General features: G+C 43.2%; 2 protein-coding genes across 2 annotated transcripts; one reads left to right on the top strand and one right to left on the bottom strand.

The window, feature by feature from the left end:
• The first annotated feature begins 23,863 nt into the window (after positions 1-23,863).
• Positions 23,864-34,747, top strand: LOC120926605 (neuferricin). The gene is made up of 4 exons (XM_040336713.1): positions 23,864-24,246; positions 31,569-31,709; positions 31,896-32,079; positions 34,281-34,747. The coding sequence occupies exons 1-4, from the start codon at positions 23,970-23,972 to the stop codon at positions 34,492-34,494; spliced, it is 816 nt and encodes a 271-aa protein (XP_040192647.1). The 5' UTR covers positions 23,864-23,969; the 3' UTR covers positions 34,495-34,747.
• Positions 34,748-43,941: 9,194 nt separating this feature from the next.
• Positions 43,942-132,007, bottom strand: ANKFY1 (ankyrin repeat and FYVE domain containing 1). The gene is made up of 25 exons (XM_040336712.1): positions 131,898-132,007; positions 116,938-117,130; positions 101,300-101,418; positions 98,432-98,567; positions 97,713-97,836; positions 95,313-95,462; positions 90,353-90,518; positions 89,906-90,110; positions 89,712-89,780; positions 84,764-84,963; positions 83,387-83,484; positions 81,204-81,429; positions 80,985-81,083; positions 80,589-80,742; positions 79,889-80,057; positions 77,965-78,083; positions 74,551-74,707; positions 73,661-73,861; positions 69,169-69,345; positions 59,987-60,134; positions 51,697-51,787; positions 50,514-50,638; positions 48,023-48,169; positions 45,386-45,476; positions 43,942-44,875 (listed from the first exon to the last, which is right to left on the bottom strand). Exons 1-25 carry the CDS (start codon positions 131,905-131,907, stop codon positions 44,743-44,745), a joined length of 3,507 nt encoding a protein of 1,168 aa, XP_040192646.1. The 5' UTR covers positions 131,908-132,007; the 3' UTR covers positions 43,942-44,742.
• Positions 132,008-144,179: the final 12,172 nt, after the last annotated feature.

Below are 144,179 nucleotides of genomic sequence, written 5' to 3'. Positions count from 1 at the left end.
GGACAACCCTTGGAAACTAACGTCAGGCGAATCAGAAACTATCCTGTTGCTGGCATCGCGGGATGTCGGGGCTGACGTCGACAATAGGAATTGATGCAGCCCCGGCATAGACACTGCAAAGTTTGAACAAACGGCGCATGCGCAGGCTATGTCATGAGCCACAATTATACCTATATCTCGCAAGGAAGGCAGGTAAGGAGACATTCTTCTAATACAAATGATTATAAAACCTGCAATTGTCCACATAAAGAGAAGTCATCAGAATGGGTATACAACCGCTTTAAATATCCTGGGTCAGCCCAGCTGGGGAGGAGTTGTCAGGTGGAAGAGCTGGAGTGAGAGAGTGTGGAGGCTGTCAGGGCCTTTGAGGGAGCTCCCCAGTCTGGGGGGGGGGTGATCTTGGACCTGGGCTCGAGTGCAGTCGTGATCACTTCCAAAAACACATGAAGAGGTCCTGGACTGGAGGCACAAGAGAGAGCAAGGAGAGGACAGTGGGAGAGGGCACTGCTAAAAGACTTTAGGGAGGACAACTGGTCATTGCCAGGAGGGCTGGTGAGTAAGGCCCAGTCAGGAGGACTGGGGAGGCACTCCTGAGAGGACTGGGAGCTTGCAGTCTGAGATGGGTGCAGAACCAGAAGTGTGGACTGTGGTGGAAGGGGCAGTGTAAAGAGCAGCTGCAGCCAGGAGGACTGGCAGGGCTTGAAGAGGGCTAACTGGGAACTGTAGCCATAGATACGGAAGCTAGCACAAGGACTTTTCCACTACACCTATGGGGCCAGCGGTCCCAGCCTGCAAAGGGCATTTGCTAAGGCCTGACTGAGTCAGTGTCAGGTCTAACCAACAAATAGTGCTAGCTGTCCATGGGGAACCAAGTGATGTGCTGAAGGTGATCAGAAGTAACAGTCTGCAGAAAGTGATATGCTGGTGGAGCGAGGAGTGGAAGCTTTAAAGGGGTTGTAAAAGTACATGTTTTTTCACCTTAATGCATTCTATGCATTAAGGTGAAAAAACATCCAAGGGTTAGCGGCCCCCCAGCCCCCCCCCTTTACTTAACCGACCCCTCGAAATTCCCGCGCCGTGAATGCGCTGGCTTCTCGGCTGGGCTTCTCGGCTCATTCGTTGGTTGATTGATAGCAGTGCAATCATTGGCTCCCGCTGCTGTCAATCAAATCAATGACATGGCGCATCGGGGGCAGGGCTAAGTGATACAGTCGGCTGCTATAGCCGCCGGCTGTATCACGGTAGTGCGCCCGCAAGCTAACCCCCTTGGGAGAGAGATTCCCATAAAGGGGGTTAGCTGATGCGGGGAAGAGCCGAGACAGCTGCCGAGGGACCCCAGATGACCAGGAAAACAAGCTGCACAGTGGAGGTAAGTATGACATGTTTGTTATTTTTTAAAAAAACGGGAACCTTTAGGCTGCTTTCACATTGCAGCGTGGAGCCGCGGTAACGGTATACCGTCGTGTTTACCGCGATATTCGGGCGCTAGCGGTGAGGTTTTAACCCCCGCTAGCGGGCGGTATTACCGCGGTATTACCGCGCTTTCCCATTGATTTCAATGGGAAGGCGCGGTATAGGAGCGGTGAACACACCGCTCCTATACCGCGGTAAAGATGCGGCTAGCAGGACTTTTGGAGCGCTCCTGCTAGCGCACCGCTTCAGTGTGAAAGCCTTCAGGCTTTCACATTGAACACTACAGGGCATGATTTTTCATGCAGTATAGCAGCGCTATTTTTAGCGCTGTACCGCATGAAAAACGCCCCAATGTGAAAGGGGCCTTAGTGTCCCTTTAAGTAAGTTCTGCAGGAGGAGGCTGAAGGAGTATGTACAAGGAGTGTACATAGTTGTCCCAAATAAACCGATTGCTGGGTATACCATATCTCCTATCCCCATCCAAGTAATACCCCTCAATAAAATAAAGTTCAATGACTGCTTTATGTCTCGGGTGCCTGAGGCCCCGTACACACGACCGGATCGATCCAGCAGATAGATCCGGTCGTGTGTACGTCCGAGCGGACATTTCCCAGTGGATAAAAATCCAGCCGACGGATTCCCAGCGGATAAAAATTTCTTAGCATGCTAAGAAATCTATCCACTGGAATCCAGTCCAGCGGACTGATCCGGTCGTCTGTACAGACTCACCGGATCAGTCCGTCCGCTCCCATCCCTCGCATGCGTCGTAATGATTCGACGCATGCGTGGAAGTATTTACCTTCCTGGGTCGCGCACGTCGCCGCATCATCGTCGCGGCGACGGTGCGGCCACGTCACCGCGGATGTATTCCGCAGGGATTTTGATCTGATGGTGTGTACAGCCATCAGATCAAAATCTGCCAGAGGATTTATCCGCTGGAAACGGTCCGGCGGACCGTTTCCAGCGGATATCCTCTCGTGTGTACAAGGCCTGAGAGTGAATGCAGGGCTGATCAGGGTGACAGACATACCACAGTTCTTAGCAGCCCCATACCTGGGAACCACTACCCCAAACATCACAAATAAGTGTCTATACTGTTTATAATCCAGTAATACACTGTCTTACCCTGCCCTGCACATGCTCAGTTGCTCTCCATATTTAGGCACTGTGCCAAGTTTGTAGAGGCCGATCTGCTGACAGCCTTAAAGCAGAGCCCCACCCAAAAGGGGTAGCTCCACTTAAATGCCTGCTCCCCTGCTCCGGAGGCACTTTTGTGGGGCAGCTGGACCTCCTCTTTAAACCCCCCTATCCTTTACAGCAGGGGTCTTCAAACTATGGCCCTCCAGTTGTTCAGGAACTACAATTCCCATCATGCCTGGTCATGACTGTGAATGTCAGAGTGTTACAATGCCTCATGGGATGTGTAGTTCTACAACAGCTGGAGGGCCGTAGTTTGAGGATCCCTGCTTTACAGCCAAGGAAGCTGCTTTTGTTTGATCTGCAACTGCCATGATGCTGCACATGTGATCAGTTATGACACCAGACATTTGATGGTTTGACAGTTTAGTTGAAAGCACAAGCAATGTGACAGTTTGCATTTCCAGCATTGCAGAAATGTAACTGTTTTTGAAACCTTTAAATCAATGGGTTTAGTTCCGCTTTATTATTTACTGCTGTTCAGGGGCTCTGGACTTCAGGCACATGGCAGTCTCCAGCATGAAGAAACAGGAGCAATGCTGGAAGCAATTTACAGCTCACACTAATTTTGGTAGCATATTTATTAACCTGGAACATATGTTCCTTGCTAAAGAACATTATTTTTTATCAAGTTGTTATGGGTAAAGTTCCATTTTAACACCTTGCTCTCTGGAAGATTTACCCCCCTTCATGACCAGAACATTTTTTGCTACTTGGCACTGTGCTAATTTAACTGGCGATTGCGTGGTCATGCAACACTGTACCCAAATTAAATTTATATAATTTTTTTTCACACAAATATAAATTTCTCTTGGTGCTATTTGATTACCACTGGGTTTTGTATTTTTTGCACTAACTAAAAAAGACAGAAAAGTTTGAATTTTTTTTTTTTACATTTTTTGCTATAAAACAGAGGTGCCAGTCCATGGCTTGTTGGGGGCCGGCCTGTGCGTCGGGGTGTGTACAGCAAGATAGGCTCAATCTGTATTGGCAACCACTCACCTTGCCATCTGGACTTGTCAGAGAGGGCACTGAGTCCTTGGGCCAGATTCAGATAGGTCAGCGGATCTTTAGATCCGCGTAACCTATCTGATTTACGTTACGCCGCCGCAAGTTTTTGAGGCAAGTGCTTTATTCAGAAAGCACTTACCTCTAAAGTTGCGGCGGCGTATCGTAAATCCCCCGGCGGAATTCAAATTCCGCGGCTAGGGGGCGTGTAACATTTAAATCAGGCGCGTCCCCACGCCGAACGAACTGCGCATGCGCCGTCTGTAAAATTTCCCAGCGTGCATTGCTCTAAATGACGTCGCTAGGACGTCATTGGTTTCGACGTGAACGTAAATTACGTCCATCCGTATTCGCGAACGACTTACGCAAATGACGTAAAAAATTCAAAACTCGGCGCGGGAACGACGGCCATACCTAACATAGGATACCCCTCACATAGCAGGGGTAACTATACGCTGGAAAAAGCCAAACGCAAACGACGTAAAAAAATGCGCCGGGCGGTCATTCGTTTCTGAATCGGCGGAAATCCTCATTTGCATATTTGTCGCGTAAAAAAACGAAACGCCACCTAGCCGCCGGCCTGGAATTGCAGCCTAAGATCCGACGGTGTAAGTCACTTACACCTGTCGGATCTTAGGGAGATCTATGCGGAACCTGATTCTATGAATCGGGCGCATAGATCCGACCGTTGGATTTCAGAGATACGACGGCGTATCAGAAGATACGCCGTCGTATCTCTATCTGAATCTGCCCCCTTGTGTGGGTTTAATGCACTGTCGCCCTTCCACCTCCCAGAGGATGCTTGTAACCCTTTTCCCAGAAATACCATTCAATTCCCTCTCTGTGGTCATGTCATTTAGTGTGTGTGTGTGTGTAAAATATATATATATATATATATATATATATATATATATATATATATATTATTATTTTTTTATTTTTTTTATATATATATATATATATATTTTTTTATATATATATATATATATATATATATATATATATATATATATTATTATTTTTTTTTTTTTTGTATCTGTTTGGCTGACCACATGAGTTTAATCTATTATAATTGTAGAAAAAAAAATGAATATGTTAAAATGTTATTATTATTGGGAAAAAATATGTTTTTCCTCTTTATTTGTATCTGTTTGGCTGATTACATGAGCTTAGTTCAATATTATTAATAATAATAAATAGGGCTCATGTGATCAGCCAAACAAATAGAAATAAAGATATTTATTGTTTCATTATTGTAATAATAATAATTGCTCATAATAGTAATTTTTCATAATCATAATAAATAAATACATATACAAATAAAGATGTGAGTGGCAGTTGAAGTGACAGGCTGCAAACCCCAGAAACACCAGTCGAATTCCCCCCACACCCCCAACGGTTTGCGAAGGGGTCCTCTTCCGTGAGTCCGGTCCTTGGTGCTAGGGAGGTTATGGACCACTGCTATAAAACATATCCCATTGAAAAAAGTAAAAAAAAAAATTCTTCATACATTTAGACCAAAATGTATTCTGCTACATGTCTTTGGTAAAAAAAATAAAAAATCCCAATAAGTGTATATTAATTGGTTTGCGTGAAAATTATAGCGTCTATAAATGACAGACTATACCATATACTGGACATTTTTTTAATACTAGTAATACTAGTAATGGCAAGGATCATCAATTTAAAGCGGGACTGTGATAGTGCAGCGGGAAATTAGACACTAAAGTACCATACACACGATCTGACTTTTTGACAACAACTGTCCGACGGACGTGTTTGATCGGACAATCTGACCGCGTGTATGCTCCATCGGACAATTGTTTTCAGTTTTCCATCGCTGTGAATGCTTTTAAACTTTCCGACAACAAAAGTCTGATGGAGGATAATCCGACCGTGCGTACATAAGTCCATCAGACTAAAGTCCAAAGAACAAACACGCATTCTCAGAACCAATGCTAAAGATCAGACAACAATAGCAGAAGTTGCCCAAAGGGTGGCAGTAAAGAGCTGAAAAACCTTGTGATTTGGTGAAAGTTGGCTGAAAATGTTCTGTCGTGTGTATGCAGAACATGTTCACGACCAACGCCCATTCGGACAAAAATTGTCAAAAATCCATGGAAAAGTCAGATGGAAGTCCGATCGTGTGTATGAGGCTTAACTGATACTGGGTGGGAACTGACTTAAAGGGGTGGTTCACCCTAAAAACTACTTTTTTTTATTACACTGGCCCCCCACATTACAATACGATTAAGGCTTTTATTATTTTTTTGATGCTGTACATACCTTTGTACAGCATATTCACCCGTGGCTTCCGGCTTGCGAGTCCCGCAGGAGTGGGCGTTCCTAACATGTCTGTGATTGACGTTTTGACCAAAAACGAGCTCCCCCCGTCGCATAAGCCGCGTCACGGTTCGCGAAAGGAGCCGAACGGCGAGTCGGCGCTATACTGCGCATGCGCATCCCCGTTCGGCTCCTTTCGCCAATCGTGACGCGGCTTACGCGACGGGGGGAGCTCGTTTTTGGTCAAAACGTCAATCACAGACATGTTAGGAACGCCCACTCCCGCGGGACTCGCAAGCCGGATGCCACGGGTGAATATGCTGTACAAAGGTATGTACAGCATGAAAAAAAAAATAATAGCCTTAATCGTATTGTAATGTGGGGGGCCAGTGTAATAAAAAAAAGTAGTTTTTAGGGTGAACCACCCCTTTAAAGTGGAGGTTCACCCTAAAAAACAACTTTGTACCATGCCATCCAGCATACTAGCGTGAGCTACAGTATGCCTTTTTTATATTTTTTTTGCGCCGTAATCTCAGTTTAATCCATTTGTTGCGTTTTAGACTCCCCGCGGGGAGTAGGTGTTCCTATGAAGAGGGGAACATGATTGACGGCCGGCTATGGCGCGTCACACTTCCCGAAAATAGCTGGAGTAGGACTCTGCTCCTTACGGCGCTATACGGCGCCTGCGCACAGACTAGGAGCTGACTGCGCAGGCGCCGTGAAGAGCCAAGTCCTATTTCGGCTATTTTCGGGAAGCGTGACGCGCCATAGCCGGCCGTCAATCATGTTCCCTTTATCCTAGGAACTATGAACAAGGGATTAAACTGTGAGTACGGCGCAAAAAAATAAAATACTGTAGCTCACGATAGTATGCTGGATGTCATGGTAGACAAAAAAAAATTTTTTTTTAGGGTGAACCCCCGCTTTAAGGCCCGTACACACGATCGTATATTCCGACAACAATTGTGTGATGGACATGTTTTTTCCGATAATCTGACCGTCTGTATGCTCCAACGGACAATTGTTATTGGAATTTTTGTTTTTGTAAATTTTGTTTTTTTTCTCTTCCAATACATTGTGCATTACTAACAATGCCTCTGAGCACAAGTTGCATGTCATAAGTCAGATGCTGACGACTTGGATGCAACTTCAATTTAATTCAATGAGCTGAAATCAGACCCAAGGCGGACCAAAGTAGTGCAGGAACCTATTCTAAAGTCGGACTGACAAGTCGGACCAGTTAAGACAGCTCTCATAGGCAAACATTGATTTTTACATGTCATGCGACTTGTGCTCTCAAAGTTTGGAGCGATTGTCGCACCAGTGTGAACCAGCCTCAATCCTGTGTCTAAATTTTACCAGGTGCCTGCAGCCTGTCTGGGCTCCTATTAGGTTGTCAGGAGAACTCCTATCCAGAGGCCAGGATTGGGCCATGCAACAGGGTGCTGCGACTAAAGGCTCAGAGAGCCAAGAGGACCAGTAGAGCCGAGAACACAGTCAGAGGGACTAGTAAGAAGAGCAGCGGTTCTGCAAAATGTCTACATGAACTTTCTGTTTTACTTAAAGCAGAACTCCAGGGGGAAAAAAATCCCATGCAGTGGGGCTGTGTAATTGGTCCTTGAAAAATGGCTCAGGGATTCATTTTGGGGCTTTACTCCTTCTCTGTTCTCAGAAGCCTCAGAGGCTTGAGGAAAGGGTAGAACCTCCAAATGAGTCACTTAGTAATGTTTCCAGAAGAAATTCCCTCCCAGAAGTCATCTAGCCAACACAGGATGCTGCACACTTACCATCTCTGTGCAGGTACCACTCTGAGTATGCATGGTCAGCTGACATTTCCATTTCCAAACCCCACACATAGCCAGGGTTTGTTGGGCTTAATGTGATATTAAAGCAGCCTGGATCCGCCTCTTCTCGGGTCTCTAGCTGGCGCTCTTGGCCCCTCCCTCCTGCCAAGGGGGCACCCAAGCAGGCTTGTTCCTTGTATAGAATGCATTAAGGAAAAAATAAAAAAAAACTGCCTTTAGAACCAATTACATTTTTTCTGATGCACTCCTTGGGCTAGATTCACGTAGAATGGCTTAACTTTGTGTGGGCGTAACGTATCCTATTTACGTTACGCCTCCGCAACTTTTACAGGCAAGTGCCGTATTCTCAAAAAAAAGTTGCAGCGGCGTAGAGTAAATAGGCCGGCGTAAGCCCGCCTAATTTAAATTTTGAAGAGGTGGGCGTGTGTTATGTTAATCAGGCTCGACCCAACGTGATTGACATTTTTCCCGAACGGCGCATGCGCCGTCTGTGGAATTTCCCAGTGTGCATTTCTCTAAAGTACGCCGCAAGGACGTCATTGGTTTCGACGTGAAACATAAATGACGTCCAGCCCCATTCACGGACGACTTACGCAAACAACGTAACTTTTTCAAATTTCGACGCGGGAACGACGGCCATACTTAACATTGGTACGCTGCACTTACGCCACCATATAGCAGGGGTAACTATACGCCGGAAAAAGCCTAACGTAAACGGCGTAACTGCGTCGGCCGGGCGTACGTTCGGGAATTCGCGTATCTAGCTGATTTACATATTTCAACGCGTAAATCAGCGTACACGCCCCTAGCGGCCAGCGTAAATATGCAGTTATGATCCGACGGCGTAAGAGACTTACGCCTGTCGGATCTAATAAATATCTATGCGTAACTGATTCTAAGAATCAGGCGCATAGATACAACCGGTCGGACGCAGAGATACGACGGCGTAGCTGGAGATACGCCGTCGTATCTCCTCTAAGAATCTGACCCCTTGACTTCGTTTAATTTGCTCTCGAATGATCACGTTACTGTGTTTTAATGCAATTTACTATTAATTACTATTTACTATTAATTATTTCCTTTTTTAATGCACAAGTTTTGTGCCTTTGCTCCCTTTCTGTGTCTAAAGCATTTATTTATTAAACACATGCTTGTCTGAGAAAGGACAGTTTGGTAGTTTTGCAGTTAAATGTCATGTTATGACAGTTGATGCAGGCTTGCTGACAGGTGTTTTCCTTGAATGAAGATTCCAAAGTTTAGTATCCTCTGTGGTTAGGCTACACAATTCTTTCTGCCTTTTGTTTAAACAATCTTGTCATATTTATTATTTTTTCTTTTTTTATTATATCACATTTGTGTTTGCCGTAGACAAAATGCGCCACCATATTTGGGAGGATGGTCATACTTTCTCACTGGCATTAGTTTGTCAGTCATTAAGTGTTTTCATACTGGCAGTATTTCAAGATGATTCAGTCTATGACTCAGCTATGTGACCCTGCCCAGGATATTTTATGCCCTGTTGCTCGCAGGACCTTGTCTACTGTCATCACTCTTGCACCAGTGCCACCCTCCAAAACTTTGGATTGCACTTTTACCTTTTATCTACATGCTGTGTCAGCTGACACCTGTACACTTGGCAGCCACTCCTTGTGGGTATCCTGTAAAGAAACGACAGAAAAATAATAATGCCTCCGTACCTACAAAGTTATGAAAAGTCCACTATTTGGCCAATCTAAGGCCCCTTGACACTTGATTTTTTTTTTTGGGGGGGGGGGGCAATTTACACATGTTTCCACGTGTCACGCACAGGGCAGCCCTTTCATTTGCCGTAAATGGTACATGTTCTTTTTCGGACATTCCACGTTACCATCTTGAGCTGCCACAGCAATCCCTTCTTTTTTTTTAAATAGGAGACGGGGCAATGTGTTTTAGGTGAATGTTGTTAATGTCCTATGGTACTCTATTATACGTATCTTTATTAAAAAAAATTATTCTATTGCTTTGACTTTACTTTTAAAGTGGTTGTAAACATCAGACATGAAACACGAACAAAGCATAGTGGGTACTTGTCTCAATCCAGAGCACTAACTATCATTTCTATCTGCTGCTTTGTTCCTCTGCTATCAGCAGGAGTCACTTCTGACAAGTTTTCCTGACACCAAGTGAAAAACAGTGACGGGGGTGGATCTCCAGCTGTTTGACAATCTATTACTACCAACTGTGTGAAGGAGGTGTGTGAACCCTTCCCTCCAATCAGCTCTCAGAGTTCTCCTCGCTGATGTACAGTAACTATCTGCCCCCTGCTTTTCAGAGCTGAGAGATCCTGTGTAAATTCTGCACTTTGAATGAATGTAGGGGAAAGATGGCTGCAGATAAACGGGTACAATTGATGTAGGAGGATTTGTTTCCTCTCTGTGTATCACCTGAGGCTAGTTACGTCCCTGGGTATATGGAGGGGTTTACAACCACTTTAGGCAAAGTGTCCTGTAAGTACAGTATATAGATGGTCTTATAATTTCCTGTGAATCGCAGATATATGATGCATCTGATGGCTTCCAGCTCTTTGTTTACTCTCAAGTTACTCTCAGAAGGTTCTGGTTTGTAACAAGTAAATCAGCTTTAAATCCAAGAAAAATTAAACTTTTTTTTTTTTTTAATTCATAATGTATGCATGCAGATTTTCCCATTTTGTAGACAAGCTAGATCTTGGGGAAAAATAGATGCACAGATCAGACAGATCTACACAAATATTTTAGATTGTAAGCTCTAATGAGCAGGGCCCTCTGATTCCTCTTGTACCAACTTGTAATGTAACTGTAATGTCTTCCTTTATTTTGTTAAGCGCTGCGCAAACTGTTGGCGCTATATAAAACCTGTATAATAATAATATTCATGTAGCAGATGGTTGCTACTAGTTACTAACATCCACATGTTCACCCTGCTGCCAGACTTCCATACATCACTCTTCAGTAGACAATGATTAGTCATTTGCTTTTGTTTTCTTTTCGTTTATTTGGGGATATAACTTGGTTGGGGAAGGGGTATGGGATGCCCAAAGAACAGATCAATTTTGCCATCATCATTAAAGAATTGTTGAATCAGTTGCACTTAGAACAAATGATGGACTCTAACATTTACAGTCTCCACTTCACTTCTTCTCTGCACCAACTCCTGGAGACTGTCACTCCCAGGACTTTTCTCCTCCTGCACAAACTTTACTGTACCATATTAGTCTTTCCGCCCCATCATCTTTACACTGCACCAGGGATCGCTCTGAACAGTCCCTGATGGTTGCTAAGCTTTGCTGAGTTTTGATAGGCCAGGGGCCTGCAGTACCTCTTCTTAATGGCCTAGATGTTTAGCAGCATTAGATAGTTGGTGTACTACTGATCCCAGCTAGCCTGACTTGCAAATCCTGCGCCCGCAGGCCGCATTGATTTGACACAAAACCCCACAGTCTCTCCTCTGGCCTTGCACCCAGCTCCCCTGGCATGCCTCCTCCAGATATCGACTGTACCTCACTCACCAAACTTCTCCTGCCCTGAGTCCTTGATGAAGAATATACCTGGACATGAGTACCGAGTGCTTCTCTAGCTCCTCTATTCCAGGACACCTCCTTCATGACCTTGTAAGGATGAGGCTCCCTCCCAGCTCCTTAGCTTCTTCTCGAGGCACGCACCCCCCCAGATGGGGATGGGCCTCCTGTTGCAGTCTAACACTCCATTCTTCAGTTCACCCAGCCGACAACTCTCCTCCAGTGGGCTGGACCTGAGCTTATGAAGGAGGCCTGCCCCCTGACAATTCCAATTGGGGATCAGTCAGGGCTCTTCCCATGAGCTCACTGTCACTCCAATTCCCGGCCCTACCCCTCTTCCAGAACATTCTCCCTGGAAGCAGGGGAGGCACTTAAGAACTGAAGGACAGATGGTCACACCCACTGCTACACTTACCACTCAATCCTCCCAGATCAAAACAAACAGGCCTAGCATGCAGCATAGGCCTGCCTAAATTTACCTGCCTGGCAGCTATCACAAAAAAAACTCAACTCTAACACCTATCTATGGTAGAGGGTGCTACATTCAGGGGAATGAAAGAGTAATTATTTTGTTTCCGTCATCCCAAGTCTCACTAACTATTGCATAGAAAAAAAATGTGTGACATTTTCAAGTTGAGAAGCGGGGGGGGGCGGGGGGGCTTACTGAATTTTATTAAGTTAAGGCCTGGGGGGGGGGATTGCTGCTGAAAACATTACTTCTTAATTTGTTAGGATTTCTTACAATCTCTAGCCTAGCCTGCATACACGTGTATGGGTAGCACTCCTCTCCCCACCATCCAGGATACCACTATACCCCTGCACAAGACACTCTACCTCTATCCTCCGCAGAGCCTCACAAGACTGAATTCCACACGCCGGCATATGTTGGCGTCCGCGCGGCAGGAGATTCAGTTTGCTGTTCCCGGGCCGGACTGAAATGAAGTGAACACTCAGTGTGTGCACTTTCTGTCAGTCCGGCCGGGAACAGGAAACTGAATCTCCTGTACCGCGCGGTTATGGTACCCGGCTGACCGGACTGCAGGAGAAAGCAGCGTTGCGGCAAGGGCCCGCCGTGCTGGCCAGCTCGGGGCCCCTGGCCAGCTTGGGGCCCCAAGCAGATGTTTGGTTTGCCTGTCGTGTTCCGATGGGCCTGCATAGATGCAATAAGTGACAACCTGGCAGGTCTGATGGGGGATTATCAGAAGCCTGTTCATGCAGCAGGCAGGGCCGGCCTTTGGGGTGTGCGAGCCGTGCGGCTGCACAGGGTGCCATGGGCAACAGGGGGCGCCGTGCGGCACACACAGCTCACAGAATGTGAGTCACATCAGGGCTGATCCCAGATGGGGTGCAGTTCACCCAGGCGCCACAGAGGTGGGGTGCCACAGAGTGCTCCCCTCCCTCCTCCTTCCCCTTGTTGGTGTCTCTCTCGCAGCTCACAGCCGCCGCACTGTTTCCCAGATCCGTCCTGGTCCCCCCGCAAGCCGTGCAGGGGGGCTGCCCTATGCCACCGCAACCTGCTCTATACCACCCCAACCTGCCCTATATCACCCCAACCTGCCCTATTCCACCGCAACCTGCCCTATACCAACCGAGCCTGCCCTATACCACCACAAACTGCCCTATACCACCTCACCCTGCCCTATGCCACATCAGTCTGCCCTATATCACCCCAACCTGCCCTATTCCACTGCAACCTGCCCTATACCAACCGAGCCTGCCCTATACCAACCGAGCCTGCCCTATACCACCCCAGCCTGCCCTATATCACCCCAACCTGCCCTATTCCACCGCAACCTGCCCTATACCAACCGAGCCTGCCCTATACCACCACAAACTGCCCTATACCACCTCACCCTGCCCTATGCCACATCAGTCTGCCCTATATCACCCCAACCTGCCCTATTCCACTGCAACCTGCCCTATACCAACCGAGCCTGCCCTATACCAACCGAGCCTGCCCTATACCACCCCAGCCTGCCCTATGCCACCACAACCTGCCCTATAACACCCCAGCCTGCCCTATGCCACCACAACCTGCCCTATAACACCCCAGCCCGCCCTATGCCACCGCAACCTGCCCTATACCACCCCAGCCTGTCCGATAGCACCACAAACTTCCCTCTAGCACATCAGCCTGCCCTCTACCACCTCAGCCTGCCCTCAACCACCCCAGCCTGCCCTATACCACCACAAACTGCCCTATACCACCCTAGCCTGCCCTATACCACCGCAACCTTCCCTATACCACCCCAACCTCCCCTATGCCACCGCAACTTGCCCTATGCCATCGCAAATTGGCCTATGCTACCTCAGCCTGCCCTATGCCACATCAGTCTGCCCTATATCACCCTAACCTGCCCTATGCCACCGCAACCTGCCCTATACCACCCCAGCCTGCCCTATACCACCACAACCTGCCCTATACCACCTCAGCCTGCCCTATACCACCCCAGCCTGCCCTATAACACCACAACCTGCCCTTTACCACCCCAGCCTGCCCTATACCACCGCAACCTTCCCTATACCACCCCAACCTCCCCTATGCCACCGCAACTTGCCCTATGCCATCGCAAATTGGCCTATGCTACCTCAGCCTGCCCTATGCCACATCAGTCTGCCCTATATCACCCTAACCTGCCCTATGCCACCGCAACCTGCCCTATACCACCCCAGCCTGCCCTATACCACCACAACCTGCCCTATACCACCTCAGCCTGCCCTATACCACCGCAACCTGCTCTATACCACCCCAGCCTGCCCTATGCCACCACAACCTGCCCTATGCCACCGCAACCTACTCTATACCACCGCAAACTACTCTATACCACCGCAACCTGCCCTATGCCACTGCAAGCTGCCCTATGCCACTGCAACCTGCCCTATGCCACCGCAAGCTGCCCTATGCCACCCCAGCCTGCCCTATTCCACCCCAACCTGCCCTCTGCTACCGCAACCTGCCCTATGCCACCACACCCTGCTCTATACCACCCCATCCTGCCCTATATCACCCCAACCCGCCGGGAATCCTGAGGGGAAAACCGAGAACCTGCTCCGTAACTTTTTCCCCCTACACACGAGAGGTTTTCCCGGCAGGAAAACTGCGGTGGAGCTTTGGTCAGCAATCCCGCCATGTGTATGCTCCATCGCAGTGTTTCACATAGGAAAACTGCCGGGAAAAAGACCGCTGGGGAACCCGTGGGAAAAAAAGAGAGCTGGTTCTCTTTTTTTTTCCAGCAGTTTTCCTGTCGTGAAAACTGCGATGGAGCATACACATGGCCGGGATTCCCGGCCAAAAGCTCTCATGGCAGTTTTCCAGACAGAATAAGAATTCAAACATGTCTCATACTATATTATCTATGCTGCTAATACATATAAAACATTGGACCTTGTGATTAGGTCGATATAAATTTGCAATAAACAAGCTTTGTAATTCACGAAATTTAGAAAAATTCTAAACCCACTATAGATACAGGGATTTTAGTTTTTGCATGGACTTCCACTTTAAAGGGGTTGCAAAGGTTTGTTTTTTATTTTCTAAATAGGTTCCTTTTAGCTAGTGCATTGTGGGTTCACTAACCTTTTCCTTCCATTTCCCTTCTAAATGTTTGTTTTCTTTGTCTGAATTTCTCACTTCCTGTTTCTCCTCAGTAAGCTTGCCGCCATCATCCGAGTGGTGGAAAGTCATTTAGAACAGATTACTGAGGAGGAACAGGAAGTGAGAAATTCAGACAAAGAAAACAAAGAAAAAAAACATTTAGAAGGGAAATCTAAGGAAAAGGTAAGTGAACCAACAATGCACTGGCTTAAAGGAACCTATTTAGAAAATAAAAGACAAACCTTTCCCTACAGAACTCCAACTACCACTTTGACTAATGACAGCATCATGCAAATATTTTATTTCTTGAGCTTCTGCCTTCTGGACCAGTGACTGGAAGTAGATATAGTATATAAACCCCGATGAAGGGTTTCAACCTCCAAAACATGTTTTTTTTTCTCAGTTATTTTTTATTAAAGCTACCATTAATATTTAAACCTGCTCTAAAAGGTCAAATCTGATTGGTACATGCAATGCGCCACAGTTACTGGCAAAACACTTTCTGTATTGGCAGGTTAAAGAGAGCTCCATTATTTTTTCACATGATGTAATATACTGTACTTTTCTTTGGTTTTTAACCACTTAAGGACCGCCTCCCCCACATATACGTTGGCAGAATGGCACGGCTGGGCACAAACACGTGAAAATATGATTTATTAAGGATAGTGAAATAATATATTAAAATAACAACCTCCAAAAACACTCCAACCAACACCAACAGAAACCACAAATAATAACAGTTAGGCTTCATTTCCACTGGCGTTTTTTACAGCCACTGTTGTTAGCCTTTTTTACAGCTTAAAAACGCCTGTCCATGTTTATTTTCTAAAAAAAAAAAAAAAAATTTTGTGAGCCGCAGCTTTAAAAATGCAGCGGTAGCTTTTTTGAGCGTTTTCGCGCGTTTTTTTAAGCGTTTGAGCGTTTTTTAATGTCTGGCGTTTTTACAGCTCTACTTTGGAGCTCCAGAACGCCCTGGTCCTGCGTTTTTTTTACAGCTCAAAAACGCCTATGCCATTTGCAGCTGTAAAAAACGCTCAGAAAAGTGGCTGTAAAAACATCAGTGGAAATGAAGCCTAATAGACTAATATGTACAAGTAATAGGGACAAACCGGAATCACAACAGGGCCAGGCCAGGATCGTCAACGGGAGGTCAGCAGCTGGGGAAAGGGAGCACAAACAGGACAAGGAGGGGATGGATGGATCACAGGGGGAACAGGTACAGAGCACAGAGCACAGGATCACAGGATTCCAGATTCAGGTACAGGTTTCAGGTTTAGGGCGCAAGAAAGATATCAAGGCAAGGTCTCATTGTCACTGCCAGGTATTTATACACATCTCCTGCAATCAGGCTCAGGTGACGCCTGATCGCAGGAGATGTCAGCCCCACACTGCCAAGAACCCCCCGCTTGTGGACGCCAGTACTGCAGCCCAAGGATCATGTAATACCACCAGGGGAGAGCTCCCCTGGCAGTTCCAGACTGCCAGGAGACACCTGGTGGTGGACCACAGTGCTGCACGCCAAATACCAGGCAGTATCACCAGAGGGAGGAACCTTTCCTGACAACGTCCCAGCCGTGGGTCGCGGGTGAGAGCCCGCGACCCGGTCCGAAGTTCCGTGACCGCAAAGTTCCGTGACCGCGGCCGCGGGACCCGTGGACCTGATCGCCGCTGGAGTCCCGCGATTGGTCCCCGGAGCTGAAGAACGAGTAGAGCTGTGTGTAAACACAGCTTCCCCGTTCTTCACTGTGGCGCTGTCATTGATCGTGTGTTCCCTGATATAGGGAACACGCCCTCTACAGTTAGAAACACATATGAAGTCACACTTAACCCCTTCAGCGCCCCCTAGTGGTTAACTCCCAAACTGCAATTGTCATTTTCACAGTAAACAATGCATTTTTATAGCATTTTTATAGCATTTTTGCTGTGAAAATGACAATTGTCCCAAAAATGTGTCAAAATTGTCCGATGTGTCCGCCATAATGTTGCGGTCATGAAAAAAAAGCTGATCACCGCCATTAGTAGTACAAATTAATTTTTTAATAAAAATGCAATAAAACTATACCCTATTTTGTAAAGACTATAAATTTTGCGCAAACCAATCGATAAACACTTATTGCGATTTTCTTTACCAAAAATAGGTAGAAGAATACGTATCGGCCTAAACTGAGGAAGAAAAACGTTTTTTTATATATTTTTGGGGGATATTTATTATAAAAAAAAATGGAAAAAACACTGCGCTAAACAAACAATTGAAAATGCTGCTAGTACCAAACATATAGATACAAATATTTAAACAAAATAAAGGAAGGAAGAGGTACAGCGCAAATTCTAGTGTATAGAAATTCTGATGTGATACCAGAAAATTCCTGACGTGACACAAATAAGTGAAGGTGACACAAAATCGTAAGGTCAATTGCTATGCATCACTGAAACTAAACAATTGACTATAAATAAAAATGCACGTGAAAATGACTATAAATAAAAATGCACGTGAAAAGCAAAAATAACTTGTAAATGAAAACAGTATATGAATGTGTATAAAATCTGTGAATAAATGAGATTGTGCAAGCAAAAAAGACTACAGGTGAGGTATTAGTCCAGGGCTGGACTGGGACACAAATTTGGCCCTGGACTTCATCCAGACTGGCCCACTTTGACAGGTCTCTCCCATGGCGGCCGGACAACTCCCACACCCCCTCTCCCCCTTCACTAGCCACTAGCCGTTCTACTTTATTAGAGCAGAACGGCTGGTACTGGTACTCTTATAGGCAGTACCAGTGGGGAAGCTAGACATTATTTCACCCGGGGCAAAGAATCAGTTTGGTACCCCCCCCCCCCCACCTTATGGGACAAGATTAGGCAGAAGTGAGAAACTCCCAGGCAATAGCTGTTGAGTCAGCTGTCTGTCCCCTCCCCCATGCTCCTCTGTCGTCATCCCTGCTCCTCCCCCTGTTTCTCTGTTCCCCCCAGGTGAGAGCTGCGGGAAAGGAAAGACAAAGGAGCGGAGAGGGGCGGCAGTCTGCTGTCACTGAAGCCGGCCCACTGAGCCATCGGCCCACCGGGAAACTCCCTGTAGTCCCAATGGCCAGTCCATCCCTGTATTAGTCCATATGCTCCCAGATATCTTAAAGAAAACTTCTTTAGAAGAGTGAACTTCACAGCGAATGTCTTCAGAGAAAAGGATAGTACAGGGCTGACACAACCTTCCACCAAGGCACACCTGAGTGACAAAACAATGCCCTTACCAGATGTGAAGACCACAACGGTGGTCAGACTGGACCCGGGTATATTTAGAGTCACCCAAATGACTGTATGTAGCACACTGGATCTGCTTCAAGCTATTTCCCATCAGTCAGAACGGATAAATGGCTCAGATGCAAAAAGAAAAGAAAAAGGGCCCATAGTGCAACTTTGCAAAACAATTTAATGATCAAAGTAAAATATTGCACTTACAGATAGGTGGAGAATCATAAGCCCAATAAGGTGCACAAAGTGCGGTTTCAAAAGCTGGATCTCGGCGTCCTCTATGGCTTCCCCTTCCTGGGTCAGTTCAGGTTAGCGTGAAAAACGTCAGAGTGCAGGCCACGCCTATGCATTTCGTCATACGTGACGTCGTCTGGGACTGGCTGAGACGACGTCACGTATGACGAAATGCATAGGCGTGGCCTGCACTCTGACGTTTTTCACGCTAACCTGAACTGACCCAGGAAGGGAAAGCCATAGAGGACGCCGAGATCCAGCTTTTGAAACCGCACTTTGTGCACCTTATTGGGCTTATGATTCTCCACCTATCTGTAAGTGCAATATTTTACTTTGATCATTAAATTGTTTTGCAAAGTTGCACTATGGGCCCTTTTTCTTTTCTTTTTGCATCTGAGCCATTTATCCGTTCTGACTGATGGGAAATAGCTTGAAGCAGATCCAGTGTGCTACATACAGTCATTTGGGTGACTCTAAATATACCCGGGTCCAGTCTGACCACCGTTGTGGTCTTCACATCTGGTAAGGGCATTGTTTTGTCACTCAGGTGTGCCTTGGTGGAAGGTTGTGTCAGCCCTGCACTATCCTTTTTTCTGAAGACATTCGCTGTGAAGTTCACTCTTCTAAAGAAGTTTTCTTTAAGATATCTGGGAGCATATGGACTAATACCTCACCTGTAGTCTTTTTTGCTTGCACAATCTCATTTATTCACAGATTTTATACACATTCATATACTGTTTTCATTTACAAGTTATTTTTGCTTTTCACGTGCATTTTTATTTATAGTCATTTTCACGTGCATTTTTATTTATAGTCAATTGTTTAGTTTCAGTGATGCATAGCAATTGACCTTACGATTTTGTGTCACCTTCACTTATTTGTGTCACGTCAGGAATTTTCTGGTATCACATCAGAATTTCTATACACTAGAATTTGCGCTGTACCTCTTCCTTCCTTTATTTTGTTTGGATATTTATTATAGCAAAAAGGAAAAAATATTGCATTTTTTTCAAAATTGTCGCTCTATTTTTGTTTATAGCGCAAAAAAATAAAAACCGCAGAGGTGATAAAATACCACCAAAAGAAATCTCTATTTGTGGGAAAAAAAGGACGCCAATTTTGTTTGGGAGCCACGTCGCACGACCGCGCAATTGTAAGTTAAAGCGACACAGTGCTGAATCGCAAAATCTGGCCGGGTCCTTTACCTGCATTTTGGTCCGGGTCTTAAGTGGTTAATGGGGACATTTTCTACACCAGGGTGTGTTTTTTTTTTTTTTTTCATATTTTTTTTTGTCATTTTTATATAAACTAGTTTAATCATGGAACAATACATATTCTTTTTTTCATGTTAGAAGTAATGTTTTGAATGTTATTATTAACAGAAACTAATGGAGATTACAGACAAGATGCCTAAAATATTTGGTACTTTTTGGCAGAAGTTTCTCAATGGAAACTAGAACTGTTGTGACACTTTTCCTAGTAACACAGCAGGTAAGATAATAGAATCTTACAGCTAAAGGCAAAAAGTTTGTTGATTTTGTAGGCGGCGACCTGAACTTTGCTACTGTGTAACTTGCATGGTCACGTAATATGAATGTTGTGGTGATCATATTTTACAAGCATCAAGGTAATTCCATGGATCAAAGTTTCATACTTGTACATAATAAGAAAACACAAACCTAACATTTTATCTTTTCAATTTATGAACTGCTCAGTATCTAGAACAGCAGTAAGGAAGTTGACCAGTTAATTTTTTAAGCAGTTAACGAAATAACAGGTGCATAAAGAAATGTCTCACACCCAACCAAAGAGAACAAAGGTTTCCCTAACATGTCGTCAGACCAGCAGTGCCTGTTTTGTGAACTTCTTTGTAAAAGCATGGGTTAATCTGGTTACTTTTGTAAACGAAAAGTGCTGCTGTATAATAGTAACTATAAGGTGCAATAATTGCTGCAGTGTTTCACTGGTCACCTACCCTTCCCCTTATGAGATCCTTAAAGCGGGAGTTCACCCGAAAAAAAAAAATGTAACCTTAGATTGATGCTAATTTTGTCTAGGGGAATCGTGTAGTTTTTTTAAAATCGAAGCCGTACTTCCCGTTTTAGAGAGCGATCTTCTCCGCCGCTTCTGGGTATGGTCTTCGGGACTGGGCGTTCCTATTTGATTGACAGGCTTCCGACGGTCGCATACATCGCGTCACGAGTAGCCGAAAGAAGCCGAACGTCGGTGCGGCTCTATACGGCGCCTGCGCACCGACGTTCGGCTACTTTCGGAAAATCGGGACGCGATGTATGCGACTGACGGAAGCCTGTCAATCAAATAGGAACGCCCAGTCCTGCAGCCCATACCCGGAAGCGGCGGAGAAGATCGCTCTCTAAAACGGTAAGTACAGCTTCAATTTTAAAAAAACTACCCGATTCCCCTTGACAAAATGAGCATCCATCTAAGGTTAAAAATTAACTTTTCGGGTGAACCTCCACTTTAAAGTGGTATTAAACTCAAAAGCAAATATTCATTATATTGCAGCTTACCAATTTTTAGATGGGGTGGTTTTATTTGGTTTTTTTAGGTGCACTTTTCTCTATTTTTACCTGGAGATCCAGCCAGTAAGTCTGTTGTTTTTCAAAGTAACAAGCTTTCTTGCTGATGTGGCATTTAGAGGGTTGAGACACACCATTTACCATTGACAGGGGTACTGACAATGGTCAGCATTTATTTATGTACGTAAAACCCTTACACAAAAAAACAACAACTGTTTATAAGGTGATGGCTGGAGTTTGCCATTCAGTTTGTTATATTTGTATATAAATCTGCTAGTGCATCTGCACTCCCTTTCCCCCAGACAGTGGCGAATCCAGAGTCTTGTCCCAGGAGGGGCACTACCAGAAAAGAAGGTGTTGCTTATAGCGCAAAAAAACTGCAGAGGTGATCAAATACCACCAAAAGAAAGCTCTATTTGTGGGGGGAAAAAAAAGACATACATTTTATTTGGGTACAGTGTCACAAAAAGTGGCCTGGTCGTTAAAGGGGCTAAATCTTCCAGGGTTGAAGTGGTTAAGATTGGACAAGACAAAAATGTCAATACTAAAAGGGCAGCATTTTTTTTATTTATAAATAATGCCATACAACCTGTATTCTGCGATTTTACATCATGATTAATTTTTTGTACTTACTTTTATTCATATACTTTGGTGCTCTTATGTGGGAAGGGGATCCCATGGAGAAGCAATACAGATGAGCGGGATCCAGATTCCGGGATTGCAGGCAGCATCACATAGTGACGCATCACACAGTGACACACAGCCAGTGCTTCATCTGGTCTTCAAGCCGTGCCAGAGCCTGGAGAAGATGGAGGTGGGTAGAGCCAACACTCACACTAGGCGCAGAGGAGGAAGAAGGCTCCACTCTGAATGTTGAGGCTCTCCTTCTCAGCAGCGGCTTGGACATGACTGATGTCACTGGTTGCTAGACGCCAAGCGGCACAGGCGCAAGCAACCAGTGCAGTGAACAGTAGAAGGTGGCTCTACTGACGTCACAGAGCCCTCCCACACACATATCGTCTCTAGGGCAAGACTTCTTCAGCGAATTTCAGGGGCCCATGTGTCAGTTCCTTTTTATATAATTTACAAACCATGGGGGGTTATATATAAAGGAACTGACACATGGGCCCCCAAAATTTGCTGAAGAAGTCCCGCCCTAGGGACGATACGCGTGCGGGAGGGCTCTGTGACATTAGTACAGCCACCTTCCTGGTTTTACGTATGCATGCTACACGTTTTGTATCCTAGCTCTGGGATCCAGTGCTACGCTTGTAAATAACATTTTTCATTCAATAAAAAAGTTGTGTTTTTCAAAACAAAGAGCACTATATATGTTTTATTGACTTTTACATGAATCATGACTGTTTAAACAAGTATCCTATGGTTGCTGAGTAAGTGAGGATATCGATCATTGGATCAATCAAGAAGTCAGCCCCTCATCTTATGATTACCCTGGGAAGGGATCATTTGAATGACCTTTCTGTTAGTTCAGAGGTCTATAAACTGAGGTGAGCGACTTGTGTCTACGGTGGTGGAAGCACAGGAAAGGATGCACAGCTAATATAATCATTTTTAAACACCCTGTTCACTACTGAGGAGATTTCTTTCTTTCTGTTGGTGTGTCTGCTGGTGACATTCCTGGCTTTTGAGTTTTACACCCTGGGACTTTTTATGCTTTATAGTCTTTTTATTGATTTAACTTTGTATGGAATTTTAACGCTTCACTTTTTTTTTATCTTTTTATATGGACTATAGAATGAGGACTTATGAATAAACGGTTGTGGAACAAATCATTTGAGTTTCCATTATTTCTTATGGGAAAATTTGCTTTAATATACAAGTGCTTTGGATTAGAAGCATGCTTCCAAAACGAATTATGCTCGCAATCCAAGGTTTTACTGTATTTGCTCATAATTTCGGGCATAGATCTATGCCACATCTGGCGCCTCCTCCGTCGTAGTACCCCTGCTGTCTTCTGAGAGACACACAGGTCCCAGAACACAACAGGGAGCAATCACATCACGCATCGCGATTCACGCATGCGCAGTAGGGAACCAGGAAGTGAAGCTGCAAGACTTCACTTCCCGATTCCCTTACCGAAGATGGCGGTGGCAGGAGCCGAGGGACAGATCGGCTTCAGGTGCTGACGGTCAGGCCCGCCGCTACAGGACAGGCAAAACAAACAATTGCTTGGGGCCCAGAGCTGGCCTGGGGCCCCCAACATCCCCTTCCCAGGCTGTAGCATGGCCAAGCTCCTCTTCCTGCCTCCTGGAGTCCTGTCAGTCCGACCAGGTACCGCGCACGGTACAGGAGATTGTTTCCTGTTCCCCGCCAGACTGACAGGAAGTGAACATTGAGTGCACACTTCCTTTCAGTCCGGCCGGGAATACATGAAACTGAATCTCCTGTATCGCACGGTATCCGGCCCGGGCACTATCTGATAGGGGACTGGGGACCCATAATGATAGAACACCGGACTGACAGGAGGAAGAGGAGCTCGGCCACACTACAGCGGCAGCCTACAGGGGGGCCCCCAAATTCCTTCAAACGGCCCTGCTGATGGTACTGGCTACTCTGAAAGAACTCTAGGAATCCACAGACCCTTGGTCCATAGCAGCATTTCACAACCTCTTCACCCCATAGAAATAACATTTCTTTTTCAGGGAACCTCTTCTAAAATGAATCCCTCAGAGGTCAGTGAGAACAAGGTCCCTTACATTGGTGGCTAGTGGAAAGAATCCCCTTCTTACAGTGCTGGTAGGAATACCACCCATACAAACATTTATTTGTAGCATGCTGCTGGCTCTGCAGAGTGGCGCTGGACCCAGAACTATGCAGGCACCAAGATCTCTGTCAAGCAACTTCTGAAGAATTCTGGGATTCCACAAAACCACTGAGAATGGCGGCTCCATAGTGATCGGTGTACAGCATGCAAAGCGTGCTTATGCAGAAGGCTGTAATGTCCGGCTTTTCCTCTAGGTGGCAGCACTCTCTAGCATGTAGCGTGTAGTGACTCTCGGCTTGCAGAACCCGGAAGGAGCCGCAGAATATGACAACACACCGGTGTTTTGTAGAGATCTTGCGGCGCCATTGATTTGGTGGTATAAGTTCCCATGCTCGGGTACCTGGCAGCCGCTGCGCTGTGTGTGGCAGCAGTGTTACTTGTACGGACAGACGTGAGGTTTCTGGCCGATGTCCCCGGTCTGAGCTCTCTATGGTGTGAGCAATGTATGGTGAGCGGGGGAAGGCTGATGAGTAAAGAGGAGCTGTCCAGCTATGATGGGAGAGCGGCCAGTCCTGGGCTATACCTGGCTGTGCTGGGACAAGTCTTCGATGTGTACAAGGGAAGCAAGCACTATGGGCCTGGGGGGTCCTACAGCTTCTTTGCAGGTACCAGGGGGCTCATTCACGTGTCATTCAATGCACCGTACCATCACTCACATGTCATTCAATGCACCGTACCATCACTCACATGTCATTCAATGCACCGTACTGCCACTCACGTGTCATTCAATGCACAGTACCACCACTCATGTGTCATTCAATGCACCGTACCACCACTCGCGTGTCATTCAATGCACCGTACCACCACTCGCGTGTCATTCAATGCACCGTACCACCACTCGCGTGTCATTCAATGCACCATACCATCACTCACATGTCATTCAATGCACCGTACCATCACTCACATGTCATTCAATGCACAGTACCATCACTCGCGTGTCATTCAATGCACCGTACCACCACTCGCGTGTCATTCAATGCACCGTACCACCACTCGCGTGTCATTCAATGCACCGTACCACCACTCGCGTGTCATTCAATGCACCGTACCACCACTCACATACATGGAGGTCATCACTTTCCTGTTAGATTTGTGCTCTCCAGATTGGATCAAGGGTAGATTTGTGGAAGGGTCTGACTCTGAATACCCCCAAACTAAGGTAGCTGTAGCCCTTATATGGGGAAATGTTCATATTCAGAACACACATCCTAGGGCTCATTCACATGGTGGGGGGTCCTAAAAATCATGCTCGTCTGCCATTGTTTTACCACCCACTGACCATCCACCTAGATGCAAAATTGCAACCACTTAGGGCTGTACCCATGCCACAGCCATGATGCTTTCTTTCACGGCTGCATTTAAAATAATTAAACAGCAGTACCGACACCACGCCACGCCAAAGCACATGCAGTTGTGGCATAGTGACTTGGCAGTTGGAGGGTCACTACAGTGCATTTCTTTGGACGCAGCATGTCCTAATATTACACTGCATTTGAGCACCACAAACCAAAAACACAATTCAATTCATTTTTAATATTCAAAGCAAACTCTCCCATCCATCCATCCATCCATCCTTTATTTTGTTAAGGAATCACTCTGAAAAACAAACTGCTTAGCAGTTCTGGCCATGGCCGTCTTGACTAAGGGCAAATGATTTATGTAGCATTTACTTCCTGGAATCCATCTGCTCTTAGCTCAAGCATGCATGTAGAAGAGTGTACTTAAAGTGGAGGTTCACCCGAAAAGTTAATTTTTAACATTAGATTGATGCTCATTTTGTGAAGCGGAATCGGCTAGTTTTTTTAAAATCGAAGCAGTACTTACCGTTTTAGAGAGCGATCTTCCCCGCCGCTTCCGGGTATGGGCTGTGAGACTGGGCGTTCCTATTTGATTGACAGGCTTCCGACGGTCGCATCTATCGCGTCACGATTTTCCGAAAGTAGCCGAACGCCGGTGCGCAGGCGCCATATAGAGCCGCACCGACGTTCGGCTACTCGTGACGCGATGTATGGCGACCGTTCGGAAGCCTGTCAATCAAATAGGAACGCCCAGTCCCGAAGACCATACCCGGAAGCGGCGGAGATCGCTCTCTAAAACGGTAAGTACTGCTTCGATTTAAAAAAAACTACCCGATTCCCCTAGACAAAATGAGCATCATTCTAAGGTTAAATTTTTTTTTCGGGTGAACTCCCGCTTTAAATGACACAACCCCTCCCCCTCCTAAAGACTCCTAGGATGTAATGTAGTCTTCAGGAGGGGGAGGGGTTGTCTCATCTAAATACACACTTCTACATGCATGCTTGAGCTAAGAGTAGATGGATTCCAGGAAGTAACTGAAGAAATTAAAAAACGGTTTAAAACAAGTAAATATTAGGGTTGTCCCGATACCGATACCAGTATCGGTATCGGGACCGATACTGAGCATTTGCGGGAGCAATTGCACTCCCGCAAATGCCCTTGATGCTAGATCCGATACTATACCCCCCGCCACGCCGCATACTATAACGCCCCCGCCGCCTATTTAATCAGCGTGCGGGGAACATTACAGCTTTCATTTGAATAGCTGTCTGTTCCCCGCCTTGCTCGGGATTGGACGGGTGATCTGTCTATCACAGTGCAGATCACCCGTCCAATCCCGAGCAAGGGGGAGTGTCTATACGCGGCATATGTGGGGAGACATGGCTGAATATGTGGGGGGACATGGCTGCATATGTGGGGGGACATGGCTGCATTTGGGGACACATTTAAAAAAAACTTTCGGTATCGGCGAGTACTTGAAAAAAGTATCAGTCCTAAAAAAGTGGTATCGAGACAACCCTAGTAAATATGATACACTTTCCTATCTGATAAAAAAAGCAGAGAGCTGTGCTAAACCATACACCTAAAAATACAATAACTTTAACTTAGTAGACATGATCACCACTATGTGATAAAAAGTGCATCACTTTTAAAGCGGTTGTAAACCCTCCTATCTTTTTCAGCCAAGGAAGCTGCCATCTTGGCCTTTGTTCAATCTTCAACTGCCATGAAGCTGCACATGTGATCAGTTATGACACCAGCCATTGGATGGTTTGACAGTTTGGTTGAGAGCACAACCAATGTGCAGTTAGCATTCCCGGCATGCCGGGAATGTTAACAGTTTTTTTAAGTGTTACATCGATGGGTTTACAACCGCTTTAAGTCCTCTCATGATACTATTAATTCACAACATAACGTGAAAAATCCCTCCACCACACAGAATGAATGATTACCAGATAGCAAGCGGTCTAGAGCTTGTGGTTTATTACCCACCCCAGGCTTTTATCTGCAGAGGGGAAGTCAAGTGACAGCTCATATCTAAAAAGCTTCCCCTGTAGTGGAGCAGGGCAGATGGTCTGAGTGCTTGTATGGATCCAATGGAACCAATCTCTTTTATAATAGGTAAGCTCAGAATAATAACTTAGAAAAAGAAAACTCACCATAATGTAAAAACCAACTACCACTAATTAGAAAAGGTAATGCACTTAAAAAAGGAGCACATAAAAGAGCATGTGTAAAAAGCCGACCAGCTAGTATAAATGCCTATCCTACTCCCAACATGTTTTGTCACAATATGACGTCGTCTTGGGGCACACTGTTACGATCTCGGTATGACTGGCATTTATACTAGCCAGATGGATTTTTACACATGCTCCCCCCCACCCCCTTATGTAAGCGCATTACTTTTTCTTATTAAATGGTAGTTGGTTTTTAATAGCATCACGAAAGGACTTAAAAGTGATGCACATTTTTTCACTTTTTTTCCATATAGTGGTGTTCATGGCTACTACAAACTTTAAAGTTATTGTATTTTTTACATTTAGGTGTATGGTTCAGCGCAGCTCTTTCTCCCTTTTTACTGTGTTTTGACTGTATGTATCTTGCAGCAGAGCTGCTGCTTTTTGTTGTTTGGGGACACTTAGCACAGTTTTTTTTACACTTTCCTATCTATTTACTAATACTAACAGCATAAGGATTATGCCGCGTACACACTATCGGTCAAACCGATGAGAACGGTCTGATGGACCGTTTTCATCGGACCAAACCGATCGTGTGTGGGCCCCATCAGTTATTTATCCATCGGTTAAAAAAAAGCAATCTTGTTTTAAATTCAACAGATGGATACCGAACAGATAGAAAAAAAAACACATGCTCAGAATCAAGTCGATGCATGCTTGGAAGCATTGAACTTCGTTTTTTTCAGCACGTCGTTGTGTTTTACGTCACCGCGTTCTCACACAATCGTTTTTTTAACCAATGGTGTGTAGGCACGACTGACCATCAGTCAGCTTCATCGGTTAACCTATGAAAACGGTCCATCAGACCGTTCTCATCGGATGGACCGATCGTGTGTACGAGGCTTTAACCACTTGAGATCCGCGCTATGGTCGAAAGACGTCCACAGCGCAGCTCTCAAGTGCCGGGTGGACGTCCATGGACGTCCTGCTGTTGTTGTTCCCTGTGCGCGCCGCTGGGGGCGCGCAGCGGGGAAACAACGTGCCCGGCGCATCGCTCGGGAGCCGATGCGAGTGCTTGGCGGCCGCGATGTCCGCCAGACACTTGCGATCGTCGGTAACACAGCAGGACGTGGAGCTCTGTGTGTAAACACAGATCTCCACGTGCTGTGAGGGAGAGAGGAAACCGATCTGTGTCCCTTTACATAGGGACACAGCATCGGTCACCTCCCCCAGTCAGTCCCCTCCCCCCACACAGTAAGAACACAATGAGGGAATACATTTAACCCCTTCCTCACCCCCTAGTGTTAACCCCTTCACTGCCAGTCACATTTATACAGTAATTAGTGCATTTTTATAGCACTGATCGCTGTATAAATGTGAATGGTCCCAAAATTGTGTCAAAGTGTCCAATACGTCTGTCGCAATATCGCAGCCCTGACAAAAAAAAAAAACGCAAATCACCGCCATTACAAGTAAAAAAAAAAAAAAAAAAAAAAAAAAAACAAATCTATCCCCTATTTTGTAGGCACTATAACTTTTGCGCAAACCAGTCGCTTATTGCGTTTTTGTTACGTATTTTTCGACATATTTTTGTAAAAAAAAAATATCGGCCTTAACTGAGAAAAAAAATCGTTTTTTTTAAAAAAATTGGGATATTTATTATAGCAACAAGTAAAAAAAATATATATATTTTTTTAAATTGTCGCTCTTTTTTTGTTTATAGCGCAAAAAATAAAAACCGCAGAGGTGATCAAATACCACCAAAATAAAGCTCTATTTGTGGGGAAAAAAGGACGCCAATTTTGTTTGGGAGCCACGTCGCACGACCGCGCAATTGTCAGTTAAAGCGACGCAGTGCCGGAAGCTGAAATTTCGCCTGGGCACGAAGGGGGTTTATGTGCCCAGTAAGCAAGTGGTTAAAAAATGTTAATTGGGAGAGTGAAGTTCCACTTTAAAGCGGTGTTAATCCCGAAGCCAAAAATGTAATATCCCTCTGTCTTCACTTAGTGATCTGGCCAGTAGCACTGCTGCATTAGAGTGCTTACACTTTGGATAAGAGGTCTCCAAACTTTCTAAACAAAGTGCCAGTTTACTGTCCCTCAGACTTTGGTAGTAGAAAATGTCCCAGCATCAGCTGGAGTAAACAATCCCCCATCTTTGGTGTCAAAGAGAGTAACTGTGCCCCAACTTTTGTGTCATCAACTGGAAATTGTGCCATCATTGGGTCCCATTGTTGGTACCATTGGGAGGAATTTCATCCCATTGTTGGTACCATTGGGAGCAATTGTTCCCCATTGTTGGTGCCATTGGGAGGAATTTCATCCCATTGTTGGTACCATTGGAAGCAATTATACCCTATTGTTGGTATCATTGGAAGGAACTGTGACCCATCACTGGTAGGAATTTTGCCCCTTCGTCGGTGTCAGTAAAGGAAATAGTGCCCCAAGGGTCGGATGAAAGCAAACAAAGGGGTGCATCTACAATATAATAAATGTTTGCTTCTGGGGTTAATATAATATTAAAGTGAAATGAAACATGGAGATTGGTTTTATGTACACCATGTACCCACATACAACCATTCATTGCTATGGGTGGCAGTACACTCCAGCTATACCTCCCAGACACAGTGAAAAAAAGAGGCCATTTATAGAGTGACTACAGATAACGTACCCCCCCCCCCCCCCCCCCCAACACAAGCCAAGAGTGACTTTTACAGGAAAATATTTGTATATGACTTTGGTTGCCCAGAACTCTAATCTATTGTGGTATACTATTTAGTGATATCGTGGTACATGCAGTTTTACTAATGATAACCTCTTTTAGATCACCGCGGGATTGTAACAGGTATATTTATAAAATGTGAGGAAAGAAACATGGGAGCTGCTAGTGTTGACTTGTTTTTGAAGTTGTATACTTTAAGGCTGTGATCCCAATCTTGGATGTTACTCAGAGGTCGACTTATAAAACATTTGTTACATAAATGTCAAAAGCATTTGTGCAAGCTGAATTAAACTTATAAACTATATTTTTTCAAATCAAATAATTCCTGTATCATCAGCGACCTCTAGTTGTCAAAATGCAGTATAGGACAAGTGCTTTGGATTACAAGTATATTTCTTGATGTAATTATGCTTGTAAACCAAGGTTTTACTGTACCTAAGAAAATATACCACATTTTGGTCACTAGATGGAGCCGATGAATCAATTTTAAAACATACTGTGAACTTTCTTTCAGCTTGCACAAATGTTTTGTATATTGACCCTTTAGTTCAGGGGTAGGCAACCTTAAAGAGGTGGAGATCTACCTGAACATCATGGGGCATGTCAAAGATCACCGGACACAGTGTCACCACACCCGATTGCCGTACTACCGTTACGCAATTGCTTGCATTGCACAGCAATCATGGGTTTAAATAAGATAGTGAGGAGGTAATTTATCACCTCCTTCCCCACCTGTTAAATGCACTAAAAAAAAACGCTTTTCAGGGGAGCAGCAGTGCCAGCTGCACTTGTGAATGAGCCCTTAGTTGCATTCAGCAATAGCCCCCTTAAAGAGGTTGTAAAAGTAAAATTCTATGCATTAAGGTGAAACAACTTCCAACTACACTGGCCCTCCGTTATACTTTCCTTACCCCTCGAAAGTCCCGCGCTCGGCCCAGACATCCTCTTCGCTGCTCAGCCTGGCTGTTGATTGGCTAGAGTGGATGGATTGAAAGCAGCGCAGCCATTGGCTGGCACTGCTGCCAATCACATCCAATGATGTGGCGCGCCAAGGGGTGGGGCTGAGTGATACAGTGAGCGGCTGTGGCCACTTGCTGTATCACAGGAGCCCACCCGCAAGGACTCCACACAATGCGAGGGAGCTTGCGTGAATGTGTGGAGTTCTTGCGGGGAGGACCAGAGACAGCCGCAGAGGGACCCCAGAAGACGTGGATCGGGACCACTATGTGCAAAACGAACTGCACAGTGGAGGTAAGTATAACATAAAACCCTGAGGTTAAGTTGGCTTATGCGGCTTTTGCTCCTACATTAGCTCCAACTTTACAAGTAGTCCCTCTGAATTGCACTTTGTTTGATGCTCTTGAATGGCGTGTCAGAAAGTTATTACTTGAAAGCCGACCGCCAGCTCTAAAAAACGGTACCGGGGTGATGCCTCTGGCTGCAGGCATCACCCCGGTATAACCACTTCAACAAAATGACATACGGGTACGTGATTTTGCGTGAAGTGGTTAAAACACGTTTTGAGGTATGCTTTGTGAATAGGAAGATGAATATAGTGGGATTTTCTCAAATATGACTGCAAATGTGGAAATACGCTTAAAGGTAGAAATAAGTCAGAAATTGGGAAAAGTACATTACAATAGATAAAAGTGGCACTTGTATGATCCATTTCCTTGCGTTTTAGTTCCTTTTACCTAACTATATGCCTTTTTTTATTTATTTTTTAACAGCAAGAGATGCATCGCGTGCTTATGTAACTGGGGACTTCGCAGAGCAAGGCCTTGTAGACAATGTGTCGGAACTGTCACCCACACAGATGCTGCACCTCCACAACTGGTATAACTTCTATCAGAAGAATTATACTCCAGTCGGTAGGTTTTCACCTGACCATAGGGCCCTCTAATGTAGAGCTATTCACTGTGTGGCTTTTCAGATGTTGCATGGCTAGAACTGGGAATCCTATTTCTACAATACCTGGAAAGCCACAAGTTTCCAATTCTGAGCTCTGCTATACATGTTCAACAAGAGATATCCTTATAGGAATATTTTTCTTTTAGGGAAACTCATAGGGAGGTTTTATGATGAGCAAGGAAATCCCACAAAGGCATTGGAGGATGCACTAGGAATCATTGATATTGGATTAAAGCTGAAAGAGCAGAGGCAAGAGGAGAATAAACAATTTCCACCCTGTAATTCCGAATTTAGTGCTGGTGTCACTAAAGTATGGTGTTCTAAGCACAGGTAAGAATAAGTACAAGTCTGTCTGATAATAAACCTTAAAGAATGTATGTGACCTGCATCCCATAGAACTGGTTTAGACATGACATGTCAGATAACTATAAGGACAGGATGAGAACAATTTATTTTCTCGCTTGTGTTTTCTGTGGTTTAATAGACGTCCTCTTTGCTTCAGTACTGGCCTAAAGCAAGCACTCTCTTGGTACAGGTTTACATGGAATGTTACCTGTACTTTCAGTTCAGATCACTTATTTGGCAAGTTTGCATGTACCTAATTTGTAGAGTAAATTGTGTTCACTTTACTTCAGTAAGTAGTCTCTGCACCCAGCAGAGGGGAGCCAAGGCAGTAGATGGGGCTTGTGTTGATGGGAAATTGTAGCTTGCCTTCAGGTACAATATACTTGTATTGCTCTTCTTTGCCATAACCTTCTTCCATACTTGTGTGGAGAGACGCTGTTTTGATGCAAAACAAAAGCCCATTGACTCTGGACCTTAGACAGTTCATGCAGTCTAATGCAGAGCCTGTAGTGCCGTGTTAAAAGAGTGGTCCTATAGGATTCTATAGACGCTACTCCACAGGTGCACTGAGGATTGGAGGCGGAATGTAAACAAAGAGGTTCAAGACATGATTGCAAGTGGTTGTAAACCTCTTGCGTGAAAAATGAACAAAGTATATCCCTCAATAGTGTGTACTTGTCTCAGTTCAAAGCAGCGTGTCATTTCTCTCTGACAAGCTTTCTGGACACCAAGAGGAAAAAAAATGACAGGGAAGAGAGTTCCAGCACATAGCATGTGATTGGCAGCCTTGTCTCTGTTCCTGTGTGCCTTGTGGAGGGAGAGGGATGTCCTTTGCCTCCAATCTAATATCAGAACTTTTCTCACTGAGCACTAAAAAGTGTAATTTCAGCATCCACCCCCTGCTTTCTGAAAGCTCAGACAATTCTGCACTTTGAATGGCTGTAGAAGGGGCTTAAAAAAAAAACAGGTACAACTTACATAGAAGGATTTGTTTCATCTCTATGCATTGCCTGAGGCCACTAATTTCACTGGATATATGTAAGGGTTTACAACCACTTTAAATATATATCTAAGAAGGGGGCTTGGTTAGCAGTGCACAATGGGGGGCATAGAGTAGAAGTGCACGTCATTTTAAAAATATATCACTGCCTTCACCCCTTTTTGCTTTTGACATTATGCAATATACATCAGTGATGCAGCTAAATCAAGGATTATTAAGACATTTATGGGGTAACTACACTTTTCCAAAAAAAAAAAAATATAACACATTTAAAAAACAAAAATATATATATAATTTTTTTTTTCTAATAGTGGTTTCAATTCAATTATATTTGATCACAGTGGCAAGAAAATTCCAAGGCGCAAAATTGAGTTATTTTTTTCTCTCAAACAAATGAAATTTTAAACTGTGAATGTGGGTTTTATTTGCAAAAATAAAATTATACATTGTTTATTATGCCTGGCATTCATTCAAATAGCAGTACTGGATAAAGGGTTTCAATTGAAATTAGTTGACTCACTAATGGCCAGAAAGAATGCAAACTTCTGAGAGGTGTAAGCCAATCGCACAAGCTGAAAATGACATTTTAGGGTCATTCTGTACACCAAGGGTATACAAAATGAATAGCTTTAGAAAATTACAGCAACTGCAGATTGAAATAAAAAGGTATTTTTCAAGAACATTACATTGCAAAATGACTTGTGTAGCAATTTCATATGTTATAATTTTTTAACAAAATGTGAGCAATTCCTTTAAGGGCTTTCACATGGACGGTCCGCCCAATCGACTCTGCTTTACTTAGCAGGGGGATCGATCCGCTGATGACAGGTCCATCTCTGCTCACTGTGCGGCGATGGACCTGTCAGAGTCCCGCTGTTCCCTATGGAGAGATTGGATGAAAACAAACCGCCTGTCTGTTTTCATCTGATCTGCCAGACGGATGGAAATTTGGGTCACCATCTGTCTGGATTTCATGGACAGGATCGGGTGTCAGCGGACATGTTGCCGCTCTGTGGAGCGCCTGTGCAGGTCCGCCTAAAAAACGTACAAACAGACCTGATTGGAAAGTCCATGTGAAAGAGACCCAAACAAAACAATATGCACAGTGACCGTTTGGAATTTGTATTGTTTTTACCCGTTTGTAGTTGAAATATTATTAATTTTTTTCCATTTGTCTTTCACTTAGTGGTGGAATACAGAGGGACTGGGTTGGCGTTCCCAGGAAATTGTATTTAGCTGGCTATGATGGCTATCGCTGTGTTTGTGTCAGGACGACTGGGCCTCCATCAGAACATCTAGAATCTAAAGAACACAATGATAAAGGAGATCTAGATAATCCTTCCCTTCAGGAATATAAAGACTGCAATCCACTATTTGACTGGTGTCTACTTAAAGAATAAGGAGTTCATTGTGTAATCATTTATAAACACTGACTTTGAAGAAACAATAGACGGTCTACTTTAAACAATGCAGTGATGTTAAACAGAAAGAATTAACATTTCAAACTGGCGTCAATAAAAAGTGCATGAACTCTGTGTGGTTTGCACACCATTGCATGGGCAGGTCCAGCAAGAAATGAGCGCCAGTAAAACACACACGTTTTGACTATGTTCCTTGATTATTCGTCCTTTGTTTATTAAAAGAATAAATAAACATCCTTTTTTTATTTAAATGGATTTTCTTTGTGATTTTGTGACAAGCTTTGAAGTCCTTGATGTTATATATTATGAGTACCCCGCATTTCCACCACAAATTTGACAGCTTTTAGGCTCAGTTCACACATATGCGGTGCAGGAAACGCATTGACTCCTGTGCGTTTCCTGCACCGGATTGAAATCGCACAGTGTTTTGCGAACCACAGATGGGTGTCAATGTTAACACCCCAAAACTGTTCACAAAACACAGTGCGATTGACAGAATTGGATTGCATGGGTGTGAACACCCATACGATCCGATTCCAGTGCAGGAGGGAAAAAGGGGGTTCTGCCCTTTTTTTTGTCTGGATTCGGTGCAATTGCAGCGCACAGGCATTGCATTGGGGTAGCATAGTGGTTGGCACTTCCGCCTAGGAGCAGTAGGGTCATCAGTCCGCTCCCAACTATGACACTACCTGCCTGGAGTTCTCCCTGTGCCTGCGTGAGTTTTCTCTGGTACTCTGGTTTCCTCCCACACTCCAAAGACATGCTGGTAGGTTTATTGGCCCTAGTATGTCTATGTATGAATGCGAGTTAGGGACCTTAGATTGTAAGCTCCTTGAAGGCAGAGACTGATGTGAATGTATAATATATATGTAAAGCACTGCGTAAATTGATGGCACTATAGAAGTACCTGTAATATATAAATGTGATTTGCCCAGGAATGGAAACAAAAACCATTATTTGCTTGCTTTAGAGACTGGATCCGTATCATACTTGCCTGGGTGGAGACCCTCTTATTGAGTTAATCTTAGAGCTCATTGTGGGAGAGTCACAAATTCCTGCACACAATCTTCGTCACTTACAGCTGTTCAGAAATGCCAGGGACTTCGGCCCAAGGGTGGACGAATATTCTTGATTGGTCACTATGAGCTACTACATTTTTTGCTTACCATCAAGACCAAAAATAGTAACTAGGAGTCATGTGGGTCAGAAAAAGGGATAAGTAGCTTCTTTACACCATTAGTGGTCCACGTCTCATAGTTTGCAACACACTTCGATGAAATACAATACACATAGCACACACCTTTATGTGTAAACTGATCTGAGCAAAAAATTATTGATAAGAAAAAATACATTTATAATAATAGCCACATGTTCCTCTGTGCCATCCAAAAATGAAAAATGAAGTTCTATCATGCAAAAAAGCAGCCATATCTGAACATGTTCCAGAAATACTGCCATCTTTAAAATGGTCTTTTGCAAAGTGGAAAACTGTTCTGTGGTCAGACGAATCGATATGCGACATTCTTTTTGGCAACCATGGGTGCTGCGTTGTCCTGCGGCCTAAAGAGGACAGGGACCTTCTTCTGTCTTGGTATCAGAGCTCAGTTCAAAAGTCTGCATCTCTGATGGTATGGGGGTACATTAGTACATACAGAATGGGCGGCTTGCACATGTGGAAAGGCACCATCAGTGCTGCAAAATATTTCCAGGTTTAGAGCATCATATGTGCCCATCCAGACATCTTTTTCAAGGAAGATCTTGCATATTTTAGCCTGACAATGCCAAAACACATACTGCATCTATGACAACAGCATGGCATCATAGTAGAAGAGCCAGGGTGCTTAACTGGCCTGCCTACAGTCCAGACCTTTCACCAATTGAAAATATTTGTCGCATCTTGAAACAAAAAAATACAACATAGAAGACCCAGGACTATTGAGAAGTTAGAATCCTATATCGGCCAAGAACGGGACAACCCTTTTCTCCAAAAGCTCCAGCTACTGGTCTCATCAGTTTCTAGATGTTTACAGAGTGTTGTTACAAGAAGAGGGAATGATACACCGTGGTAAACATGGTACCATCGCAACTTTTTTTGAGACATATTGAAATGGTACATTTTGCTCAATTTAACCACTTCAATACAGGGCACACCCTTCCTGCCCAGGCCAATTTTCAGCGGTTTAACATTTTTTGAATGACAATTTCGTGGTCATACTACGCTGTACCTAAATTACATTTTTAAAACTTTTTTTTCTCTCCATAATTAGAGCTTTATTTTTGAGGTATTTGATCACCTCTGCAGTTTATTTTTTTGCGCTATAAACAAAAAAAAAAAAAAGGAGTGACAATTTTGAAAAAAAAAAAAAAAAAAAAAAAAAAAAAACACAATGGGGGTTATTTACGAAAGTGCACTTGGAATTGCAGTCGCTGTAGATCTGAGGGGTATATCTGAAATGAGGGGAAGCTCTGCTGATTTTTTCATCCAATCATGTGCAAGCTAAAATGCTGTTCTTTATTTTCCTTGCATGTCCCCCTCAGATCTACAGTGACTGCACTTCCAAGTGCATGTTACACTTGTAGTGCAAAGTGGATTTGCCTTTAGAAAATAAGCCCAAATATGTTTTACTTTTTGAATAAAATAGTGAAAGTGATTCTGCGCAACGTATCTCACATTGCTGTGACACATAAATATAAAACACAATAAAAAAGTGTGAATAACAATGAATTAGATAAATAAAAAATATATATAAATAAATATTACACTAAATAGTCCGTGTATACAAGTGATATAAGAGAGTTAGTCCTGCTCAAATAGTGTAACAGAGTAAAGGTGCAAACCAGAATCCTAATTGAGAACCAAACAAATGGTAAATTAAGTGATGTGGAAAAGAACCAAAACGAGTCCTTCAGTGAAAAAATCAGATACAGATCAAAATTGAATAAGAGCTGCCAGATGATCCGATCAGTAATGTTGAATCAGGTGTAAAGATAAGTGACTAGCAGATGAAGATCGAATCCTTCACTAGGCTCACAAGCCTCTTACCTCTAGGTAGATATAGATGAGCATCGAATCTCTCACACCGTGGCAATCCTTTAAGGGTAATCCCTGTCCTTTCTCCCCTTGAGCTGGCACCACGTCTTTACGATAAATCCGTACAATACTCCGCCCAAATAAATAAAATGGAGAGAGGGAACAAAAAAGGAACCTCCGATCGTGAAGCACAGTAAACCAGGTTGTAATTTATTCAATGAAAAAACCTGTGCTTACATCTAAAAAGTTACAACCGTGCAGCAATTTTAAAATGAGCGGCGTTCACAGCGCCAGCTTACGTCACTCCAGGTGTACGCCAATCCCTACGCGTTACGACACGACGTCACGTGTCTTCATCTGGGGCATCCGATTGGTGGACATTCTATTGTTTATGTATCCGGGAGAACGGAAATAGTATCGCCGCCATTTTCTTGAAGTCCAAATGATATGTATATACACTGCATTGGAATGGCATAACTCCGCCTGAGGATCATTAAACGATACATATCTCCATGTCAACTAGATGTTATAGAATCGCTAGGCTTCAACATTAAATCATATTTACCGCTGCATGTCGGACAAATATGCATATATAGTTACAGGTTAAAAATTCTATGTTAAAAATGTATATCTCCGCAGCCTGAGGAGGAAAAAAGGGAATAATCATTCCCATCACAGAGGTATAAATAATGGGAATAAATCCTCTCAACCAATTATACTGTGGGGAACAAAATACATTGTAAATATACAAGTTCACCAAAAATGGTGATAGCAATCATATTTAAAAACAGACCTATAGATAGTTAAAAAATAATGAGACAAATACTAAACGTATTAAAACGCAGTATTTCAAAATTAATATATAAAAATATATAAAAATATAAAAATATATAATAAAATCCAGATGGTAAATATCTATATATAAAATATATAAATATATATAAAAATAAGGGGGATGGTCGCACACCTGGTTTGTCGCATCACATACCCACAATCTATATATATATAAAGGTATTTCTTTCTCAGGTATTCCTATTGATCATCATGTAAAAACTACTCTCCCTCAGATGGTGAGATGACAAACATACACAGAACGGCTGAAATAAATCAATCAAAAGTTACTAAGGAAACAATTGAGATCGAATTCAACGTTCATACCACCCGGTACAAGTGTACGCATAGTATGAATCCATTTAGATTCCTTTTGGCTGATTGTACGAATCTTGTGACTCCCTCTCCATGAGGGATTGTATTTTTCTACCCCCCAAAATTGTAATTGGGTGGGGTCACGGTTATGTACTTGATCAAAGTGCCTTGACACACTGTGTTTCGGAAAGCCTTTTATTATGTTCTCCACATGTTCGCTGACCCGAACCTTCAGGGCCCTCTTTGTTCTGCCAACATATTGGAGGTTACAGCTACATTGTAGCACATATACAACCCCCTCAGTGTGACATCCAATAAAGTCTTTAATCACGTGGGTTTCACCTGTGTTTGTTGCTACAAACTCGGTACGTTTCTTTTGAAACCTCTGTGATTTTCGACATGCATTACAGTTCTTGCATGGATAAAAACCCTTTCCTGAAAAGAAGGTGTATCCTGGTTTTGGTGGTGGTTCAACTACTGTTTTCACAATCAAGTTTCTCAAAGTTGGTGCTCTCTTGTACACTATCCTTGGTTTTTCTGGAAGTAGTTGCCCTAGATCCTTATCTCCCTTCAAGATGTGCCAATGTCTCCCAATCAATTTGGCCACATCTTTATATTGGGAGTTATAATCTAGAATAAGAACCGGTGCACTTTGTTGTTGATGTATTTTCGGTTTATCTTGCAGCATCAAATTCCTATCTAGCTTACTGACAGTATCTATTTGATCTTTCACCCATGGTCCATCATAGCCTTTTTCTTTAAACCTCATGCCAATCATGTCTGCTTGCAACATGTAATCACTCTCTTTCGTACAGTTCCTTCTAATTCTAATCAGTTGTCCCTTCGGGATATTAAACAACCAAGGTTTAAAATGGCAACTGTCCATCGAAAGGTAACTGTTTGTATCAACATTTTTAAAATGTGTTTTAGTGACCACTTTGTCTTTTTCTATACTTATGTTTAAGTCTAGGAAGTCTATGGATTTCTCATCAATTTTCCACACTAGGGAAATATTCTTGTCATTGCTATTGAGTGTCTCCAGGAAGTTCTCCAAACCTTCTCTGCTCCCGTTCCACAGGATAATAATGTCGTCTATATACCTCTTATAGAGGGACAACTCAACTGGAGTATTCTCATATATAGCTGACTCTTCCCATAATGCCATGAAGGCATTCGCTACACTAGGTGCGAACTTCGCTCCCATGGCAATCCCAATAGCCTGATGGTAATAGCTCTGATCATACCAAAAATAATTACACTTAAGGCAAAGATCAAGGCACTTGATGAGAAACTTCCTTTGCTTACAGACAAGGCTGCTAAATTTGCGTAAAAGCCATTTAGTAGCAAAACAAGCATCATGGTGCTGTACAATCGTGTACAGTGATGCAACATCTGCTGTAGCAAGTAGTGTGGTACCTTCACACACTGACACTGTATCGAGAAGCTGTAGTATATGTTTTGTGTCCTTGAGGTAGGCTGGTGTCTTTTGGACAGCAGGTTGGATGAAATAGTCAATATACTGTCCCATCCTGGCAGTGAGGGAATCTATCCCATTTACTATGGGTCTGCCAGGTGGGTTTTCACGGGATTTGTGGATCTTAGGGATAGTGTAGATAACTGGTATCCTACACATTTCAGGTAACAGAAATTTAGCTTCCTTCTTATTTAGGATATCCTTTTTCTTTCCCAAATTTATAAGTAAGTCAGCTCTTTCTTGTATTTTGAGGTAGGATTCCCCAAAAGTTTATCATACGTGTTACCATCTTGCAGTTGTCTACTCAATTCACTCTGATACTGTTCCTTTGATTGTATCACGACAGCTCCTCCCTTATCGGCTGGGCGGACAACAATGTCACTTCTTTTGGTTAGTAGTTTGATTCCCTTCTTTATATGAATTGGGTCATTTATTTTCTTTAGTTTTAGAGACTCCAGGTCTTGTAAAACTAATCTTTTAAAGACATCTATATGTTGGTTTTTGGATATCTGAGGGTTGTAGACCGAATTGTTTCTCAGAGTACTATGTGATAATCCATTCATCTCACTCGGTAAAACTTTATACGGTGTGAAAGGATTATTTAGGATGGACTTTTTAATCGTGAGTTTCCTCACATACTTCTGGATTCCAATATAGGTTTCGAATTTGTTTAGATTTTTTGTAGGGGCATGTTTCAACCCTTTGTCCAGTACTGCCAGTTCTTCTGCTGTAATGGACTTACCACTCAGGTTTACTACATTTTGGCCAACTACTCTCTTTTTCGCTTGGACTCCCTTTCCCGCTCGATTGAAATACTGCGTTTTAATACGTTTAGTATTTGTCTCATTATTTTTTAACTATCTATAGGTCTGTTTTTAAATATGATTGCTATCACCATTTTTGGTGAACTTGTATATTTACAATGTATTTTGTTCCCCACAGTATAATTGGTTGAGAGGATTTATTCCCATTATTTATACCTCTGTGATGGGAATGATTATTCCCTTTTTTCCTCCTCAGGCTGCGGAGATATACATTTTTAACATAGAATTTTTAACCTGTAACTATATATGCATATTTGTCCGACATGCAGCGGTAAATATGATTTAATGTTGAAGCCTAGCGATTCTATAACATCTAGTTGACATGGAGATATGTATCGTTTAATGATCCTCAGGCGGAGTTATGCCATTCCAATGCAGTGTATATACATATCATTTGGACTTCAAGAAAATGGCGGCGATACTATTTCCGTTCTCCCGGATACATAAACAATAGAATGTCCACCAATCAGATGCCCCAGATGAAGACACGTGACGTCGTGTCGTAACGCGTAGGGATTGGCGTACACCTGGAGTGACGTAAGCCGGCGCTGTGAACGCCGCTCATTTTAAAATTGCTGCACGGTTGTAACTTTTTAGATGTAAGCACAGGTTTTTTCATTGAATAAATTACAACCTGGTTTACTGTGCTTCACGATCGGAGGTTCCTTTTTTGTTCCCTCTCTCCATTTTATTTATTTGGGCGGAGTATTGTACGGATTTATCGTAAAGACGTGGTGCCAGCTCAAGGGGAGAAAGGACAGGGATTACCCTTAAAGGATTGCCACGGTGTGAGAGATTCGATGCTCATCTATATCTACCTAGAGGTAAGAGGCTTGTGAGCCTAGTGAAGGATTCGATCTTCATCTGCTAGTCACTTATCTTTACACCTGATTCAACATTACTGATCGGATCATCTGGCAGCTCTTATTCAATTTTGATCTGTATCTGATTTTTTCACTGAAGGACTCGTTTTGGTTCTTTTCCACATCACTTAATTTACCATTTGTTTGGTTCTCAATTAGGATTCTGGTTTGCACCTTTACTCTGTTACACTATTTGAGCAGGACTAGCTCTCTTATATCACTTGTATACACGGACTATTTAGTGTAATATTTATCTAATTCATTGTTATTCACACTTTTTTATTGTGTTTTATATTTATGTGTCACAGCAATGTGAGATACGTTGCGCAGAATCACTTTCACTATTTTATTCCAATTTTTTGTGTTTGGTAAACACTGCTAGATTTTGCTGCACTGTATATAATTTGTTGAGGTGTTTTTACTTTAAGGATCTATAGTAGCGCGGAAGCACTTGTCACTTTATGTTTTACTTTTTGCTATAATAAATATCCCAATTTTTTTCTTTAAAATAAATATATTTTTTCCCTCAGTTTAGGCCAATATATAATTGTTGGAATGCTGACGCCTTAAGAGTTCACTTCACTGAAACTAAGGGGCCAAGCCCAACCCCTTAAAAAACAACCCATTATTCCCCCTCCACCAAATGATTTGGACAAATGCCCAAAGCAAGGTCCATAAAGACAACCCCAGTGCCCGACCTTACAAATGCGCTTCTGGAAGAATGGTCAAACATTCCCATAGACACACTCCTAAACCTTGAAGTCAGCCTTCCCAGAAGGGTTGAAGCTGTTATATCTGCAAAGGGTGGGCCAACTCAATATTTAACCCTATGGACTAAGACTGGGATACCAAGTTCATGTGCTTGTAAAGGCAGGTGTCTAATACAGTGTTTCTCAACTCCAGTCCTCGAGGCGCACTAACAGATCAGGTTTTCAGGATTTCCCTCATTTGAAACGGCTGTGGTAATTATTAAGCAGGGAAACTGATCAAATCACTTGTGCAAAATAATGGAAAGCCTGAAAACATGACCTGTTGGGGCGCCTTGAGGACTGGAGTTGAGAAACACTGGTCTAATACTTTTGGCAATATAGTGTATATACTTTTACACACACAAAATGTATGCAGTCCAGAAAGTGGACCTAACCCGAAATGCATTTGGACAACTTGTGCAGTCTCCACTAAAACAAAAGTATTTTTTTGAAAATAGCCAGCTGCAAGCAGTGGTAGTTTTTGAAAATAGCCAGCTGCAAGCAGTGGTAGTTTTTGAAAATAGCCAGCTGCAAGCAGTGGTAGTTTTTGAAAATAGCCAGCTGCAAGCAGTGGTAGTTTTTGAAAATAGCCAGCTGCAAGCAGTGGTAGTTTTTGAAAATAGCCAGTTACAAGCAGTGGTAGTTTTTGAAAATAGCCAGCTGCAAGCAGTGGTAGTTTTTGAAAATAGCCAGTTACAAGCAGTGGTAGTTTTTGAAAATAGCCAGTTGCAAGCTGTGGTCGTTTTTGAAAATAGCCAGTTACAAGCAGTGGTAGTTTTTGAAAATAGCCAGCTGCAAGCAGTGGTAGTTTTTGAAAATAGCCAGTTACAAGCAGTGGTAGGATTAGGACAAATGTTTACAAGGTTTTATTTTCATGAGAACGGCTTCTATCCCCATACAAGATAATCATTAGGCTTAGGAGGAGGTCAACTGCAAGTCAAATGTACCTATTGATGTCCTGTGAATGATCTAAGAAGCATCACAAACGGATTTCCAATGCAAGTAGAATGCACCTGGAAGCAAATTACATCTAGGGATTTGGTCATCGACAAAGTAACTTACATGTGCTCCAAAAGTCACCATACCCAATACCCATAGTCCAATTATGCCGTTCATGACAACATTTTAGAAATGCATTTCCCCCAGAACTGCCTAACTGGAAAGAGACAGCACTGAAAATCCAACTTTTTGAGAACACAGCCCTTCAACACCGGTGTCACATTTTTAGTTAAAAGTCAGTACTATGTTACATCTAGGCTGTTCTATACAGCCTCCATCCAAAATAACTATGTTTGGAGCTTTGAAAGCCTAAAAAACAGTGTAATCAATAAACAAAATGTAAAACATACAATGCATCCACGCAGCTTGGATATTTATTTTTTTGTATATCAAATGATTAGGCGCAACATATTTTTTTTCCTTAGATGTTAGTGTTTAAACAATTTCACAAGTGTTAGGTTCTATGACACAAAGCACTTTGTATTCTGATCAGATGAGAAAAATATGTGTGCGTGGTTGGGAATAACAGATGCTAAGTAAAATTAGAATAATAATGCAGAACTATACTGACCTATTTGCTGGAAGCAAGTAAACTGAAACCCAATTAATTATATGAATGGCGTGCTCTGGATGAGATGGGTATACTGAATGAGGAAAGTGCTACAAAGATTTTCAATATAGTGTTGGTTATAAAGCTTATATTGTAAGGCCACAATTTAATTGGCTTTCTGAACCCTGTAATACAAAATGCTCCTTACAGATTCTCCACCTGAAGTCAGGGGTACAGTACAGAACTTTACAAGTGATGGACATGATCTGAAGACAATGTCAATGGAAGGGGGAGGAGTCTGGGAAACCCTATTGGGCTGGCGAGTGACTCGACCGTCGATCCCATCGGTCTTCTGTCAAGACTTTACCAAGGTTGCCTTTTTCCAAACTAGTACACATTAAGCACGGACTTAAAAAGACGGCGTCCAGTTAGTATCTAATAAAGCCTATACAGGTACAATCAAATTGTTTTTTACTGGAATATATCATGATATGGTCCTTGATGAAGTGCAAACATCTGCAGCTCAGCTCTCAACAGTCTTTGGAGAAAGCGGCCTTCCTTCACAAAGCAATTTGTTTGCAACCAAATGTACTAAGAAACTCCACCTAGAGTCAACACATCGAAGCATATGTTGCAAACCCGAACTGGTTTATTTAAGTCAAACTTGATAATAGGAATTTCTTTCATTGAGCACTTGTGACATAGAAGCCGTCCACAATGTCGACTGCGGGGAGAGAAAAAAAAACACAAAATATCATTCATTTCAGTCATACACAAGTATTACCATTAAAAATAACCTACCACCAAGCAACAAACATATGTTAGATTCTACAGTTGAAAGCTGCCACTCTCCAACTATAGAGGTGCATTCTAAGTCAGAGTTTCAATATAAATGACCACCCACCCCCTCCCTTTAGAATGTAAGCTCTACAAGCAGGGCCCTACTGTACCCTTTGTATTGAACTGTACTGTAATTGTGTTGTCCCCCCTATACATTGTAAAGCGCTACGTAAACTGTTGGTGCTATATAAATCGAGTTTAATAATATAATAAAATGACATCGCTATGAATTCAGCCTAGGAGTCAAAGGGCTGAAACTTTCATCCTAGGCTTCTTACTCAAGTATTTGCTTTGGAAGAGATTCTGTATAAAACAATCTCATCAAGATTAACCTACCAGAACAATTATTTGGAGCAGTTTTACTATGCTATAGTTTGTTTGGAAGAAATCTTACCAATGATGTTTTCTTGTGGTGACTCCAAACTTGGCTATACACTCATAGCAATTAGAGCCATCACACCATGGGGGCTCCTGAGATAACATATCTGGAAGAGTAAGCGGGCATAGATAAACTAATGAGAAACATAAGATGGACAAGGCAGGATCAGAGATCCATATCTGAAAGGGTAGTTCTTGTATACATGGACATTAATACAATGGTTCTATAGGCAGAAGGTTTTTAACCTTAATGCATTCAATGAATTGGGGTAAATTCCCCCTTACACTTACCTGAGCCTGATCTCAATTCAGCGATGTGCATGAGACCAGAGGCTCTCTCTCCTGAATGGCTCAGAGAGAGCAGTGGGAGCTGTTGGCTTCCGCTGCTGTCAATCACAGCTTGTGACAAAGAAGTGGGGGAAGGGGACAAGCCATGTTATGCATGCCTTATGGACAAACAGAGCTGGCTCAGAAGCATGCACACACAAGTGCCCCCCTAGCAAGCGGCTTGCTATGGGGGGGTGATCCATTGGGGGGGGGGGGGGGCAGGCATGAGTGCCGGTGGGGGACTTTTTAGGAGGGTCGGGCTGCCCTGTGCACAACCTTTGCACAGAACAGGCAAGTATAAGGTTTTTATTTTAGCAAATCACTGCAAAATCTACCAATACCCTTGTTTGTAGTAAATAAGTTATATGCATTTGTCCCTTTCCCTGACTCCAGCTCCTGGTTCCTCCGGTGTATCCTAGGTCTCTTCCTTTTCCTCTTTTTCTTCCTCTCCTCTTTTTGTTTTTCCTCTAGAGTTTCTTTTGAGCATACAATCTGCAACTGGCAATGTGATTTACTGTAAAAGTAATCTGAGTGGCTCTTCAACCGCCCATTCACTTTTACAGGGCTTGGAAGGGGCCTTCCACTGCTGCTTTTCCCGGATTCTCCCGTTCCTCCGAGGAAGCCTGGGACCTCTACTTTGTTGGGCTGGCTGCAGACAGAGGAGAAGTGGAAACCTCAATTCCTCCCCCTCCACTGTGACAAATGATCCAGGAAAGGACGTATATTACATCACTTTCCGTTTTGTTGTTTACTGGACTGTTTTAGCCAGTAAAGCAGCCAATCACACCAATCTTGGTTTGATTGGTTGCTTTGGAGGGCTGAGGAGGGATTGGAGCCTATTAGACCCCAGATCTCTCCATAAAGAGAACATGTCACTGCCCATGCTATCTCAAGGAATGTTTATCATCCCTTGTAATACCAATAAAGTTAATCCCCATCCTCCTGTGCAAATGCAAACACACGTATTTCTCACATGCAAATGTAAACTTTGGCTGCACCACACATGAGCTATCGCCACAAATGTCAGAGCAAGAATAATAATTCTGGAGGCAGAGCCTTGTGTTTAATTCTAAATTAGTAACCTGTGAATGCTTTTAACCTCTTGACCACTGGGCACTTAAACCCCCTTCCTAACCAGACCAATTTTCAGCTTTCGGTGCTCTCACAATTTGAATGACAATTACTCAGTCATACAACATTGTGCCCATCTAAATTTTTGTAATTTTTCCCCCACAAATAGAGCTTTCTTTTGGTGGTATTTGATCGCCTCTGGGTTTTTTATTTTTTTGCGCTAAAAAAGAAAAAACACTGACAATTCTGTAAAAAAATAAAAATAAAATCTTATTTCTGTCATATTAGCGGGTATTGCAGCGTATGGGGGGGTTATTGCAGCGTATGGGGGGGCTATTGCAGCGTATGGGGGGGCTATTGCAGCATATGGGGGGGGGGGGCTATTGCAGCGTATGGGGGGGGCTATTGCAGAGTATGGGGGGGCTATTGCAAAGTATGGGGGGGCTATTGCAAAGTATTGGGGGTATTGCTCTCCCCCTCTCCTCTCACACTGTACCGATCGGTACAGAGAGGAGAGGGAGGAACCGGTTTGTTTACAAGTGATCGCTCCGTCATTTGACGGAGCGATCACGTGGTAAATCGCCGCTATCAGCGGCGATTTACCGCGATCTGTGATGCGCCGGGTCTTCTAGACCCGGCGCTCACAGATGATTCCGGGAGCGCGCCCCAGGGGGCGCGCGAGTGAAGGATTCTGGGAGGACGTCCCAGGGACGTCCTCCCAGAATAACTCCACCGCGCTGTAGACGTCTTTTGTCTATGGCGCAGTGGGGAAGAGGTTAAAACTGTGCCTGCACAAATATCATGCAACATAAAAAATTGCAACTACCACCATTTTGTTCTGCAGGGCCTCTAAAATTGGCCTGGACTTAGTTAAACACCTTTACTTAAAGCCTGTGTAAACTAGGTCCTAGAGGGCATGGGTAAGCTAAAGAGAAACACAATACATCACCTGTATATGTATATAACACATCTTGAACAGCAACAGGACATATGTAAACTAATAGAAAATACCAGGGACACAAGAAATTACTTAAGATGTATATTTTATACTGCGTCAACATACATTGCAGAACAGTCCACACACTGATCGAAATGTGGTTGGTCCCTGTGGACCAGACAAATTTTGTTAAGCGAATGGCCTGCTTAAGAGGGGCAGCTGCTTATCAAATAGTGTGACATCACTGTGGGCAACCATGACCACGAGTGTGCATTCTTAGAAGCAGTTACACTGAAACCGCACGTTAAAACAACTTACCTAAAAGTCTAAAAAGAAGCTGTTTAGTGGCAACTTGATAGTTGAATATGTTGATGCCTTGGTTATTGTTCACTCCCAGCCTAGCACCAGCTTTCACAATGGCTCGGCACAGATTTGCATTTCCCTTCATATAGGCCAAGAGAATCACTGTGAAGATAATGCATCTCAAATAGAATGGTTTCACAGTTTGGGCAACCAACCATATTAAAAAAAAAGCTCAAAGTTTTAGTAATACTTAAAATGTCATTGAGAATATGTGACTAAAAACATGAAATGCAATGTAAAGTTATAATTTATATAGGTTTGATTAAAGTTCATCTAAAGCAGCCGACAATAGCGGCCAGCGGTCCGAACATGGACCGAGTGATACTCCTGTCCAGATCACACCACCAGTCTCTGCTGCTTAGCAGTCATTGGTTGCTCGGACCGCGGGAATCCCAGCAACCAATGACCTTCGTGTGCACCCCGCCCCCTGCTGCTGACCATCACGCGGCTCCCAGCTGTACTCTCTGTGGGGGCGCGAATTAGGGCGTGAGGTCACATGTACGCCCCCGCAGCTTTCTACCTCTATGGCTCCTGCCCTCAAGGTATGCGAGTTGTGATATTTACAGGGGCACACCTTTGTGTTACGGGACGCGCTGATGGGTACATTTTGTGTTACGGGACGCGCTGATGGGTACATTTTGTGTTACGGGACGCGCTGATGGGTACATTTTGTGTTACGGGACGCGCTGATGGCCACATTTTGTGTTACGGGACGCGCTGATGGCCACATTTTGTGTTACGGGACACGCTGATGGCCACATTTTGTGTTACGGGACGCGCTGATGGCCACATTTTGTGTTACGGGACGCGCTGATGGCCACATTTTGTGTTACGGGACACGCTGATGGCCACATTTTGTGTTACGGGACACGCTGATGGCCACATTTTGTGTTACGGGACGCGCTGATGGGCACATTTTGTGTTACGGGACGCGCTGATGGGCACATTTTGTGTTACGGGACGCGCTGATGGGCACATTTTGTGTTACGGGACACGCTGATGGCACATGTGCCCAGAGTGCCCCATAACAAAATATGCCCATCAGCATGCCCCTTATTTTATATTACGATAGGTACAATTTATGTTAAAGCGCACACTGATGGGGACATCTGATGTAAGGAGGAGGCACTCTGATGGAAATGCCTGATGTAAGGTGCCACTGTGATGGGGACACCTAATGTAAAAGAGGACTCTAATGGGGACAACTGATGTAAAGGGGCGCTCTGATGGGGACAACTGATGTAAAGGGGCGCTCTGATGGGGACAACTGATGTAAAGGGGCGCTCTGATGGGGACAACTGATGTAAAGGGGCGCTCTGATGGGGACAACTGATATGATGGGGACGCCTGATGTAAGAAGACACTCCGATGGCGACACCTAATGAACGGGGGCACTCTGATGGGAACAAATAATGTAAGGGGGCACACCTATTGGGAGACACCAGATGAAAGGGGCCCTTCCGTTGCAGACACCTGATGTAAGGGGGCACTCTGATGGGAACACATTACTCAAGGGGGCACTCTGATGGGGGCACCTGATATAAAAGGGTACTGACTGTGGCAACTGATTTACTCTGGTAGGAACAACTGATGTAAGGGAGAACATCCAATTTACATTTACAGAGTATTACCAAAGTGTGTGGAGGAAACTGTAACAAACATGCCAGAGAGCGTGGATTGTGCCAAAAAAAAAAAGAAAGACGTGTACAAATGTTCATGGCACAGACTTGATATTTGGACCTTGGGCGGGAGAAAATTTTAGTGACTTGAACTCCTTGAATTTTAATTCAATACCTCTGATCTAAAGGCACCTCTGTAAGAATATAAACAGTTCTCAAATCCATTTATTATGTAATGCAGGAGTTACATTATTTTTTTTTCTTCTTCATCTTCCTTGAATCAGCCAAATCCTCAGTCATTTGTGCCTTGCAAAGCTTCCCCTCCCAGACACAGCTGCTAAAAGTAGGAAGCCAGCACTAATGGCCAACTACTGATTGACAAGTTACAGCCATGCTCAAATCAAACACATCACTTGCAAATATCAAGCAGTATATACAGCCACCTACACTCAGAGGAAAGAGAAATATATGGCATACTTCTATGGATAGACTGGTAGATACCGAAAAAAACATAGCCATTGCTACAAATACTAGGCTTGGCATAATGTATTTGCTAAGGTTTGCTAATCATAATTTCCTAATTACACACTATTGCTGTGCAATAGGATCCGTTTAATACCATGTGCTGTATATTAAAACCCTAGAAAATACATTTGCATTAATATACCTTCAGAGTATTAAATAATGTTTTTTTAATACAGCACCAGACTCCATGGTACCTAAAAAGTATGACAACATCAGATTACCTTAAGAATGGGAAAACGTATCGGAAACCGACACGACATTTTGCAGACAATGTGGCATGACGTTGTGAACTTATCAAATACCTGTGTTTCCCTCTGTGTCTGGCTTGTCCAGGGGGTATTCTGGCATACATTCTAGGAAGAGTTCAAATATGGCTGCTGCGTTTTCCTTCCCATATTGGCCCAAAATGTGCATTGGAGATTGGCCCCTGACAAACAAGAATGAAAAATTGTTTTACTACACAATGTTAACATTTAAATGGCAACTCCTACAATTTGTGAACTACTAAGAGTCGGTTCACACTAGGGCGACACGACTTCCAGCGCGACTTTCAGAGGCGACTCCGACACGACTTGAGCATGAACCACAGGGCGATCTGGGGCGATTTACAACACGACTTGAAGTCGTCTCCAGGACAGGAGACTTTCCAGTGGCCAATCAAACAACAATCAGCTCTAGGAGAGGGAGGGGGGCAGGAGAGGTTTGCCTGAGAAATGTATGTCATCTTCCTGGAAAGTCGCTTTAGTTAAGACAGTGATCAGACTTGGATCAGACTTGGAGGCGACTTCCATTGAAATCAATGGGTACAAATCGCCTACAAGTCGGATTGAAGTAGTACAGGAACTTCTTTTGAAGTCGGAGCGACTCGAGTAGTGTGTATTAACACCGCTTCCATTCACTTACATTGTTTTTCTCGAACAGCGCAACTTGGGACGACTTGAGGCGACTTCAAGTCGGATCCCAAGTCGCCCCAGTGTGAACCGGCTCTAAGGCTATCCAGGAAACCTTCAAATTGTGCGTGGCTAGAAGAAAGCCCACTCATTTTACAGGTAATGTTGAAGTTTTATATAATGCAATGTAGCCGGAACAAAGAAAAAAAAACGTTCAGTCTTTTTTTGTTTATTTAGCAAAAAATAAATAAAAACAAACAGTGGAGGTTTAATACCACCAGAAGAAAGCTTTAGTTGAATGACAATTGCACAATTTTTATAATTTTGTTCACACAACGTGCAAAAGCGCTGAAAGCTAAAAATTGGCCTGGAAATGGGTAAAAATGGTCAGTATTGAAGTGGTTAAAGAAAAAGTAGTAATTTCGATTTTTCTTAGCAGAGCTAAAAACGTGATAGGAGAAAGATCTGGGCTTGCCTACATTTTTTTAAATACCGTTTATCAATGTACTGTTGATGGCAGTATATGACTGTGTGTCCCTAAATAGATAGAAGGGAAAACCAATTTAAATTAAAAAATATATTTTCGAAAGATTACCTTACATTAAGTGCTTCTGCATCAATATTACACTCCGTTAAAAGGCAACGGATATTGTTCAACCGACCATGCATTACTGCAAGATGAAGAGCTGTAAGGAAACACAGGAAATATGATACAGCACACTAGAATTAGTCTATATTTTGTAACGTATGCCTTTATTAAAGTCTGAGTGCTGAAGGGCAGGGGATTACAGGAGGCCGATAACTGGACAAAATCTGTCAGATTCAGCAAATTAAATCAGCCAGTACCTATAGATACGATATGATTTTTCTTTTCTTTTTAACTAGCTGGCTGATTTAATTTGCCGGATCCCCACTGAATCTGACAGATTTTGTAATAAATGTATAGACAAGCTTTACACCACACGTGTGGTGGCAAATCCAACTTAATGAATTGTCTCTGTGACATTTCAATGAAGTTCGTTAAAAAAAGTGAACAGTGCTATGTGCCGAGATCAACCAATCGGAACTGCGGTGATCCCGCTGGACTGCGCCGCACACCAGCCACTGCATTGTAATGCAGCGCATGTGGGACTACTTTCCCCTGCAGTACCATGCCCAACAAGAACAGTATCGGCATTTAATTTGCATGCTCTCTCTTTGTGTTGGTTTTCTCCCACAACCAAAACATACTAAATAGGTTAACTGGCTTCCACCTCAACTGGTCCCCTTGTGGTATAGAATAGTTAAACGATCCCTGCTAAAGTGTGGCAGAGAAAGTGACAGTGCTGCGTTAAAGAAATTAAAGATCAGTGCAACCAAACCCACTCAGTGGCTCAGTCCCCTTCCAACACTTTGTCTCAATCCTCCTATTGCATTTTAAAGATGGAAAAAAAAAAGGGAGCACAAAACTTGATCACTTAAAGCGGAGTTCCACCCAAAAGTGGAACTTCTGCTTTAAGTACTCCTTGCCCCCTGACATGCCACAATTGTCATGGCAAAACCTTGTTTTGAGTGGGACTTCCTGTGCCACTTCCTGCTTCCATCTTTTAGCCACCTAGGCAACTCCTCCTCTCCCCCTAGACGGCCCCTCCATCTAGGCGATCTTCTGGGACATGTCACAGGTCCCAGAAGATTGCCTGTCCACTCGGAGAGCGCATCGCGACTCACGCAAGCGCAGTCCACGCCCGGCCGTGAAGCCACAAGCTGCCGCGACTGGGTGCTCACAGTTCCAATGACGGCGCCGCGTAGAGGAGGGGGAGAGCGGAGGCTTTGGGATGCCGCATCGCTGGACCATGAGACAGGTGAGTGTCTGTTTATTAAAAGTCATCAGCAATACTTTTTGTAGCTGCTGACTTTTAATAAACTGAAAAAATCTTGGAACTCCGCTTTAACTGTGAAAGGATTTCTCCATTAAAAAGATATAAGAAGCCGGGTTATAAAATGGACAGTGACCTTGATTGTCGCTGTCCTCAAGAGCTACCTGTCCTGAAGAACCTTCTTAAAGGATGCCTGGTCCTTTTTATATATTCTTCGTCTTAAGTTGCAGGAGACATTATTTTTTAATTTTTTTTAAAGTGAAGGACCTATTTTAAGCTTGCTACCATGTATCTGAAATTACTGGACTGACCAATGAGCAGTATAAACTTCTGATGTGTTACAATGGCTGGCAATAAAAATAAAACTACTAGACAGTTATTTACAGACAAATGTAGTATAGCTTCATGTTATACTGCCAATTCACACAAACCATATGTTTTACCCTGATAGTACAGCAATGTACTGTAGAAGTAATGAGTATGTCTTCACACCCCAAGGACATCTAGGCATTAGCAGCGCTAAACTAATATATCAATACCAGAAAAGTATTAGTTTAAAACAGCACAATGTCCTCAATATAAACAAAAATTGGAAAGTCTCTGTAGAGTAATCGGCTATAACAAAGTAATCAACAGTGCGTGGGAAAGTATTGAAAAATTATAATTAATAAGAATCTTCATCCCTTCACCACACCACGTGGAACACCGCTCCCTTAAGATTTTACACTTACCAGAAATTGGGTGAAAATCAGCCTTAAAAAGGGGTTGTAAAGGTAAATGTTTTTTCACCTTAATGCATTCTCTGCATTAAGGTGAAAAAACATCCAACGATTAGCGCCCCCCCCGTTTACTTACCTGAGCCCTCGAAAGTCCCGCATCATGAACGAGCGAGCAGGCTTCTCGGCTCATTCATTGGATTGATAGCAGCGCAGCCATTGGCTCCAGCTGCTGTCAATCAAATCAATGACAAGGCACGCCGGGGGGCGGGGCCGATTGATACAGTCGGCGGCTATAATATCACACGGAAGCGCTCCCTGCAAGCTAACCACTTTGGGAGATCGCTTCCCAGAACGGGGATTAGCTGATGCAGGGAGGAGCCTAGACAGCCGCTGAGGGACCCCAGAAGGCGAGGATCGGGGCCACTCTGTGCAAAACGAACTGCACAGTGAAGGCAAGTATGATATGTTTGTTTGTTTTTTTGTTTTTTTTTTGATGTCACAATGTACAGTATAAGTTTTCCTGTCATCGGTGCCCAGTCTTGCCACACAGAGTTAATCCAGCTCTGAGCAATCATCTTTTATTGTTCAGTGAAATACAGCAGACTTCCAGATAAAAACCTAAGTCCTTGCTTTTGAAAAAAAAGTGCACAATTCACATCCCCTCCCCTACATTTTGATTAAACGTTTTCAAAATATGGGGTGAGTCACAGTTCAGTGCCATGAGAAAATGCAACAGCCATCAGAATATACATGGAGGGAAGAGGGGAGGGGGATGTGAATTAAGCACTTTTTACAGAAGCTGTGTATGTCTGCAAGCAGTGCACAAGATATGTAAATAAACGGTCACTCAAGCAAGGACTTTGGTTTTTATCTGGAAGTCTGTTTTATTTCCCTGAACAATAAAAGGATTGCTCAGAGCTGGATTAACTCTGTGTGGCAAGACTGGGCACAGATGATAGGAAATCTTATTCTCTACATTGTGACATCAATTTTTTTTGGGGGGTTTACATCCACTTTAACCACTTCCAGACCCGCTCATGTACATATACGTCGGCACTTTAAAGATGGATATCTCGGTAACGGCAGCAGCTGCTGCCACAACCCAGGTATCAATCTTTAGTGCCAAGGGTCCTGTACACGATAACAGCGGTCTTCGTGGCGGATTCGCCGCGAGATCGTCGTTATCGGTGGCGGGAGAGGGGCCCTCCCGCCGCTCTCCCGCGCCCTCCGCCGCTTACCGTCGGTATCGGCGGAGGCGATCGGGCCTGTTTGGCAGCTGACTGGGGGTGAGGGAAAAAGATCTCATATTTAAGAGGACCTGTCATGCTTTTTTTTAATTACAAGGGATGTTTACATTCCTTATAATAGGAATAAAAGTGATCACATTTATTTTTTTTTCAGTGTAAAAAGTAATAAAATAAATAAAAATAAATAAGAAAACAAAAAAACATTTTTTTTAAAGCGCCCCGTCCCGACGAGCTTGCGTGCAGAAGCGAACGCATACGCGAGTAGCGCCTGCATATGAAAACGGTGTTCAAATCACACAAGTGAGGTATCGCCGCGATCGTTGGAGTGAGAGCAATAATTCTAGCCCTAGACCTCCTCTGTAACTCAAAAAATGCAACCTATAGAATTTTTTAAACGTCGCCTATCGAGATTTTTAAGGGTAAAAGTTTGACCCCATGCCACGAGCGGGTGCAATTTTTAAGCGTGACATGTTGGGTATCATTTTACTCGTAACATTATCTTTCACAATATATAAAAAAATTGGGCCAAATTTATTGTTGTCTTATTTTTTAATTCAAAAAAGTGTGCTTGTAAGACCGCTGCGCAAATACGGTGTGACAAAAAGTATTGCAATGACCACTATTTTATTCTCTAGGGTGTTAGAAAAAATATATATATAATGTTTGGGGGTTTTAAGTAATTTTCGAGCAGAAAAAAATGTTTTAGTCTTGCAAACACCAAATCGGAAAAACACCTAAGGTCCTTAAGTGGTTAACCTTTACAACCACCTCTTTAAACCCCACAAATAGACGGACCTCCTCCTCTGGTCATCAGATCATGGTACTATTGCAATTTTACCAGCAATAGGTCTGTATGAGTTCACACTGTGTTCTATCCTAGAATGCCAGACTCCAATAGATTGCTACTAGATCCCAAGCTCATCAGCGATAATGTCCAAATGATAAAGACGTTCCGATAGCATAATTTAATTTCAAACTGTCTTAATTATACCCCAAATCCCCCCTTACATATTGCACTTACGAATAGAAATTTAAAAACGAGCATGGAAACAGTAGCTTGCTTGCCTACCTGGTGTCACTCCACCGCTCCTAGGTTTAAAAAGGTATCGCCGCCATTCTATAAACCTAGGAGCGCTACCGTTTACATGCTCGTTTTTAAATTTCTATTTGTAAGTGCAATATGTAAGGGGGAATTTGGGGGTTTAATTAAAACAGTTTGAAACAGAATTATGCTAGGAGAGCTTCATTATTCCTTGGGCATCATCGCAGATGAGCATAGAACACATTGTGTGAACCCATACAGACCTATTGCTGGCGAAATTGCGATAGAAGCTAAAGAGGTAGTCCGTACCATGATTTGATCACCAGAGCAGGAGGTCTGTTTATTTGTAGAGTTTAAGGCTGATTTTCACCTGATTTCTGGTGAGTGTAAAATCCTAAGGGAGCGGTGTCTCACGTGGTGTAGTGAAGAATTGAATATTCTCAGGAATTAATTATAATTTTTCAATACTCTGCCATGCACTGTTGGTTCATTTGTAATAGCCGATTACTCTACAGAGACTTTCCAATCTTTGTTTAAATTGAGGACATTGTGCTGTTTTTTCAAATTATTGTGCGTTTTAAACAAATACTTTTCTGGTATTGATATATTAGTTTAGCGATGCTAATGCCTATATCTCCTTAGGGTGTGTAGACATACTCATTACTTCCCGATTCACTTAATAGCAGCAGCTGAAGATTTTGTGACCGTTTATTTTAACAGATTCATGGGCGCTCAGGGAAAGTGGAAATTTTCTGTTCAGTGACTACTTTTATTGTTTTGAATGTAGTGTAGAAAGTAGAACAAAGCTCTCCTAATATAAAATGTAATCGCTTACTTTGAGTTTTAACTTTCTGCTAGGTTACCTAAAAATTTGATATTTTAAAATCAACAGACTTTGAGGCTTAGATTTTTTGGTAAAATCTGGGGGGGAGGTTTGGGTGTAAATTACCTAAATTTGTTCAGAAAATAACAGGAAAATGCTTGAACTCTTAAGTTTTCAATAATAATAATAAAAAAGTAAATATGTATACAAAAACTGCCATCAAATTATAGACCTACCTGTCCCAAAGTAAAACACACACACACACATTTATATATATACACCGTATTTGCCGGCGTATAAGACGACCCCCTATTTTTCAAGTGAAAACTTAGGCCAGATTCACGTAGAGTGGCGCATATTTAGTTTGTCGTAACGCATGTCATTTACGTTACGGCGGCATAATTTTGTGACGCAAGTGCCGTATCCACAGAGTATTTGCGCCAGCGTAACGTAAATTCCGAGGCGTAAGGCGGGGTAATTGAAAGTGGGAAGGAAGTGGGCGTGCTCCATTGAAATGAGCCGTGACCCCATGCAAATGAAGGGCCGGCCGTACTGCGCATGCGCGCATTAATATGCACCTCACTGGGCATGCTCAGAACTCGGCCCAGCGCAATCAGTGAGATAGGAAATAGGCCAAGCATACTTAGTGAGATACGCCCTGTGTATAAATAGCCCCAGACAAACGCCCTTCCATTGCAAAAGTACATCCCTGTGTTCCCCTTCCTGAAGTAAGGTGCTTTTGTTCTGTTGTCTGTGGCTGTTTGTTGGTTAGTGTAGTAGTGTTAGAGTAAAGATTTATTGAAGTAAGAGATTGTAGTAGGCGTTTGTTTTTTCTGAGTGTTTTTTTGAATTTGTATTAGCTGTCTGTTTGTGCGGTTTGATTTTGGTGTCTGGATTTTGCTGTCTGATTTTTGTGTTTGTTTGTTCTGTGTCTTTTTGTGTCTGTTTGTTCTGTCTGATTTTTGTGTCTGTTTGGTGCTGAGTGTTGTGTGGTGATATGGCACCAAAGAGGAGAAAGCTCAACTTCTCGGTGCGTGAGAAGGAAATACTTACCCCCCGTCCAGAAAGAGGGCGATCCTTCAGCATATTATTGATGAGATCAATGCGGGGGGGGGGGGGGGAGACGAGGACCACCAGTGGGATCGCCAAGAAGATCAATGATCTGAGGAGCCTGGTCTGTGACAAGCTGGCCAAGATAAATGCCCATGCCAGGGGCACTGGAGGAGGACCACCTTGCACCATCAGGTGGACAGATGAGGAGCGTGCAGTGGCCTAGTGCTTCCACAGCCAGCAAGTGGTGGGCCTGCCTGGCTTTGGCTCCGATGAGGCCGTGAGGACAGGTAATATATATATTTTTTTCTATCTGGTGAGTAGCATGTGTGGGGGGGGGGGGAAGGGAATATGTGCCAAGTGTGTGGATCCTCCAACCTGTGTATGTTTTGTGTCATCCACAGATGGCCAGGAGGTTGCTGGGCCATCAGGCCAGTCTGCTCCATCCCCCGGACAACAGGCTGCTGAAGAGCCCCAAGAAAGGCAGGAGTCCCCAGGGCAGGGGAGTGGCCACAACTCACCTCATGAGGAGGTTGAGGGGGAGGAGGATGAGGGGGGAGGTTGAGGATGATCGGATGGACCTTGCCAGGGAAATCCTTGGGCTTTTGGATGTGGCTCCCCTTGTGGCTGACAGCAGTCAGGCCTCCATCAGGGGTAGCCCCTCCCACTCCTCCCCCAACAGGGCTCCCTCCCCAACAGGGCTCCCTCCCCAAGGGTCTCTCTCTCCCCTCCTCCCAGGCCACAAGCCTCATCTGCAGGCAGGAAGGCCACCCAGAAGACCAGGGGGGTGGCCGAGTTCCTGCCTGCAAATCTGCGGAGGGACCAGGCCCGTCAGACCCAACATCTGGGTCAGGTCACCCGGACTTTGGCCCAGATGGAGGAAAGCCTGGGCTCCATGAAAGACTCCCTGAATGATGTGGCCACAAACTCGTTGGCGGTCATAACTTGTTTTTGTGACCTGCAGACCGCCACAGCAGGCGTGGCCCTGGAGGTGAGTGCCCTGACCCAGGCTGTCCACGCCAATACCCAGGCTGTCCAGGCCAATACGGCAGCCCTCACTGTGGGCCTGAACAGGATAGCCGTGGCCTTGGAGGGCAGGCCAGCAGGTGGACAGCCACCAGGGGAGGCTCCTCCTTTCCCTGCTCCCCCCCCCATGAGTCTCCCCTGAGGCGTAGCTCACGCCGCCGTTAATTTTGGGTGTACTTTTGATTTAAATTTTTTTGGAATTCTACTGTGATTATGCTTTGTTATATTTGTGTGAATGATGTATGAATGTGGGGGTGACATTCCTGCTGAAAAAAGGGTGTCACCCTCATTTTTGGTGGAGTAGGGATCCCCAGGACCAGGGAGAAGTGATCCCAGGTCCATGTGAATGGTGTATGAATGCACAGTGACATAATTGGAGCCTTGGCGGGGCGTTGCTGCTCCCTAGTACCATGCGGGGTACTTCGGTCTAATCAAATTCGATGAGGATGTGGGGTGTGTGTGCTAGGGACCACAGTGGTGTGCATGCATGCATTCTCATTGTGCCATGTTTAATGTGTGTGTGTTTACTGTGCAAAGATGCCTTCTGCGAGGCGTCTCCTGGCTGCTCTTCCCTCAGAAGACGGGGTAGAGTTGGTCAGGGGGGGATTGTCTGGTTGGGGGGTCAGGTCATCACGTATGTCAATCTCCAATCTGTTTTACTTTGGGACAGGTAGGTCTATAATTTGATGGCAGCTTTGTATACATATTTACGTTCTACAGATTAAAGTAGAAGGTGCAAAACAGGGACATCTCGGAAACAAAAGTCCCTATGGGGTGGTTTTACTAAAACTGCATAGTGTAATATCTGGTGCAGCTGTGCATAGAAACCAATCAGCTTCCAGGTTTTATTGTCAAAAGCTTAATTGAACAAGCTGAAGTTAGAAACTGACCACAGCTGCACCAAATTTCATACTGTCCAGTTTTAGTAAATCAACCCCTATGGATGCTTAAAAATCACGTTAAAAGTTGTGTAAATCTTCTGTGATTACCAAAACGTAGCAAACCTTAAAATGTGGTCTGGTCACAAACGTTTTGATTACCCTGGGACCTAAAAGGGTTAATGTTTTGATGCCTGTAACCACCTGGAAAATTAAAAAAAGGAATGATTTCATTTCCATTTACCATTATTGCCATTTTCATCTGTGGCTGCAAAATCAACGCCATTCTCCAAGAGTACAGAACAGATGGTGGGCAGATCCTGCTGTGCTGCGAGGTGAAGTGCAGTCTGACGATGCTTGGTCAATTCATTCACCTTGGCACCTGCAAGGAGCTATCAAAGCAATATCAAAGTTAGTTGGCGAAATCCTAAAACAAATCTTAGTGCAACACTAAGTGGCTACAGCAGAAGAACCTTCCAGTTTTGAGTTTTTAAGTGGTTTTTGACCTTCTTGTAAAAAAGGGGTCAAGCACCTCTGGTGAGTTCACATCTATCACTTGAGCACTAGTCTTGAAGATAAAAGGACATCTTCATACTGAAGCACTTTGATGGCGTTGGGCTACAGTCACACTGGACTTATCACATTTTTTAATATATATATATATATATATATATATATATATATATATATATATATATATATATATATATATATATATATATAAATATATATATAAATTTAATTTATGTTTACCATTTTTATGATTGTTTGATGGACTTCAATCCTAACTATTCATATTCACATGTTGGTTTTATATTGCAGTGATTTAACTTCTATCATGTGAGCACCATACTTTATGTTTGCAATTTATGATTCGAGGTGTATTTCCAACTTTCTTAAAGGGGCAGCCACATTTTTCATTATATTTACATTAGGGCACCATGCACTGGTTATACTTTTTCATATATAAAAGCTTAGCTGAAGATGGTGAATGTAAGGCTCCATGATCATCAGAGGTAGCAGATATCCCTAAGAAATCAATCACCATGAAACATTTGAAAGGTTCTGAAGATCAAGAGGAAAAATATGGACCCATGTAATATGAACAAAGAATGAGAAAACGTGCTGATGGTCTTAACCACACACCCTTTTCACCTATGGCCCCATTCTGTGACTTAATCCACTGCCCAAATATTTTCAAAAGTTTCCATTTGTCATTGAACACAGCAGGATATACGTATATGCACAAGCAGACATAGAAAGAGATCACTGACATTTTACAGTATGTGTAGGTGTGCAATAAAAATCTAACAAAGCTTCTAATTGCACTGTCTGAAGCTAAAAACAGGGTTTTGCTACTTGTTTGTTATGCTGGCCATACACTATACAAAAAATCGTCCGAACGAACTTTCGAAAAAACAAACGTTCGGCCGTGAGCGCAAACGACAGTGCCATCATGTAATGGCCAATACATCGTTCAGTGGACATAAAAAAAATTGGTGCTGGTTGAGTTGGGCTTCAAAGCGGAGCAGGTAGGGCGGGCTGTGTGGGAGGACCCCCTCGCACACCCACCATTGCCACCCGGGGCATGGAGAAAGGTGGCAGATTGCCTCTGGGGGAGGCCTGCCTACTCCCAACTCCTGCAGTCCGGCTCCTCTCTCGAGTACATGCACAAAATACACTTTAAAAAAAATAAAATAAAAAAACTGTTAAAAAAATGAACAAACTGTCTGAACGACCGAATTTCGTCCGATTTTTCGTATAGTGTATGGCCAGCATTACTTTCTGCTATTACTGGATGTCTGTATAGTAAGGGACAGAAGCTGAGAAGCCAATATGGCTATTACAGAAAACATGTGCTTTAAATTCCTTGTGTTTTTAAATCTAGGCATGTGAAACACGCTGCGCTAATCCCAATTAATATATACCAAAAAAGTGTGTACTCCATAGTGACAATTTTTTTTTAAAAAAATCTAAAGAACAACGGAAGAAAAAAACCCCCAGTAAGGAATAATAATTAATACACATTATTCCAGTAAAATAAATTATCCTCAAAGACAATGAAATATATAAACCAGAAGAGAAAAAAGTAAATTCTTCATATGTATCCCACTCCCAAAGATCAACTCCACCACCATGCCTATGTAAAGGGACTTACCGAAGAGACACAACCACCTACTACAGCAGTGGTTCTCAACCTTCTAGTGCCATGACCCCTTAAGAATATTTCCCAAGTTGTGGGGACCCCTAATAGTAAAATTATATTCGTAGTGGGTTGTCAGCACCCAAGGCAAGACAAGGATTTTCTGCCCCTAACCCATGGATCTTTAGCGCTCCCTGAGTCCCTTCCACTTGTACAGTATTAAAACCCCTTATGGTACATTTTAGGATGTTCCACTTTCTCGGTTCTCCTTTCTTTCTCTTTTATTTCTCTATAGCCATCTTTTTCTTTCTCTTATTCTTCCTCCCCCTCTTTTCTTCTCCCTTCCATGTATTCTCTATTTTTTTCCTTCTCTTACTCCTTGATGGGGGGGAATGGGATGAGTGGCATTGCTAGCAGGGAATTGGGATGAGTGGTAGTGCTGGGGGGAGATGTGATCTGCCAACTTAGGTGCTCTTCATCAAGGTCATCTGCTGATCCGAGAACTGTATTGGGGACTTTTAATGGCAACTATAATTACAGGTAGTGTTACTTACTGTGTTTCCGACTTTGTGGTGTCTCACAGGAGTGACACCTATGACAAAATAGGAGGTCTCCAGCCCCTCCCACTTCACATTCCTCACCAGTTAGCTGACCTCTAGTCTCAGTCACCCAGCCATGGCGTGAACTGAATGGGTGGCTGCGAAGAGGCTGAGTGGACGGCCACTGGCTCCAGGAACAGCCCAGCTGGGTGCCCACAGGCTCCAGGGATAGACCAAAAAGGCTGGGAGAGCAGTGCAAGCTTCAGGAACAGCCCAGGATTAGGTGACCCCTGGCAAATCATCATTTGACCCCCGAGGGGGTCCCGACCCCCAGGTTGAGAACCACTGTACTACAGAAAAGTCACATTGCATATACAATGGGTAATATCCATCACTTCTCATGGAAATCTCCCTCCAACCATTACATGCATGCCAAAACAGAAAAAAAGGAGGCAGCCCCCAAATACTGAATATGGTATTAAAGTTTATTAAAATAGATTATAAAAGGGGGGCGTGGCCAAGACCGGCATGTGAGAAGACGTGTGTCTCACAGCTCCTCCGCAGCACCCGCTAACGATCCTCTCCCAGCAGCGATCCGAAAGCTCTGAACGGCTGTTCAGCTGGCTACTCACCCAGGCAACCTCCCGGTCCATCCGCCGGCCCACTGTACTCGCGGAATGGCTAAAAAACAGGACGATTGGCCGCCACTCGAGATCCAAGATGGCGCTGCCGCGGCCCGGGCTCTCCGCACACCACGAGGCGCAGACAAATCCAAAGGTGAGCCCAGTAAAAAAGCCGCAAAGACTCAGGGTAAGGAGTACCCTAGAGACATGACCTTCTTCACGCAGAAGCTTGGGGGCCCCCAGGAACAAGGTACAGGGGGGGATGCTGAGCGGTCCCCGGATTCAGGGCAGGCCTTGCAGGGACGGGCAGATGGTGGGGCCTGGAGATGTGTGGAGCGTGTTGATGGTGCAGAACAGCCCCCCACTGTACAAGCAGACCCTGACATTGAGGTTGGGGAAACAGAACAACCGACACTGGCTGAAATATTAAGAGCGGTACATGTGTGTACTGCATCAGTGAACACATTGAAAGAACAGTTTGGGGGCCTTAGAGAGGATGTATCCCTGCTGCGGCAAGACATGCAGAAGATAAGGGAGCGCACGACGGCTGTGGAGAGCAGAGTGAGTGAGGTGGAAGACAGACTCCCCCCAGTTGCCCGGGAGGCCCATGCAGCCATGCAGATGGCCAGGGACAATAACAACAGGGCTGATGACATCGAAAACCGTTTACGCCGCAATAATGTGCGCATAGTGGGGTTGCCAGAGAAAACGGAGGGCCGGGACCCCACCACCTTTATTGAAAGCTGGCTAGTGGAGATATTTGGGAAGGAAGCCTTCTCCCCATTTTTTACGGTGGAACGGGCGCACCGCACACCAGGCCGCCCGCCGCAGCCTGGGGCCCCCCCTAGGCCTATCCTGGCCAAACTGCTGCACTATAGAGACAGGGAGGCGGTGCTGAGACATGCCAGAGAGAAGGCTAATGTGCAGGTTAATGGGGTTCGTGTGTCCTTCTACCCGGACTTTTCTGCTGAAGTACAGCGCCGCAGGGCCAAATTCTCGGACGTGAAGAGGCGTCTGCGAGCACTACAACTACCGTACGCAATGCTGTACCCTGCTAAGCTGAGAGTCACTGCCAACCGCCAAGCACAATTTTTTGAATCGGCTCAAGATGCTGCAGTGTGGCTTGACCGGAATGAACAGGCCCTACGTCACCGCGAGAGAGAGGAAGAGGGAGACTGAAACTACAGAAGCTGAAACAGGTCATTATGCTTGCTCGTTACTTTTTGAAGCACTGTCTACACATGCTATAAACTGAGGGATGGAGCTCCATTCCCTATTTCCCCTTCCCCTGTTGGAAATAGCTGACCTGCTGTTAACGTTTAATGTTGCCTGCACAAAAAGGCTCTTATCCTGTTTCTATCTGAATACGTTTGTGCTCTGTTCTGCTGGGAGACGTTACATTTGGAAGAGTTCTTTGAGCCACCTTGTAAAGCTGCAAGGAAAATGCGATCGCTCCACAATACACGTGGAGCAAAAGTGCCTTATAGGAGTTCGCTTCCTGTTGGAGCGGAGAGGTCAGCTCTGTTGGCGACCTGGACTTATAACTCCTTTTTTTTTGTTGTTCGTTTTGTTGCAATACAATTCTGTTTACGGATTCTAGGCCATGGATACGGGACCGGTCAGCTGACGGCCCAGGCCTTATGGTTTTTTCACCTTTACCACCTACATCGAGAACTCTTTTTGCTTACCATTACACCGTGGCATAGTGACTGTCCTTTCCTTGCCACTCCTAGGCCTTCTGATGCCTGCCCGGGATTGATGGTTTTCTTTGTATTTTTTTTGCCCTTTCATTTATACATGTTTTATCCTAATGGCTGAGTTACCAATAGTATCGTGGAATGTGAGGGGCCTAGGCTCCCCACTGAAGCGTATGATGGTATCCTCCTGTCTGAAAAAATATCATCCAATGATTTTATGTATGCAGGAAACGCACTTGACTATTGAAACGCAATGCTGTCTGAAATATGCTTGGGTGGGTAAGGCCTACCATTCTACTCACACCTCCTACTCCCGAGGTGTGAGTGTAATGATTCATGCGGCCATTGATTTTCAGGAACTAGATGTGTGTATTGATGCAGAGGGAAGGTTTATTTTCTTGCATTGTCGGGTGGGAAGGCTGACCTGCATAGTGGCATGTGTTTATATACCCCCGCCGTTCACAGTGGCGGTGCTCCGGTCACTGTTGGCCTATTTGGAGGGCAGGCCGGACCTTCCGCTGTTGATAGTGGGGGACTTTAATTGCTGGCTGAATCCCTCGGTGGACAGACACCCTATTTCTGGGGCCTCGTCCACTCCGAGGGATTCCCCATTGCTGAGATTGCTCACCGAGGTAGGGTGGATTGATGTATGGAGGTCAAGGAACCCATTGGACAGACAGTTCTCATGCTTTTCTAAGACACATGGGACGCTGTCTAGGATAGACCTGGTAGTGTGTAACTCCGCTATGCTCCCGTCCATCTCGGAAGTGACTTACAAGCCACGTAGCGTCTCCGATCACTCACAGTTGGTGACAAAATTGATTATCTCCCCACCCTCTACACTCCCGAGAGCCCCGTGGAAGTTTAATGCCTTTTGGCTAGAATTATTCCTGTCGCATGAAGAGGTGGAGCGGAGCATGCGGGAATTTTTGGAGAGGGAGAGCTTTGCTGAATCCCCGTCCGAGCAATGGGACGCATTTAAGGCTTGTGTGAGGGGGCTGCTTATAAGGGAAATTACCAGAGTGAAGAGGGCGTCTTCAGGGCTCCAAGAGGACCTTGAAAAACAGGTAACGGCCCTGGAGGAGGCTTTCGTGCAAACCCCTACGGAGGCGGCTAGAGAGGTATGGCAGTCAGCTCAATCAGCTTATGAGCGGCTGCTCGCCTCAAAGGCAGAAAAGAAACTATTCTTCTCTAGATTGGCGTATTTTGAGGAGGGTGAAAGTACAGGACGTATGCTAGCAAGAATAGCCAACTCTCAGCGGAGGTCCCCCAGCATAGGAGCTATTAAAAACAAAGAGGGCAAAATAGTGAACTCCCCGGACCTTGTATTGGCGGAACTGGCCGGGTTCTACGAGAACTTGTACCTTCCGACGGAACTATCTACCAGAGCAGAACTCTTGACTTACTTAGAGGGCATTGACTTCCCCGGGTTGGGTAGGGAACAGAGAAGGACCTTAGACGCCCCCTTTACTTTGGAGGAGCTGCAGACAGCCCTGGCTGCGTTCCCTAACTGTAAGGCACCGGGGGCAGACGGACTACCCATTGAAATATACAAGCGATACGCGGGTATTCTCTTACCGAAACTTTTAGCGGTGTTTAATGCAGCCAGGGAAAGACAGACCTTACGTGATTCTATGACTACGGCTAACATTGTCTTGATACTAAAGCCTGGAAAGGACCCGTTGGATTCGGGCTCCTACAGGCCGATATCGCTACTCCAGAGCGATATTAAGCTACTGGCCAAAATGTTAGCGATCCGGCTGAATGGGGTCATTACTGGTCTGGTGCATTCGGACCAGGCTGGCTTCATGCCTAACAAGTCGACGGCCGTCAACCTGCGCAGGCTATACTTAAACATGCAATCCCCAGCTGATAATGTGGGAGGGAGGGCCCTTCTCTCGCTGGACGCTATGAAGGCCTTCGATAGCGTTGAGTGGGAGTATCTATGGGAGGTGCTTGGGAGGTTTGGGTTTGGGGAAACCTTCATTTCCTGGGTCCGCTTATTGTACTACAACCCGAGGGCAGCTATTCGGTCGTCGGGGGCAGTATCCCACACTTTCTCTTTGGGGAGAGGCACGCGGCAGGGGTGTCCATTGTCGCCTCTGCTGTTTGCCTTGGCGATAGAACCACTCGCTATTAAAATTAGAGCCAGTCAGGAGGTAGTAGGGTTCAGATACGGAAATAGGCAGGAAAAAATAATGCTATACGCAGACGACACCATGATTTTGCTGGGAGACGTAGAGGGCTCACTGACGGAGGCTATGACGGTGATAAAGGAATTTGGTAGATTCTCTGGTCTGCAGATCAATTGGACCAAGTCCTCGCTGATGCTCATTGACGAGGGGGGGCCCCCCCCGTCCTCATCCACGGTGCCCATGACTGCCTCATTCAGATATCTGGGTATCCAGGTGACGCCCAAGATATGTGAGTATGGACGACTGAACGTGTCCCCGCTGCTGCAAAAATTTCGGGACCGCATTAAAACGTGGAATTCTTTAGGCCTGTCGGTAGCCGGCAGGGTGAATTTGATCAAAATGATCCTTATGCCCCAACTGCTCTATGTTCTTCACAATACCCCCACAGTAGTGACTTTGAAGGTATTCCGTATTGTTAATGCACTGTTTCGCTCACTTATATGGAAAAACCGCACCCCCAGGATTAAGCTGGAACATCTCCAATGCCCGAAGGATGAGGGAGGGCTTGCCCTTCCTAATCCCTGGCTATACTATATAGCCGCTCAGCTGCAGCAGCTGGTGGGTGAGGTTCGCACTGGGGGGAGGAGGGAGGGGGAGGGAGGAAGCTCCTCTGAGATGGTGATGCTCCATACAGTTGGGAGGGAGTCGGTGGCACCTGCCCTGGAAGCGTTAGCCTTTGGGAAGCCAAACAAACAATACCCTACCTACAACCTTATGCAAAAAGTGTGGAACAAAGCTAGGTACTTGCAGGGAGTAACAGGGTTCACGGAATATAGCCCCATCTGGTCGAATGACTCATACCCCGAGCTAGCAAAGTTACAGCATGAGGCACTTTGGAAAAGATATGGGATAACCCGCCTGGGGCAGATATTTCGGAACGGGAAACTACTCTCATTTGAAACTCTAAAGGAGCTTTTTCAACTACCAATGTCGATGCAGTTCTATTACATGCAACTTAGACATGCAGTGCGGGCCCAGGGCGAAGCTACGGAGTGGCTTCCCTCCCCTACCCCTCTGTTCAATTTGATTGCAGGGGCGACCTCTACCAAGGGGTTTATATCGCAATGCTATAACATGCTCCTACACAGTTTCATGACCAAACACCCACTGAGAGTGAGGGCCAAGTGGGAGGGGGACCTGGGCCCGATGGATGGTGAACAGTGGGATGAGGCGCTACAGGTGGTGCCAATCTGCTCCCTGAATGTATCCCATAAGGTATCGCAACTATACCTACTACTGAGAGTGTACTACACCCCCCACAGACTGTTTGCTATGGGGTTACGACCCACCCCGCTCTGCACCAGGTGCAAGAGAGACCATGGGGACTTGATTCACCTACTGTGGAGATGCCCGAAGCTTCACCCGTACTGGGTGGGCGTAGTGGACACCATTAACAGGGTGTTCCTGATAACGCTACCTGTTGACCCAAAACACTGCCTGCTACTTATACTGGAGGAACTGGAGTGGGAGGAGAGTACCAGAGTCGCGGTCATTAGGTCCCTGTTTCTGGCCCGCAAACTTATAATGACTCATTGGATAGCGGAGGAGCCCCCCAGCATGAGGGAATGGATCAACCTAATGGGGGAAATGCTGCGCAAAGAGAAAGTGATATACCAACATAGAGGTTGCTCCCAGAAGTTCGAGAAGCTATGGAGCAGGTGGCTAGATGTACCGGGCTTGGCACCGGTGGATCTGGTCACAGGTAGGATACTCGGTTTGAGCACTCCAACTTGATTCCTATACTGTCAATGTGTTCGGGACTAGGGACGGGAGAAGCATGTATGTGGAGGGGGGGAGGCAGGGACGGGAGGGGAATGGATTTTGTCATATTAATGCTTGATATATTGCGAAGGTTTACCACGACTGAAATGTGTAATGGATTGCTGTCTATTGATTTAGGATTGGAAGTACTCTCGATGTATGTAAATTTCTTTTGGTGCTTCAATAAAACTTTGTTTTGGATCAAAAAAAAAAAAATAGATTATAAAAACTCACACAGGAAAAAAATAACAGCACTGTATAGTATTACTGTTCCGGTATTCCAACCGTGGGTCTGCATAAGCGCAGTGACGTCACGGCGTTTAGCTCCATGACGTCTCCGCGCTTTCACATGTTTTATATGTTACGCTTATATTATATCAATTATCCATCATTGTGTGAGCAGCTACAATTTGTGAACACAGTTTCTAATTTTTTTTTTTTTTTTAAATGTTAGGCTTGTGTACATACCAAGTTGCGGACAATAATTTCTGATCCAGCCTGCACAGCTAGATGGAGGGGGGTTAACTTGGAGGCATCCTGCACTCTTGAATTGACATTGGCAAGTACACTGATCAGAAAGAGTACACTCTCGATGTCAGAATTCTGCACTGCCACATGCATGAAGTTCCTTCCTTTATTATCCACCTAAGGGAAAGACCAAACCTTTATCATAAAAAAGCAAAAAGAGCAACCCGGTAGTAATGGCCACAGTCATTGAATAGGTAAATTGAAAAACACTACTACTTCTAAATTGAGTTGTAAAAAGGAAGTATTAGAAAAATTATTGGTGTTTAAAAGGGTTACTAAATAACAAACATGTCATACTTACCTCCTCTGTGCAGTTGGTTTTGCACAGCGTCGCCCAGATCCTCCTCTTCTGGAGTCCCTCAGCAGCGCTCCTGACTCCTCCTCTTCTCGAGTGCCTCATCGGAGAAGCGCTCTTCTTCGGGACTCCCATGCAGACGTGCTCCAGTGTCCTGCTGCTGCATCTATTGACAGACAGCAGGACTCGCCCCTGCCCCCCGCGTCATTGGATTTCATTGACAACAGCGGGAGCCAATGGCTGCGCTGCTATCAATCTATCCAATTAGGACACGAGACACCAGCTAGATCCCCCATCCTTTTGGGATCCTGATGGATTCTTTGCATGCAGGAAATGTAAGCGTGTAGAGAAGTCACCAAGACAATGAGAGGTTTGGAGATTTTTACCTCGACATCAACCAGTAGAAAATTTAGAATCAGTGAATTACACGTACCACCACCCGTGTAGTTCACGCTTTAGAATGTTCGTGTGGGTTGATGTACATTGGATCATTATGCTGATGTCTAGTTTAATGTAATTATCAGCCTTTTGACCATTCCATCTTATAGATTATCTGTTGATAAATAATGTATTAAGCAAATCTATTTTAGTAATATTTTGGGTTTATGATGGAATTTTGATTAATTTTATGAGAACATTTAAATTTTGCATTGACTATGATTGATTATACAATTGTGTAAATTTCAATATTGCCATCTGAAGTTTTTTTAAAAAGCTTTACTGGGTAATATCTAGCTTTGCTAGTATGCAAGTGTATTGGAAATGAGATGTTGGCTGACCAGTGCAGTTCTTGCATATGAATTAAGCCCCTGTGTGAGTCTTTGATACCGCTAGCGTGCACTGCTGTAAAGTAGGGCGGTGAATACACAGAGGGTTAACATAATGCTGAATTGGCCAATAAATAACGGGATGCTGCGCCGTTTGATCACGCCCTCTGTTAAAGTCGTGACGATGAAAACGCGTCAGTGTGTAGCCTTACGGCGTCCGGAAGCGACGTGTGCATGTCATGGCCAGGAAGGAACAGCTGTCGTAATTTATGCTGTGTAAGTGTAATTTCAAGGGGGTGGTCTTCTTAAATAAATATTTTAAACTGGATCACTCTATGTGCAGCCTTGTTTTACATGACCCACCCACCCATGAAGTGATGAGATGTTAGAGTCAACCGTTGATCAGAACGTTGATCTGCCCGATGATCGTCAGGTGCCGGAGGACATAGAGTACCCTGTACTCGCCGATCAGCTTCTGCGGTGTGTGATCACAGCGGAAGCGAGCCGACGCGCATGCTTGCCCCATAATCGGAAGTGTTAAATTACGGATATATACGTGATCCGGCGCACAGGTGCCACCCTGTAGCAGTAAAACTGCTATAGGGCGGACCTAAAGTGGTAAATAGACCTATTCGCAAATGTCACTAAAACATTAAATTACACCAATGCCGTGTACACACGATCATTTTTCGGCATGAAAAAAACGTTTTTTAAAAATGCCATTTAAAATGATGGTGTGTGGGCTTCACATCATTTTTCGGGTTCTGAAAGACGACAAAAAAAAAAAAAAAAAAAAAAAAAAATTCGAACATGCTGCATTTTTTAATGACGTTTTAAACAATGTCGTTTTTCAGGTTGTAAAAAATGACCGTGTGTGGGCTAAAACGACGTTAAAAACCCGCGCATGCTCAGAAGCAAGTTATGAGACGGGAGCGCTCATTCTGGCAAAACTACCCTTCGTAATGGAGTAAGCACATTCATCACGCTGTAACAGACAGAAAAGCGCGAATCGTCTTTTACCAACACGGAATCAGCTAAAGTAGCCCCAAGGGTGGCGTCATCCGCATGGAAATTCCCCTTTAAAAGAGCCGTTGTACGTGTTGTAGGTCACCGCGCTTTGCTAGAGCATTTTTTAAAAACGATGGTGTGTGGGCAACGTTGTTTTAACGATGAAGTTGGAAAAACTTTGTTTTTTCTACATGCTGAAAAACTTCTTTTTTTTTCATGCCGAAAAATGATCGTGTGTATGCGGCATAAGTGTTAAAAGTCTTCCTGGGATAGAGTCCAGTGCGAATAATCTAATCAAAAGTCCAGGATTTGGCCATGTGACCCATGTTAAAGAGGAGGACCAGAAGTCAGATTGGCTCCATCTTCTGTGGAAAATATATTCAGCAGAGATCATGTAGTTGTTAAGTTATCAGCACTGGAGGAAGCCTGGGGCATCATCTTTATAGTGGTAAAGTATTTTGGTTCTTCTGCTAGTTATCCACCCCAGCTTAACACTTAAACAACAACTACACTTTTCTTACAGTAGCCTCCTAGCCTCTCAAGTGCAGAAATTGTCCTGGCTGGTCATGGTTGAGCAGTAATTCCCCATATAACTAAATGGAGCCATTCTCCTAACATCTCTACTGTAGGGGTACATTTGCAACAACTCCATTCAGGTCTATGAAGGACTCACTTCACAGACCCGGTTGGCACCAGGGGAAATTTCTGGACCTGGGATGTAAACAGAATGGCAGGTTGCTGATGTCATGGAGAGGGAATGGTGCACAGGAGCAGGTGAGTTCTAGATTAGGTTAGGGGGTCCAACTATGAAAAGTGTAACTGTATAACTACATAAAACATACACAAATATAGTATATATCCCCATTTAAAAGCACAAGAATTGCATGTTGTAGGACTAGGTTAAAGGACATACTTTATTAAATTATCTAAAGTCCAAGGCTTAAATGATAACTCCATGTTCAGGGGAAAAAATAGCAAATAAAAAAAATAAAAAAATTATATATATATATATATAGCAAATACAATTGCTACACAACCTGTATTATAAATCGATTATTAAATATTACATTTCCTTTTCATTCTGCAGTGCTGTTTTTTTTTTTTTGAAAATTCAATGCAATATGGCAACCTGGAAGTGTTCTGTACACCATTGGTGTACGGAACATCCCCAGAAATGTAATTTCCTGAATCCCATAAAAATACAAGTCAGATTTCAGGCATCCTCTGCAACCAAATCTTAATTTTTCATGAGCTACTTCCAAAGGGTTAGCCATGTGTAAAGGGGTGCAAACCCTGCATTTTCCTCCTCAGAACATTGCAGTGCATCAGCTGATTAATAATGAAAAAGTCTCCCCTATTAAGATTTGCACTTAAAATACCTTTCAAGTAACTTTTTTGCTGTCTATGTGCAAATGAGGAAATTTCTATCGACTTCTTGTCCCAGAAATGCAACAGGAAGTTAAAACTCCAAAAGTGAAGGGAACTCTTATTTTAATTGCCCCTCCAAACAGGTATTCCCATTAGAAGATTTCCCTTGCTTTTTCTTCTGGGGATAACTCTAAAATGTTGTATTTGCCAATGCTTTTGTTTTCAGTTAACATTAACCAGTACAGTGGTGAATCTCCCCAAAGGGAAGGAAGAGAGAACAAAAAAAAAAACTTTCACCCTTGGCACTAAGAAATTGGTAGAGGGTTAAACCCTTCCACACTCTATGCCAGGGGTGCCCAACCTTTTGAAGCACGAGGGCCACTTAAGCAACTTGGTAACCAGTCGCGGGCCATAGTGAGCAGAGCGGGCGGATGAAGGGTTACGACTACTCTATAGGCCCTCCGATCCACCCAGATGGAGGGGGACAAATTCCCTTCTGTTTTTCGAATTGGAGGTAGGCGGGGTAAACGGACATCTGTCGCTCTATAGAGGTGAATTGAGGGTCCCAGTTGGTTGGGCTGATCGCGTGAAAAGGGCCCAAGACTGCTTTCACACTGATGTGCTATGGTTTACCCACACCCACTGTGTCTATCCTGCGGGTTAGCTGAACTTTGCCATAGACTCCGCCTGTGGCAAAAGCTAGCGCTGTGGAGGAAGCATCGCCTTATGGGGCTCTGCTCCGCAACCTGCGATCTGGGCTTGCCAACCCGCCATTCCATATCAGGAGGTCGTGGGCCACATCAGAGGTCTCCGCGGGCCACTGGTTGGCCACCCCTGGTCTATGCTAAAAAAAAATCTTGACAGAGGGTTTGACCCGTCTCCACAATGACTATCATAGCTCTGGAACCAGCAAGTAGCCCAGAAGTCACATTAGCTCTGGCTTCTGAGCCTAGAAGAGCATGCGGCAAAAGAATAAAAATAGTACACCACCTACCTGCTCAGCTGCTCCTGGCTCCCGTTTCAGGATTGCTTCTGCAGCTTTATTGTTTTTGAATGTCATAGCACAGGCAAAAGGGGTCATACCTTGCCTGTCTCGCACATTCAGTCTTATATCTGGGTGTAAAATCATTAGCTGGATAATTACACTGTGCTGATTGCTAATGGCAATGTGGATTGGAGTTCTCCCCTCTGCATCCTGCAATACAAAAACAACCCATGTCACACATAAAAAAAATGATCAAACTATGTGCAGACAGGAATGTTCTCCTGATGCATTTGATTCATGTGATGTATGCAGTGTTTGTTTTCACCGTGCTGTAAAGCCATGCTTAATGGATACAAAAGGTGTGCAGTTGGTCATTTGGCTACTGGGGTGTCGCCCCTCTAGGAAACCTATCATTGGACAATTGTGTAGCCTGCAATTTGTGATCTCTCCTTTTTAAAATGTCAGGCTGTCATATTGACCCAATGCTTTCCACTATGTTATTTGGCCCAGATCAAGTACTTTCCTCTGACACTGTATTAGGAAAGGCATCCCTATGACAAGTGTACATTAACACACAGCCACAGATAATATGAAAAAGTAAATAAAATAAAAAGAAAACACATTCCTAGCTTAATGTTGCATTACTCTGACAACTGTAGGGGACAAATACAGGTGAGCATATGATTCTAAAAGCCCAGCTTCAGGAATATGGAAAAAAAAAAAACAATCCTTGCACAGCTTATGGAGGAGCTTGCACTCCAAATGGAGTCCAGAATATGTTTTTTCTAAATGACTACATTATTAACAGAAAGTGCAGTACATACAACACAACAGGACAGGTGTGTATAAGAGGGGTTTACAAAATAAATACACTTTAAACTTTACCCATTTATTCATACCTGGGTATTTACATTGGCACCAAATTCCAGAAGGCACTGAACTACTTCCTCCAAACCCCAACAAGCAGCTAAATGTAAAGGCGTTTGTCCATCTCTGGCCTCTTCTTCCCCTTCACCATTTGGTCCTGGTTTTCTGCAGCTATTTACATCACAACCACTGCAAGTAAATTAAATCATTAACAACTGATAATGGCATTAGACGCTTATCCTATGCACATGATCTGCCCAATTTTGTGAAATTTTTGGAGGGCGGCTGAGAATTACATGCCAACACTACAATCTAGCTGTAAAATCCAGGTCAAAGTGACTTCTATAACGTGTCAACAATGAATGTTAGATGTTTTAGGATGAATGTCTGACAGCTGGGTCACTTGCTTGGCAGATCTGCTTGAAGATCCATTAAAAGTAATTCTAAAAGGATCGATTTTTTTTTTAAAACAAACATGCAATTTCATGAAGGTGTAGTTTGCCATGAAATGCTTCACCTTCTCAACAATGAACATAAACCCACATAAAGAATAGTGGGATTTTCACAGTGCTCAAATTCTGAGAAATTAACGCAACCACAAGTATTAAAAAATCCTGGGTCACACTTACAAGGCAATTTATCCAGTATCGTTCTTTATTTTTATAGAGTAAAGGAAGGGGAAGTGTAAGAAAGCAGGAAAAGGATCAAAAATGTGTATATATATATATATATATATATATATATATATACACACACACACACACACACACACACACACACATCTCAACGGTGGCAAGTGACAAGCAGCATCTGGTGGCAGGCAATGGTGGCAAGTGACAAGCTGCATCTGGTGGCAGGCAATGGTGGCAAGTGACAAGCTGCATCTGGTGGCAGGCAATGGTGGCAAGTGACAAGCTGCATCTGGTGGCAGGCAATGGTGGCAAGTGACAAGCTGCATCTGGTGGCAGGCAATGGTGGCAAGTGACAAGCCGCATCTGGTGGCAAGTGACAAGCAGCATCTGGTGGCAGGCAATGGTGGCAAGTGACAAGCAGCATCTGGTGGCAGGCAATGGTGGCAAGTGACAAGCTGCATCAGGTGGCACGCGACACACTCAATGCTTCCACTGATTCTGCGTTATGGCGAGTTGAACCATTTCATTGTATCTTAAAATGTAATAATAGAAATAATGCACTTCAATCATCCTGACACAATGTCAACCATGGTGCTGTGACGATTGAGACACCAACGCTAGCCATTGCCCCGACAAATTGCCTATGAATAAAATGCATATTGGTTATACAAGATGGATAGTTTGTAATGATATGTATGGGGTTCTGGTCAATCTAACACTCAGTATGTTGGAGGCCCAATGTAGGGGAATAGCAAACACATTTTTTACTCATTTGATCTTAGTCTATTTACAACAGTGGTTCTCAACCTGGGGGTCAAATGAGGATTTGCCAGGGGTCACCAAAGCCTGGGCTGTTCCTGAAGCCTGCGGCCGCGCACTCAGCCTCTTCACAGCTGCCCTACCTGTGATTAGAGTTGCCTTTAAAAGTCCCCACTACAGTTCTCAGATCAGCAGATGACCTTGATCAAGCGAACCTAAGTTCCCTGATCCCAACTCCCCACCAGCACTGCCACTGATCCCAACTCCCCACCAGCACTGCCACTGATCCCAACTCCCCACCAGCACTGCCACTGATCCCATACTCCCCACCAGCACTGCCACTGATCCCATACTCCCCACCAGCACTGCCACTGATCCCATACTCCCCACCAGCACTGCCACTGATCCCATACTCCCCACCAGCACTGCCACTGATCCCATACTCCCCACCAGCACTGCCACTGATCCCATACTCCCCACCAGCACTGCCACTGATCCCATACTCCCCACCAGCACTGCCACTGATCCCATACTCCCCACCAACACTGCCACTGATCCCATACTCCCCACCAGCACTGCCACTGATCCCATACTCCCCACCAGCACTGCCACTGATCCCATACTCCCCACCAGGGAGTAAGAGAAGGAATACACATAGAGAATACATGGAAAGGAGAGGAAAAGAGGGAGAGGAACAAAGAAAAAGGGAGAGAAAGAATAAGAGAAAGAACAAGAAAGACGTCTAGAGAGGGATGGGGATGACAAACAAGAAATGTCTGTTGGTTAAGGGCGCAAATTACTTGTCTTGCCTTGGGTGCCAACAACCCACGATAAGAAAATGATTTTACCGTTGGGGTGCCCCCCAACTTGGGAAATTTTATCAAGGGGTCACGGCACTAGACAGGTTGAGAACCACTGATTTACAAGGTAATATTTTCTACACATTAAAATGCTACACAGTTGTGAGTACCCGTGTGACACCCCCCATGTTTAACGTTTTGCAGTGTACTAATGTATGTTACTATGATATAGCACCCTCGACCTCAGATATGTGTTTGCTACCGTTTGGGAGCGCAACGACAGTCCATTATTGTCACTACTTGAAGACCTGTAACATATGCAGATTTGTGCTTTATCTCTCCTCATGCGGTATCATGTGCTCCTGTATGTTGTAAGCAATCATTTTTTCAATAAAAAGTTATTTGAGGAAAAAAAAAATGCTACACAGATTTTTTTTTTTTTTAGTGGTTGTGAAATAACAAACATGGCATATTTACTTCCTATGTGCAATGGTTTTGCACAGAAGCAGCCTCAAACCTCCTCTTCTGGAGTCCCCCGCTGGCACTCCTGGCTTCCCCTTCTAGCAAGCTGCTTGCTATGGAAGCACTCGTGCATGCTCGATCCCGAGCCAGGATGTGCCAGTGGGGGACCCCAGAAGAGGAGGTTTGGGGCTGCTTCTGTGCAAAACCATTGCACAGAGGTGGTAAAATATGCCATGTTTGTTATTTCACAAGTACTAAAAGAAAAATCTATACAGCATTTTATTGTGTATAAAACATTATGTGATAGAATAAGAAAAATTGGCAAAAAAAATTGTCCGAAAACAAAAGCAGCTCAGCTCCATTCCCCTGCTCAGGATTTGAATGACAGCTAACTGCTTCCGAGCACACTGCTGGATCAAGATTGGCTCAGGTAATTACTTAAGGGAAGCAGATCACAGAAGATTTTTTTTTTTTTTTTTTTTTTAGGGATGCACTGATAGAGTACAGTACTAGTGAAAATGCTCCCGATACCGAAACTGATACTTTGCGCCAATACAAAATAAATGGGTGCAAATTGAACTGCAAAGAATAGCATGCAATTTGAATAGGAATGACGACCACTGGAGGTATAAACAGGGTCGGAGGAGATATAAAGGTGGTCCCCCCCCAAGCTGACACCACTTCCGTCCTAGGCCCCTTTCACATGGTCGGACCATTCAGGTCCGCCTGTCAGTTTTGTGCGACAGTGTACAATATAACCAACACATAATGAAAGAAAACAAAATGAACTAACCTGCGAATAAGGAAACAGGCCACCTTTTCTTGGTTTTCATCAATGGCTCTGTGAAGAAGGGTCTGTAGGCATCCACTTGGACCAGGCCCCCAAAAAGTTGCATCACATCCATGTCTTACCTAATAAAACATTAAAATGGGGAAATTGTCTCTCTTTAATAAATCAATATGTTTTGTACTTCACACAGAATTATAAGGTACAAAAGTAGTCGACAGGCTCAGAGAAAGCACTGGAGTCATTTTGTTGATGGCAGGCTGCTCTACCCAGAACATATTTGTACACCCAGTGATAGCCAAACCCTAAAAATGGGCAGTTCAGAGGCGTCCCAACCACTTTCTAGTCCAGAAGACAGCAAGGTTGGCTGTTTGAAAGCTATATATATGTTTGTGGACCCTAAAGAACTGCATCCTGATGAGGTCACAGTTTGTAATGAGATTTTCCCATGTATCCACAAAAAAGTGGTTACATAGCAAGACTGTGTCCATTTACAGCACTTTGTAGTAGAGCCACATATAGATAGAAGCTGATCAAATGAAGCCATGTTTAACCACCTGAAGCCATTTTTAAAAAAAGTGGTACATTATATTTTGGCACTAAAAGCCCACCACTGGTAGTGTTTAGTGCAGGGATTACATCCAAACAAATTACAAATAAAACCTGATTCCAAACAGTAGAATAACCCTCAGTTTGACCTTAAAGGGGTTGTAAAGGATAATTTTTTTTAAAATAACAAACATGTCATACTTACCTCCACCGTGCAGCTCGTTTTGCACAGAGTGGCCCCGAACCTGGTCTTCCGGGGTCCCTCAGCAGCTGTCTTGGCTCCTCCCCGCAAGAACTAACCCCCTCCATGGGAGCTCTCCCATGGGGGTTAGTTCTTGCGGGCGCACTCCCGTGATACAGCCTTTACAACCCCTTTAAAGTAGAACTAAAGGCAAATTGTTTTCTTTTTAAATGGAGCAGAAAGAGAATAGAACACAGTCAGATTTTTATTGCTGTCTGTGCCATGTTAGGGAGATTACACCTCTCCATTTGTCCTGTTCACCTTCATAACCAAAAATAAAAGAAAATCCCAAATTGTGGTTTGAAACAAGAAAACATACACGAGGTAATCTTCCAATGTAAACACTAGTACTGGTCACAACCAGGGATTCCCTCACTTTGAAGGGATTTCCTCTCACCTCCTGTTTTGGATATGGGACAGGAAGTGAAGGGAAATCTTCCCAATGGAACACAGATGGCAAGAAAAAACTGATAGGGATTACAATCCTACCTTACTCTATTGTTTTTTTATTTTTTTTTATTTCTGCCTGTGTCGCTGTCCTTTCCTGTTTGGTGAAACTGTTGTCACCTTAACAATAAGTTAGGAGTAATCTCTTCAACAGAGAAAAAAACTGGGCTTACACTTTAACCCCGAAGACACGCCCCAAAAGTAACCCCTAAAATTAACCCTTAACCTCTTTCTTACACCGAACTCTTAACATAAACCTGTGTAACCTTAAAGCGAAGCTCCCCCAAGGAAAACTTTTATTTTTTTATAAATGCTGAAAAAAAAGCTACAAGACAGAGCTTCTGCGGGAGGAGACGAGCGGCTACGTGATCTCCCCAGCTATCATCAGAAAAAACGATCTTGGCCTCCCCTGCAGAATCCATCCGAGCTAAAAAGTGTCCGCGAATCGTGTGACTGGCCTGAAGACAGCTCAAATTCAGTATTTAAAATGCTTGTTTTTTAAAACAACTTACATAGTGTGCTATGCCAGTCTCTAATAGAGGAGCTGATAGTGACTTATAAAAAATGGGTTAACAAATACTTTAATATATGCTTAACCACCTATAACGTACCCAAACCAAACACACCAAAAAGTGCTGGACTTACCTATGGTAAGAAATAGGGAAATGTTAAATGTATTTACAGTCTACTTACCAGTGTTGATGCAATATCTTCTAAGTCATTGTCTAAGGCCAGCCAGAGGGGAGGGTTTCCCTGTTCATCAGTAACAGACATATCTGCGCCTCTTGTGCATATAGCATCAACCACTAAGGGAAGCTGATTTTTAATGGCAAGCTGAAGAGCAGTTTCTCCATCCTGGGTCCTAAAATATATTATTAAAAAAATTAAAATCAGGCCAGTTGATACAAGCAAAAACTTTTAAATAATATTTTCAAGAACATCATATTCAGAAAGCATTTCCAAAGCTTTATGGAAACCCTTAAAGCACCATTAAGGTAAATCTACTAAATTCCAGGAGACATCTAATAAGTGTTAAGGGTCCCTTCATATTGGCTGTCACATGATGGGGAAACAGTCCTGCTGACTATAGATCATTGGTGAGGACCAGGAGCTGTCTTCTACAGCTCTGTCTCTGCACTGGGAGCATGCATTTAAGCCCATCCTTTTGCTACAGTTCATGTGTGTTATGCGAGTTGCAAAAGGTTTAGATTCAGGCTCTTGCATTTGCTTTATCTTAATATAAGATCAGAATTAGCCCAGTAATTATATTTTTTTGAAAGTGTGCTTACTCTTTAACCAATATTGTGGTATATGTGTGCATGTACTGGAGGTCTAATAAAGCTTTTAGTATAGTAAATGTTAACACACAGTGATCAGTAGACAAGAACCATACCTAATGTTTATATCAGCCTGATGTTCCAGAAGGAAGAGGGCACTTTTGCTATCCTGCCTTCGTATTGCCATATGTAGCAGAGTCTGTCCATCAGACATGGTGTCATTAATGGATGCTCCTGACCCCAGAAGTTGTGCAGCAATGGTGTGCATACCTAGAGATTAATTTACATGAGTTATTGTACAAATGAAAATCAGAATTGCAGATTGATGCTCTCACTACATACAGGCTCATGCAACCCCAATGATATTTCTGGTTAATGCAGGTGTACTTTGGTTTCATGCTGCATCACTGTAAAAACATCATTATAACCAGGGAAATTGAACCATATACATTGTCTAAATTTCATACAATATGAATTGAAAGAAATATTACACAATGGTAAAACCACCTTACCTGTCCATAAAGCCAGTGCCAGTACAGTTTGTTCTCTAGAATCCTTCAAGCTGAAGTCCGGAATGATTTGAAGGTTATTTGTTGCATGTAGGGCATTGGCTTTGAATGAACAAAACAGAATCTTTATATTTGTAATATTAGAATAGTGACAACATTTTAAAAGCTTTAGAGATAAGCACAACATGAAAGGAAGACAGGACTTCAAAGTGCAGTTCTCACCTTTTTGTTCTAATATGACTGTTACAACATCAGGATGGTTGTAGGCTATTGCCATGTGCAATGGTGTTTGTAAATAGGTGCTGGATGATGGGCTGGTTGCTGGAGAACCCTTAGAAGAAGCAACTGCTTCTTGTGTCTGAATATTTGGATTGGCTCCCTGCTGTAATAGCTCTGCTGTGAGATTGGGAAGCCCATGCCGACAGGCTGTGTGTAGCGGTGTTTCGCCCTAGAAGGAGAGAACATTGAAAATCAATCCATTTACAGAAATGTCTAATCACAAAGCACACAAGCTACAGTACAGACAAATGGAGAAAACATTGTCACAAAATCTTCATTTACTAAAGAATATCACATTCTTCTACAGGCATATTTCCCCCACAATTCCTTTGACACCAGGTGTTGGCTCCCAACTGTCACTGGCCTCACCAAGTATGGCACACTCCAGTATTCCATTCCTACATGGAGCTTATTTGTAGAGTCAATATGAATAAGATCCATGTAGAAGCTAAATGAGTCAGGGTTTGGAAGCAGCAGGTGGTGTAGTATGTGCATTGGATCGTTTAAAAAAACTAGAACCTTGTTTTTTACAATGGTAAGTGGCTTTCCTGTTTTTTCACCAATACGGTGAGTGGCTTTCCCTTTTTTCCCCACCACTACGGTGAGTGGCTTTCCCTTTTTTCCCCACCACTACGGTGAGTGGCTTTCCTTTTTTTCCCACCACTACGGTGAGTGGCTTTCCCTTTTTTTCCCCCCACTACGATGACTGGCTTTCCTGTTTTTCCCCCACTACTGTGAGCGGCTTTCCCGTTTTTGCCCCACTACTGTGAGCGGCTTTCCCGTTTTTGCCCTACTACTGTGAGCGGCTTTCCCGTTTTTGCCCCACTACTGTAAACGGCTTTCCCGTTTTTGCCCCACTACTGTGAGCGGCTTTCCCGTTTTTGCCCCACTACTGTGAACGGCTTTCCCGTTTTTGCCCCACTACCGTGAGCGGCTTTCCCGTTTTGCCCCACTACTGTGAGCGGCTTTCCCGTTTTGCCCCACTACTGTGAGCGGTTTCCCGTTTTTGCCCCACTACTGTGAGTGGCTTTCCCGTTTTTGCTTCACTACTGTGAGTGGCTTTCCTGTTTTTGCCCCACTACTGTGAGCGGCTTTCCTGTTTTTGCCCCACTGTGGCACATGCTCAGTTTTCAGTCAGTATCTAAACAGATCATTTCCTCGCTATTACATCTGAGTTGCCCATGTCACTACAGAGTCACACAAGTGGGTGTAAACACAGTGGTGACTGGCAGAATTCTACCCACGCCATGTTATTTCCACTAAATATTAAATGGCAAGCTGAAGAGCAGTTTCTCCATCCTGGTTCCTAAAATATATTTGTATGTAAAAACAGTTTATTGATATTATGTATTTATTTGCACTCTGTATTCCAAAGGCTGTTTTTTATTTTGAACATGTACCAGCAGCAGAGAACTAAAAGCCCCTCCTGCTTCCCTGCAGACAGGCTGGGAGAGATATGGGTCATGTGACAGCTGTATATCGATTAGGAAAAAGGTACTTCGATTTTTTTTTATTATTTAAATAATTACAGTGCCATAATCCTCATACGGAAAGAGAAGGGACACGGTTAGGCCCCTTTCACACCGTCGGACCATTCAGATCCGCCTGTCAGTTTTGTCGGCAGACCTGAACGGCCGCTCCATGCAATCCTATGGAGTGTCGGATGTTGGCGGTGACATGCCTGCTGACATTAGATCTGCCAAAATCAGACGTATGGCGATACGTCCCTATCCGTCCATGATGGATCGAATCAGGTGAGATCTGATGAAAACGGACATGCTGTCCGTTTTTATTAGATCTCTCCATAGGAGACATCGGCGCTGCACAAGCCCCTCCACGCTCAGTGAGCAGAGAGGGACCTGTCATCTGCTGGCTCAGCGGAGAGATATCCCACTGAACCGGCGGGAGCTGGCAGACTCCGCTGAGACGGAGTCCGCCTAGTTTGAAAGAAGCCTAAATTAAACCATGTGTGTGAAGTATCACTTTGAAATTCCTAAAACGACACCATTTTCAGTCCGACTATTATATCGTTCTGTAAAAATGTGAGGCAGTACTTTTTAAGGACATCTGTCATATACAACCTGCCTACACAGTGTAGAGCCTGTGTGTTTGTCCATGGAACGTACCCACTTGTTTTTATGGTTGACCTTTGCCCCATGGGTTGCCAGGAACAAAGCAGCAGCTTCATTCCCTGCTCCAGCAGCTCTCTGTAGCAAGCAGTTGCCTAGCAAAATAGATATAATGTAAATATTAATACAATAGAACGATATCATATATTAAAGCTGCAAAAACAATAACTTTCCCATTTATTAATTATGAGAAATTAGCATATCTTGTAAGACCCCTTTCACACTGGGCACGTGAGGTGTGGTGGCGGTATAGCGGCGCTTATTTTAGCTCCGCTATGACGTTTTTGCGGCGATATTCGGCCGCTAGCGGTGCGGTTTTAACCCCTGCTAGCGGCCGAGAAACGGTTAAAACTGCCCGCAATGCGCTGCTTCAGGCGGTATAGCCGTGCTGTTCAATTGATTTCAATGGGCAGCAGCGGTAAACACACTGCTCCTTCACCGCTCCAAAGATGCGGCTAGCAGGACTTTTGGAGCGGTCCTGCTAGCACACGGCTTCAGTGTGAAAGCCTTCGGGCTTTCACACTGAAGACTGAAGGGCAGGATTTTTTCAGGCACTAGAAAGGGCCTTAGAGATTACAGAAGAGTTGCCAGCATATGTCCAACGTAAAAACGTAAAAAAAATAAAAAGTTTGAATACTTCACACATTTTTACTTGTTAGTAGAAAACTTTTGATATTCAGGTTAACAAACGAATACTGCTCACTGCAAATAATCTGGATAGGTACAGGCCATTGCAAATACTTACACAGTCATATTCAATAATTCATACTAAACACCTTTAATGCAATATACAATGTGGGTGGGGGTGTAAAGTGCTGAGAAAGCCTTAAAAAAAAAATTAAAATAAAGAAAAGTCTAAAACATTTTAGATATCTTAGCAGACCACCGGTGAGGAAAAAATGAGGAATTGTCAAGGGCTACTCCAAAATGTTGCCCTAAGACGCCAATAGTGCGTTAAGGACCATCTCAGTATCCAGAAATTGAACAGAGTACTTATAAAAATATAAATTTATTAAGAAAAATACATAAAATACATAAAACAACAACAAAACAGCAGTATGGTTTTTGTATGCGGTTCCATTTCAGCAGACCACCAGTGGTGGTTTCACTAGACCTCTCAAACTATTCTATTCACTCACCAGAACTGAAGCTTAACTTACAACACAAACTTCACCAACTAGATGAGTCAGAGGAATTCTGTCACATAATTACCAACAATATTTGACAACCATTCCCTTGTTTCAAATGCACAACAGTAACAGGGATACCTGAGATCTATCAGAAAATCTACAATCAACAAAGAAAACAGAAATCGTGACAGCGAGGGCTATAGAAGGTACAGGGCAATAGTGAATACAAACCTCTTGTGTTTACCTGTTACAGTGTCAGGTGCATCAGTGTTGCTGCCTCGGTTGATAAGCCTTGCCGCAAAGCTATTCTCATCGAACGACGTTCCATTCACAACAGGGACATCGTCAAATGGGTTCACGGACTGGTCCGAGGACACGGTGATATACTGAACTGCCAGCCACAGCGCTGTGCTTCCCTCGTGGTCCTTTAGTTCTAAATCTAATCTAACAGATACATCGTTGTCAATTACCATCCAAAGTACCTTGATATTCTACAGGAATTTCATCATTGTTACAGAAAAAAAAAGAGCAATGTATTGTATAAGTTGCTTTGATTCCTCCAAAACAAAAGTCAAGTAGATGAGAAGTGGAACGTAAAATCGGTATTAAACCCGAAAACAAAAATTACATTGCAGCTTACCAATTCTAATGCCGCGTAAACACGACCGTTTTTCACAATGAGAAAAACAACGAGAAAAAATTAGAGCAGGTTCTAAAATTTTAACGCCCATTTTTCTCATCGAGAAAAATGCTCTGGAGCCTACACACGACCGTTTTTCACGACCAATTTAAAAAATTGAATTTTCTCGTCATGAAAAACGGTCGCGCGTACGTGGCGTTAGATGTGATGGCTGCATTCATTGTTTTTTTCGGCTTTTTTTCTTTCATATTCATCCGGTGATCTGTCCGTGGAGGCATTCTAATACAGGTGGTGTGTTACTGACCAGATAATCAGGTAAAAAAAAAAAGAATGAAAAAAAAGAAAAAGCCACCGCATCTAACAATTGGCAAGTTGTTATACATGACATTTTTGGGTTTAATACCGCTTTAAGGACAAAAGTTATCCTAGTGAGCTATGTTTGTACTCATTAACAAAAACAAACTGGCGCTGTTCTCGTTTCACACGTGGATAAAAAGTATATATGAATGGCAACTTAAAGGGCTATATACAGTATTTCACAAAAGTGAGTACACACCTCACATTTTTGTAAATATTGTATTACATCTTTTCATGTGACAACACTGAAGAAATAACACTTTGCTACAATGTAAAGTAGTGAGTGTACAGCGTGTATAACTGTAAATTTGCTGTCCCCTTAAAAAAAACTCAACACAGCCATTAATGTCTAAACTGCTGGCAACAAAAGGGAGTACACCTCTAAGTGAAAATGTCCAAGTAGGGCCCAATTAGGCATTTTCCCTCCCCAGTGACATGTGACTCGTTAGTGTTACAAGGTCTCAGGTGTGAATGGGGAACAGGTGTGCTAAATATGGTGTTATCGCTCTCACTCTCTCATACTGGTCACTGGAAGTTCAACATAGCACCTCATGGCAAAGAACTCTCTGAGGAAGTAAAAAAAATAATTGTTGTTCTATATAAAGATGGCCTAGGCTATAAGAAGATTGCCAAGACCCTGAAACTGACTGCAGCACAGTGGCCAAGACCATACAGCGGTTTAACAGGACAGGTTCCACTCAGAACAGGCCTCGCCATGGTCGACCAAAGAAGTTGAGTGCATGTGCTCAGCGTCATATCCAGAGCTTGTCTTTAAGAAATAGACGTATGAGTGCTGCCAGCATTGCTGCAAAGGTTATAGGGGGTGGGGGTCAGCCTGTCAGTGCTCAGACCATATGCCACACACCACATCAAATTGGTCTACAGGGCTGTCGTCTCAGAAGAAAGCCTCTTCTAAAGCCCGGAAACAGTTTGCTGAAGACAAGCAGACTAAGGACATGGATTACTGGATCTGTGTTCATCTGCAGCCTTAATGCAGCCTGATCTTTGCCCATCTGCAGCCTCAATGCAGCCTGATATGTGCTTATCTGCAGCCTGTCTCCCATCAATGCAGCCTGATGCCCATCTGCAGCCTCACCATCTCTCATGCACTCGGCTCTCAGTCGGCAGTCACATACACAGTCCCGTCTTCGCCCATCGGCATTGGACCAGCTCCTGTGATTGACAGAACACTGGTCCAATGCCGGTGGTGGAGGCGGGACTGTGTGTGCGATGTCAGACCTGAGAAAACAGAAGATGACGGCTTGGTGAATTCCCGCGGCGCTCGTCCCCCTCCGAGTCCGAGGTACACGATCGGCATATAGCACACACACCTGTGATTTTCCCCCTATTTTCAGGGGGAAAAAAGTGCATGTTATATGTTGATAAATACGGCATTTGTAGTCACAAAATCAAGTTCTGTTAATGGACTCAAAACTCAGCGTGTCAAATCTACCTGTCCTGCATGTCCAAGTGACTATCGGACAATTTGACAAAAAAATAAAACAGAACTCCTGACCCCCACCCAAAAATATATTTTCCTGTACTATAACCTCAACCAGATCAGGAAAGGAATTTTTATTTGAAATCCCTTACAGAATGCTTGGTACCAATAAAAAGCAATAATGTGCTATCTCTGCTTAGGGACACTGAAAAACCTGCATCATTTATGCATATTTCCCACACTTTAAGGTAGGAGCACACATGTGCAAGTGTTAAAAAAAAAAACATGCTACAGAAAAACCTAGCTGAGGAAGTTCTAAATGAACATAATGCGTACGGGGGAGGCGCTGTGTATGACGTCACCCGCTGTTGTCCTTCGGAAGTGACTTCCATGTTGGATTGTAGTTTTTCATTTGAACCTTATCAATAAATAAATGAATATACTGTATATACTCGAGTATAAGCCGAGTTTTTCAGCACATTTTTTTGTGCTGAAAATGCCCCCCCTCGGCTTATACTCGAGTCACCTTTTTGCACCTAATCTCCCGAACTTTGGAGACCCTGGACCCCAAACTTGGCACACATATAGCCCCCCACTCTATCTTCCTCTACAAGTTTGCTGTCTGGGGGACCTACGGCCGGGGAGCACCGATTTTTCAAAGTCGGGCACCCCTTCCATAGACTCCCATGTTAACCGGTAATTTCTCCGGTAACTTTGGGAACCCGGTACCGGCCGGCCGTAGGTCCCCTGGACCCCCAAACTTGGCACACATATAGCCCCACTCTTCCTCTACAAGTGTGCAAAGTTTTCTGTCTGGGCGACCTACTGCGGGGGAGCACCGATTTTTCAAAGCTGGGCACCCCTTCTATATACTCCCATGTTAATCGTATGTCTAGTCATGGACACAGTGAGGCGTGAGGCATGGGCACAGTGAGGCACAGTGAGGCATGCAGATGGACACAGTGAGGCATGCAGATGGACACAGTGAGGCATGCAGATGGACACAGTGAGGCATGCAGATGGACACAGTGAGGCATGCAGATGGACACCCTAGGCTTATACTCGAGTCAATACGTTTTCCCAGTTTTTTGTGGTAAAATTTGGTGCCTCTGCTTAAATTCGAGCATATACAGTAAGAAGTGAGCACTTAGTTCCCTTTCTTTTACCATACATGACCTGGCAATATTTCCGAGTATGAGGAGATTGTATCTGATCTGTCGCTCGTGCTGAGCATAAGGAGACGCGAAAGAGGCCCACGTTCTGTGTTAACCCTTTTCAATTCTGCCTGCATGACCATCTGTTCGCTCAGGGGTCCAAGCCATAAGGTGAGAGTGATTAGTTAGACCAAAGGTGGAGGGATTGTCACTCATTGTGGACTTCAACACTGGTGAAAGACTCTGGGGATTTTGCTGTTCACTGTTTCTTTGGACTGTTATTCTTTACATTACTTTCTGTGAACATAATTTACTATTCTGTTATGATTTTGGACTGTTTTAACTGCACTGCACTTATTTGCTTTTAATAGTGCACTGTGGTGCCTTATTCTCTACTGAACAATTAATCTGAGTGACATTCACAATAAATGGCACTGCAAAACACCACACACAGAGCAGGTATGTTGCCATGTGTTGAATTAACACACTGGTTGCTGCAATGCATATGAATGAAAAGGCCTTTAACACAAACCTTTTTACAAGAAAAACATGTGTATGTAAAGGTAGGCGTCCCAACACATTTGACAATATAGTGTATGTAGGTGGCCACTGCAGAAGACTTCTGTGGAAAATGCTAGTTCTCTGCTTACCTTGCAAATTATGTGTCTTCAATACCTTAAAGGAGAAATAGGGCCAAAGCTATTTTTGCCCTACTTCTCCAATGGATCACAGGAGTGCGCTTGGTGCACTCCTGTCACCTGTTTTCAACTGACAGCGGGCTAAAGCCTGCTGTCGGCTGACATCACGGCCCTGGCTTTAAAGTCTGGATCCACCCAGATTCCTCAATGGCAACTGGCTCAGCCACTCAGCAAGCTGCTGGGAGACCGAGCCAGCTGCTCCCACTCCCTCCTCAGCCCAGCGCTCCAGCCACCCGCTCTCTGCTCACTTTGACGCAACAGGGGAGCGATTCTGCATCCAAGGTGAGTAATGTGTGTGTGTGTGTGTGTGTGTGTTTATTTTTTTATTCCCAAACTTCTCTTTTAAAGCTAAAGCTAAAACCAGCACATAGGACAACTTACAATGAGTACAATGTGCCCCTTGTGTTTATTCTTTTCCTTTCAGGATAAATTGTCTTCTGTTCTAAATACACCCCAATGGCCTGCACCTCAAACGGGCTGTAATCTTCTGATATGGGGGGGGTTGAGACAACTAAAGGGCCGTCAGGAGCTCTCATCAAGAGGGCTTGATTATGTCTGCCCTTTCCTGCCACAATGGACATTCATAAAAGCCATACTACTGCTTCTATTAATGACACAAGATCTATCAATAAATGGGCAGATGATCGATAGCGCCACCCTCTCCATTCTTAGATCTTATGTAATTTTCTTTGATGCAAGCACCATTCTGCTTTTGTTTTTGGTGTTGCAAAAGTACAACAGGCTTCTACTGGGTCAAGAATTGAAGCCAGACACAGCCAATTAAGTAGCATTTTGAGCAGTGGCAGCCCACACACTTATGTCACGACAGGTGATCATTATTGCCGACTCATAACACAACACAAAAGAGACAAGAAAACCAATAATTTGCTCTGAATACTTACTGTTTGCACTGAAGCAGCTGGTTAAAGACATACTCATTTCTAGAAAGAATAGCAGTGTGAAGCGGAGTCCTAAAAATAAGGAAAATAAGATTTCAGATTGAGTACTATAGGTGGGTGTTGACAGGACACTAGAGATGCTGCATAATCAGCAAATAAAATAACCATAATTACTAAACAAGTCGACCGATGCTTACCTTCCTTTACCATCTTGCATGTTTGGATTAGCTCCTGCATGTAAAAGTGCCTCGGCTATTTGTGCAACATCAGACATTACTTCCAGACTGTGATCCTTCACTGTGCAGGCAGCTACCAGATGTAGAGGAGTCTCTTGTTCACCAATAGTAGCAGCATTTACAAGAGCGCCATTCTTGATGAGGAAAGTGGCAGCAAATTTATCGTCTGTAAAAAGTAAGGGTTACTAAAAACGATGTCACAGACCATCATCTAGAGCAGGGATATGCAATTAGCGGACCTCGAGCTGTTGCAAAACTACATGTCCGATCATGCATCTGCCTCTGAGTGTCATGCTTGTGGCTGTCAGAGTCTTGCTATGCCTCATGGGACTTGTAGTTCTGCAACAGCTGGAGATCCGCTAATTGCATATCCTGATCTAGAGAATCGTGCCTGATTCTGTCACTTACCCCTTTGGATGGCTTTGTGCAAAAGACTCCATCCTTTCTTATCTACCATGTCAACATCTGCTCTGTTAGTAACCAAAGTAGTGGCGATGCTCTCCAGCTTTCGAGAAAGTGCAAGATCCAGAGCAAGATCTCCATTTTGGTCCAGCTCGTTTAGCTTTCCAGGCAACTGTAATAACAGTTTAAAATTGCATGAGTTATAAGAAACAGGAGCAGTCAATGAAAACTCATAAGTATTAGAAGAGTCTTTATGATGTTATACCATCTTGTAATCTAGCCTGGGCCCTGCCGTGTCCATATCACTGCTTAAAAGATGAACACCCCACACAATTATAAAGCACAGTGGTTTGCTTTACCAATATGCATTGAGATCTGCTGGCTTTGGGAGCCCAGAGCTAGCAGAGCACAAGAACAATGAATTGAGAGTTAAAAAAATAAAAAGTAGGGAGAAGCACAAGGTGATATGACTTGTTGAAGTCACATGACCAGCTCTCCTCCAATCATAGAGCTCTCTGTACTGGGTAAAACTAAGAGAACGCTATGGTGCACTGCAGGCTGCACGCTGCTATCTGCATTTTACAAATGGCCCACAGTGTGCACAACCCTGTGGATTATAATGGAAAACAGAAAGTGAAATTCGCTCTGCTATAAAAAGATTTTCAAAATGCTTTCTTCAAAATCCAGTTGACTGCACAACATACTTTATTACAGGTAAGTGATGTGACTAAAGCCGGCCATAGAGGGCTCGAATTGAGAAGGAACTGGCTGAGATTCGAACCACGTATGGGCAGGCTGAATGATTGATAGATCGACTTGGGCACAACCAGCCTGTTGGATTTTACATAAGATTATTGCTAGCGGCTCAAACCTCTGGAGACAAACTGTAGCTTGCTTTGACAGAGCATACAAGGCTTTTTGTACTATATCCTAAAATTATTTCAATCAGAGAGGATGGGTTCATGTGTTTCCTCTCTAGCGATGGGAAACACGTGAGCAGTTTGTTCACGAACTGGTCCAGGTCAACTGCATTGCTGATTTAGCTGGGACAAGGCCTTCCTTCCTGTCAATTTGCCAGTGTAGCATTTTGTGCTTTGTCCAGTCAAGCCTATAGCCTCCAGGGAATCAAAGCTACGGGCAAAAGATGGCTACCATTACCCAGTCCTAGACCCTCACATGCATAACACAAATTACGTTTTTTCTTTACTAAATTTTCCAGCCTATGTTCAACTTTCTTTGATTTATCAATTCTAGCTTTGGAAGCTGAGGCTTTTTCTTTAACCACTTAAATACTGGGCACTTTCAACCCCTTTCTGCCCAGGCCAATGTTCAGCTCTCAGCGCTGTCACACTTCAAATTACAATTTTGCGGTCATACAACACTGTACCCAGAAGAAATTGTTATCATTTTTTCACACAAATAGAGCTTTCATTTGGTGGTACTGTATTTAATCACTGCTGGGTTTTTCATTTTTTATTAACCACTTAAGGACCGCCTCATGTAAATATACGTCAGCAGAATGGCACGGACAGGCACATGCACGTACCTGTACGTCCTCTGCTTGACGTGGATCGGGGGTCCGATCGGGACCCCCCCAGTACATGCGGCGGTCGGTAAGCCTCGGGGAGCGATCCGGGACGAGGGCGCGGCTATTCGTTTATAGCCGCCCCGGAGCTGAAGAACGGGGAGAGCCGTATGTAAACACGGCTTCCCCGTGCTTCACTATGGCGGCGCATCGATTGAGTCTCCTTAATAAAAGGGATCACTCGATCGATGATGTCAGTCCTACAGCCACACCCCCCTACAGTTGTAAACACACACAAAGTGAACCCTAAATGTTACAGCGCCCCCTGTGGTTAACTCCCAAACTGCAACTGTCATTTTCACAATAAAGAATGCAATTTAAATGCATTTTTTGCTGTGAAAATTACAATGGTCCCAAAAATGTGTCAAAATTGTCCGAAGTGTCCGCCATAATGTCGCAGTCACGAAAAAAATCGCTGATCACCGCCATTAGTATTAAAAAAAATAAAAAAAATAAAAATGCAATAAAACTATCCCCTATTTTGTAAATGCTATAAATTTTGCGCAAACCAACCGATAAACGATTATTGCGATTTTTTTTCCCAAAAATAGGTAGAAGAATACGTATCGGCCTAAACTGAGGAAAAAAAATGTTATATATGTTTTTGGGGGATATTTATTATAGCAAAAAGTAAAAAATATTGAATTTTTTTCAAAATTGGCGCTCTATTTTTGTTTATAGCGCAAAAAATAAAAACCGCAGAGGTGATCAAATACCACCAAAAGAAAGCTCTATTTGTGGGGAAAAAAGGACGCCAATTTTGTTTGGGAGCCACGTCGCACGACCGTGCAATTGTCTGTTAAAGCGACGCAGTCCCAAACTGTAAAAACCCCTTGGGTCTTTAGGCAGCATATTGGTCCGGGGGTTAAGTGGTTAAACAAACAAAAATGCTTGAAATTTAAAAAAAAACAAAACAAAAACAAAAACAAAAACACACAACTTTGAGCAAATTAGTAATTTTTCTCCTTCGCTGATGTGCGCCGATGAGGCTGCACTGATGGGCACCAATATGTGGCAATGATAAGTGGCACTGATAATCAGTGCCCTAATTATCTGTGTACATGTCCCCTGTTACACCTGCCACTTACCGGCTCTGCTTTCAACATGCTGTGACAGCAAGTTAGGAAAGTACTGCCGATAATTGGCAAGTTTGTATACATTAAGATCAGCTGTGATTGGATCAGCTAAGTGACTGTAGATTTAATGGAAAGCTTTGATATTTTTGCAAAAAAAAGTACATGAATGCTATATTGGTGCATAGGCGAGCTGGAATTTAGAAGAAAAAAAATAAAAAAAGTGTACAAAAAAAAAGGTGAACTTACCCTTTAACCACTTCCCACCCGGTCAATAGCATATTGACGTCCGGGAAGTGGTTCCGTTATCCTGACTGGGTGTCATATGGCGTCCAGCAGGATAACATGCTGGCGCGCACCCGTGGGGCCACGCAGCGCGGCGATCGCGTCATGTCAGTCTGACACCCCATCCGATCGTGATAAGAAGCCTGTCAGAGGCTTTATTACCACGTGATCAGCTGTGATTAATCACAACTGATTATCACGTGAACCAGGAAGTGCCGGTAAACGGCATTCCTCGGTTTGCGCTGACAGGGAGCCAATCGTCGGATCTCTCTGTCAGAGGGGGGGGTCTGTGCTGATAATCAGCACATTGATTATCAGCACAGCCCCCTGAAATGTACCAATCACCTGCCAACCAGTGCCCAGCAATGTACAAAAATAAAATTCTGCCAGTGCCCACCACAGTGCCAATCACTGCCCACGAGTGCCATTCACTGCCCAGCAGAAATACCTGTCATTATTTATCAGTACCTCATCATTAGTGCTGTACAACCATCCCACCTGTCAGTGCTGCCTATTGGTGCCCATCAATTCTACATATCAGTGCCACCTCATCAGTGAAGGGGAAATCAAAATGTTATGACCGAAACTAAAAAAAAAAACATATTTTTTTTTTTGGGGTCTTTTTTAGTTTGTTTAGCAAAAAATAAAAACCGCAGAGATGATCAAATACCACCAAAAGAAAGCTCTATCTGTGGGAAGAAAATGATAAAAATGTTGTTTGGGTACAGTGTTGCATGACCGCGCAATTGTCATTCAAAATGTGACAGCACTGAAAGCTGAAAATTGTCCTGGGCAGGAAGGGGCGTAAGTGCCTGGTATTGAAGTGGTTAAAGGGGCCACTGCCATCAGGGAATAACGTTTCTGTGAAGGGGTATGTACTTGGTCAGCAACAATGTTTAAGTAGGTGGTATGTGTCAAATAACATCCATATGCATGTCAGGACCCAAGGTTTCCCAGGAGAACATTGCCTAAAGCACCACGTGGTCTCCGCTGGCATCCTGGTGCCATCTATTGCCCAGGTAAACAATGCACATGCACCCGGCTATCCGCATAAATGTCACAAAATGTAAAAGAGAATGGGATTCATCAAACCGGGCCACCTTCTTACATTACTCCTAATAATGTCTACTTGCAACCCAATACATCCCACCGACTTTCAGATGCCATTGCAACCGGGTAATCAATGTTTTTTCACTTTACCATATATGTAAACTATAGCTATGAGTTGTTGTTTGTTTTGCCTTTTTTTTTTTTTAGTAGTTCAGCAAAATCAAATGGTCAAAAGCCGATATCAATTAGTCAATGCTGTTTTGTCAGCCCACAACAGGAAATATGAGCGAAGTGCTTTACTAGCAGATCACCACAATTTTCTGTACTTTCCGAACACACATGGGGAAATGTGTATGTATTGCAGAAATATATTGCTTTTTTTTTATTTCGATCATCCACTTTAAATTCAGATTATGCAAAAAACTGAATGATTCAATGAGTAATTCCTTCCCATTCTCACTCTCTCTGATTTACTGGGACTCTGTATACACACACACTTATATAAAAAAAAAAAAAAGACATTATAGATTCCCTTTAATCATGGACTAGAGTCACTAGACAAAAGTTAAAGCCGTTTTTCAGACAGATATAAACCCACAAAAATGCAGCTCTATAAGAATTGTTAAATGCACTTTTAATGCAAAGATGCATTACAGTGCAAGGAGCATGCCAAGTGGGGAGGAGACCTGTAAGTGAAAGTGCAATTGCAGAAAAAGAAATGGAGGTCTCCTCCCTTGCCAGCCGGGACTGTGCTTTGTGGCAAAGCTGTTTAGATCTCAGGAATGAATGGAAGGAAATACCAATCCTCATGGTAAGATAAACAGTTCTCGTAATTGTATATAATCTCTGTATATAGCCGTTTGTCTGGTTTCAGCTTTAAATTTGAGCTTCCTACTTTCTCTTTCACGTTTGTGTTACAACATACATGGTGCGCAATGTCTCTGCACAACAACCCTGCAATATTTCCTCATACCTCGGAATCCATCTCTATCAGATACAGAAAAACCACGTCTTCTCTTTCCAGCTTAATTGCTTTGTGTAAAGGGAATTGTGTCTTTGATTTAATCATTTTGTACAACAGCTGAGCACTCATTGAGCTGAAATCCTCTTTTTTTAGGTCATCCTAAACAATCAGATAAAAAAAAACAAAATATCAGCAATTAGACACATTTCCAAAATTCTCAAGCTTATTACTGGTGAACAAGCTGGAAAATTACAACAATGACACAAATGCCTGTTGATTTGTCAGTCTTCAAACTATGTACATTCTGAAATCCTTTAAACTGCATCATCTACACCTTTTTTTCACACTCTACATCAGAATTACATATACTTAAAGCGATAGTAAAGTCTTGTTTTTTTTTTCTATTAAAATAACAAACATTTTATACATACCTACCCTGTGTAGTGGTTTTGCACAGAGCAGCCCTGATCCTTCTCTTCTCGGGTCCCTGGCTGGAGCTCCTGGTCCCTCCCTCATGCTGAGTGTACCCACAGAAAGCAGATTGCTATGGGGGCACCCAACCTGAGCTGCAGCTCCATGTATCCATTCAGACACAGAGCCGAGGTTCTGACTGCCCCCTCTCTCTCCTGATTGGCTAACTGAGTTTGATTGACAGCAGTGGGAGTCTCAGCCAAATCAACAGGGAGAGTCCTGGATGGCCAAGACACTCATGGACATCGCTGGATAAAGAAAGGGGGCTCAGGAAAGTATTGGGGGGCTGCTGCACACAGAAGGCTTATCTTAATGCATAGAATGTATTAAGATAAAAAAACCTTCTGCCTTTACAATCACTTTAAGTCAACCATAGATGGTTCGAATCTTGTCTGGTTCAGCAGGGACCAGCTGAGGTTAGAACCATCTGTGGGTAGGCCGATTGTACCCAAGTCGATCCATCGATCGACTTAGTTACAACCAGCATGTCGGATTATTACATGCGATTACTGCCAGTGTTCTCAGAAGGCTCCAGTTAATTCAATGGTAAACGCACCAAAAATGTTCCCAGCTCCTGTGGAGGCGTCGAATCGGCCACCCCCTCTTCTTCCCTCACATTCTCGAAGCTATCCTACCCAGTCTTTCCAGCTCCTCCTTTGGTGGAATTGCTCCTGCACAAGAGGAGCTGGAGCATGCTAACCACCAAGGAGGTCTTGGGGGAATGTATAAATTTAGCTGTCCATAGTTTTTAAGGATGCTGGCGGGTGCTGGCTTCTTTACAACCAGTGAATACCAGAGTCGGCACCCGCTGGCGACTTTAACAGGTAATAGCCGATTGTTAAAGGGGTTGTAAAGGTAAATGTTTTTTCACCTTAATGCATTAAGGTGAAAAAACATCCGACGGTACCGCCCCCCCCCCCCCCAAACACCCGTTTTACTTACCTGACCCCTGGAAAGTCCCGCGCGTCCATGTGATCGTCTTCGGTTCCCAGCCTGGCCGTTGATTGGCTAGGCTGGACGAATTGATAGCAGTGCAGCCATTGGCTGGCGCTGCTGTCAATCACAGCGGATGACGCGGAGCGCCGAGGTCGAGTCATACAGTCGGCGGCTATGCCCGCCGCTGTATCACGGGAGCGCACACACAAAAGCTTTCCACCATGCAAGCTCGCTCGCATGAAGGTAGAAAGCTTTTGCGAGGAGGAGCCGAGACAGCCGCCGAGGGACCTCAGAAGACCGGGTTAGGGGACACTCTGTGCAAAATGAGCTGCACAGTGGAGGTAAGTATAACATGTTTGTTATTTAAAAAAAAAAAAGTTTGCCTTTAGTGACCCTTTAAGGAGCCATAATCCAATGGCGTCCTTAGCAACCAGCTATTCACCTCAGATGTGCTGCGCTAAATTGTTGCACTAAATTGTTGCGCTAAATTTCAATGCAACGCATTTAAAACATGCTATGTGTTTTTTTAAAACACATAGTATAATTTACAAGCACTGCAGTGTGAAAGCAACCCAACTCTTCCTATGAGCCATACCACTGCTTGCATCATGGCTGAGGGCTCTTAAGGAGGCGTACAAGGCAGGGTACTGTGATGTTTTTCGGTACTTCATGTACTATGTAAAACCCCCATTACATAGAGAAGCACATAGACTGTTTGATGACATCACTTGGTCCAAAATATAATATGTACTGAAAATTGAAAAAAAAAATTATTTAAACATTTGAGGGACAAAATATTAGCGCAGAATAAAAAAACGTATTCAATGCTTGATAACTACATGCAACAAAAATAAATCATAGTTTCAGAACTAGTCAGCTAAAATGAGGACCCCTTTCGGTTGGCAAGGCCACTTATCACAGTAAAAGCACCAACAAGGTGGTGGAGGGGTGAAGCAGGACCAACTTTTACCCATTACTATATAGAATACATTTATTTCTTACCCAGTGACTTGCAATGATCTCAGCACAATAGTTTAAAAGAGTGGCTGCATTGAGTTCTTCTGCTGTCTGATAGAAACGGATACAATTCCTCACATTCACCAATGACATCACACCCTTTTCACACCTGACATAGAATAAAATAATCTTAAAAAGAGGCACCGATTGGTTAAAATATAAGTGTAGTTAGTTTCCTGAAATATATCATATTATATGTATTTTTGCTATGCCCACTGCGGCTAATCATTCAATTATGCAAAATCCAATAATCGCAAGCAAGGTTTTAACATGGTGATCTTGCCTGTGTCCAGGGGCGGACTGACAACTCATTGGGCCCCCGGGCAATAGGAGACTATGGGGCCACACAATATACACACACTGAAAAGGTACTGGAGAGGCCGGGCAGCTATAATCTTGGGATAAAAAAAACAAACAAAAAAAAAAAACACAGATTTTTACATACTGTCCCTGGTTTTACTGAGGATGACAACCCTGATGGGGCCCCCTAGTGGCATGGGGCCCTCGGGCAGCGCCCGAGTGCCCAAATGGTCAGTCTGCCCCTGCCTGTATCCATGGGCTAATGCAGCATCATTTTAATATCAGTCCGAGACACCTCAGCGCAGTTCACCTGCTTTTGTATTTCCATAGACTTGTATAGGGAGACGAGCTTTAAAGTGAACCAATGCCCATTGACCCAGCGTGTGGCTGTCATAAAACCTTACCTCTCTCGAAGGAGCTGCAAGTGAAACCGATTTGCAAGCTTCATCAACTCTGTTAAGAAGATATCGTCCTCCCGTAGGTCCAGCTCATCCGTATAGATCCAGCGGAGCATAGCCATGGTTACCTCAGGATTAGAATCTGGGGGTAGAGAGGCCAAGCTTTCCTGACAAACATCTGTACAGCACTGTAAACAATAGGTGTACACATCACAACCTTAATCACTGCTGCAAAAAGGTCCAATGTCACTGATCCTTACCATAGCTGCTCAGAAAGGCAGAGCAATGGTTTAAAAAAAAAAAAAAAAAAAAAAAAATACTCCAAAATTTTCTATTTCCTAGAATAAGGAGTAATATTTTATACTTTATTTCCTTTACAACGTTTGGTGTGTTTAAATGTGTGTGTGCGTACATTAAACTTGATCTTTTTTGTTCACTGCCCAAAGCTGCTATCAAAAATATGTCATAATTATTAGTTTTTTTTATCTTTTTTTTTTTGGGGGGGAAAATAAGTTGGGCTATAATTTCAATCGAATAAACCCAATTCCTGGTATTTTAGATTTAGCTAGAGAAAAGTTATTTTTTTGGGTTAACAGCATAGCTAGAAAGCATGGTAAACTCTATAAACCACAAATCCTTTCCTCCTGCTGTTACTTCATGTCCATTCTCCCACAAATAACGATTACACAACCATGTACTGATCATGTTGGCTTGCACATCCAATGTAATATAAACAGATATACGGTTAATAGTTAAAAAAACAAATATTTTAAAAGGATAAGTTCACTTTTGCAAAGAAAAATAATAATAAATGCACATCTTTTTGCATGTGCTTTTATTATTATTTTTCTTTAATACGAGCCTGCAAAGCATTGCAACCGAGATAATCAGATTGCGGGTGCCATGCAAGACTGTCAGCGTAAGCGGTTTGCTCGTACTTGGTATGGGCAAGGCAGATACACACTGACAGGAAGAATAAATTAACTACCTAGAGCTCAGCAGCTTTCGGTACTTTTAGCTTTCAGAACATAGTCAATGAATGATGTGGTCGTGTTTTTTTAAATTGCAATAGCGAGTGGAGGAAGAAGATCCCCCGCTCACTGTCAAAACAGGGGATTAGGGGGTGTGGGGGCTTGTGCATCTTTAACCTGTTACAGGTTACACCCTGAATATGTAACAAGTTACAAAAGGTGAACTTACCCTTAAAAAAGCCCCTTGCATACTGCTACCTAAAAATGCAGCGTTTCTAGACATACACGTGTCATTTTTTACCAATGTAAATACAACCCATTGGATTCAACATGCCTGTACACACAGGCGTGTAAACATACAATGTATATAGATCAGGGAAAGAAAAAAAAAAAAGAAATCTGCTCAGTCAATATTTTTACAGGTTTACCCACAGGTGTTCCATGCAGACCAGTGCAGGCAGCTTGTTCAAATCAATGACAGGTAGGGCTCTTTCACACATGCGAACCGTATGTCTGTTTTTCATCCATCCATTTTTTGGATGAAAAACGGACATACATGTATCCCTATGGGATTGCGGATGTCAGTGGATGAACATCCGCTGACATCCGATCTCGTCAGTCACCGCTATGCTCCGTTTCTGCACACGGCGGAAAATCATATTTGATCGGATCGGATGAATACGGACAGACGGGTCGAGTTCATCCGATCCCCTTATAGAGAAGAGCGGAGATCTGACAGGGCGGTCCTTGCAGTGTGCAGGAACCGCCGTGTCATCTGCCGGCTCAGCGGGGATCAATGGAGCAATCCCCGCTGAGCAAGCGGGTGTTAAAGGAATGGATCCTCACGGGATCCGCACGTGTGAAAGGGCCCGTAGCTGGCTGCACCGCAAAACAAAACCAAAAGAAAATTCTCAGTTCAACTTGCCAGCCAATCTGCAACCAACTAAATTATCCTGTATAACAGTTTGCTGCACCGACCTGCATGGATCTCCATGCGCATGCCCTGACTGTACATCTGTCCAATGCACAGATTAGGATACAGACCGGTTGCATCTGCGCAGGTCTGATGTACAGATCAGAATCCGCCCTCTGGGATGCGCATGGATTTCACTTGCCTGAAGCCACAGTCACATGACCATCCTACTCTGTTTACTTCCAGGGGTCCATCTTTGGGTGTCGACATGACTGCCTGGTTGATAAAGACACTTCCTATTGGTTGAGAGGACACGCCCAGTGGTCAAGTCCTCTCTCATATGCTCCAGAGGTAAGAGAACTCACAGGGGTGGTGAAGGGACCATTACCCAAAAAGATAACAATCAGGGAAAAATGTCTGGTCCCCAGGGCAGGAAATTAGCGGAAACTGTGGCTTTGATCTATTATATTGCAGGATAGCTTAGGAAGGGTGTTTGGAATCAATTTTTTTACATTAGTATTCATTTTACGATTGTGAAAAGCCGACTGTAGTTTCCATCAATGAAGATATTCAGCTAGAAAACAATGTCGTATAGCAGAGATCCTCAAACTACGGCCCTCAACGGGAACTACACATCCCATAAGGCATTGTAAAATTGACTTTCCCCGACATGACTAGGCATTATGGGAATTGTAGTTCCTGAACAACTGGAGGGCCATAGGTTAATGACCCCTGATGTATAGTAACATCGGTCCACCTAGGTAATTGATGATATGCATGCAATATCTTTAGCTGATAGGCACCAAACAAGAGTGCTGTAGATCATCATCTAGAAGTTTCGTTTTTAGTGGAATTCCTCTGGTTTTTTTTTTTGTGTTGTAACAAGGAACATGCAAAGGAACAGAAACCCTGCAAATCTTAGAGGCCAGATCTGGGTAACACCACACAGAAGGAATTTCAACCATGCAGAAGAACACATTGGATTCTTACCTGACAGATCCAGCTCCTTAGTTGTGGCCAAACTGGCCAGACTCCAATCCTCACTCCTAGCAGCCAGCACAAATTTGTGAGCGTGGATGTGCTGTTCTCTGACTCTTATCTTTAGGTCACTGTGCAGAAAGAAAAGCCAACAAATCAGAGCTTATACTTTACTAACTAAAAGTCACATCGCCATTTTCATTTCTAACAGCTTCTGAATTTGTTTTACTGCCAGATTTGCAAATGCATAAATAACATGATCAAAAAAGGAACACACGGACAAGGACAACACACTACTGATTGAGATGACTGAATTTGCCTATTTCTCAATATTCTCATCCAATTGCATGAAAACCTTAGGGGTTCTTTTTTTTTTCACAAGAAAAAATAAATAAATAAATAAAATAAAAAGGGGGGTTCTTTAAGACAAGCATTCCAACAGATTCATCCATCAGTTTTTAAGGCAGATCTGAATATTAGTGTATGGGCAGGTGGATCTAAACAAACGTGCGTCTCTTTACATCGGACTACTTCTAAAGCAGGGATCCTCAAACTACGGCCCTACAGCTGTGGTGGAACTACACTTCCCATGAGGCATTGTAAAAATCTGACATTCAAAGACATGACTAGGCATGATGGGAAATGTAGTTCCTGAACAACTGGAGGGCCGTAGTTTAAAGACCCCTGCTAAGGCCTCGTACACATGATCAGATTTTCATCAGACAAAGCGTAGGACTTTTGTACGAAGGGCGTTGGTCATGAACTTGTATTGTATACAAAATGGCAAATAATTGTCGGCCAACAAACACGAAACTACATGTTTTTTTCAGCTCTGTAGCGCCACATAGACCGGTCCGTTACACAATGTAAATCGAGAAGTAAAAACTTGAGCAGAGGACACAAAAGCGATGAGCGTTCTGCAAGGATTCAGCAGGTTATCTGCTCATAGGCTAATTGGAACAGACTCCCCTCGTCTGAACGGACCCAAAATATGTGTTATCATTAGTGCATGAGGATCAATTGGATTTTCCACAAACTGAAGGGACTGTGGCAAACAATAATTATTATTTTTTTAAACGACAAGTGCAGGTCATCATGATGAACAATTTTATTACATTTTGCTGTCTCTACCTTAAAAAAAACCCATATACAATATAATTATCAGAGTTTAATGTGACAAGCTTTCACCTTATACACGACTCCTTGGCAAAAATTAAGAACAATGAAGAAACAAATAAATAAAATCGGTTACTTTTAAACAAGTTTCAATTCATGTGATCATCCTCAACAATAGTATTTAATACTCATTTTCCCACCGTACCTTATAATTACAACAAAAAAAATAAAAATTATATTATAATATAATATATACACACACACACACACACATTCATTCATACATACATACATACATACATACACATACACTCTATCTATATCTATATACTAGCTGAATACCCGGCGTTGCCCGGTCTTCCTATCTTAACCTTTTGGGGAGGAAAATCATAGTAATATAAATATACCCATCTTTTATATAAGGGTGTAGGTAAGGGTTAATTTAACTGTCATATATTTTTATTTGGCATATAAGTAATATGTGTACCGGGTATTATTGAAATATCTCCAGGCGTACAGAAGTTATGTGGGAACATACATTTCCCATTGATTTGCATGGGACTTTAAACAAAAACCCCGACCCTCACAAATGGGGGTAGTTAAGGGATAAATGAACTATCCTATAGTTTAAGTGGACATATAAGTAACATGTGACCAAGTGTTATCGAAATATCTACAGCCGTTTGGAAGTTATGAAGTAACATGTATTTTCCATAGAGTTGAATGGGACTTTAAAGGAAAACCCCGACCATGGCAAATGGGGGTGGGTAAGGGTTAAACCACCTATCCTATGTTTGTTGCTGACATATAAGCAACATGTGTGCCAAGTTTCATGTTAATATCTTTAGCCGTTTGGACGTGATGCTGGAACATACATACATACATACATACATACATACATACACACACACACACACACACACACACACACACATACATATAGAGTTTTATATATATATATATATATATATATATATATATATACACACACACACATACATACATACATACATACATACACACACACACACACACACACACACAAATACACAAGCAGTTACAGCAACAGCACTTTAACCACTGCAGCCCCGGAAGGAGCTGCGTTACTTTAACAATCGCGCTGTCATGCGATACTGTAGCCAAATAACATTTATGTCCTTCTATTTTCACAAATAGAGCTTTCTTTTGAATATTTTTTTTTTTTTTTTTTATAGCGCAAAAAAATTGAGAGATTGGCAAAAAAAAAAAGGCAATATTTTTTACTTTCTGCTATAATACCAATCCAAAAAAAATAAATGTAAAAAAATAAAAAATTAAATAAAAATCTTTATCAATTTAGGCCAATATGTCTTCTATATCATGTTTGGTAAAAAAAAAAATCTAAATAAAAGGGTTTTGGTTTGGCTTGCAAGTTATAGTGTCAAACTATGGGATAGATTTATGGACTGAATTTACTTTTTATTTTTATAAAAGCAATGGCAGTGATCAGCGATTTTTTGCGGGATTGGGACATTGCGGCAGACAAATCTGACCCGAAGTGACACTTTTTGGGGACCAGTGACACCAATACAGTAATCAGTGCAGAAAAAATAAAAATGCACCGATTATGGTATAAATTACACTGGCAGGAAAGGGGTTAACATCAGGGGCAATCAAAGAGTTAAATGTGTTCCCTATTCTACATTTACGTTATATATTATTCTACCTAATGACATTGTAATAGGATATGTGTAAAATTCAGATATCCTAAAAATAAAGTTTATAAAAATGTGTTCCCTGTTTGCGCGTTCTATGTGGAGGAAGTACTGACAGGAACACCACAGAGATTGCTGTTCCTAATCACTGCGAACGGCAGATCTCCATGTTCCTACCTTGTTTACATAGGCAGATCCCTGTTCTGCCTCTCTGTGAAGCGATCGTGGGTGGCCAATGGACCCGCACATGCCCACACTAGCTATTGCATGAAACAACGTACAGGTACGTTGTATTGCGCAACAGAGCCACCCGATCGCAGAATATATTCGGTGGGTGGTCTTTAAGTGGTTGTAAACCTCAGTCATAAAATCTGAACAAAGCACATATTTGTAGTGTTTACTTGTCCCTCCCAAAGCTCTCAGTGAGGTTTCTCTCTGGTGCTTCCTTCCTCCATTATCAGCATGTGCCACTTTTGACATGTTTTTACAACACATGAGTGTATGATGGGGTGGGAACTCAGCAGACAGGATTGTATATTCAGAACACAGCTCTGTATCCTTCCTTTGTCCCTTTCCCCCAATCATCTCTCACACCCTGTAAAAGAGCTCTAACAGCAGCTTCCCCTCCCCCTCTGCTCCTGACAGATGCAGTTTATCGGAATTCAGCACTGTGAAAGGATGTAGAAAAGAGAAGACAGCAGATATACATGTAAAACCTATGTAGGAGGATTTGTTTCATCTCTGTGCATCATCTGAGGCTGTTCACTTCACTGGGTATATGTGAGGGTTTACAAGCAGAAGATAGAAGCCAAATGGTTGCCATGCACATCTGCTTCAGTTTTGAAATTTGACATGGCATTTTGGTGCCATTCACGATGAATAGAAAATCACATGGGTCAATGTGCATTTTACTATGCTTTACCAAAATGTGTGTAAAATCAGCCTTACACAGGACTGCAAACCTTCATAATGTAGGTTATGCTCAAAACTACAGAGATTTACTACACTCTTTGTTCCCATTCAGAAAACAAGGATGGACGTTTGGAAAAGAATATTAACGTGTAAATAATTTCATCAAGTTTTACCACAAGATTATTCAGCGAAAGTGGGACCCCACGTTTATGAACATTTCTAATCACAAAGTAATTTTTTGACTGCTGCACCATTTCATTCTAGACCCCTTGCACACGGGAGCGTCTAGTGCTGCGCATGGGCCCCAGAGTTATAGCGTCCCTGAGAGGCAAATGTGCAGTGTCCACCCTGCTGGCTGCTATCTGTCAAAAGTCCAGCAGGCTGCAAATGGATGGTTAACTAAGTGGTACTCGCGTCCTATGCATTCAGGAACAAATGTCCGTAATGCAGAAGCCCTGCCTTTTGGCGATTCAACGCATAGGGCCCTAAACGCGAGTACCACGCTGTACAGCATTCAGTCCCATCCTGCCATAGATTTTGACAGGCTGTAGGCAGCAAAGCTGGACCCTGCCCCGAGTGGTACCTAAATTTAGGCCCCTATGCATTCAGGGGCGAATGCTCAAGGGACGCAGAAGACCTGTGTTCTGGGTACCACTTGGTACAATGTTCAACCCTGTCCAGCCGCAGCCTGCCATAGACTTTGAAATGCTGCAGGCAGCAGGGCTGGATGCTGCACCTGTGCCTCCACAGCGCACCAAATCACTGGGGGCCATGCACAGCAGCTAGACGCCTAAGGGGCCTTAGGGAACAGTAAACTTTGTATATATATATATATATATATATATATATATATATATATATATATATATATATATATATATATATATATATACACACACACACACACACACACACACACACACACACACACACACACACACACACACACACACACACACACACACACACACACACACACACACACACACACACATATATATATATATATATATAAAACAAACACATATGGCACGGGCAGCCCCTGGTCTTACACCAAGTGCAGCAAACGCAGTAGATGGTGTGTCTGCACAAATGCAGTACAAGGGAAGACAAGTCTGATGAAATTCATGACAGATGCTTACTGAAAGGCAGGAAATCTGACCACTTCTAAAATCGCCAGCGGTCAAGAATGCCTTTCCTGTGTCAGCATGGAAAAGGGGGTTTCTGGTCATGTTTTTCGATACAATCATGTTTCTCAGGAAGAACAGAGCAGGAACATGTCAGAGATACTAGTAATTATACTGACAAACTGCAAAACATATTTGTCTTCCACATGTTCCGTTCTATAGCATAATTCTATAGGGATTAAAGCTACAGGTAAACAAATCTCACCAACAAAGTGTGTGCAAGTAAATGTATAGTATAAAAAAAAAAGGTTACAGTTGTGCTCAAAAGTTTGAATACCCTGGTAGAAATCATGACATTTTGCCATTTATATTGAAAATAAGACTGATCGTGCCAAAAAAATTGTCTTTTATTTAAAGTGTTACTAAACCTGTATATGCAGTAAAGCCTGCTTGCGTTAGCTGTAGTAATCTGTACCTTATGGCTCAAGAACGCTGATAAAGCTGTGTTTTTTCTGAGAGTCGCAACGTTTTTACAGCTGAAAAACTCCTCCTAACCACTTGCCCACTGGGCACTTAACCCCCTTCTTAACAAGGCCAATTTCAGCTTTCGGTCTCACATTTTGAATGACAATTACTTATGCAACACTGTACCCATATACATTTTGTGGCCATTTTTTTCCATACAAATAAGGCTTTCTTTTGGTTATGTATAAATATCACTGAGCTTTTATTTTCTGCGCAATTAAAAAAAAAGAACAAACATTTTGTAAAAATAATGCATTTTCTTTGTTTTTGGTATAGAATTTTCCAAATCGGTAATCTTACTTCCAAAACTCTGACCAACATTTTTTCTGCTACATATCTTTGGTAAAAATAACCCAAATCCGTGTATATGGAGCACAGAAGAGGCACGGATGTGCACTGATGGGGCACTGTAGAGAACTGCTGGGCAACAGACGTGCACTTATGGGGCACTGTAGAGCACTACAGTGGCACCGATGGGGCACTACTGGGCACTTGGAATGTATAAAAAAAAAATGGTGTGTATTGCTAAAGAGTTTTTTTTTCCTTCTTGGGAGGGTGCATGTGATCAGCACAGGGCCAATCATGGGTCCTGCAACCTCATAGGACAGTCAGAGGAGAATGAAAACTCCTCCTACAAGCTTTAACCAGACACTGACAGAAGTCACAAGACTACTCTAACTGCTGATGAGAAAAAGGTATTTAGCTGTTTATATTTACTAAAATAATTGCATTTCCATGTTTGTGTACTGTGGGAGACCAGATATAGTGGATGCAGGGTCCCGGGTTCAGCAACACTTTAAGGATAGTGACCATATGAAGCCATTTATTATCACATAGTAGTTTGGCTCCTTTTTTAAATCAGAATGATAAAAGAAATTACCTAAAGGGCCCCGATAAAAAGTCTACATATCCTGGAAAGTTTGGCCTTTGTACAGACAAACACACAAGGTGACACACAAAGGTTAAAATGGCAATAAAAAAAATAATAAAAAGAAGTAAAATTTTCCAAATCAATGGGAAATTACAGAAACATGACATTTTAACAGGGGTGTGTGTAGAATTTTTATATTATATATATATACATATACACACACACACACACACCATTTTCACTTGTGGCTCTCATTACCACATCATGGAACAAAAATTCACTGTGGATTACTTTATCAATTTTCAGAGGCATTTGAAAGGCGGCTCAGAGGTCATATGCTGCCCAGAAGACACCCGTTTTAACCCTTAAAAGGCTGCAACATTACAGGCGGTTGCAGGGAAGTGTTTGTGCAGCCTCATTCTCTTGAATGTACTGCCCACCTAATGTGACACGTGTATCACCCCTGGTTTGCCGCCATGATAAAATGAGTAGCATTTAGGGGGCGGTAAAAATGCCAATCAGCTTCCTGTTTTTTACTGTCCCCTTGCCAGAAGTATAAATGAGGCCCACGTGTTTTTTTTGTATTTTATTTTTTTAGCATCTGTATCTTTTGCAGCTTGTTTTTGTGTGCAATTTTACTTCAGTTGAGTAATGTTAGAGAAAGTCTTGTCGTTTGCATGTCGGTAGTTTGATTTTCTGTTATTTTTTTCAAAATGTTATTTATTCTGTTTTATTATGTTGGTATGGTTGATTACAGTACAATATTAAATTTAGTTTTATGTGGTATTAATTGCTATTATTGTGATTTTTGTGTTGTCTTGTTTACTGTAATTGTATCTTAGTCATTTCCATTTGGGATTAATAAAGTACTCTAAATCTGAAAAAAAAAAAAAAAAACCTGTACAGGTAAGATGTTCCTTCATACTTATTTCAAGTGTGACATTTATGTTGTAGCAGCAAATTAACTTTAAAATATTCAGAATAAATATAAATGAGGTTACATAGTTATAGTCAGATTGAGAAAAAAAAAAATTCTTAAAGAGCTAAGACAATTCATTAACATATTAAAGTTTCTGTACCGTTATCAGACATAGCAGGCTGTAGTAGGCCGGGTCTGTCAATTATCAATGATTTACACACAGTCAGCTATGTGTACAAAGCTATATCCAACGAATGCATTTATGTATGCGCTAAAACATAATGAATGAAATGTTTAATAAGGCTAGTATAATTACCTGAATGTTATTTTGTATTAGCCTCTTGTATTTTCATGTACTGCAACCTGGGGTCAGGGAGGTGACCATACTAAATTTCTATTAAAGGCTTGGTTATTATTTTTTTTTTAAACAAACATGTTATTCTTACCTGCTCTGTGCAGTTGTTTTGCACAGAGCATCCCCAATCTTTCACTTTTTGGGTCCCCCACCGGCACTCTTGGCCCCTACCTCCTGTGAAGTGCCCCTATAGCTTGATATGTGGACACCCGAGCATCTCCCCCCCTGAGCTGCTGCTCCGCGTGTCCATTCACACATGTACCGAGGCTTGGCCCCACCCCTGCCCTCTCCTCATTAGCTGCGATTGACAGTAGTGGGAGCCAATGGCTACTGCTGCCGTCTCAGCCAATCAGGGGGATAGACCCTGGAGAGTTGAGACTCCTGTGCACATTGCTGATCGAGAGGGGGCTCTCAATCCAGTGTTCACATTGTCTCCCCACAGGGATGTAGTCCCAAGGGAGGGGGCGAGCACGCTGACTAACCACCAGCCAGAACGGCTCGGATGATGGCGGCAAGCTTACTGAGGATATGTAAAAAGGTACTACAGCGCTATTACTAAAACCATATAAAATACTAAAGATAAGCTGCAGACACGTGAGGTGCACAAAACCAAAGTGAATAAATAAGAAAATATTGTGTTGCGCTGATAATCAAGTAAAAAATTGCATACATATATATATATATATATATATATATATATATATATATATATATATATATATATCATATACATAAATAAGAACCCCCTACACCTCAAATCAGGGAGGTATATGTGCAAAAGATAAACAATAGGAGACAGGTGTGAGATCCACAGTCCTCTGGTGTGCAGCTGTCATTATAGCATTTGCTATAATGACAGCTGCACACCAGAGGACTGTGGATCTCACACCTGTCTCCTATTAGCCTATGTACTGAACTGTGTTTTTTCCATGAACTATTTTTGCTGGTTCTATTAGAACTTTTTCACATTATAGTTTTTTAGTGGTTTTTGTTTATCTTTTGCACATATACCTCCCTGATTTGAGGTGTAGGGGGTTCTTATTTATGTATATGATATATATATATATATATATATATATATATATATATATATATATATATATATATATATATATATATATATATATATATATATATATGCGCAATTTTTTACTTGATTATCAGCGCAACACAATATTTTCTTATTTATAAGCTTACTGAGGAGAAACAGGAAGTGAGAAATTCAGACAAAAGAAAAAAAAATTAGAAGGGAAATGGAAGGAAAGGGTAAATGAACCAACAATGCACTAGCTTAAAGGAACCCATTTAGAAAAACAAAAATGAACCTTTACAACCCCTTTAAAGCGGATCTCCACTCTAAAGTGGAGTCCCGCTGATCGGCACCCTCCCCCCCTCCGGTGTCACATTTGACACCTTTCAGGGGGGAGGGGGGTGCAGATACCTGTCTACAGACAGGTATCTGCACCCACTTCCGGCCCTACGATACGGGCAAAGGACGGGTTTTTTCCTTACCTTCCGTCCGTCCCCCGTTGTATGCTGGGAACACTCGGCTCCCAGCACACAGCGGGAGCCAATCGGCGGGCGCAGCGCAACTCGCGCATGCGCCGTAGGGAACCGGGCAGTGAAGCCGGAGCGCTTCACTTCCTGGTTCCCTCACCGTGGATGGAGGGGGGAGCAGCAGGGTGACGAGCGATCGGCTCGTCATCTGCTGCGATCACCGCTGGACTCCAGGACAGGTAAGTGTCCTTATATTAAAAGTCAGCAGCTGCAGTATTTGTACCTGCTGGCTTTTAATATATTTTTTTAGTGGCACATCCGCTTTAACTGCTGTAGAGAAAAGTGAGGTCGCCAAACTGGCTATACCGTCTTGCAAAGCTGTGTAAATCTTAGATAGTAGCTGGCCAAATTACAAAACGTTTGGCGTTTTTTTTGGCCTATGTATTTAGCTGTTGGTCTGTCAGGTAAATATCCATTTCACTTGTCTGCATTTGATGTCTGATAAGGTCCTAAATGTAAATGAGAGCGCTGCGGTTCTTGCACAAGAGGTGGGTGCAGCTATAAGGAGTTTCATATTTATTGTGACACTGACGATTTCACAGGAATGTTTTCTGAGTCACATCAAACTACAGCCCAGGGAAAAAGTAAGTACACCAGATGGAACTTGTAGATATTTCCACATATTTGAACAGACAAACATTACATCTTCATTCTAATAGATCCTACAGATAAAAGGCGATATAAAACACAAATGCTGAATTTACTAGATCAGCCAGTTCTAGACAAATTAGCAAAGATTTGAAATTCCTAAAGTGAAATAATAGGTTCCAAATTATTTAGCGACCTTTTTAAATACCCTACTAGACACTTAGGCATCCCCAACTTTCTCTCTGGGGGCCTAAAAGACCTATTTTTTATCTCGGCATGACAACATCACACTAGGATTATATTTATTACTGGTACATATAAGGCAGTCAACTTTGCAGCGCTTTACTTATAGCACAGTGTACATTCACATTAGAGCTGCACGATTCTGGGAAAAATGAGAATCGCAATTCTTTTGCATAAAATGAAGATCACGATTCTCAAAAATGTATTTATTTAAAGTTATTTTCAACACAAAACTGAGCTTATGTACTTAAATACAGTATATGTAAATCTGACAGACTGTTTAAATTTTAAAAGCTGCAGCAAACCTGCTGACCTTACATGCTTTCCAATGTGAAAGAACGGCTCTGATTTTCATATTTAACTTAATGTGAAAATCAGAGGAGTTCTGTCACATTAGCAAGCATGTAAGGTTTGCTGCTGCTTTTAAAATGTAACATGTAAACAGTCCGTCAGATTTACATATACTGTATTTAAGCACATAAGCTCAGTTTTTGTGTTGAAAATAACTGTGAAATCTAAAACTCTGTTGGGTGTAACAAGATGTCCGCTTGCCCCCTTCTCACTAACATTACTGTGCAGGAGTGTGGGGTGGAGCAAGATGGTGGCGACGAAACGTCACTTCCTATCGAGACAGCCGCCGCTGAATGTACCAAGATGTCCGCCGCTCTGGAGCTAAGCCGAAGCCGGGGACTTTCTTATGGCCGCAGCCGAAAATCGCGGGTCATCCAGCCTGGAGATCGCCGGGGGGGTGAATCGAGATTGCGATCTTTTCGCGATTAATCGTGCAGCTCTAATTCTCTAAGGTTTCAAACTCACATTCATATACCAGGGCCAATTTAGACAGGAACCAATTAACCTACCAGCATGTCTTTGGAATGTTGGAGGAAACCAGAGGAAGCCCAAGCAGGCACAGGGAGAACATGCAAACTCTAGGCAGGTAGTCTTGTGGTTGGGATTAGAACCAACGACCCAAGGATCTGCTAGGCAGAAGCGCTAACCATTTAGCAAATGTACTGCCTGATAGCAAAGAGAACACCAGACCCTAGATAAGGTATAAGGTTTAAGCAAGGGTTGGTTGCAAAGGCAATCTAGATCCGTTCTGGATGCGTCTCTGCATGTGTGTTTTTAATGCATTTCCCTGGTGCATTCTAGATGCTTTTTTTTTTTTTCATTTTACTGTGATCCAGTGCCTTTTTTTATGCGTTTTACCACATTCCAGTACAGTATAGTGCAGGAAAAATGCAACCTGTTTTTTTTCTGGAACTGGAAGCCCTGGAACGGACCGTACTGGTCGGAACTATGCCACTGGAAATCATAATACCTACTTCCCATGTGTTTTTGATGCAGGAAAAAAAATGCGCTGGACTGCATGTGGTGTGAACTGGCCCTAAAGCTGAAGTTTGGCCAAAACTACATTTTCACATTTAAAATTAGTCTTATGAAATATGCCCCATCTCTGGATAAGGTTTGTTAAATCTTTGTAAATGTAATGCATCAGCACCTCCGCCACATGCAATCTGTGAAAAACAATGCAAGGCTCTTTTTCTGAATGGAGGAGGTGGCAAAAGCATGAGACCTCCTGTGATATCTGTACTCTGCTGTACTGTTGGGAGTTTGACACCAGCAGGAGATGGAGTGATAAATAAATGAAAAAAGATTAAAAAAATTGCTGTAGAATCCAGAGATGGTGCACACTTAATTAGCGTTACCTCAATTTTACTGTACAAAAATTGTTTTTAGCCACACTTCAGGTTTAGAATTTTAGTCATACTTCAAGTTTTAAATAAGATTGGTTCCTAAGGAAGTTCGGAACATCACTCTTTTAATCAACATTGATTATTTTTAATCCTTATGCTGCTAGCATTAGTAAATAGATATACTTTCCCATCATATTTGCTTGTTTTAAACTTTTTTCCCCACCTTTCCTCAGTTACTTCCTGGTTTCCAGGCCTAGGCAAACAAGCTCATATATCCCAGGAGGGGAGAAGGGACATTCTTAGCTAAGCACACAGTATCCTGCCTGCGTTCTGTCAGAATCGGCGACCCGTCAGATTAGGTAACGGAAATGATGCTCCGTCAGCTGCGCATGCACACACTGCTACCAGGTTTGCTCATCTGACAGAACACCTACTGTCTGAAGAAGCCAGCGGACATCTTACTACACCCAGCTACGTCTTAAATTTCAGAGAAATTTTAGCAAAAAAGTGAGCGTATATAAATAAATATTGTGTATTGACATCTGTGACGCTGTTTAGATGTTTAATTTTGAAAGGCAGAAGGTTTAGTGCTGAGCAGTGCAGGGTGTACCAACATGGCCTCCGCCACCTTCCTACTGCTGAAGTCCAGCTTCTTTCAAAATGCAACATCCAACCAGCATCACAGATGTCAATATACTATATTTATTCATAAACGCTCCATTTATTGCTAAAATTACTGTGAAATTCAAGACGTAGCTGGGTGTAGTAAGACAGTGGTCATCAACCCTGTCCTCAGGGCCCACTAACAGGCCAGGTTTTATGTATTGCCTTGGGGAGATGCAGACTAGAATACTGCAATCACTGAGCAACAAATGATACAACCTGGGATGTATTTCAGTTATCTTGCAAACCTGGCCCGTTAGTGGGCCCTGTAGGACAGGGTTGATGACCACTGTAACAAGATGTCCGCTGCCACTTCTTCTCACTGCAGGTGTTCTGTCAGATGAGCCAACCTGGTAGCGGCGGACGCATATGCAGCTGGTGGAATGTCACTTCTGTTACCTGATCTGATGGGTCACTGATTCTGATGAAACACCTGCATGCCTAAGCTAAGGGCAGACAATTCCAGGAAGTAAATGCTACATGAATCATTTGCCCTTACTCAAGATGGCCACTGGCAGAAATACTAGGGGGTGTTTTTCAAAGTGATTTCTCAGCAAAATAAATCAGAGATGTGAATGGATGGAAGAGTTTGCTTTAAATATAAAAAATTAATTAAATAGTGTTTTTGCTATGTGGTGCTCAGATGCAGTGTAGTTCCTCTTATTTCATTGATTTAAAGGAGGTGGTAAATGGATAGGTGCACTTAAGCCAAGTTAACACTTGCGTATGATTCCTCTATAAGGGTTGTCAGAGTTTGCATTCACATTCATTGTAGCCAAGCACAGAGTCAGACATTAGTGGTCAAGGACAGTGTACTTGTCTGTGCTGTGTGTAAAAACCCAACTCTATTCAGCCAAAGGTAAACAGGGTCTGTTCCACATACTGCAATATGCTTAAAATGTCGTCCTTGCTGTCTTGCAGGTCCTGTGCCGAGCAGCTGCCCTTCTGCATACTAAACAGGATCGCTCGCTCTGCACTGCCACTATTCACAGAATACCTTGCATTTTTTTTAATGAATACAAGGTGTTCCCCAAATAGATAAAGTGGAGATTGTGAGGTCACTACCTTGCCTCTCCACCCTGTGGAATGGTTTAGAGCCTGGAAAACTAAAGCCATCACTGTAGTAGCAGCAACTACTATGGTGATTTTCCACTTCTATAGATGTCCCACAGGTATGAAATGTGTGTACCCACATTGGTCAGCTTTAATCAGGGACTCCAATCTCTCGAGTTGTTACTCAGGCTAATTAGTGTGAAAATAATGAGTCTTGCTAAAGCCCGGATATAAAAGTGGATGTAAACCCTTTACAACCACTTTTACCTACAGGTAAGCCTAGATTAAGGCTTATCTGTAGGTGCTCGAATTATCTCCTAAACCTCCACGGCTTAGGACAAGGTTTGACAAATTTGCTTGGAATCTAGGAGCCAGCTAAAAAAGTTAGGAGCCAGAAAACGCACCCCGTCCCGACGAGCTTGCGCGCAGAAGCGAACACATACGTGAGTAGCGCCCGCATATGTAAACTGTATTCAAACCACCCATGTGAGGTATCACCGTGATTGGTAGAGCGAGAGCAATAATTCTAGCCCTAGACCTCCTCTGTAACTCAAAACATGCAACCTGTAGATTTTTTTTAAACGTCGCCTATGAAGATTTTAAAGGGTAAAAGTTTGTCGGCATTCCACGAGCGGACGCAATTTTGAAGCGTGACATGTTGCGTATGAATTTACTCAGCGTAACATTATTTTTCATAATATAAAAAAAAATGGGGATAACTTTACTGTTGTCTTATTTTTTTTAATTAAAAAAAGTGTAATTTTTTCCCCAAAAAAGTGCGCTTGTAAGACCGCTGCGCAAATACGGCGTGACAGAAAGTATTGCAACGATCACCATTTTATTCTCTAGGGTGTTAGGATAAAAAATATATATAATGTTTGGGGGTTCCAATTAGAGGGAAGAAGATGGCAGTGAAAATAGTGAAAAATGACATTAGAATTGCTGTTTAACTTGTAATGCTTAACTTGTAATACCAACGGCCACCACCAGATGGCGCCAGCTCACACAAGGAAGAGCTGGGGACTTCCAAGTCCACCTTCCAAGCCAAGTCGCCAGGATGCTATTTCTAGTCGCCATGGCAACCTGGCGACCAGGATTTGTCGAGCCCTGGCTTAGGAAATATTTGCAAAAGAGACGTGGTGCAGGCGCACTTTAGAAACGCCGATCATGGCGTTTCTAAAGGAGGTCATGCCGTGACTGGCAGCTTCCACACGCATGCGCAGAAGTGACGTCACTGTGGCTCTGGCCAATCATAGCGCCGGAGCCGTGATACCCGGAAGGAAGAGGGTAAAAGATGGGCACTTCGTGGAGGCAAGGAAATCGGGGACATCGCAGGCTTCGGTTTCAGGTAAGTGACACATAATGGGCTACTATCCGATGCATAGTAGCCCATTATGCTTTACCTTTGCAGGGAAACAAAGAGGAAGTAAAACCCATCTCTTTAAAGAGACTCAGTCAGCAGGGTGGACTGCCATAAGTATGAAATGTAGACACCTAGAGGTGCCCTCACATACCTGCAGTAGCTTCCAAAAGCTAAAACTAGGATGTTCTGATAGGCAAAGCTCAGACTTTTCCCAGGTACTGTAAAAGATTGCCATCTCCCACCTCTCCAAATTTCTACTGGACCATCACTATGATAGGCTACCTCACTGACCAATAGAATCCCCAGGGAGGAGCGGACAGGATTCGCCAGAAAACCCAAAAACAAAATCTGAGGTTACAAAAAATTAACACCGACATATTATGAATAGATAATAACACAGGGTGCCATAAAAGCTCTATAGATTTGTGGAAGAAGGGTGCTGGGATAAACAGGACCAAGGACAGCCATGCCACAACTAGGAAGTACATAGCTGGGAAGAAAAACTAGGTTTCCAGATGGCCATCACCCTACACGTGCATGTGGTGTAACCTAGCAATCTTTGTCACACTTCAGATCAGTGGTTCTCAACTCCTGTCCTCAGGGCCCACTAACAGGCCAGATTTTAAGTATTACCTTGGGAAGATGCAGACTAGAATACTGCAATCACTGAGCAGCAAATTATATCAGCTGTGATGTATTTCAGTTATCTTGCAAACCTGACCTGTTAGTGGGCCCTGAGGACGGGAGTTGAGAACCACTGCCTTAGATGAATCCAGTACAACACATTCTGTAACTGGCTGGTACTTTCACATATTTACATATTAATTATAGTGTTTTTAATATTGAAATGTTTTTACATTTGCCTTACAATTCTTAAGCATTAAAATAACAAGGCTGTGGAAGCAAGATTAAGCTTATGAAAAAGGGAACAACAAACGGCCTTTAATGCCACAGGACCTCATCCTACCTGTACTGTTCCTGCTGGAAGAGCTGAGCAACGATTGCCAGGAGCCGACTGATGAAGGAATCATTGGAGACCTCCTTGTTGGAATGGGCAGCCAGAAGGGTGCATTTCTTTTCCGTCTCTGCCAGTTTCTGCTGCATCTTCACGTATTCCTGGCGCAGAAGCGTCAAGTGCTTCTGCAGTTTACCCACTTCCTCTACAAGAGAAATGTCAATGTGAGAATATAGAAGCAAGACCTGACCCTTCATCCACAGGTCAGGTCACACTTTCTGGTACAAAGATAACATTTATTTTTACTTGGACTGCATTACGTTGGAAAATTATATATATATATATATATATATATATATATATATATATATATATATATATATATATATATATATATATATATATATATATATATATATATATATATATATATATATATATATATATATATATATATATATATAAAAGTAGGTAAATACCTGCGAGAATTTGCATGTGTGATAGCCATCAGTCATATCTGACTATTTTTTTAAATGAGGTAGGTTGTAAGACCTTTTCTAAACGCTCTCCATAGGCTTGCAAGCAGCACACAGAATGTGATAATACATGTGCACTGGCAATGTGTACAAAAATACTAAGGCAGTTTTTCCTCAACCTTTTTTCAGTCACGGTACCCTTTAAAATTCTGCACAACCTTGAGGCACCTATATATATATATATCTATCATTTTACATAAATACCTAAGAGGCCCAAAATTAGAGGGGATGCCAACACCATTACAAGCTGGCAATGACTAGTATTCCAGCGTTTTTTTCCTTAGGTTCATTCCCTCAGCCCCAATACACACAGAACACGGCTCTGAAAAGATGAACTCTCGTGATTCCAAAACCGCATTTCAGTCTGACTTTGGGGGCGACTTGAAACGCATCTGTGTGGGTTCATGCACAGATGTCTATTGAAATTACCAAAAATAATGCAGGAACTACTTTTGGAAAGTCGGTGTGGCACTGCGAAGTTGGCGTTGCACCGCTTGGGACGCTCCTATTGCTGGCAATAGGCTGCGATACATGTCAAATCGGGTCGATGTGAACGGGGGCCCACTCGGCTAAGTGCTGATGGAGAGTGACAGGGAAGGGGTAAATAAGGAGGTGTGCAGGTACCCAATGTCCTCCTTAACAGCTGATGGTGCTATTGGTTGTTAGGACCCTGGTGGCTAGAAGTTTGTAATGGTGCACAATGAAAACCTATGGCTTTGTGTAACTAAAAGGCTTCATCTACCCACTAGCTTGTATATGTAATTTTGGGAAAGTTTTAGGCAGTTTGCCAAGGAACCCCTCAAGACACCATGGTTGAAAAAGGCTGTACTAAGGGCAAGTTAGACAGGAGCCAATTAACCTACCAACATGCCTGGACCCGGAGGAAACCCACACAGACACATGGAGAACATGCAAACTCCATGCAGACCATGTCCCTGACTGGAATTTGAACTGGGGACCTCAGTGAGGCAAGGCAAAAGTGCTAATCATTAGACACTGTGCTAAGATACAATAATCAACACCATTTTAACTTTTGGCTTTATCCAACAAGTTCCAATATGTCAAGAGTATGTAAGAGTATATGCAATGTGAACACAAACTTGTGGAATAAAAAAATCTATTTAAACAGCAAAAAAAAATAAAAAAATCACAACACTGAATATAAAGCACTCATTCAAAACATTTATTAACCCCTTTGCTGCCAAGCCTTGTGCTCCATTTTTACACTCAGGTGGCCAGACAATTTTTGCAATTTTTCCTTTGCTCTTTTATTTTTCACTTATAGCTTCCAGTTTGTAAAAGTCCCCCCAAACCATATATTTTCTGAAAGCAAATGATCAGTAGAATAAAAATAAGGTGCTACCGATTTCTAAGGTTCCACAATATTTGCACAAATGTTTATCAAAACAATATTTTTACAAAAAATCCACCAAAATCATGATTAGCAGATAAACACAGCAAATTTTACAAAATTCCTAGTAAGGATAAAAGCTTAACCTGTATTGAGTTAATAAATAACAAATATTTGTAATTTTTACATTGAGCCTTTTTGCAAAATAGTGAAAATCGAACGTACACAAAAATGTAAATATCCAAATTTCTCAAACAAATCTGAAGGTTTTAATTTTTCCCTTATAGCTTTAAAGTGGAGGTTCACCCGGAAATAACGTTTTTTACCCTTAGATTCCTGCTCATTTTGTCTAGGAGAATCGGCTAGTTGTTTTAAAATCGAAGCTGTACTTACCGTTGAAGAGAGCGATCTTCCCTGCCGCTTCCGGGTATGGGCTGCGGGACTGGGCGTTCCTATTTGATTGACAGGCTTCCAACGGTCGCATCCATCGCATCACGATTTTCCGAAAGTAGCCGAACGTCGGTGCGCAGGCGCAGTATAGAGCCGCACCGACGTTCAGCTTCTTTCGGCTACTCGTGACGCGATGGATGCGACCGTCGGAAGCGTGTCAATCAAAATAGGAACGCCCAGTCCCGAAGACCATACCCGGAAGCGGCGGAGAAGATCGCTCTCTACAACGGTAAGTACTGCTTCGATTTTAAAACAACTAGCCGATTCCCCTAGACAAAATGAGCATCAATCTAAGGGTAAAAAATGTTTTATGGGTGAACTCCCGCTTTAAAAATTTGTGAAAGACCCCCAAAACCATACATTTTCTGAAAGCACACTGAATTTTTAGACCCTGCGGCATTTGCGCAAATGTTTATCAAACCAATATATTTGCAAAAAGTACACGAAAACCATTATTAGCAGATAAAAACACAGCCAATTTTACAAAATTGTTGCTAAAACCTGAATATAAAACCTTAAAATAAAAGCCTTTTTTTTTTACATTGAGCCTTTTTGCAAAATGGTGAAAATTGAACATACCCAAAAAATCTGGAGGTTTTCATTCTTCACTTACAGCTTTCAGACTTTGTAAAAGCCCCCCCCCCCAAACCATATATTTTCTGAAAGCACATGGCCAGTAGAATAAAAAGAAGGTGCTACTGATTTTTAAGGCAGCACGACATTTGTGCAAATCAATATCTTTGGTGAGATATCATAGGTCTAGACCCCCATATCTCTTTTTTGAAGATAGACCCTTTCTCTGTAGCACTTTACATGAATGGATGGAATCTGTATAGAGATTCCATTCATTCATAAAATGACAGTCTTGTAACACCGAGTCACCCGACACCGTGGAGGAAAAATGGACATTTTCACTTAGGGGTGTACTCACTTTTGTTGCCAGCGGTTTAGACAATAATGGCAGTGTGTTGCGTTATTTTAGAGGGGACAGCAAATTTCCACTGTTATACAAGCTGTACACTCACTACTTTACATTGTAGCAAAGAGTAATTTCTTCTGTGTTGTCACATGAAAAGATATAATAAAATATTTACAAAAATGTGAGGGGTGTACTCACTTTTGTGTTATGCCTTCTGTGTGCAGCAGCCCCTCTAACATTTACCTGAGGTCCCTCTCTGTCTCAGCCATCCGATATTCTCCCTCCTAAATTGGCTGACACACAACAGCGGCGCCATTGCCACCAAAGTCAGCTAGCCAATCGGGGGGGGGGGGGGGGATAGAAAAAAAGAAAAAAGAAAAAGGGCCAGGCCGGGGATCTGTGTCTGAAAGGACACACGGAGCTGTGACTCGACTCAGGTACCCCCATAGCAAGCTGCCTGCTGTGGGGGCACTTAAGAGGAGGGAGGGGCCAGGAGCACCAGAAGAGGGACAAGAGAAAAGGAGGATCTGGCCTGCTCTGGGCAAAATCACTGCAACAGAGCAGGTCAGTATAACATCTTTGTTGTTTTTATAGGAAAAAAAAATAGACTTTACAATCACTACGTCGCTGCTGTTGCTATGCAATTACCACATTACACAGTAACCACGCTGACTACATTAGCTTTAATTACCTTTAGTCTTAATCTTCTGATAATTACTCTGTATAGGGAAAACATTTCTAGATGCTAGGTAATATTTTCCTGGTGTAGATACTGAATGTACATAAAATAAAGACTATCCAAATGGCCCTCACATAGGAAAGTACCAGAATTTGAAGCTGAACTGCAGGCATATATGCAAGGCACAAACTAATGCAGCTCTTTAATCGTTGAAATGTACTAAAGCCTTAACTTTAGTTATCTTATTGCATTCCTTGCATTAAGGTAAAAAATGTTTAGGCATCAGCTTCCAGTTATGAGGGAGCAGTCAATGCGTCAATGGATGCAGCAGCAGGGCTCGGAAGCAAGCACGCACAAGTGCCCCCCTGGGAAGCAGTTTCCCATGGGGGCACTGGACAGAGGGGAGGGGCCAGAAGCACCTGCGGGGGACCCCAGAAAGAGAAGGTTTGCGTCCGCTCAGTGCAATTATGAATGAGCTCATCAGGGCGCGGCTTCTCCTTTCACTGTCCAGTCACAGGGTCTGGGTGAGAAGGGGACGATGCGAACAACGAGGCTCAGGAGCGAGCCTGCACGAGTGCCTCCAAAGGGAGCAGATTTCTGTGAAGGGGGGGCACTTGACAGGGAGGAGGAGCCAGGAGTGCTGGCAGGAGACCTGAGAAGAGGAGAATCGGGGCCACTTTGTGCAATTCCAGGTAAGCATAAACCTATATGTTTTTTTCTAGAACAAGTAGATCATCAACCATTCCTTCTGGCAGAAGGCAGGGATGCCAAGCCATACGTGTCCCTCACACCAGTTAGTGTTACATACACCAATATACCCAGCGTGGAAATATGTTGGGTATCCGATCCGTTAAACACTGGAAAAACAACTGCTTTACTGCAGACCTGGGAACAAACCAGCAGCGTCATGAGATTTAGGCAATGAAATGATACATTGTACTGGTTACATTTCACAGCAGTGCAGCATTTGTAGAAGAGCCTGTTGTGGCAAAGGTCTGTGCATTCAGCCTTGTCGGAGGCATCGTACAACCCTGCAAAAACATTTACCAACAGTAACTTGCTGACTGGAAATGTGTAGTGTAAGGAAATGCCATCTCTAGGACCGTGAATGAAGTTACATATTTAGTTTATTAAGTGTGACAGAGAGAGGAATTCATAAGAATGTAAAACTATAACCACTCAAAGGAAGACTACAGACAGAATATCCTGAGGGGGGATTCCATAAAGTGATAAGTGCAAGTCGTTCAAAATACGGCTGCTGGACTGGTGACTGGGAAAAAACCATGGGAATCAATCTCTCCTTCACTGAGAAGCCTTCACTGGTTACCAGTAAAAGACAGACATACTTTTAAAGCACTCTGTCTGACACATAAGTGCATTCGGGGAAATGCCCCCCAATATATATGCGAAAAACTAAAAGCTCACAACTCCAATCGCGTTCTGCGATCCACCAATCAAAATCTACTCCAAATACCCAAAACCAGATACAAGTCCAAGGGGGAATGAAGATTTGCGCTCCAGGGCCCCAGACTATGGAACTCAAAAGAATTATCAACAACTTTTAGATACAGTGCCTTGAAAAAGTATTCATACCCCTTGAAATGTTCCACATTTTGTCATGTTACAACCAAATACATAAATGAATTTTATTGGGATTTTATGTGATAGACCAACACAAAGTGGCACATAATTGTGAAGTGGAAGGAAAATGGTTTTCAACGTTTTTAAGAAATAAATATGTGAAAAGTGTGACATGCATTTGTATTCAGCCCCCTGAGTCAATACTTTGTAGAACCCCCTTTCGCTGTAATTACAGCTGCAAGTCTTTTTGGGGATGTCTCTACCAGCTTTGCACATCTACAGACTGACATTTTTGCCCTTTCTTCTTTCGAAAATAGCTCAAGTTCTGTCAGATTGGATGGAGAGAGTCTGAACTGCAATTTTCAAGTCTTGCCACAGATTCTCAATTGGATTTAGGTCTGGACTTTGACTGGGCCGTTCTAACACATGAATATGCTTTCTATTCCATTGTAGCTCTAGCTGTATGTTTAGGGTCGTTGTCCTGCTGGAATGTGAACCTCTACCCCAGTCTCAAGTCTTTTGCAGACTAACAAGTTTTCCTCTAAAATTGCCTTGTATTTGGCTCCATCCATCTTGCCATCAACTCTGACCAGCTTCCCTGTTCCTGCTGAAGAAAAGCATCCCCACAACATGATGCTGCCCTGTTTCATGGTGATGTTCAATTTTGGTCTCATCTGACCAGAGCACCTTCTTCCACATGCTTGCGGTGTCCCCACATGGCTTCTCACAAACTGCAAACAGGACTTCTTATGGCTTTCTTTTAACAATGGCTTACTTATTGCCACTCTTCTATAAAGGCCAGATTTGTGGAGTGCACCACTATTAGTTGTCCTGTAGACAGATTCTCCCACCTGAGCCGTGGCTCTCTGCAGCTCCTCCAGAGTTACCATGGGCCTCTTGGCTGCTTCTCTGATTAATGATCTCCTTGCCCGGCCTGTCAGTTTAGGTGGACAGCCATATCTTGGTAGGTTTTCAGTTGTGCCATACTCATTTCATTTTCAGATGATGGATTGAACGGTGCTCCGTGAGATGTTCAACGCTTGGGATATTATTATTTTATAACCTAACCCAGCTTTAAACATCTCCACAACTTTATCCCTGACCTGTCTGGTGTGTTCCTTGGCCTTCATCATGCTGTTTTTTCTCTAAGGTTTTCCAACAACCTCTGAGGGCTTCACAGAACATCTGTATTTATGCTGAGATTAAATTACACACTGGTGGACTCTATTTACTAATTAGATGACTTCTGAAGGCAAACGGTTCAATTAGATTTTAGTTAGGGGTATCGGAGCAAAGGGGGCTGAATATAAATGTACGCCACACTTTTAAGATTTTTTTTCTTATTAATTTGGGAAAACATTTATAATTTTCCTTCCACTTCACCATTATGTGCCACTTTGTGTTGGTCTATCACATAAAGTCCCAATAAAATACATTTACATTTTTGGTTTTAACATGACAAAATGTGTAGTTCTGCTTTAAAGCAGTAGTAATCTCTATGAAAAAAAAAAAAAAGTAAAAGTAATATCATAATGTGCTAGTATGCAATTCATACTAGCACACTATGAAAATCTTGCCTTAAAACAAAGCCCTCCAGCTGTGAATGATCACTGCTGCAGAGGCTTCCATCTTCACCCGGTCTTCCTTTCGGGTTTGTGGACTCCGGCCATCTAACTGGCCGAGCCACGATGACATCACTTCCGTGCATGTGCGCGGGAGTCTCGGCCGCAGCATGGGTGTGCTGGACCTTCAAAGTGCATGTGCTGGTGACGTCACCGGCTGCTGCTTGCTAAAATATCTCTTAAACTGTGCACGTTGCCATTGCGGGATCCCTGGACAGGGAAGTGTCCTTATATTAAAAAGTTAGCAGCTACAATATTCGACTTTTTTTTTTACTGGAGCTCCTCCTTTAAGTGGATGTGAACCCTCCATACACCCAGTGAAGTGAACAGCCTCAGATGATACACAGAGATTAACCAAATCTCCCTACATAGGTTTTATATGTATATCTGCTGTCTTCACATTTATATACTGTTTAGAAAGTTGAGAACGTGTTAGGAGATTTTCTCTTCCTGCTTAACACAGAGTGTGATGTCTGGGCATACTGCCAAGATAGCTAAAATTGCTGATTGGAGGAAAGGCACACACACCCTCTCCACATAGGCAGAGACGCTCAGAGCTGTTTCGTAATAGGAGCTGCTCTCTGCTACTCTATTTTAGCAACCTCCTTTGACAAAAGATTCAGGCTGCTTCTGTCTAAAACAGGGGTCCTCAAACTACGGCCCTCCAGTTGTTCAGGAACTAAAATTCCCATCATGCCTAGTCATGTCTGTGAATGACAGAGTTTTACAATGCTTCATGGGACTTGTAGTTCCGCAACAGCTGGAGGGCCGTAGTTTGAAGATCCCTGGTCTAAAAAGTCAAAAAATATGTCAGGAGTACTCAGGCTGATAACGGAGGAACCGTTCAGAAGAGAGCTATAAGACTTAGCTCATTGAAGAGAGATAACAAAATACTGCAGATATATGTGCCCAGCTCAAATTTCATGTATCGGGTTTACATCCACTTTAAGGGCCCTTTCACACGCACGGACAAACGGTCCGTTTACGGACTTGTAATGTATCCCTATGGGATTGCAGACGTTAGCGGATGATGCATCCGCTAACGTCCGCAACCATCCGCGTCCGCAAAAGCGGATCTTTTTTCTTCCGTCCGGCGGAACGGATCGGATGAATACGGACACACGGTCCGTATTCATCCGATTCCCCATAGGAGAGAGCGGAGGAGAGACAGGGCGGTCTCTGCACTGTGTGCGGGGACCGCCCTGTCCGCCGACAGCTCAGCGGGGATTAACGGAGGAATCCCCGCTGAGCCAAACGGGCTAATGGAGTGGATCAATACGGATCCGCTCCGTGTGAAAGAGCCCTTAGGATACAGCTTCCTACATAGGACTTACGGGTGCCAGGATGACAGTGACTGCCAGTTTCCATGCAACAGATGACTTATCCCTGGCTCCAATCAGCTGTTAGCCAGGTTTCCTGGCCGTCAGCCGAAAATAAACAAAGGGGGGATACTAGCTGACATCATTGTTCAATTTTGGCCTTGGGTGATGACATCAGCCAGCATCCCCACCCCTATTTTTACTTTCATCTGTGAGCTGGGGAACCTCCATGCTGAATGGAAACGGGGAAAAGTTATAGATTGCTCTAAAATGCTGTCAGCTGCAGAGCCGACAGGACCCTAGCTAGAAAGGGACTAAACATGCACTTTGGATGCTCCAGACGGAGTGCCGTCACCCTCTAGCGCAGGGATCCTCAAACTACGGCCCTCCAGCTGTTGTGGAACTACACATCCCATGAGGCATTGTAAAACTCTGACATGACTGGGCATGATGGGAATTGTAGTTCCTGAACAACTGGAGGGCCGTAGTTTGAAGACCCCTGCTCTAGCGACAAGTTCACATACCTGTTACTGACAGGAATACACACATGGTCATAGAGAGGACTGAAAGACCTCACATCTACAACATTCTTTATATATATATATATATATATATATATATATATATATATATATATATATATATATATATATATATATATATATATATATATATATATATATATATATATATATATATATATATATATATATATATATATATATATATATATATATATATATATATATATATATATATATATATATACACACACACATAAAAATTATTTTCTACTATACGATTATTATATTCCTATTAAGACTAAAGTAAACCCTATTCAGAAAGAAAACTAAACCACCAAATATTAAAAGCAGACCACATATACCACTATGCAGAATATTTACTAGTAACAATAAAAAAAACGCTCAGTTTGTTGAAATAATGTTGCTGAATTTTGAGCCTTTGCCAGGATTTTGCTTTTAAAATAGTCTCAAGATACTCTTCTGTAGGTAATGTTCTGCACCTCCAAGTCCCAAAAGCACTGAGGTATTAATTATTGACTTAATCATTCTAAACAATATATACTGGTTACTTATTTCACCCAGGAGTGTATAATCTAAGAGGAAAACACCTTCCCAGTTCCTAAAGACAAGTCTGTGCCAATTCCTCGCCATCAGGGGAGAGAGCAGTGTTATCAATATCTTATTTTAATTGTCGGTTCCCTCATTTACAAAGGTTTTATTTTCTATATATAAGAGCTTAGCATGATGTATATATGGTTTTAACCACTTGACCTCCAAAAGATTTACCCCCTTCATGACCAGGCCATTTTTTGCGATAAGGCACTGCGTTACTTTAACTGATAATTGCGTGCTCATGCCCCCCCCCCCCAAAAAAAAAACTATATTCTTTACTTTCTGCTATAAAAAGCATATCCAATAAAAATATTTAAAATCAGATTTCTTCATAAATTAAGTGCCGTTCTAATAGGAGCTACTCAAGTCACTCCGACTTAGAAAAAGGTTCCTGTACTACTTTGGGACGACTTCAGGGCGACCTGCATTGACTTCAATACAGAAGTCATTTTGCAAGTCGCCTCTGAAGTCGCGTGCAGATCGCCTTGCTGAGTCGCGCTGCAAGTCGTGCTGCCCCAGTGTGAACCGGCACTTAGACCAATATGTATTCTGTTAAATGTTTTTGGTAAATAAAATCCCAATACGCGTATATTGATTGGTTTACGCAAACGTTATAGTGTGTATATTATATATAAAAATTATACTAGTAATGGCAGCGATCGGTGACTTATAGCGGGACTGCGATATTGCGGCGGACAATCAGACACTGACAGACACTTTTAACACTTTGTGGGAACAAGTGACACTAATACAATGATCAGTGCTAAAAATATGCACTATCACTGCGCTAATGACCAGGGCTGTGGAGTCGGTAGATAAATGTTCCGACTCCTCAGTTTTATGTACTTCCGACTCAGACTCCCCGACTCCGACTCCTCTGTATTAATATGCGAATGTATTTTATACATTCCTTGAGGGAAAGAAACGCAACCTACCACAGGACTACTGTCTGGAAAGCCAACAGTCTACTGTATTGCACAGTTTAAGCAAAAGACAAACACAATGAAAACAATCAAGTGGCTGAATAGTAGCAGCAGGCATAAACATCAGGAACAGGATCTTTACCAGTTCAAAAATACAAACCACATTATTTGGTTGTTTTAGAACAAAAACAAAGCTTATCTATAATGAACCAAAAACAAAATCTGTAAAACCTAGAAATGGTTTATATTAATCTTGAAATGTAGTTCTAGGCTTAGCAAATGCAAATCAATTCAATGTAGAGTTCTAAGGAAGAGAATTGCCTCTGCCAGATCCTCTTTCATAGAGGCTCTTAAGTCAGACTTTATTATTTTTAGGGCTGAAAATAATCTTGCGACACTGACTTGGGTGGGTGGCATTGCAGTAACTATTCTGGCCACATCACTAACGATCTCTGGATAAACAAGGATGGCTTCTTCAACAGTAAGTTTTGATGAGCGATCATACTTTTCAACTTCTTTTAGTGCTTTATAAAACTCCTGTTGGAATTTTTTTATTTGGACACTTACTGGTTCTCTAACATGCGTTCCCTGTAAAAGCAGAACACATCACTATGGAAAGTATAAGTATTGCAGCTCCTAATTGTGCGTTGCGTGCCATATAGTAAAGCACATGAAAAGCATGCTTCTTCACGGTCACTTAACGTGTTCGTTTTGCGGTTACGTGAGGCACTGCATGCATTGGTCTTTATTCTTACAGTAGAGAAGTCATTAATTATAACTTTTTGTGAATTGGGACATTTAAACTTGCTTTTTTTTATTTTTTTATTCCAATCTAAATTTAGTAGGAGTCGGAGTCGGTGCATTGTTTGCCGACTCCAGGTACCCAAAATTTCCCCCGACTCCGACTCCTCGACTCCGACTCCACAGCCCTGCTAATGACACCGGCTGGGAAGGGGTGAAACATCTAGCATGATTGAAGGGTTAACTGTGTGCCTAGCCAGTGTTTTTGTGTACTGTACTTGCTGCTTTTATTCCTTTTGCAGAGACACAAAATCCATCCCTTCTCCTCCGTTAGAACAGAGATCTGCCTTGTTTCCATAGACAGATCTTGGTTCTGTGCGTTTTACCGATGATCGGCAGACATCGACTGCGAACACCTGCAGATCAGCTCAGCCTGTCAGTGACGCGCGCGCCTCCCTAGGCAGAAGTCCAGGGTCATGTACGCGTGTGTGTGAGAGAGAGGAGAGATGCGGGCTGGGCAGTCACGTGCGCAGCATATACACACACTAAGAAATGAGGTAACAGCTATACGCACGGAGCGCTCTCCCAGGAGGGGCGGGGCAAGAAATCGATTTTTACGGTCGCATGCATCGATGCCGTATCGGGGACACCTGAATCGCAATGCATCGATTAATTTCGGCACCCCTAATAACGGCCCGGGTGTGCAAAACGTATGGGTACATTGTCTCCTTTAAGAGCCTGCCGGCCACCTGCGATCTCGGGCACGAGAGCCAGAAGGGGGAGTTGTGTGTGTAAACACACAAATCGCTGTTCCATCAGGGGAGAGAGGCGACAGACCGTTGGTTCCTAGTAAGTAGGGACAAAGATATGTCTCCTCTCCCGGTCTGTCACATCCCCATACAGTAAGAAACACTAACTAGGGAACACATTTAGTGTACCATGTATTTAACCGTGTTTTTGCCGCGATTTGCGTTTTGCTTTTTTTTTTAACCTGTTTATAGCTGGTTGTTAAAGGAAATGTAAAAAAAAATTAAATTGATGGCTAAAAAAAAAACGCGCGGTAAAAATGCACGTCAAAAAACGCCCGCCTACACAAATGAATGCAGCAGCAGGGGAGAGCCTAGGCTTATCACCAGACAAGAAACAGGAAGTGGGCTGTATAAGGTATTTACTGGCAGACAAAAAAAAAAAAAAAAAAGAGGGCAGAAGATTGAATACATGGAAAAATGAAAAAATGATGAAAGATCTGCTTTAAGTGGTTAAACTGACCTCATTTACAGACCGAAGTTCATCCCTTTGATCTAAGAACAAAATGTTTACAACGTATCTCTTTATCTCAGATGTTGAGATAAACTTGGCAGGCTGCCTGGATTTTTTTATGTTAGCTGTCAGAAGTGAGCAGATAACTTTCTGCACTTGTTACATAGAATTGGGAAGTGCTACTTGAAGATCAGAGGGGAGTAGAATCGCAATTTTGATTCTTAACCATCGTGCAGCACTAATGGACGTTCTGTAGCCGTCTTTATGCTATAGTGCGGTACTACTATACTTAATGCATAGAATGCAATAAAGAGTATGTAAACCCCAACATTTCATATTCCTCATATGTACCTGCTGAAAAAGTATCCTGTTCTCTTTGTACTGCGTCCTTTATGCAATATGCCTGGTGTTCATACCAGTCCCTTTGCTTTCCTACTAAAAACTGAACACACTAGGCATGAGAGTACACCATGGTCAGTTATCTAGCTATGCTGGGAACTCCGTATGCTCGCCTTTAATGATCATACTTGTAGTGACACACCCCTGCGGCACAGCCTTTCACTGGGAAGATCGGTGTTGGTGTACTGACGTTTTTCTTCCCCAGCTCATATGCAGCTGAGAACATTGAGAATGTGATCACTAAGGCTCCATTCACACCTTGGCGACAAACCGCCCGACGCTCGATACGCTGGAGGGGCGAATTTCCATTGCTGTCTATGAGATGGTTCACATCTCACGCCGAACGCCGAAACGCCATACGCCTGCCGCCTGAAAACAAGTCCCGGACCCTTTTTTCAGGCGGCATTGGCGTTCGGCCATAGACAGCAATGGAAAGGATTTGTTAAAAAAAAAAAAAAAAGTTAAACGAATCGCGGCAATATACGCCGCGTACGCGGCGTTACTTGTCGCCTAGGTTTGAATGGAGCCTTAGTGATCACATTCTCCATGTTCTCAGCTGCATATGAGCTGGGGAAGAAAAACACCTGAGCGTTTTGTCGCCTGAAGCGCGACGCTCCAAAACGCTAGAGGGGAAAAAATACATTATTCCCTATGGAGATGGTTCACAACTCCACTCCAAAACGCCTGAAGCTCAAACAAGTTCCGGACCCTTTTTTGTCACGCGAATCAGGCGGTTTGGGCGTTTTTTAGCGTTTCTATTTCCCATAGAAAGTAATGGAAACGCTCAATTCAAGCGACTAGCGTGACAACGAACGTTTGTTACGGCGTTTTGTCGCTTTAATCAATAGAACATTTCACCCAGGCAGAAGATAAAAAAAAATCTACAAGTGATGAAAATATGATCATTTTCCCTATTGGCTAAAATAAAAAACGTTGAAGTACAAAAAAATCGGACGACGCTGTATGCAAACGCGCAAATAAGCATGAATACGCGAAAAAACGACCTATGCTCAGGTGTGAATGCAGCCTTACAAAAAAAGGGGGGGGGGATTGTAATTATTATTTTTCTTTAATCTATACACAAATGTTTTTCCTTTCATTTTTATTTGAGGCTGGGTTCACATCGGACACAGACATTGCATGTAATTCGCACCGCATTGCTGTGCAGATCGCATGGGATGAAAATTCAGCCATACAAATTGTATGGCTGAAATCACATTCGCACCAAAATGGCGCAGGACCCTTTTTTTTTGGTCTGCGCTGGAATCGGATCACATGGGTGTTCACCACCTATGCGATCCGATTCCTGTACCATTTGACAGTTTGCACTGCGATCTGACTTTGACTTTTTCTATTGACACCCGCAGTGGTTCGCACGGGGCAGTGTAAACTACCTGCAATTGATATGCAATGCGGGAAGCGCCACTGAAATTGCACGGGTTCTGGCATCGCATATGTGTGAGCCCAGCCTTAAACTGAAGGGGTTGTTTTACAAAGGTGATCATTTACAACTAACTTTAGCCGGATTTATCCTTCTGCCTTTACAATCACTATAACTGGAGGACATTGAGTTTGGGGTATTACACAGATGATTTATATTGAATATTTGATCTTTTTATACTTTGTGTCATCATGTCAGTGCTGCTGATCTCCCATCTCCATGTATACAGCTACCCCTGGAAAGTATGACAGCTCTCAGGGTGGGTGACAACGGCAGATCATGTGTGATGAGCGTTGTCACCTGGACTATTAGGCTAGGCGACTAAAATCTCATGAATACAGGAAGGCTTGAGTGGAGGAGATGTCAGTGGAAGGAGATCTGCAGACCAGTCCCTCCTATCATATATGATCATACATACACATCCAACTGTATACACCGATCACCCCATGTACATGTCCTCTCCCCCACCATCTATCACACACACTTCTAGAAAGACAAGAGCCATCCTCTGCAGCCACCGTCCATCTCCTCCCCACTGACACCTCTATCCCGATAACATCTGCTGCCCGATCCCTACACCTGTCCACTGTATCCCCGCAGGGCCCATTTCTTTACCTTCCGCCATGATGGATCCGCCCGGCTGTTATCGCGAGAACGAGTCAGGCGGAGAGAGGAGCGTCCGAGGGGAAGTGAAAGAGTGCGCCTCCATTCACCCCTTCACTGCCGGAGCGCTACCCACTATCTTCCAGCGCTCTGAAGGGGTATTGCGGCCTCTAGCGGACACCACATGACCTGCAGCTACCCATACAACACATGGAGGAATTCTGGTACCAAAGCACCCAGCTTACTGGATCACAAAGAACATCAGCCTACTGATCCACTAACGTAGGTGTGCGCTAAGGATGAGCTCTGGCGTGTTCGCATAGAACACATGCAGAGCCCGCCAGGAAGTGTGCACGGCGCTGCGCTAATCACAGCCAGGGAGACATTGTCCCGATGCTCGGCTGCAGGGATCGTGAAATGTCTCCCTGGCTGTGATTAGCGCAGCGCCGTGCTCACTTCCTGGCAGGCTCTGCACGTGTTCTATGCGAACATGCCAGAGTTCATCCTTAGTGTGCGCACAGGGTGTGCTGGGTACACCCTAATCACCCCGTGCAGTACCAATTCCCCCTGCTGCACGCCCCCTATGTGTCAACCTTCTCCAGCAGTGCTGCCTGTATACATACCTTACCAACTTTTTGATATGGGGATAAGGGACACTTATAAGTAGACAAATCTTTCACCGCTCCAGGTGAGCCTCATGTATCATTAAGGGTTGTTGAACCACCAGGGTGCTGGCGATGCTGATTATAGCAAATGGACGAAAAAACTCTGGATAGCCGCACTCCAAGATAACTAAAATAAAGTTGGTCTTTTATTTTCAAATGCACATGCATTCACCGCAAACAACAGGTACAGTATAGGCCGACGCGTTTCACGCTGTACTTCAGCGCTTAGTCATGGCTTATAAGTAATGCCGCGTACACACGATCGGAAATTTCAACAAGAAAACCGTGGATTTTTTTCCGACGGAATTTGGGCTCAAACTTGTGTTGCATACACACAGTCACACAAAATTCCAACCGTCAAGAACGCGGTGACGTACAACACTATGACGAGCCGAGAAAAATGAAGTTCAATGATTCCGAGCATGCGTCGACTTGATTCCCGAGCATGCGTGGTTTTTGGTGCGTCGGAATTGCATACAGACGATCAAAATTTCCTCCAACAACTTTTCTTGTGGGAAAATTTGAGAACCAGCTCTCAAATTTTTCTTGGCGGAAATTCCGACAGAAAAATTCCGATGGAGCCTACACACGGCTGGAATGTCCGACCAAAAGGTCACATCGGACTTTTCTTGTCGGAATTTCCGACCGTGTGTACGCGGCATTAAAGTATGTAGGCATACTTAAAGGTGAATTGCACAAAAAAAATGGTTAATTAAACCCACAAGTGCTTTTATATCACTATTATTCCTTTATATTTGCTTTTAGAATTTACAATTAGGGCCCTTTCACACGGGCGGACGAACGGACCGTTTATTACAAGTCCGTTTACGGACTTGTAATGTATCCCTATGGGATTGCAGACGTTAGCGGATGATGCATCCGCTAACGTCCGTAACGATCCGCGTCCGCAAAGATCCGCTTTTTCAGACAGAAGAAAACCCTATTTTTCTTCCGTCTGGCGGAACGGATCAGATGAATACGGACACACGGTCCGTATTCATCCGATTCCCCATAGGGGAGAGCGGAGGAAAGACAGGGCGGTCTCTGCACAGTGTGCGGGGACCGCCCTGTCCGCCAACAGCTCAGCGGGGATTTACGGAGGAATCCCCGCTGAGCCAAACGGCTAACGGAGCGGATCAATACGGATCCGCTCTGTGTGAAAGAGCCCTTAGAATTTAGAATTTACAAATGCAGCAATTTAGAAATTAGATGAAAAGTTTAGCACTGAGAAACACTTTTTGATGGACAAGTAGTGCTTTTTTATATAAAACTGTATAGATCAGACCGAAATGAGGGACAAATGAAAAGAAAAGAGGGACTTTGTTCCAAAAGAGGGACAGTCCCTCGGAATCAGGGACAGTTGGGAGCTATGCATACAGATATATATATATATATATATATATATATACACATATACTGTATATACACACACATGTGTGTTTGAGCTTTGGGGTGCACACCTTAATGCAATAGCCTCACAGTGCACACCTATGTCCACTAAATACTCATTACATCTGTCCCTGCATAGTTTGGCTGTGAGCATCTTGCCACTTTTATGTGTACGAGAATTTTTGGAATTTTAGTAAGCTCTTCATGTTCCAAATACGACTAGCGATTTTCGGATCGTGTGTACAGGGAATAAGACACCACTCAACAAAAAAATGGAAAATAAACTTTAACCACTTTAGCCCTGGAAGGTTTTACTCCCTTCCTGACCAGGCCATTTTTTGAGATACGGCACTGCGTTATTTTTTAATTGACAATTACGCAGACGTGCACTGCTGTACCCAAATAAAATGTACTGCTCTTTATTTTCCCACAAATAAAGCTTTGTTTTGATGGTATTTGATCACCTCTGCGATTTTTTTTTGTGCTATAAACAAAAAAAGAGCGACAATTTTGAAGGAAAAAAAAAACAATACTCTTTACTTTCTGCTATAAAACATGTCCAATAAAAAAATTTAAATAATCAAATTTTTTCGTCAATTTAGGCCAATATGTATTCTGTTACATATTTTTGGTAAAAAAAATCCCAATAAGCATATATTGATTGGTTTACGAAAAAGTTATCGCATCTACAAACTATGGAATAGATGTAGGGACTTTTTTTATTTATTTTTTTATATTGTTTACTAGTAATGGCAGACACTCTGAGGCCCCGTACACACGAGGAGACATGTCCGATGAAAACGGTCCGCGGACCTTTTTCATCGGACATGTCTCCTGGGAGCTTTTGGTCTGATGTGTGTACACACCATCAGACCAAAATCCCTGCGGACAGAGAACGCGGTGACGTAGAAGACACCGACGTTCTCAAACACGGAAGTGCAATGCTTCCACGCATGCGTCGAATCAATTTGACGCATGCGCTGGATTTCGGGACGCTGGTTACACGTCATAACCAGCGGACATGTCCGATTAGGTGTACTAACCATGTTTCCAGAGGACAAGTTTCTTAGCTTGCTAAGAAACTTTTGTCCGCTGGAAACCTGTCCGCTAGGCCGTACACATGGTCGGACATGTCCGCGGAAACTGGTCCGCGGACCAGTTTCAGCGGACATGTTGGACCGTGTGTACGCGGCCTTACAGTGACACTTTTTTGGGGACCAGTGACACCAACACTGTGATCAGTGCTAAAAAAAATGCACCGACACGGTATAAATGACACTGGCAGGGAAGGGGTTAACACCAGGGCGATCAAGAGGTTAAGTGTGTTCCCTCCAGATTTTTGTGGCATGCTAATCTCATATCGAAAGTAAAGAAACGGTTACTCACCATGCGAAAATTATCGTACGACAGAATTCAACTTTAGAAGTGACGTAAGGTGTTGAATTGTTATGTATATATTCTTTTGTTTCTGAGCATGTGTAGTCTTGCTCTTACAATTGCTGTCGAAAGCACCATACTAACAATCCGAAAATTGGCAGATCGTTCGTCGGACGAAATTTCACTTCCGATTTTCGTATCATGTGTACGGGCCTTTACTCTGGGGGGGAGTGGATGAACTGGAGGAAAAGAGAGATCCGTGTTTCAGCTTAGCTGAAACACAAGATATCTCTTTGAGGCCTCGTACACACGATCGGTTAACCAGAGAATAATGGTCTGATGGACCGTTTTCATCGGTCCAAACCGATCGTGTGTAGGCCCCATAGGTTATTTAACTATCGGTTAAAAAAAAGCCAACTTACTTTAAATTTAACCAATGGATTCCTAACCGATGGGGAAAAAACGGATCGTTAGTAGGCACAACCATCGGTTAAAAATCCACGCATGCTCAGAATCAAGTTGACGCATGCTTGGAAGCATTGAACTTCGTTTTTTTCAGCACGTCGTTGTGTTTTATGTCACCGCGTTCTGACACAATCGTTTTTTTAAAACGATGGTGTTTCGGCGCGACGGACCATCAGTCAGCTTCATCGGTTAACCTAGGACAAGGGTCCTTCAGACCGTTCTCATCGGATGGACTGATCGTGTGTACAAGGCTTTACTATCTAACAGAACAGCAGACTGCCTTGTTTACATAGGCAGACCGCCGTTCTGTCTTTCCTCTGAACGATCGGCGGGGCACGCTGATTGGTTCCCACTGTGTCCAATCACAGCAAGAGCAGGGCACGCCTCCTAGATCGCGTCCACAAAATCACGTACAGGTATGTGATTTTGTGCAACCATGCCGCCATGCCGATTTCCCTTCACTTCATCTCCCATAGCCAAACAGGAAGTAAGAGGAAATCCCTACAAATTAAGGGAATTCATTGGGGAACCCCCAGGTCACCAGAACCAATGTCCTCATTGGAAGGTTTCCCCTCTATTACTTTTCTGGAGACAGCACAAAATTTGGGGATTTTCTTTTACTTTCACTTTCTATTGGTAAACAGGACATATAGTCAGCAACTACAAATACTGTAAGGTAATGTCGGCACCCCAAGTCGACCCATTCATCAGCTCCGGGAGCATGTGCCGCATCTTCACTAATGGAAACTGGCAAAATAGCCTTGCGGCTTCACAGCCTATTTCCTACTGCGCATACACGAGTCGCACTGCGCTTTCTGAATGGTCCCGCTGTCTTCTGGAACTTGTGTGTCTCCACACAATTGCAGCGATCTTACCCAGAAGTGGGTAAATAAACCCCACAGTGCATTGTTCTGTGATTGTCCTCCCATCCCGCTGCACCAATCTCCCTGCTGTCTGGGCCCCCCTGTGTGCCTGGGCCCCCTACAGGAGGCCCAGTGGCACCCCGCTATCGTTGGCACTGCTTACTCTATCCTTCACTTCAGTGCTCTCCTCGTCTCCCTACCGCACTGGGTTGTGGGTGGCTATTCACCATGCATTTTATGTCAGAAAGCCAGCCTGCGACCAGTGCCCGAAGCACTTTAGGCTCCATTTACATTTGGTGTTTTGGGATCTTGGTCAGAATCATTACGTTTCGGTCCACAATCTCAAATCGCATTGCAATAACAAAAGACATGTTCAGGTGCCATTCATTTTCAATATGACCTAAGCAAGGTGCAGTTTTGCCGTGAATATCGTGTGGCAAACCACAAGGTGCAGAGCTTGTCACATAAAAGAAGCTCCTGCTCCTTTTTATGCAACAAGCTTTTCTTTTTGCAGTTTGCCATGTGATAATAGCAGCAAAGCCTCACCCCTTTTTCAGGTGCCATTAAAAATACATTTAGGTCCATAAATATTGGGACAACACAATTCTAATATTTTGGGCTCTATACACCACCACAATGGATATGCAATGAAACAAACAAGATGCGCTTTAACTGTAGACTTTCAGCTTTAATTTGAAGGTATTTACATCCAAATCAGGTGAATGGTGTAGGAATTACAACAGTTTGTATATGTGCCTCCCACTTTTTAAGGGACCAAAAGTAATGGGACAATTGGCTGTTCAGCTGTTCCATGGCCAGGTGTGTGTTGTTCCCTCATTATCCCATTTACAAGGAGCAGATAAAAGGTCCAGAGTTAATTTCAAGTGTGCTATTTGCATTTGGAATCTGTTGCTGTCAAATCTCAATATGAGATCCAAAGAGCTGTCACTATCAGTGAAGCAAGCCATCAATAGGCTGAAAAAGCAAAGCAAACCCATCAGAGAAGTAGCAAAAACATTAGGTGTGGCCAAATCAATTGTTTGGAACATCCTTAAAAAGCAAGAACGCACCAAAAGACCATGGAAAACAACTGTGGTGGATGACGAAGAATTCTTTCCCTGGTGAAGAAAACACCCTTCACAACAGTTAGCCAGATCAAGAACACTCTCCAGGAGGTAGGTGTATGTGTGCCAAAGTCAACAATCAAGAGAAGACTTCACCAGAGTGAATACAGAGGGTTCACCACAAGATGTAAACCATTGGTGAGCCTCAAAAACAGGAAGGCCAGATTAGAAATTGCCAAACAACATCTAAAAAAGCCTTCACAGTTCTGGAACATCATCCTATAGACAGATGAGACCAAGATCAACTTGTACCAGAGTGATGGGAAGAGAAGAGTATGGAGAAGAAAAGGAACTGCTCACGATCCAAAGCATACCACCTAATCAGTGAAGCATGGTAGTGGTAGTGTCATGGCGTGGGCATGTATGGTTGCCAATGGAACTGGTTCTCTTGTATTTATTGATGATGTGACTGACAAAAGCAGCAGGATGAATTCTGAAGTGGTTGGGGCAATATTATCTGCTCATATTCAGCCAAATCCTTCAGAACTCATTAGACGGCGCTTCACAGTGCAGATGGACAATGACCCAAAGCATACTGCGAAAGCAACCAAAGAGGTTTTTTTTTCAAGGGAAAGAAGTGGAATGTTATGCAATGGCCAAGTCAATCACCTGACCTGAATCCTTTTGAGCATGCATTTCACTTGCTGAAGACAAAACTGAAGGGAAAATTCCCCAAGAACAAGCAGGGACTGAAGACAGTTGCGGTAGAGGCCTGGCAGAGCATTACCAGGGATGAAACCCAACGTCTGGTGATGTCTATGCGTTCCAGACTTCAGGCTGTAATTGACTGCAAAGGATTTGCAACCAAGTATTAAAAAGTGAAAGTTTGATTTATGATTGTTAATCTGTCCCATTACTTTTGGCCCCTTAAAAAGTGGGAGGCACATATACAAACTGTTGTAATTCCTACACTGTTCACCTGATTTGGATGTAAATACCCTCAAATTAAAGCTGAAAGTCTGCAGTTAAAGCACATATAGTTTGTTTCATTTCATATCCATTCTGGTGGTGTATAGAGCCAAAAAGATTAGAATTGTGTTGATGACCCAATATTTATTGACCTGACTGTAAATGGTCCCCGAACATGCATTTTGAGACTGCAGGCAGAATTGCATTGATTTGATCCAAAAACACCAAATGTGAAAAAAGCCATAAATCAGCTAAACTGACCACCCCTTAAGAGCCCATTCACACTAGAAAGTGCATGTGAATTGCACAGGAACATTGTGCATTTCCTGTGCGAGTCACATTCAGTTCTGAGCAGTGCGAGTTCAGCCCTATTCATTTTGAATGAGCTAAAATCGCACTGCACCAAAAGTAAGGCATGCACAAATTTTTGAAACATACGGCAACCGCATGTGCCCTAGACTAATCAATCTGCAGTAGACTTCTATGGGGTTACTAAAAAAAAAACATGCTTTATTCTTCAAGATGCACTGTAGTGCTGAGATGGGAACAGGCACTATTTTTATTATGGGGAAGTTAAACATATCTGTCTTAGCGCGTTGCAATGTTTGTGTTAAAAAGTAACTGTGTAAACGGCCTTATAACCAGACCACAGCAAGTGACGACACCACAACAGAGCTGTTTTTGGCAGGTAGGATATCAAGTTATAATTATGACAACTCACAGTTGATTCTACCATAACTTTACCCAGTAAGTCACCTAATATGAAAATACTTGCCTTTCCAGTGGCCTGGGTTTAAAATAGCTGTGGCAATTTTTTTTATTTTTATTATTACAATCAGGTTTTATTTGCTTATGCCAGCTGCAGTAGTTGCTCCTGACAACTTCTACGTCCTGTAGTGACATACGAGTTTATGGGAGGAACCACAGCAATTTGTGGGGGAGCAAATATTCTACTTACCTGGAAATATAAAATACTTGCAGCAAAAGAAGAGGTGAGGTATAGCAGCTTTTCCCTAGTCAACTTTTCTTCCTTATAATGCACAAAAAATTTACAAGTTGTCTGTACCCCTTCCATGCTCCAATTTCCACCTTGGACCCGAGGCCCACTTCTGGGCAGAATTACATTCGGTCATCTTGCCCATGTCCTGTTAGTCCAGCCTGTCATTTACACACTCCCCTTTGGGGGGGGGGGGGGCAAATCTTCATGCAGCCAGGACTTCAGTACTCAGTGACATCACACTTCATTCCTCATAGAATGCCCACCTCCTACCACTGCCAGAAGAAGAAGAGCCAGGGTTGTAACAGCTTAGTTTACCTTTTCCAGAAAAGATCCTATGCAATCAAGAAGCCCCAGTATATACTGTGTATATATAAAAATAACTTTGCAGCTTCGTAAAACCTTAATTCATTTAATAGTTATACCTGCCAACCATTTGGGTTCCCCAGAATCCTGGCGGAAAGACTCCCAGTTAGTGACCCCCACATTCTGCCTTGTTGTTAGGACATGAATACCATTGGAATCTTACACCCAGCATTACAGGAGTGAACATCAATGGTTTATGCATCCCAAGGCAGGATGTGGGTAATGCAGACTGAGTTTTTCAGCTAGGCTTCCAGGGGGACACAAAATGGCCTACCGGTATGACAACAGATTGAATGAACATTACAAAGCTGTACCCTTTTTAATAGCCACTGGGGCTCCAAGACTGCATAGGTTATGTTCTGGATACAGTGAATCCTTTAAAAACATACTAGTTGGGGAGTGAGTGGTAAACCTGGAGCAGGGGCAGACTGACCATTGAGTCACTCGGGCACTGCCCGAGGGCCCCATGCCACTAGGGGGCCCCATCAGGGTTGCCAGGCTCAGTAAAACCAGGGACAGTATGTAAAAATCTGTGTTTTTTTTAGATCTGTCCCTGATATGTCCGAAACTGACATGCTTTTAATGTGAATATCCCAAGATTTTAGCTGCCCTGCTTCTGCACTGCCTCCTGGCGTGGTGGCCATCTGTAAGCCAGAGGGGCCCCATAATCTTCTATTGCCCGGGGGCCCCATGAGTTGTCAGTCCGCCCCTGACCTGGAGTTACACTGCAATAAAAAAGGCAATGCTGTGGTGACTTAAAAAACCTAATCATGTGCAGGGGCAATGGAAAAACCAGTGGTGAAATCTTTGTACATTACACAACCCTATGCAGTGTTATGCCAATCTAGACATATAATATATACTATACAGTATAACACCACTACTAACGTTATTGATAAAAAAAATAGTATACCAACATTTAGCTTATACCAGGGGACTCCAAACTGTCTAAACAAAGGGCAAGTTTTTTGTCCTTCATACTCTAGGGGGGCGGACCATGGCCAGTGGGAGTAAGCTATGTCCTATCCTTGTTATAAGTGGAATTATTGTCCCATCGTTGGAGTAAGTGGGAGGAATGGTGCCCCATCATTGGAGTGGGTGGAAGAAATGATGCTCCGTTGTTGGAGTCGACATGAGGAATGGTGCCCCATCGTTGGAGTGGGTGGGGGAAATGATGTCCCATTGTTGGAGTCGACATGAGGAATGGTTCCCCATCGTTGGAGTCGACAGGAGGAATGGTGCCCCATCATTGGAGTCGATGGGAGGAATTCTGCCCCATCATTGGAGTCAATGGGAGGAATGATGCCTCAATGTTGGAGTTGGTGAAAGGAATGGTGCCCCATCGTTGCAGTTGGTAGGAGGAATGGTGCCTCAATGTTGGAGTCGGTGGGAGGGATGGTGCTCCATTGTTGGAGTCGGTGGCAGGGATGGTGCCCCATAGTTGGAGTCGGTGGCAGGGATGGTACCCCATCATTGGAGTCGATAGGAGGAATGGTGCCCCATTGTTGGAGTTGGTGGGAGGAATGGTGCCCCAAGGGCCGGATAAAGGCAAGTACAGGGCCACAATCGGCCCCCGGGCTACAATTTGGAGACCACTGGCCTATACTGTCACTTGAAGGCTATTCATTCTTACAATGTGTCGACAAACATTATTTTTCATAACATTGTCTTGTAAAAAATAAATAGAAAAAAGTTGGCACACCTGCAGGTTTTCCGCCAGGTATTAGACAACTAAGATAAAAGGTAAAGTTGTACTTTATGAGGTTCTTAAATGCCAATTTACAGTCTAACCCTAACATGGTAGAACCATTTGGAATGGGTGCGAGGTATCATCTATGAAACTGAATCATCATCCATGAAAGGGGTGTCAGGCAAACAGATCTGTCTATGCATTATGAGGTACGTGTTATGTATGAACAGTCATGAGCTACACCATCAGTTAAAAAATAAATAAATGACAAGGACAACTTGTATATGGTGTCAATAAATTTACCCTGTTGAAGCATGAGTGAAGAAGTGATTTAATTAGGTCTCATGTTCTTTAAACTATATTTGTCATAGACATGTAGTGGCAACAAAATTATCCACTGTTTTAAAAAATAGGGTAAGTCACTGACAGAAAAGTACTATCTTACCCCTACTCGATAAATAATGATTTGTAAAGTTTAATTTCAAGAGTGATTTTGTGGGACAGTCTTCACGTGTATAGACTCTCCTTAACACCAGTATTAACTAGTACAGCAATTAGTAACAGTATTCAAACCCCTTGAAATTTTTCACATTTTGCCATGGTGCAACCGAAAACATAAATTTATTTTATGTGATAGACCAACACAAAGTGGCACATAATTGTGAAATGGAAGGAAAATGATAAATGGTTTTCCATATTTATTACAAATACATATCTGAAGTGTGGCATGCATTTGTATTCAGCCCCCTTTATTCTGATACCCCTAACTAAAATGTAGTGGAACCAATTGCTTCCAGAAGTCACCTAATTAGTAATTTAATCTCAGTATAAATACAGCTGTTATGTGAAGCCTTAGAGGTTAGAGTACCTTATGCCCTGTACACACGATAGGTTAGTCTGATGAAAACGATCTGATGGATTTTTCCATCAGTTATCCGATGAAGCTGACTGATGATCAGTCGTGCCTACACACCATCAGTTAAAAAAACGATCGCGTCAGAACGCGGTGACGTAAAACACAACGATGTGCTGAAAAAATTCAAAAGTTCAATGCTTCCAAGCATGCGTCGACTTGATTCTGAGCATGCATGGATTTTTAACCGATGGACGTACCTACAGACGATCGTTTTTTTCTATAGGTTTTTTATCAATCAGATAATTTTAAAACAATTTTTTTAAAATATGGATAAATAACGGATGGGGCCCACACACGATCGGTTTGGTCTGATGAAAACGGTCCATCAGACCGTTTTCATCAGACTAACCTATCGTGTGTACGCAGCATTAGAGTACCTTGGTGAACAAACAGCATCACAAAGGAACCAAGGCCAAGGGACACACCAGACAGGTCAGGGATAAAGTTGTATAGAAGTTTAAAGCAGGGCTAGGTTATAAAAAAAATATCCTAAGCTTTGAACATCTCACAGAGCACTGTTCAATCCATCATCTGAAAATGGAAAGAGTATGGCACAACTGCAAACCTACCAAGCCATGGCTGTCCACCAAAACTGACAGGCAGGTAAAGGAGAGCATTAATTGAGAGAAGCAGCCAAGAGGCCCATGGTAACTTTGGAGGAGGTGCAGAGATCCACAGCTCAGGTGGGAGAATCTGTCTACAGGACAACTATTAGTCTTGCACTCCACAGATCTGGCCTTTATGGAAGAGAAGCAAATAGGTAAGCCATTGTTGAAAGAAAGCCATAAGAAATCCTGTTTTCAGTGTGCGAGAAGCCATGTAAGGTGCTCTGGTTAGATGAGACCAAAATTGAACTTTTTAGCCTAAAAGCAAAAACACTATGGGCTAGATTCAGTTAGGGGCGCGCAATGTTACGGCGGCGCAGCGTATCGTATTTACGCTATGCCGCCGTAAGTTATAGAGGCAAGTGCTGTATTCACAAAGCACTTGCCTTCTAAGTTACGGTGGCGTACCGTAAATGGGGCCAGCGTAAGCGCGCGTAATTCAAATGTGGATGAGGGGGCGTGTTTTATGTAAATTCTTGGTGACCCGACGTGATTGACGGTTTTCCCGAACGGCGCATGCGCCGTCCGTGGAATTTCCCAGTGTGCATTGCTCCAAAGTACGCCGCAATGACGTCATTGGTTTCGACATGAACGTAAATTACGTCCAGCCCTATTCGCGAACGACTTACGCAAACAACGTAAAAAATTAAAATTTCGACGCGGGAACAACGGCCATACTTAATATTGCGTGCGCCTAATAGCAGGAGTAACCTTACGCCGAAAAAGCCTAACGTAAACGACGTAAAAAAATAGCGCCAGGCATACGTAAGTTTGTGAATCGGCGTATCTAGGTCATTTGCATATTCTACGCCGAAAACTACGGAAGCACCACCTAGCGGCCAGCGTAAATATGCACCCTAAGATACGACGGTGTAAGAGACTTACGCCAGTCGCATCTTAGGCTAATGTCGGCGTATCTTGCTTTCTG

This window comes from Rana temporaria, chromosome 2, assembly GCF_905171775.1.
Source record: "Rana temporaria chromosome 2, aRanTem1.1, whole genome shotgun sequence".
NCBI lineage: Eukaryota > Metazoa > Chordata > Amphibia > Anura > Ranidae > Rana > Rana temporaria.
This window is presented reverse-complemented; position numbering and strand designations above follow the sequence as displayed.

Coding starts and splice junctions, on each gene's coding strand:
- ANKFY1 (XM_040336712.1), bottom strand. Junction 98,568..101,299: donor TAAGGAGCTGGATCTGTCAG/GTAAGAATCCAA, acceptor CTCTACCCCCAG/ATTCTAATCCTGAGGTAACC. Junction 51,788..59,986: donor AGATGAAAATGGCAATAATG/GTAAATGGAAAT, acceptor GTTTCCTTACAG/CTCTTCATCTTGCAGTAATG.
- LOC120926605 (XM_040336713.1), top strand. CDS start 23,970: ATGCTCGGGTACCTGGCAGCCGCTGCGCTGTGTGTGGCAGCAGTGTTA. Junction 24,247..31,568: donor GTCCTACAGCTTCTTTGCAG/GTACCAGGGGGC, acceptor ATTTTTTAACAG/CAAGAGATGCATCGCGTGCT. Junction 31,710..31,895: donor GAAGAATTATACTCCAGTCG/GTAGGTTTTCAC, acceptor TTTTTCTTTTAG/GGAAACTCATAGGGAGGTTT.